The following is a 144,179-nucleotide window of genomic DNA, read 5'->3' as shown; positions in this document are numbered from 1 at the left end:
ATGTTAGAGGCTACCACAAAAGTAAGCCTAGCAACGAATGAAAAAGGTGAGCACACATGTCAGCCTCGCAAGAAACGAAAAAGGTGAGCACAAAAGTCAGCCTCATGTGGAGTGATAGAGAGTGAATCAAGATGCGATAGAGAGCACACAAGTAAGCCTCATACAAGACGTATGAACGCGTGAGCGAGAGTGAATGAGTACATCAAGTACAGCCATCCCCCCAGAAGTAATACCGAGAGGTAGTCCCTGGGGGGAACGATGGCGGAGCCCAATGAAGTTTAGTCGGTATTAATAGCAGCGTCACCATTCGAGCCCGACTCGCCCCCAGTACACCCCGTGTGGTAGCTTGGCACCTACTAATAGCACGTATACTGGGCTAGTACGTAAATGTATTCTCCATTGTAAAAAAAATCAAGTTTCTTAACCGCATCGAAATGTTCGGATCCCGCTTAAAATAACCAACGCTCTAGAGGTTTTTTATGCGTAGTTCCCGGTTTTCGACCAGCTCCTGGCTTATGCTCCACTGTCGTCTGTTTCTGGATCCTTTGGAAGACCTTGGAGACTGTCAAATCAGTGATTTTACATGTGTATGTGTGTTAACCTTCTAAATCCCGCAACCTAATCTCAGAATGTAGTACAGATTTTACGATGCCCCATTTCAGTATGATAGAGACCTCGCGGTACATTCCCGTCGGCAAACCTCGCTCAGTTATAATACGAGTACCAAAATTATGCCAGTATTATATTAAAATTAGTAACATGCTTCTCTTTTTTTCAACTCTGAAGTAGGTTGAAACAGGGGTCAATATTTGCAATAATGTGAAGGACTGAAAGTCATATATTTTAACATTATAATAATCTATTAACATGATGAATAAATAATATTATTTTTTGAGTGCAGCTACGTGTAAGGTTGACAGTTGTTTTGATAACTAATTACTGATTTTGTTTACTTTCATCTATTAGTAAATTATTTGAAAAAAAATCATCCTAACTAGAATGATGTCACATATCAATGAGAATTTTATTTTTCTTCACGAGCAGTTTGGATTTCGTATTGGACATTCAACTACTCACCAACTTGTTAAAGTAACTAACATGATAAAGGCAAATGTCTCAGAGGGCTTTTTCGCTGGAGTTGCTCTTCTAGACATCGAAAAAGTTTTCGATTGTGTTTAGCACAAAGGATCAATTACGAAAATGTGGGATTTAAATTTTTTAATTTAAACAATAAAGATAATTATAAATTATCTTACCTACCGTACGTTACCAGAATTGTAAATCTAATAAGCTACCCTTTGAAGCAGGCGTTCCTCAAAGATCAAGCGTCACTCCAATCCTATGTAATATTTTTATCTCGCATTTTCCAAATCTAACTGCACTAGGTACTGTTACAAAATTCTATAATCTCGTAAGTACGCTTTATGAAGCAACTCGAATCAAATCTTTAGCAGAAAATAATAATTCATATTAGCATGCGATAAGGCAACACCATCTCCAATACACAACAAAACAACCAGTGTTGATCAAGTCGTCAGTCGCACCCGCACTTCCGTTCGTCAGAAGAGAACTACCCAAAGAGCACACGCCAGTGTATACATCGCAGTGCACTTTATATGGATATGGACATCATTGCTTTCTGTTTGCGCAATATATCGGCTCTCTCGATCACGATCTGAATGGCGTCCACTGTAGATTTGCTCTTCCAAGATCCGAACTGGGTTTTCGACAACCCGTTATCGCTTTCCGAAAATATTGTTAACCTGTTAAGGGCAATCTTCTGCAAGTGTTTCCCGAGCGTATCCAGCAGACATATTGGTCTATACGACGATGGATCCACGGGCGGCTTACCTGGTTTAGGCAGTAGCACTAACTTCTGTATCTTCCATTTGTCAGGGAAGTGGCCCTCGTCTGGAAGCTTTCGAAACAGTTTTCTGAACATATCTGTGCCTATTTGGATGCAGCTCTCTATACGATGTTGGGGATTCCATCTGGTCCGGGCGCTTTCTTCACTTTTACACCCTTTGCCAATGCGACGAGTTCCCCGCTGGGGATCACTTCGGCATTGTCCCGCTCTACCTCGCCATATGGTATAATCGACCATACCATTGGAGCGTGCTTCGGAAAGAGCCCTTCAATGATAACCTTCAGTTTATTAGAGTACATTTTCCGAGGCGTCACGAGCCCTCTGATCTTCGCCGTCGTCACACGGTATGCGTCTCCCCAGAGGTTGGCATTAGAACCCTGGAACAACTCTTTAAAGCCAATCGATTAGCTTCGCTTTATCTCACGTTTCAATGCAGCCTTTGCGGCGCGGAACATTATAATACGCTCCTCTCTGTCCGCATCAACGCTAGCTCTTTGGGCGTATCTTCCCAAGCACCAAATTTTCTGGCAGAGACTGCTCTGCTTGATTTCTGTAAGTCTTGGTTTGGCAGCCCTGTCAGATTTCTGCACGTATCCTGTCGGGTTAGTTGAGCTAGGGCGAAATCGGTTTCGCTCGCGTTTTCTGGCAAATTTTGACAGGAACCGAGCAAAACCCTGACATAACTCGGACATAAGCTGTGCAAAGATCCTGGCCATACCTACCTGGTAGAATTTAGCACGAATCGAGCAAAACGTCTGACAAAGATGTGGTAGGAAGCGTATAGAGATCTTGACCGTACATTCCTGGCTGGATTCTGGATGAAAGTGAGCAGCATCGGTTGGTTTAACCGCTTCCGTCAGAAACGGTTGTTGCATTTGAGCGAATTCGTTGCCAGAATTCTTGCACAAATCGCGCAAAATGCTCGCAGAAACTCTGACATCATCAATTTCGCTTTGCTCAACTTTTGCTAACTTTCTGCTTGCCACGGTGACTGGGTTCTGGCTCTAAGGCAGTTTGCGCGGAGGGCTCCTAGCTCCTCGCTCTACCAGTACGCTGGACGCCGTCTGCTCCTCGGCTCTAGTTTTCTTGGCATTGTGGTGTCGCATGCTCTTGCTAGCGTTTCTGGCAACTCTTCAGCATTCACGTCAGAGGAGTCGCTCGCTGCCTGAAGTGTGTGACCTGTGATTTCTTAGGTCACAATATCGTCGCTTTGGTCACTGAGCCCAGCTTGTATATATTTTTAAATATTGTTATATTTTTTTTGTTGTATAAATAAATAACAGTGTACGGTCTATCTAGTGTATTTGACGACGCTTGTTCTTTGTTTATACTTTTAATTTATTGTTCGTAAATGTCTAAGTAGAATTTAAACGTCAAACCTTTACTACTCCGTGCTTGCATGTTTGAGTCGCGTTTAAGTTCTGCTTAATAGCCCAGGTTGGTGTCAAATGTAGGTTTTGTTATTTATCTGTTCAGAGATTTATTTATTTTTGCATCTATTTATTTATTTATTCATGTATTTATTTATTTGCTTATTTATTGATTTATTTATATTTGTTATTTATTTTGCTTGTTTATTTATTATTCATTTTGTTGTTATATTGTTTGTTATAATTGTTCATTATTAAAAAAAAATCAAGGAAAAAAGTACCGCACATTAAATATTCTTAATAGCATTTGTACTAAAAATATTTCGTGACATTAACCAAAACGATAATTTTTTTGTAAATGTCAACCGTCATCGTTCTGTCATCGCATCATCATCGTTATCAAATGCGGGGCGGCAGGATGCGAAGCACGGTATGTTTTGGAAAACGGACAGAGCAATGATAAAATCTACCGCGAAAAGGTAATGCGGTTTCTAATAGTTAACCGGCCCGGAGGAGTGAAGATCAGCAGCAGCGAGTCACACACTCTACTGTAGAGTAAATAGATTAAACCCACAATACGACCTTCCACCCTATATAAATTATTACTCTTCACACGAATCGTATACGTTGTAGGACAAGCCGTTTAGACTCTCGAATGGAATGTGAAGAGAGATAGTAATTAAGAGAGATAGCGAGTGGGTATTTGGAGGGGGCGAATTGAAGACGAGATCTGGTTTGGCTGATCATTAGGAGTTCAACATAAGTTGCGAGTGAACGCGAATAAAGATTTCTCTGTAATTGTTATAAGCGTGTTTTTGATTCCGAAGAAATCCAAAGTGATCCTGACGAGACTCTACATCTACGTGACCGCGCGATTCGTCCTTTGAACGCTTGGTTTTTGTAAAACGTTGATCCGCCGGATCTAGTTAGTCGATCGTTCAGAACATCCACACGATCGTTTGGTTCTGGTCGGTTGGTCAAGCAGGATAAGTGTGGTAACGGGTTCAAAAAATCCGCGAGTGCAAAGTAACGGTCAGTAACTGGCAAAGTTAGAACGCCATTATGGACGCCACTACCCAAATGCCGGTTGGGTTTGGTCGTCGACCGAAAAGACGTTGAAAATCCTGCTTGACTTATAGTCAGACACTCGCGTGTGGAAAGTGCGCGCAGCACCACTCCCCGGGCCTGATAGTGAAACGCAGGCCTACGCTACAAATAGGCCGATTTTCTGCTTCATCTGGAGTCCCCCGTCGCCATCGTCCGTCTGTTCCTGCACCACCATCGAAGCCCATCCCGCATTCAGCCAGCAGAAAGTCGAACAACGTCGTTACGGCCGCAACGATGTCACCAGAAGAAGATTTCGTCAAATAAAAGCGCAAGTAATAAATTTTGGTTGTTTTTTATAGCCCTCCTGGCACCTGTCGTGAAATCAAAAAAATATAGAATTATTAAATAAAAAATGTATTGTCTGAATATTCAAGCTGTGTCGTCCTGTTTTAGTTTATGGTGCTTCCCTTTTGGTGCTTGTTTCCGCTTGATATTACGATTCGCTCAGTGACCATAGTGTGGGAAGAAAAGTCCGCCCAGTGTGAATTTCTCCAGGAGACAATAGTGAAACGATCCTAGCTGGTGAGTGCAGCGTGACCCCACCTACACGAAGTAGAACGTTACAAAACAATACATAACAAGTGCATCCACAAAGAGATCGTTTTCAAATGACTTCACCTTCCACTTCCGCTCGTGAGCTCTCGTCGGATTGTCAAGTGGTGTAACTCGCGTATCGCTTTCCCAATGCCTCAGGGTCGGCATACGCTCGTGGCTAAGTATCTTCAAGAAAACACCTCTTTTATTCAATTCGGACTACATTGCATCCAATTCGGCTAGAGATTCCAACAAGCTATACACTTTCGTGTTGGTATGTCTGCTTATCCGCTCCACTACCCAAGCATTAAAATCTCCAAATTTGTTATGGAATTTGCGTTTCGACTTCGTCTCATCAGAATCCGACACTAACTTAGTGACAAGGATTGACGCTAGCTCTAAAAAACGAAAACACTATTTGTGTTTTTAAGCAAACCATTAGTCTACGTGATGTCCGGCAAGAAAAAGAATTCTGATTAAGCTGGTGAGAATGTATGAAATTGAAACTTGGTTTGGCTTAGCAAGTCAATATGTACTATACTATGTTTTTCAAGGAGCAAAATTTTGGTGAAAACTATTTTTTCCACATTAAGGTGAAATTTGTCAAAACCATCTTTGAGCATGAAGAGCACAAACCTATAACTAAATTAGTTAGTTTGCGTTTAGACTTCGTCTCATCCGAATCCGACATTAGCTTAGTAAACGGCTATTATGCGATTTGTATAGACCACTCCATTTCATTCGTCATCTATAGTTTTAAATTTCATTCACGGGGGGACAAGTTGTTCAATAGTCGCAGTTTGTTATCTCCCCGAAAGAGATAGCAAAATTTATTAGCGGATATACGAACGCATAAATTGTATCTGTTATATAATACAACGCGTGCAGTTGGGTTTATGATCCGACCGACGAACTACCTATCGTTCACCGACCGACAGCGTGAAACAATTGATTTGTTTTGATCGTATCAGTAGGACACCTCACGCAAATCGTTCCCTTTCATTGTTTCGAACGGCAATTGACTCGTTGCATTTCATTGCTGCACTATCATTACCATCGCATCAGAAGACACTTAGCTAATTGACGGCGACCGTCTTATGCCAGTTACCCCTCTTTCAGTACCGAGAAGTGATGGAGCGCTACTCGCCCTGGGGACGCAAAGGCGGAGGTGCCCCAAACGACACCGTTCGTATTCGGAACATTCAACTGCATGGACTGTACCCGGAGGCAAAAAATGTAGGTTCTGCTAAATAATCGCCGAATCGGTAAACGATCGTAAACTTTTTTGAAAGGGCATGAAAAGTTATGTTTATATAGTAAATCAACTTATATCACTAAATCTAGCTTCCTACCACACCCAATTTGCACGCTTCCTGACGGCAGGATATTCGCAATCCAGTTTCCATGCAGCGGCCCAAGGGAGTGAGTGCCGGCGGTGGTGGTGCACCGTTGCGGAACGCTTCAGGTCAAATTGTTGCTGGGCTAACGGATGATCCTATCATTAGTTTCAACGATGCCAATCGGTACCACGTGGACATTGATCTGCGATATAAAACGACACCAGCACAGAAGCAGATATATCGAGCGGAACTGGACCGGATTGTGGCCGATAAGGAGAACCGGCAGAAAGCCAGAAGCTCCGATTCAGACGGTAAATCGGTAAGTTTGGACTGGTTTCGATTAGTATTGACTTTCTGTTCCGATACGTTATAGTTTTTCTGTATTTCAGAATGGAGGGCCATGGGGAAAACCGGGTCCAGGTGGAAAACCATGGAGACCGCCAAAGAATGTTGGGCACAACTTTATGAAATCAATGGTAAATAATCTGAAACTTTATTTTGTTTTTTTTTTTTGTTTCGCTAGACCCGGAGCGCGTTCAGATGTATTTTCAAACTATGTTGTATACACTATATTCTCTTTTTGGGGGTTGGCAATATTTTACAGTTATTTTGGATCATCGAGGGTGCCTGTAGCAATCTTTATCTCACAGCTTTTAGCTTTAAACAAAACACACAATTTCATACCGATAATCAAATGTTTCTACTTTTCATTTCCAGGGTTGGACCAATAAGGAAACTCTGCAAGATCTAGACATCGATATCGTAACGAGAATGCAACGCCAGCTGGAGGAGGAAAATAAGTACTTGAAAAAGTTTTCCAACTGCTGCGACCGGTGCGTGTGCCAATGCATCAGCAATAGCCTCACCCCAGTTGCCAACGGTAGCATTGGAAGTGCTAAGATGTCACGAACCACCGTCAGCCCTCCTAGAGTACTGATGGCACCGCCAGCAACGGCACCAAGTCAACCGATGCGGTACGAAGCAAACCCCAGCACCGATAAGATCACGGATCGTCGTGTACCGCGGCTATGTCAGCAGGGTCAACCAAATACACCGGGGCGGGCTCCGATTGCTAAAAAGGGGGCTAAGATCACACCGACTCGTAACTGTATGATAACGGGGGGCGTTGAGCTGGTTCCACTGCTGGCCAAAAGACGCTCACAGCAGAGGCCAATTAGTCTCGGTACAACCGATATAACCAAGATCGATAAGTACAGCTCCAATGGGTAAATTATCATCCCAGCCCAAATCTGGAAAAAAAATAGTTTGAATAGTACAGCAGATACCTAGTTCAAGACGCTTGGAACATTCCGTCACTAATTACTCATCTTTTTCACTGATTTCAGCAGCAGTACCGTACGCCATTCCGGCGATGAGTACCTCCACGAACTGAATCGCCAGATGAACCAGAAACAGAGAAAGATAGAATCCTGCCGGGTCGTAGAATTTGAAACCAGCAAGCAACACTTTGAGACGTGGTCCTCGTTCTGGGGTAGACCGGGACACGGCGCACCGTTACCAAACAAAAACAAGCTAAATCTGGACAATCTGCTTTACGCTGTGACACGGTAAAGCAGCATCTGTGCCACAATGACTATGCTTTCATGAATTTCGGTTTAATATAGTTTAGCAGACCTTCGTACAATTTAATTGACCTTGTCCACTTGCTGCAAAACAAGTGGTAGCAAGGTTAGTATTCAAATTTGAAATTCATTTAGCAGTCGATAGCTAACTTCATAGTTACCTATTGTTAGGCGCTGGAAGTAGCTCTAAGGTAAGCGTGCAGCGATTATATACCTAGTACACCAAATTATTGTATTTAGCCTACCCACCATAATACAATCGCTTGAGAGAAGAGGCAAATAACGGGTTTTAAACTCATAGCAACTTCATACTAGGGATTATTAAAGCATCATAGGCTAATAGAAACAGTTTTACCAAGCTTGTAAAAAACATAAAATTATAATAGATTACTGCTTCAATTCATTGATAATTAAAATAAAGATGTTAGGTACTTTCGTCGTTCTGTTCGCAAAGGAAGAATAGTAAAGTCAGAAAAATTCTGGAATAGATAACGTGATTTACCAGAAATACCTGTAATGTTATTGCCAATGTTGCAATAACAGTAAAAAATTAATATCGCAAATTCATACATGGTAAATGGTTACCTGAATTACGCAAAATTACATTGATAATTGAAGCAATCACCCGCCATTGTTGAAAAAACTAATTCGAATAGTCTAAAGAAAATTAAAACTCTTTTAAAATGCTAAAAAATACAAGTATGAGTAAACATGTAGCTATAATATTATATATCAAAATGTAGATTATTGTTAAAGTTGTTCTAGTAGACAATAGAATCCATTCAAATGACATGACAGCGAACATTTTTTTCCATTTAGACTAATGTATATAAACTAAACTATTCCTATGTTAAGTATCAGATAATTTATAACGTATTCAAATAATAAATAAAAACGGGAACACATAGCATTAAGCCAAAACCATCTTTTCATATTTCTTTAGTTCATTTCAACAATAGGGATGTTTTTTATTAAAACCTACGTAACAATAAGTGCTTTTATTTTTTTTACTACAATTTCTACCTCAAAATACCTTTTACCTTTTTGATTTTGATTATTGCATTAATTATTCTTCAATTTATACTTCGTCCAGCTAGATGTGTGTGCCGAAATAAAAGATTATTTGCTTCGTCCGAAAATATAAAAAGCGTTATACAGGGGTAGGGAGTTTTGTATTTTATGATAATTTTTGACAACAGGGGGTAGGTGATCATGTCCTTCCAAGTAGCTTTTTTAAGGGGACGTAGATTTTTTTTTGCATCATCTGAAATAATTACATTTCAAGAATGTATTCAAAGCCGTTTGAAGAAATTCGAACAATAGACAGAGTTTAAGCTATCGGTGCTAACCTCCGCGTAGACAATATGACTAAGCGCACAAGAAAAATCGTCAAACCCAAAGTTAAGTTCAAACTTTGAAAAAATCAGCTATTATAATTTTCTAAAAGTGGAATGCTTCAAAAATATTCTCTTGAAATTCCAGACGAATAGGTCCATGTCTTCGAAGTCGGTACCATGAATATAATAAGAAACGTTCAAACTATCCCCTACATTAGGTTTGGAGACGCATTTCGATTTCCTCTCAGTATTTCTAACGGCCAATTTCTTCACCTACATGAAAACCGGATTTCGTTGAAAAACGGTTTTCGGCTAATTGGCCACCAGCAACTTGAAAATTGGTTTTCAGCGAAAACCAATTTTCATCCAGTGAAGAAATTAGCCGTAAGTATTTTAAAACAAAATTTGATACTTTTGCAGAAAAAATCTGGCACTGTCGCGAAAAAAGCTGAAATTCGGTAGAATAAAATTAAATATGTATGACATTAAAACAACTACCAGATTTTAAATATCTTTCTTTCATTTCCCTACAATTTGTTTATATGACATTGAAATTGGTGTACAGATAAACAAAACCCAAATAAGGAACATATAGCTTAAAATAAAACAAGTTTTGAGTTTTTCCATTCACTCGCAAAAACATCGAAAAACGAGAGATACTGTTTAGTTTTTCGATGCCTATTTAAAATTAAATATAATTTTTGTAACCGATTTAGAAAATTTTCTTCATAGGCACCCTAAAATTGATTATGTTACTTGAAGTAATTAGCCCCCAATTATGTAATTGATCTGTTGATTCATTTGTCGTCTAGATTCTAATCCGAATACCTCGGTGTCGGCTTAATGTGCCCCGTTATGCAATATAAGCCTTATGCATCGGCTTTACCTTTGAACGATAGCGATGCGACTTTACTGATATGATGGGATTGGATTAAGAAAATTTTCTTAAGATACATTTACATGCACTAATGAAGAGCCATATAACAAGGAAGACCGCATCACAACCATAACTCTCATAACGACGAAAATCCGAATACAACAACAAAAAGAGAAACCTCTATAATCGAAATAAAAAAACAAAAAGAAACAAGACAACAGCAGCGGTAAAGCATTGACTAATCAATGTGCAGTTGTGTTAGTGCGAGATTGAGGCTAAATCGGGTAGAATTTTTGCCAAATGAGGTTAAATCAGATGGCGAATTGTAAACATCGCGTATACATATATGTCTATACACATTGCAACTGTGTTGGTGTCCTAGACGTCAAATAAGTCAATGGACGAATGCTATGTTTCTTTTAAAAAAAATGCGGCCTTCTATCCCCTACATTATTTTTTTAAAAAACTTATTAAATTGTGTGGTCTTTGTCCCATCCTGTTTGCGAAATTTGAAAAATTCATATTTTTTTGAAATTAAGGATGATTTTTTTGACCCATAAATTGATATTATTCATCGAATTCCCACCATTTTAACGATGGACGTCTGTTGAACGGTTATTTGGACGTCGGTCAACGTTGGTCTAACGAACGTCGGTCATAGGGCGATTTTGAAACCAACTTTTCTTAGGGGGTAGTTTTGCCCATTCTCCTGGTTCTGCCATTAGAATCCCTCTGGCATTCTGTACGTGTTTTATCAGAATTCTAGCAGAAAATTAGCGCAAATGCAACAACAAATGAAACTAAAAACGCTTCTACCAAACCAAAAATTGACAAAATGAGCAACATGTTACGCATGATCAAACATTAGCACTTGCAAATCATTTAACCAAAATAAATATGTATACTTTTGAGTCAAGCTGTTCCATCTAATTGTTGTCTAAAAGAAGAGATTTGACACTATTCCGTTTAAGATATTTTGTGTTGCATAAAATTTAGCAAAAATTTGACTAATTTGGATTTAATTTGTGTGTATTGAATGCAAGGTGGAGTCAAAAAATCCAACAGGGTATAGAAACTACCTTAAACACAGTTTATCTAGATTTACAAATTTAATCGATATTCTAAGCTTGACTCAATAAAAATTCAATTTAAGATTAAGTCTCAAGTTTCACCACACTAGGTAAAGAAAACGCCAAATGAGCTGTAGCTAAAAACCTGGAACTTTCCCTTATTCATTAGGCTCATCGAGCCGTGTCAATTAGGAAAATTCGTTCGTTCGTACCTGGGACGGGACATGCGGATGTTTTTTTTTCTGTTTTCCTGTCAATTTTACTGTTCGTCTCGCATAGCCTCTCTTTCTGTCTCACATATTGTGATTGGACTAACTGCATTTTACGCTGGTTCGTACTCTACGAAAATATTTGTCCTCAGCCCATTGCACGTTACGGTGGACTTGTACTGGGGGTAGCGTGCAACATTTTGTGCTAGCTTGAATCGAATGTTGCATGTAATAATATTTATCGTTTTCAACATCGTTTTTTCCAAGATGCCCTATAAGAAAATGTTTATAACGTATCCAATGTGGGCTCTAACGTTGAACGCTACCCAATGAGTCGTTCAAGTTTTTAATATGAATTCATGAAATATAATAAAATGGTTTAAATTAATATCGCATTTCTACACTGATAAAAATGTGAATGCAATGTCTATTGATCTTACGCTTAGGTTTTTGCAAATAGCGGTAACATATATACACTATTTGTTGGCACATAAACCTAATGTGTTTATTTAGAAGAAATATTAATCTTATTTTCACATTTCATAACTATAAGGCACATAAAATCCGATTCTATAGCAATACGCACATAAAACTTAACAAAATAAACAAAATATAAGAACTTATACTAATAAATTTCAAACAGAAATATGTTTAAGATGGTTATGAAAAAGAGGACCAGATTCGTCATTTCAAAAGTGGTATGGGAAAGATGGACGCCTAGGTGGATAAGATGAACATGTAGCATTGGTAAAGATGAACATAGGATAAGGGCAGAGTGAGACGCTTCTCGGCCAGTAAATATTGTTTTCTCTCAGTACATCGCTATGTGGCAATAACAAAAAATAGCCCAACAGTATACAATTTGACGGCATTCTGCTTTGTATTGGCGTACGAAGTATGTCCATCTTCCGTACCCTGCTGTGTCCGTCGTACCCAACATGATACTAATGTCAGAATTATTATGTAAAGTTTTTGTTATTTTGAGCCAATCATGATGTCGAAAAAATAAATCGTTTTGCTCTTATATCTGACATTTCCTATACTTCTCTATTGCAGTATCTTTCAGAAGTATTTGATTTTTTTTTTAGAAATGTTACCGTATCATTACATTTTTATTTAATTTTGCAGTTTGTGAGAATCGCAAACGTCTTACCCACAGTGTCCGTCTTAGCCGACTTTCCCCTATGGATTTGAAGTGGTTTGAAGCAAACAGACTTAACATTTGGATTTTTATCAGTGTACGATTTTCTTTATTTATCCTTCGATTCCTTGTTTTATTAGTAGGCTTTATTTTCGGAGTAAGCATTTACCCTACGGAATATATTTAAATGCGGTATTAAACTAGGGTGACCAGGAGTTTATAACTTTGAGGGACAAACTCTGTCGAAGGGCCGATTGTACCCGATTGTATTGTAATCGGGAAGATTTTTGCTTGGAATACAGTACAGTATCTACCTAGCGAGTGAGATTGTTCCAATCTCATTTCACGACAGTAGACGCCAGCATCACCACGTCCCTTCATCAGAGAACCGTCAGTGAAACAGACCACTTGCTTTTGTTGATGGCTTTTCATATAACCAGACAACCACTCCACTCGAGAGGGAATCTTCACATGGAATATTGATTGGCTCAGCGATCAAAATTCGAATCAATTGAAGCAGTTAGCTGAGTTTTTCAATTTCAAGCAAACGGTTAGTGAGTGTACAAGAATTTCCAGACACAGCAGAACATTGATAGATCACGTGTATTCCAATTTTGATGAGGTTCATTCGTATGTAGAGGCCAATTGAAAAATTTCAGACCATGAGACGATTTCAATTTTGCTGGAGAATGAACCTAACCGTGAGGAGGATAAAGTTAAAATTAAGTGCTGGAAAAGATACTCGAAACAAGTCATGTCTCAACTCGTTTCGAGAAGCCTGGATTTTACGGAATTGAATGAAAAATTTGAATAACAAGGCAACTATTCTAACTAACGTGTTAAAAGAGTGTACAAATAGTTTAGTTTCTCAAAAATATGATAACTTAAATAACTCGAACAGCTGGTACTCTTTAGACCTTTTGCGCCTGAAACGTAAAAGGGATAAAAAGTACAAGAAATTTTGCAGAACTAATAATGAACATCTTTGGAATAGGTACACGCGCGAAACATGTATTCACGAGCTTTGAAAAAGATCAAATGTGAGTATATTCAAAGGAAGATCGATCAACATCAAAACAACAGCAAAGAGTTATGGAAAATCCTAAAGAATTTAATTAAACCTAAATCTAGTTCCTCGCAGTCCATAACTTTCAACGGGGTAGAAGAGCAATCTGAACAAACAATAGCTGAAAAATTGAACAACTATTTCGTTAACAGCGTGCAACTAATCAATCAAAGTATTGAGCTGGTCAGTGAACCTGTGGAAATAACGATTAATGTTAACTGTAGATTTGATGGATTTCACCCAATCACTTTTGAACAGTTGAAGGATATTTGTTTTTTGTTTGGGATAATCGGCTGGTATCGATAATGTCAACGCAAAAGTGATACAGGATTGCTTTCATGTCATCGGACACGATCTACTGGACCTTGTAAACGAATCGCTACAAACTGGGCACGGGCCGAAAGTTTGGAAGGAATCACTTGTGATTCCTATTCCCAAAGTTACTGGGACGGATAAAGCCGAAGAGTACCGCCCTATTAACATATTGCACACATTAGAGAAAATTTTAGACCTTGTTGTAAAGGGCCAGCTGATGAGATATTTGAATAGTAATGATTTGCTAATTCCGGAGCAATCGAGATACCGAGATGGACACTCTTGCGAAACCGCTTTGAATCTTGTGTTAGCAAAATGAAAAGAAAAAATCGAGATTTTTGCTGTATTTTTGGATCTAAAACAGGCTTTTGAAACAATTTCGAGACCTTTACTTTTGCAAACTTTAGAACGATTTGGTATCGGAGGGATAGTACATAAGTGGTTTGATAACTATTTATGTGATAGAACTCAGAAAACTAGTTTTAACGATCATACTATGTTGCGTTTCGGCTTCGCCTCATCAGAAACCGACACTAACACATTGTCGGAATAGATTAGCGCCGGCTTGACGCAAATTCCTTAAAACTAAAACACACTATGTGTTTCAATTTCAAAATTGTGTTTTCATCGGCATAAACAGAACTTCTGCTCGAACGGGACATCACGTTTGATCAGTCGTTTGATTGAAACACATAGTGTGTTTTAGTTTTAAGGGATTTGCGTCAAGCCGGCGCTAATCTATTCCGACAATGTGTTAGTGTCGGTTTCTGATGAGGCGAAGCCGAAACGCAACATAGTATGAAATAAGGATTTGTGCCCTCCTCTACAAAGACTGGTTTTTACCAACAAATTTTCACCCTAGTGAGAAATTTTGGTTTTTACCAAATTTTCCTCCTTAGGGTGAAATATAGCATAGTAGTTTTAACGATTTTGTATCTAGTCCTCTCGGCAATCCTCTTGGGGTGCCGCAAGGTAGTGTTTTGGGTCTTATTTTGTTTATTATGTATATAAATGACATTAAACGGGTTTTGCGATTTTGTGATTTAAATTTGTTTGCTGACGACACTGTTCTGTTCATCGCAGCTAAAGATATAAATGAAGCCGTGGTACATTTGAACGAAGACTTACATTCTCTAGCGAATTGGTTAAAGTTCAAGCAATTAAAGTTAAATGTTGCCAAAACTAAATATATGATTATCTTTTCGGCTAATACTAGGACTGACGTTAACGTTGAAATAAATGGTGAGACTATTGATCGCGTTAGTGAATTAAAATATCTTGGAATAATCATTGATGACAAGTTAACCTTTAAGTCTCACATCGACAATGTCATCAAAAAGATTGCTAAAAAGTATGGTATATTGTGTCGTCTGAAAAATGATTTAACAATTAGTAGTAAATTTTTATTATATAAATCTATTATTTCACCACATATTGACTTCTGTCCATCCATTTTGATTCTTGCCAATCAAACACAAATATTGAGATTACAGCGACTGCAAAATAGAATCATGCGATTAATTTTAAAATGTAACAGATACACTTCCTCTTATTTCATGTTGGACGCATTACAATGGCTCTCTGTGAAGCAAAGGATTTATTATTTGACAATGGTGTTCATTTTTAAAACCACCGAATTTTTTATTCAGTAGATCGCAGAACTCTTTGTTGTACAAAGGAATAAGTTTTTTCAATTCGATGCCAAGACAAATTAAACGTGCAGTAACATTGACGCAGTTCAAAACATTATGTATTTCACACGTAAAACCTTTTTTGTAGTCAGATTTTTATGTTTTACATTTATTTGAAAAATATGTAAAATCATGAAGATTGTTTTTTTATTCCCTTTTAGGCGTACTAAGTTATTATGTTCTCTATGATGATGATGGATTTTGTTATTTGTTTCTTAACTTAAAAAAATATAATGAGATGTCTACAGAAGTCTGAGCCACGCGCGCGTAAATCAGATAGAGACCATCCTGAAATTGACGTAGCGACCAGAACAAATAGCTTATCGGGTTGAATATAAGCTTTTGGACATTTGTAGTAATCGGGGTCTGGAGTAGATGATGGAGCTGTTTGGGCTCTGCTCGACAATATGGCTAATTTTGGCATCGCTGCGATGGTGGTAATACCGGAGTTAGTTCGTTGGGAGTGGCCTTGATGATTCTTTCTTATATGACAAGACTTCGGGTTCAATTCCCGATCAATCTAGGATATTTCCAGTTGGGAGTTTCTCTTGACTGCCTTGGGTTAGTGGTAGATTAGTTTGAGGTCTGACGTTGATGATATAAATCGGCTAGGCTCTGCACTGCCACCACACTCGATACTTTCCATCTTTGTATGTGGTAGTAGCGATATCTTGGTCAGACGGGAAGAGTCTTACTTGTTACTGTCGAAAATTGCGGATATTGGGTTCAATTCCCGATTCCATCAAGCAGGATGGAAATTTGCTTGATGGACTCTGGTTGTTTGCGAAATATTTGAAGCCTATCTGGCTGCGGTCTTTTGAAGAAAAATCTATGTCTGAACTGTTAACCAGTCCGTATTTGTTTTGTTCACTGGTTTAGTCATGTGTAAAAATATCAATTATCTATTAGATTAATCGTCCAGCTCACACCTTCGTAGGGGTATGAGGTGGGACCATCATCATCATCAACGTTGTAAACAACATCGTGAAGCACAGTGATCGTGGATTTCCCACACTGATATGCATGTTGCATTTTGTGCAGTGAATATTCAACTAAGCCTAAAACTTCTTCATGGCCTGAGCGCCACCGTTTGGCAATAAATTTAACATTTATTTCTCGCCATGCTTTTGGGATATACCTGGTAGCAAAACTGGAAAGTATAATCTTTTTCAATGCATGTTTGAGTATATCAAATCCCTTTTGCAGTAGCACGGGAAATATACCATCTTTTCCGGGCGATTTGTATGGAGCAAAGCTGTCAACTGCCCACTTGACCGATTCAGTGGTAACCAATGTGCGTGCAAACGCCCACGAGTTCGAATTCATACAACCTGGAAAGTGTGCGTCGATGAGAAGATTAGACAATTAAGAATAACTTTTTTCGTTAATGGAAATTTCCAGGCACCGACATTCACTTCTACATCAGGAATAGCCCCGGGTGGCTATTTGGGACAGATGATAATTCTGCTTTACTTAAATGTGTAGTTTAGTGCTAGTCTTTAGTTGGCGATCTCAAAATATTTCATCTCATATGCTCAATCGATGATTGCAGATTTCTCCAATAGCTCAAAACCTTCGCTATAACAAGAACAGCGTTTCTGTAAATCCGAAGATGTTTTCGGTGCTGAAATTCACAAAAGACATTTTGGCCTGGAGAGAATTTCATCCATATTTGAGATGGCGCCGGCGGTTGAGTAGTAAGCGTGACCGCCACTCATTCCAGTTGGCCTGGGTTCAATTCCAGCCGAGGTCGTTGAGATTTTTCTGAGGTGAAAAAATCTGTGGTTACGTCTTTCTTCGGAAGGGAAGTAAAGCCGTTGGTCCCCGGTCCAGGAAATTCGTGGATCGATATCTAGTCCAGGTAGTGGAATCACCTCTCTGGCGTCGGTAAAGAAGAAGTATATCCAACTTCTATACTCTACTAACAAAAATATCCTACTCCCGTGATACTTGTGGAGTGCGCAGTAGTATATACGGCCTCTAGCAAAAGCAAGTATCGGACTAACCATTCCTTCCCTTTCCTTTCGCGATCTACGTTCGGGCCTGGCCGGCGCCGGTATTGATCAGAAACACTTTAGGATTACCAGGAGTTGCACATTGAAAGATGTTTCGCTAGTCCCAAGCATAATTATCTACTGATTCCCTGGGCAACTTCAGCTAGTCCCGATCGATAACGGAGTAGCAGCCAGGGGTGGTCGCACAAGCTCAAGCTTAAGCTGGAGAGAATTTCATCCATATTCGACCATGTGTCAACGGGGGAGGGTGAGCGTCACCTTTAAACTGTTCTGGGTTTTTACTCGCCTGATACGGTCTTTTTATTTCAGGTAAAGTTGTGGGTTACCATAGAAGAGAATTTCAATTCTAATGAGAACTTTCTTTCTCATCTGTTCCGCCAATTCAGAAGCATCGTAAAAGTGAAATGTGGCCTTCTTCACATTTCACCTGCTTCTACTTCTGAATTGGCGGAAAAGACGACAAAGAATTTTTTTTTAACCGATTGGAACAAATTAAGGCTTGTTCCTATAAGAATTGAAATTCTGTTCGTCGGCGTGCACAAATGCTAAATTGAACCCGCTTACTCATTACCTTCGAAAACAGTTTGAATTATTTTCCCAAATTGTTGTTAATATCTTAGATAGTTTATCTATCGATTTCAGAAATAATGGAAAAAATCGAATTCCTGGATCTTGTAAAGCATGTTTTCTTTTCGGGCCTGCTTGTTACAGTTTATGTCCGGATCAATGTCTACTTGTTGTAACTAAATGTTCAAGTAGTAAACAATTGCGTACCTAGATCTAATTCCGACTGCAACTAACTAGATCCATTGGCAATGATTCTGCCATTCAATTCACACTGCCTGCATTATTCTCATAAAACCATCAATTAGTACCGCGAACCACTTTGAGTGTGATTCTGGCGAGGCGATTAGTACGGCACGCGGGTCCAACTCCTTTTGCTGCTAGTAGCCGATTACAAACAAATAATAGCGGTACAGCTCATAACGACTTGCCGCCATTTAAGAGCAGGTAAATACAAATCTATTGCGCGATAAGATTATGCTACCAATTATCTATATACAATTCTTCTGAGCCCCACAGTAGCACCAGCAGAGGCATAATTCCTCGCTCAACTGATCGGTACTCATTTTTTGTTGTTGTTGCCATCTTGGTCTTCGGTTCGGTTGGCTTATTGTTGAACAGATCGCGGGAAAATTTCCAACTGCTCCACAGTAGACGGAGGCGGGCAAATAAATCGCACGCAGATTCTTCCATCACGATACTGATGCCATTATTGACCAATTTGAATTCATTACCCGACCACCGCTTCGCTAGTCCCTACGTACCCTAGCGCTAAACGTATTGTTGATCAATTAGTGTGCTGGGAGATAATCGCAATCATAGATCTGCAAAAAAAATAATTCGTTTTCAATGAAAATTCACATGCTGCCTGTTATTGTAAAAATACAACAATTGATTTGTCACGAAACAATCGCAATTAACACATTATTTTCCGATTAGTCATTATTGGAATATTGACGCCCCTCCAGGCAACAATGTATCCATATAACTACACGCACTCTACCGAGATATGGAAAGAGCCCACTCGGCGGGCTGGCCAACAGCACTGTTGAACCGGTGATCCAATTGCGCGCTGCTTCAAATGTTATTCAACAATTCGCAATGCTTGTGGTGCAAAGATCGATTTCTGTACTTACCTACCGATGGCAGCCGCCAGGTGCAAAAAGATAAAAAACAAAACTGCACGTCAGCTCCCAAAATGAAGTGTAAGTTGTAGCGTGCACTCGATCTCGATTTTCGGTTTCAATGTGTTTTATTTTTTTTTTCATAGAAGTTGCTTAACTTGATGAATTTATTATATATGGTCAGAATATTGTAAAATGTTGAATGTTCTCACTATATTCTAATAATGATGAGAAATCTTCACGAATGGTGATATCGCCGTAGCCATGAAATCTTTTTATTCAGGTCACAATTTTTTGAACTACCACCTTTGCTTCAATGAGCTCCCTGCGAGTTCATACTAGGGCTCCTACAGAGAACAGACATCCATTTTCGAACCAATAGGTTTATAATACTTATGTAAACGTTTGAACGAATGTCTATTAAACACTAGCGCCGCCATATCAACATAGCCCATCTAGAGGTATCACTAGGGTGGCCATTTCGATATCTCTAGGTAATCAGCTGTCAATTTATTTAAATCATGTAGTGCTATTCAAGTGACCTTTAAACGGACCGATAAATTGTATACAATTTGAACGCTTGAGATGGACGTCTGTTCTCTGTGGTAGGGGGTAAACGAAAAAAAATTACGGACAATAACAAAGATTACATCCAAATAAGCAAGATAAAAAACAAAACAAAAAACGTTCGGATACATACACGCCATATGACGAAACTATTCGACCTAGCGATTATGAACAACGGATCGTCCGTGCGCGTATAATAATGCTTGAAGGTGCGATGTGGGAACATCTTCTCTGAAACATAGAGAGAAATGACAACAAAAAAATGAAAAACATGCACATCGGCGTTGGTGTGACCAGCAATTATTATTGGAAGCCGGTGTTAAGCCTGGGCAGATTCACGAGTTACAAGAGCGTTGAACCACTGTAGGTGGAAAGCGATTATCTGACCTTTGGTATCTGTGCCAAACTCATCACGTAATCGAATAAAAACTATAATCTTTCTCGATTTAGGGTGCTGTGTTTATATAACTTAAACATTAGGATTTTTCTAAATAATAATTTCAAATCAATTTTCATTTTATTTTACTTATAGCCATTTGGATTACATTTTTTTTAACACAAACCTGACCCGTAAACAGCAATTGTAAAATTTAAAAAAACCCAATTTCAACCGGGGTGTATTCCTCCCCATTCCTGTATAGACTATTGGTAGAGCTAGAACTCAACCTTAGACACGTTTCTACACTCGAAACGAATCTTTGGGAGCGTAAATGCATCTGTTTTTTTGCTCTCGAACTGTAAAGGCTGCGTTGGCTAGTACGCAGTGGTCTGCCTTTATTCGCTGTTAGTCTCGTTCAGCGAATGGCATATCCGGCATATATCCTTGACGTCTTGATGGCAAACAAGCTTCCTGCCATTTCTCGTCGGAATTATCCTATCCTGGATGGTTAGATCACTAAAGAGAATTTACCTCGCTTGAGCCACAGGTTCGATGCAGCCTTGTCGACGTACGGCTGCTCCAACTGGTGGAGGTGGGCACTGTGCACAGCTATTAGCTTCCACTCTGCAATCTTCTCCTCCGCAGTTGGCAGATAGCAGTTAAGGTTGTAGTTCGCTTGCGCTAGGTTAAGTGCGATATAGCTGCGGTCCGCAGCACAAACTGCTTGATATACTCCTTTTCGATCGACATTTTCCACAAAGTATTCTCGCAGTTGTAGCACCACGCATAGTGCCTCGATGTCAACTTTTCTTTGTTCCGTTTCCATGTGAATCTCTCCAGCGTCGACTGAGGATGGCGCTTTTCCGCTTGTTTAAACGCCTTCTTTCAATTTTCTCTCAAGATCTTCCAGGTCAGTCCGGCTCCATTTTATGACATCGAAGCTGTAGGCCAACACGGGGTCAGCACACGTGTTAATTGCTCTGACATGATTCCACCCGTTCAGCAAAAACTTCAAGACACAGTTCACTCGACTGAAGAACTTATCTCGGAACTTAAACTTGATGTCGGTGTGCTTGAATCAAAGATATTATACGATTCGTTACGAACATTGTCCCAAATCATCCCACCTTCGTCGATCTCGCAGTCTCCAGTGTCAACCAATAGCCGTGAGAGTAGCTGAACAGATTAGAATTTCTCTAGGCCAAACATCATGCCGATGTCGCCACTAATCCTTTCGACTTGTTTGATGACTACACGCAGTCGTTCCGTCGAGTCAGTATAAATCTTGAGATTGTCCAAGTAGAAGGTTATCTCTTCCGGGGATCCCTTTTCGATTCAGTGTTATACTTAGTGGGGTAAAGAAATCGCCTTGAAATGTCCCTCTCAAGATGCGTAGCGTTCTAGACCGCAATACGTCTTTTCTATTTCTAAGCTATAGTGTTGTCGTCCACCTCTTCATCTCATGCCACAGGAACCTCACGCCTACAGAATCAACTTTATGCATCTGCAATACCTTGATAAGGAACGAGTACGGTATGGAGTCGTATGCCTTCTTATAATTGATGTAGGCCATACTAAGCTTTCGTTGGTTACACACTACCTGTCCAACAATTAATGCATCGATGATGGCTTGATCCTTGCCGTGTTTTCCTTGCATTCCTCCTGCTCCTCTGTCAGGATGCAATTCTGCTCACAGTGGGCCCATACGTATGTGGTGATGAAGGTGTTCATGATCGTTTGCAGACTTGCTAGATAGGTAATTGGTCTATACTTTGATGGGTTGTTGCTGTCTTTGGAAGGGGGGGGGGGGTAATGGAATCCGGCAGTAAGCATGGTTCTTGTAACGCCTTGTTGAAACATACAACCATCGTGGGATGAACAACGGTCAGCTGCTTGTACCAAACATTTTGAACACCGTATGGTAAAGGTGACACCAATTCCTAAGGTACCGCGTAGCCTCGCGTACAACATTGGTTTCGACGGAGACATCTCGTCAATTTCTTCGCCTGCCCATCCCTCCTCACGCCTTAGCCCCGGTGGCCTCCCAAATACTGGCCCAAAAGCTAGTGGCATCGCCGATATCCGGTAGAGCTTCGTTGAAATCGGGCGTTTGCGGCTGATTTGATCATAGAAGAGTAACGCCTTAGTCGTTTTGATAAGACACTATTGCAGTACTAGTGCGTCGAGTTTTTCCGTCAACTAGTGAGCTCCCAGCATGCAAAGCTCAGTAGGTGCAATGATCGCAGTCACATGGGGATATAATTTCGCCGGTCAGCTCACCAATAGCGACACGTTTGTTCGAGATCCGACTCTCCAGTCTCAGGTACCATGGAGGTACTCACAGGAGGACGACCTGATGGTGAATACTCGTCTGACGAAGATGTAATACTCAGCTGTCTTTTTGACATACACTTTCCAGGCTATACGGAGGCATCACTGACGACTGCCCCTGAGTTCTTTTCAGGTAGTTCTGATTCTTGAGCATTTGCTCGAAGAATTGTGACAACCGAATCGATCAAATGGGCGATTGAAAGTTTTGCTCGGTGTAAGTCTCCTGGAAAGGATAGAATCATTCCAGTTCTACTACAACAAGGATATGAACACTTCAAGCATATTTTGAAAAAGGTTCTTACTTGTAGTCTTGCAACAGGATACATTTCATTAGCGTGGCGGGAAATAATTCAAATTCATTCCCAAAGGTGGCCGCGTCACTTATGAGGAGGCAAAGAACTTAAGACCGATCAGTCTGACCTCCTTCTTTTTCAAATCTCTGGGACATTTAATCGACCACTACATTCGGGATGTTAGCTTGGGTGAGCACCCGCTGCATGCAATGCAACATGCATAACAGCGGGGGAAGTCTACTACCACCCTGTTACCCAATGTTGTCTACAACATTGATAAAGCTTTTTCACAAAAGCAATCAATTTCGGTAATTTTTCTCGATATTGAAGGTGCTTTTGACAACGTGTTTGTCGAATCCATTTTGGAAGCAGCACAAGGTCATGGAGTACCTTCACATATCACGAACTGGATACACGCAATGCTTAGTAACCGACATATGTGCTCATCGTTAAGGCCCTGGAACAGTAACCCAATAGATCGTGAAACTAATCACACAAGACTGTGGCTCCAAATGGTTACTTGGGATGAGTATACACTTGCTCCCAGTGACCTTACACTCACATGTAGTTTTCCTTTTTAAACTTTCAATGTGAGAATTCCTCTTCGCGAAGAAAGGCTGTCTGGCTGGATGGAGCGCCAACTTGAAGAATACGTAGTTTGTTACAGTGACGGTTCTTTGTTGGAAGGCCGAGCCGGTGCTGGTGTCTATTGTCATGAAATGAGATTAAACCAATCTCATTCGCTTGGTTGATACTGTACCGTATTCCAAGCAGAAATATTTGCGATTCTGTGTGGCGTACAATCATCACTTCAACAGGGAATTTGCGGTAAAAGAATTTATTTTTGCTCTGACAGTGAGGCTGCCCTGAAAGCACTTAGTTTGGCGGATTCGAGATCGAAATTAGTAATTACCTTCTATGGGTACCTGGTCATACCGGTATTACTGTAAATGAATGCATGGACAAATTGGCTAAAGCTAGCGCTGCGACTGACTTCGTTGGTCCAGAACCAGTTTTACCACTGTCGATAAGCTGGATAAAGCACAAAAGCTCTTGGGCTGCATCCGAACGTGCCGACCATTGGCGTAGCTTGCAAACTTGCATTCAAACAAAGACTTTTCTGCCGGATGTGAGTTCAAAAATGTCAAAATTTTTTTTGCATTTTTCCAAGCACAACTGCAGTATTCTAGGCAGGGCACTAATTGGACATTGCAAACTCAGTCATCACATGGCTACTATTCAGCGCGCTGAGTATTATTCATGTGATTCTTGTGAATTCGATTACGGAACATCATATCATTTGATATGTGACTGCCCTGTAGTAATGCAATTACGTATCCGGATTTTTGGTTCTCCATACATAGATGAACCTATGTACAGAGAGCTGAAACTGAAGGATATGCTATTGTTCCTAACCCAGTGTGGTAAATAGCTATAGTTTTAGCCGTATTTGAATGACAATAACTCTTCGGGGGTGTTATCGTTCTGTTATCTCAATATCCCCTCGGGGGTGTTGATATATCCGCTCACTTAAAAACTCTAAATCCCTCCGGGGGTTGGAAGTTTTATTACTGCTATTGTAGCACCTGCAGATCGTTCAGCATCCCTCCGGGGGTGCAGGATGGTCTGTTTTAATAGTTCTGTGTCGTTATTTTCCTTGCCCCTAACCTTACCACTTCCCCAATCCTTCCCATCAGGAAATGATGAAAAGACGATTGTTGGCAAGGAACAAATCTCCGATCAACATGGGGAACATGCCATTTGTGCCAGACGCTACTGATTCCTGAGTCCATGGAGGTACTCGCATTTCCCGGTGATGTTGAGGCGGGTCGCGTCTAGGTGTAAGTCGGTATCCTAAACATCTAACGGTTTCCACTGCAGCACAGAATACGTCCATGCTCTGCACAAATTCCAGGTGTATTGGAAGAATGATACCATTCAGAACCTGAAGTTCACAGGTCAACTTAAAAGAATACTGCAGCTTCGGGATCCTGGTCGGTATCGCGATATTGTACAACTGCTTCATCCATGTTGAAGACCAAATCGTGAAGAAGTTGTCTATCAGTGAGTCTTCTAACAAAGATTCTCCTTTTTCTTAACGAGTGCTTAGAAAAGCGTGGAACAACATAAATAGTTTAAATATACGTAAACATTAATCAAAATAAATTGAACCCCTCCTCCCCTCCAGCAAACCAGAAATGCTACGGCTCTGAGTTTACCTCAAGTATACAACTATTGATACATCAACCCAACATCGATCAAATATATATCTATGCATATACTCACACGGTCTTCGGTATAAAAATCTTATGATGTACTCTGTAGAATAGGATGCGATGGTTCAGGATGAGCGGCTCATTTCATCAAACCATTATTAAAGCATAAGTCTCCTTCAAAAAAATCAAATTTGTATTCTGTATTCTTAGTTTTAAGATAGCTGTTAATTTTATTCTTCATTGAAACCATTCTCCCCCATCTTGTAAATAGAATTGTATCCCTAGAATTAAGATATCTGCGAAATTTTTCATAAATATTTGTTCCCCCTTTTTTCATAAATATTTGTTCCCCCTTTTATACAAACTGTATACACCAAATTCTTTTTTTGCACGGGGGATGCGTTCCGTGCAAAAAAAACCGTGTAAAAAAAAATCCGTGTTATTACGAGAAACCGTGTAAAAAAAATCCGTGCTATTTTGAGAAACCGTGTAAAAAGAATCTGATTTTTTTTTAATTAACAGATATTTTCTTATGGTATTTAACAATGAATACTGTTGGACATTTTAAATGCACAAGGGGGCTGTCAATGTGCCCAGTAGAAGTTTTTTAATTTTTCGAGGATTTTTTTTGAAAAATGTAAGGTTTTTTTTCGTTAAAAGAAGTTATTGTCCTTTGAAAAGCAATAGTTAAAATGGTAAAATGTTTCAACTATTTAGAGTATGTTAACTTTTTGTAGATTACACTGTGCTACAGTGATTTTAAAATTTTTAAAATGAACTAGTATAACAACTGCGATACAAAGTAATGTACACATGAAAATTTGAAGCAAAAAAACATTTTTTGGGACCTTTGCCACAACAAAATTAGCTACGTTGTCATCTTCAGCCGATTTTCGGTTTTGTAACATTTTTTGAACGAAGAAAACTAGACCTTTCGAACAGTCAGGCACGTAGCCAGAGGGGGGGCTAGGGGGCTAAAGCCCCTCCCGAAATTTTTCAAAAATGAATTTAAAAAACCGGCGACTTTTAACAAAATTTGTTGCTCATTTGGTTTGAACAAATCTCAAAGAAAATGTTGAAGAAGGCTATTTCTAACCACCAAAGGCAATGGTCATGAAATTCAGTCACTTTATGCTTTTGCTCGAGCCAGTGCGACGCGAACGACAAAAATAGTAACTTTTATATTGTGTGTCTTGCCTAAAGAATAAAAGAAACTGTTACTATAATTGTTGCTGTAGTAATCTGTCGAGAAGCAAGAAGTGGTGCTCCAGCTAAATACGGTGATTATAAAATTATTGATGATTCGCTTAGGACCGAGTATTCATAATGTGGAACATTTCCTGAAGGTGTAAATGGAGGTTGGACTTTCGGAAGCGAGTTCTACCATGTCAGGCATTTAGCGCTCAACAAATTAGCCCAGACGAAACCATTCATTTCGAACAACTTAAAACACATGGTTGAGTGTGACAATGCTATAATTAAGATCCTCCTATATATGGAAGATGAGAACATCAATGTTCCGCTACAAGATCGGATACCGCTTACTCGCAGATTAATGTCACATTTGGGAGAAATGCAATCCATTCGGAAGGATAATTATTGAGAGCGAGAAGCAAGGAAGAAATCAGATATTCGCAAACATAAAGGCAAAATTGACTAATTGACATAAAGTTTTGCAAAAGTTTCACAGGAAACGGATAATTTGCTGTGATTTGAAAACAGACAACTCTAAAAGAAAGCCTCTTTTGAAAATTAGATGTAAGTGCGATGTGTTCTCTTCCATGTGTCGGAAGCAAGTGATGCTGAAATTATTAAGCTCACCTGTGTTTCTAGTTTCTAGTTATTTTGGTGGTGTCAATGATATATTTACCTAATTTTACGTAAATTAGAAGCATTCACTAATCAGTGCTAAGTAATTTTCTTTCGATTAGTGATCAAGTTCTGAGCAGTTTCGCTCAGTAGATTAAATTCTGGGTAGTTTTCATTAGTAGTTTAAATCATTGAAATATATATTTTACATTGCCCAAAAACCCATGAAATCCGAAATAATACCTTCAAATGTTCAAATATAATATTTACTTAATCTAGGTAACCTTCTCAAGTTCCAACGGTTTTCCAAAATTCTGAACGTCAATGAGCTAATGATCTTATTCTTGCATTGTAGTGGAATCAGTAGTTTTTTGCACTCACTTTACATTTTGACTTTTACTATAGTTTCAGGGATTTAGGAAAATCAGTCTACGATATTTTTAATTCGAAAGTCCGATGATATAAAAGTATCTAAAAAGAATCTACTTAAATAAATAAATAGATAGCCTGATAATATTGTCGAAGATAGTGTTTAACCCATTCCCCACGTGAGTCAAATGAAAAAACATGTGTTTTTCTCAGGATTGTTATAATTACGACATGATCAGTATCATTTAAACAGAAAATTTCATAAAGTTGAGTTAACGTATACTTCGGATGAAGTCACAGAACTAGTAATAGTAGCCTGATCATGAAAATAGGAGTTGAAGTTCACTTTGTTCGGACATTCTTTGCAACGATAAACTTGGATTTCACACTGATATATTCCTATCCATGGAGACAACCTTGACGTTGGTTTCGTTCTCCTGTTTAGCAAATGCGTGTAAAGTTTCGTTAGGCGGGTTTTTGGATATTTTTGTACTCATTCCGATTTAGCGTCTTCTACACCTTGTAAACGTGTAGTCTAGAATGCGTAGCATTTTCAATCAGCCCTAAATACTTTGATCTCTTGAAGAAATATTGAAGAATCTTGAGAGAAATTTCTAACTTATAAACTAATAATAATCAAATTTAATTCGTCGATGCACTATAGCTTTTCGTGTAACAGACAACATATTTTTAGGGTTTTTTAGTGTCTATTGTCTTAGTTATGAAATTGTTTTCACTAAGAACATTTCATAATTACATTCAGTTTACTATGACTATCTCAAGTCATCAGAATTTATACATTTATGCAATAATTTTCAAGCCCCTCCCGAAACAAAATCCTGGCTACGGGCCTGCGAACAGTGTGCAGTCATATACAGTTTGGTAAGAAACATTGTTCGATTCTGGGACAACAATATCAAAATTGTATTTTTTTGCGATTTTTTCATGAAAATGGTTATTTTCTCATTAAAAGAATTTTCATGAAAAGTAAAAAAATAATTTTGATGCTGACTCTTTTGATGACTCTTGCGCAATTGAAATGTCAGAAAATGTCAATTTTCAACGGCCTATTGATTGACTTTTACTTAATTAAATACTCTTTCCTGAAAAGAGGCAGCATTTGCCATTTTGCAACAATGATGACATTTGCCATTTTGCAATGTTTAATTAAAAATTCTTTCCCGAAAAGTTGAAAAATTCTCTATTTTTCACTTAGCGAATCTAGTTTTTTTTAACGACTGCAACCTATGCCTTGGTGGATATCGGTCCGTCCCGCGAGGCAAACTTTGCAAAATCGTACGAAATTGCGACTATCTGCCAATTAAACACCGATCTTCAGGAGGACGATAAAGTTTTGTGCATGTGTGTCTCAAAAAGTGTGATGTCCTCTAATTTGTCTACTTCTAAAAAATATTCTCCTGCCAGTGTGTTTGAGTCGTCTATATCTATACTAAACCAGTTTAGAATTAGAACCGCCTTTGTTCCTTTTCTTTTCTTTCGTCTCCTAGGTCTGAAGCGGATCAATCGACTATTAATGAATATGATAAAAGATACCAGCAGTATTAGCCCTTATTCGTAAATACTTTATTCACTACAACTGTGCTATATTTCTTCTCGATCTTATAACAGAATTTGAAAATCTCTGTTCTATATAATCGATATTGGTAGTTGTTATGATGTACAATACATTAGGAAAATATGCTAGAGTAGTGACAATATTTTTCAGTTCCACAGATACAATCTCCCTTTATTGGATACTTCAGAGTTATTCGCATCTGCTCTCGGAGACCACCAATCCTCCAAACATATTTCAACCCCTGAGCATTCAACTCGTGCATATCACACCGAGGAAGCGATTTGTTATTTCCAAGAACCAAAGCTCGAGTGAAACAATCAACATTCTCGTAGGTGCCAGTCCTGCACATCTTCTTGGAACCAGCTAACATATCCAAGCTCGATAGCTAGCAGAAGTCACATATATCTCCACCCAAGCGAAGTGATCAATTCGCTTTTAAGTAGGACCACTCATCTACAAACCAGTCATGAACACATCCGTACCAACGAGAATGGATCATACCAGACGAAGGCCACAGGTCCAGCAACTCCAACTTGTCCCATCTCAGTAAAAAAATAGACTTGTTCCTGTTCCTAAATCTTTGAAAGCTCTATTTAATCAGAGATCACTAATTGGTTGATAAAAAGAAACATCAGTCGTTATCTACTCAGACCAAACAATACGTATTGCGTATCCCTGCATATTAAAATCTCCGCTATCAGTTTCTAGCTTATCAAACTGAACAAGCAAAATTAATATACTTTGTGTAGTGGCACTACCCGGGGGAACTTGGCCATATACCAATTGCTCCATTGCCAATGCGATGTGATATATGAACCGGAATATTATTTGATGATATCTAAAAAGCATACAATCCTATAAAAACCATTGCCCAACATTATTGATTTTCAACTACCATAACTTGAATTTTGAATAACAACTCATTTCCTAAAATTGAAAAATACGCGATTTTTACACATTGGCGGATCATCCCCATTTGCATTGCAAATATCCAATGCCATTTATTTTCAGCTGCTGTTACTAAATGCCTATTAAAAATATTTTTTTTTGCACGGTTTTCGAAATAACACGGATTTTTTTTTTGCACGGTTTCTCGAAATAACACGGATTTTTTTGCACGGTTTCTCGAAATAACACGGATTTTTTTTGCACGGTTTCTCGAAATACAACGGATTTTTTTGCACGGTTTCTCAAAATAACACGGATTTTTTTTTTGCACGGTTTCTCGAAATAACACGGATTTTTTTTGCACGGTTTCTCGAAATAACACGGCTTTTTTTGCACGGTTTTTTTTTCACGGGATGATCAAATCATTAAACTGGTATATCGAAATAGGTATTTTATACATAAAAATCGTGTTATTTGGCAAAACCGTGCAAAAAAAGTCGTGCAAAAAAAATCCGTGCAAAAAAAGTGCGTGCAAAAACAGAATCCGGTGATTTAGTTTCAAGATAGCTGTAAAATGTTTCGTAAAAAAGTATTCCTCCCCTTTTGAATATCAAGCTGAATTCCTTGTTTTAAAATTTTTCATAACAAAATCGTTTGCCCCTCTTGTATATAGAACTGTATTTCTAGTCTTAAGATAGCTGTAAAATTCTTCCTCTCAATATAAAAAAATATCTGAACATTGTAACCTCCTAGTTTTAAGTATTTAAAATGTAAAAAACAAAAGAATTTGGCACCGCCACGCTAACGCATTTGTGCCTATCAAATAAACGAACTGAATAAAAAAAAAATCACACCATTATTACAGCTATTTCGAGTGATGAATCGTAATTATAATATAATACTGGGAACGGGCATAGCGTAATTGGTAAATCGATTGCCTTGTACGCAGCTCACCTGGGTTCGATTCCCTACCCCGTACATAGGGTTAGAGATTATTCCAAAAGAGATTTCTCTAACCCGAAAAGAGGCGAATGACACAAAGGTTAAAACCTCTACATTCAAAAAAATATAATACTGAGGACATGAATTTCGCGTGTGGTTTGCAGCACCTTCGTGTGACCATTTACGATGTGACATAAGTTCCTTCTGTTTTTCGTGTTGTGCGGGGTGCCCTTGGTGATGAACCAACCCGGAATGTGATGGTTACAGCTACCAACAGCCAACGTCGAATGCTTGTAAATCTGATTAAGTGTTCTGTTTACTACCTCTTACCAGAGGGCGGTTTGTTCACAGAGAAAGACGATTAGATGTCACGATTTCGACTAACCTCCACTTTTGTTCATAAACTACCGACGCGCTCGAGCATGCAAAAAGTGTGCCATTTCAGTCGAAATGGTACCCTGCTGAGGTCCAAAAAGCCGTAAATCAACAGAGTGCGTAAAAGCATTACGGTAAGTAATGGTTCGGTCACTTTAGTGACTATCAACTACCACCTTTACCCGTTAGTATCGCACCTTCTGCTATTACTTAGTACGTGTAATCGAACGGAAAATTTAGCATTATGCCAGTCCAGTAAATTGCATACGAATAAATGACATCCAGTTGAACCTTAAACCTTTATTTTTGAATAGCCGGAGGCTCTGTATATTAGCTAGAAGAAACACCCAACGTAGCTCAGTTGATTCGTATAGCATAAAGATATGCATCTTGACAACAGCTCGTCGGAGAAAATCTGATGCCATCTGGATGGTCATCTTCATCAGCATCGCCATCCATCTCACGCTCGTAGCACCAAGGTTTACCGTCGGCGGCCGCCGGTGCAAATAATAACTTCATTAGGCATCTTTTAATTTGCCGTACCGTACAATCGGTTGCATAACATGGTGCATGTTTTTACCATCGTCATCCAAAACGGGGGTTTATGTTGTTGGCCTAGGTGTGGTGCCAAGAATGGCGCACGGAGAGGCAAAAACAAAATCGTGAACAACACTTCGACCTAATCGGGGCGCTTTTGACGAGAGCCACAGTTGAAGTGCGATTGCGGCCTAAAACCTGGTCCATCACAAAAGCCATCCAATTCAGCGCACACTGCATACACAAAAAAATCTTCCAATCAAAATAAACTCACGCGCCGCGGCATCTTCGCTCAGTGAGATCAGCACACGCTGCATGCCTTCACAACTGTGCGACACGTACAGATTCCTTAGCTTGCTTCTTTTCAAACGAGACATTCCAATAATGAATGGTCTTTAAAAAACGAATAGAAATCATAAATTTGGAAATATGTATGTTTTTTTTCGGTAAATTTTTCACTAAACCAATTGGTTTGTCTTGCATGATGAAAACTGTCGTCGAAATGCTGTACTGAATAAGCGGCTCGTTTATATGACTTACGTCATTTACGATGTAAACTGCCGATCGCCTATGCTAGTCGTCATATGTTCGTGCCCTGGCCAGGAAGAGTTTTAGTAAAGTTTTCAGACGACTCGTTACTCTTTGATTACAGATCACAGTGATAGATAAAACAAACAAATATTCATTTTATTAAACATATGCGCTTGCAGTAACTGTTCGTTTACTATTTCCGCTCAAAGTTTAACTGTAAAAATGTGATTGACCGTTTACAAGAAATCACGCTAGTTTAACTAACTAAAAATGCGATGTACTTCGGCTCAACGTTTATCTTAATTTATGAAATTGTCAATTTTTCACTGCATGGGACATTGTGATTTAAATATTTATGAATTCTAATTGTGAAAAATGCGGTTCTTGCAATACCAATATTTGAATTAAGATAAAGAGATGAGTTGTTTTAAATCAAAGCATTGAAAGCATTTCTAGACGAACAGGCCAAGGTGCAAATGAGAGCCTCTCTTTGTTTACTTTCTCTTCCGTTAACCCATCTCTTTCCTCTGTTCAATACAGGCAATATCATTTTTAAAAGAAATCGTATTTATCCCGGTCAGAAAAACATAACAAAAAATTCAAAACTGTATCTCGCGCCGTTACTTGTTATAGTTTGTAATCGTTGGTTCCAAGTAAAGATGCTTGTGCCTCACCACAAGCTGGATTGTTACCCGATAATACTCAGGAACTCATTTTATGTGTTTTTGTGTATGTTGGGGAAAATATTTGTTTCACAGGATTGTGATGTTCAGAGCATATTCAGGAGTGTTTCAATTCTAGATTCATAATTTTGACAGTTCCATAATATAAAACTCAACATTTTAAAACTAGAACTTGCTGTCCCCAGCAACAGTTTTAGCGGATGTTCTATTCAATTTAAAATTCATGTCTCGCCATGCCTTCAGCGTTACTGCATTCAAATTTATTTTTCCCCAGTCTATCGGGTCGAAGTGTCTGTGCTGAAAACTTTGCAAGTATTTCAAACACAGTTCTAAACGTGTTTTAAAATCAGCACCAAATAGAATGGCGTCGTATAACAGTTTTAAATTTTTTCAGTCATTTCTTTTACTCATTTAATCCAATTTGCTAATAAGACTGAATTTTACTTATTCTATTAATTGTTGTAATGTCGCTTAAAATTGATCATTTTCGGCACAGTTTACTGCCTCCCGGTTATCGAAACTGTGAATAACGGTGCATTTTAACGATTATACAAAAAATGAAGTGGCTTATAAAAGCATTTTTCGGTATATTTTCGACTGACGCGAGTGGTGACAGTTTGTGAAAATCGAATTCCGGCAAATGAAAAAAATCTTTTCCTCTCATTACGGGCCGTCGATTTCCGATGCAAGGACAATAAAAGTGCACAGAAAACATCTAGAAACACAGTGTACATTCTAAAAATAGTGAAAAATGGTTCCTTAGAGAAAAAAATTCGATCCGAAAAGTGAAAAAAATACTGCAATAAGACAAATTGTCATATTCAAATAATTGGCGTTTCACCAGCGACTAGCGACTACCAGGTGTCACCCCAAAATTCTTCGCCCGAAAAATAGGTGGTGCTCAGGTAATTTCGTCCGCGTCCATTGTCACCTATTTTTATTGGGTATTTCATCGGCGGTTCTATCTTTGAAAATGAACCGCCTTGGATATTCAACTATTTTTTGCTTTCTTATTTTATTGCAAATGAGTAGAGGTTTCGATTCTTTCTTTTATACAGTCGCGATTCGCTGGTTGGGCCACAGCCTCGTCCAACTAACGAATTTGATTCGCTAGTTGGACCGACTGACATATGTCAAAAACTCTCCAAAGGAGATGTTGGCAGTGTAAATGCATCTGTTCAAATCTCTAAATATTGTCAGATTGATTGTCAAAGTAAATTTGACACGTTCAGATGCTTTTTAGTTGGACAATGGTCCAACTAGCGGAGGTCCAACTAAAAAGCGGTCCAGTTAAAAAGTGTCCAACCAGCGAATCACGACTGTATTCGGGATTCCAGATATTTTGTCGCATGTAAATTTTGGGTGTTCGTTGATGACTGAGCAAACTAATTTCTATGTATGTTTAGGGTTTGTTTTACCCACGAGGGAACTGATTCACAGAGCATTCAATGTGCTTAGGGAAAACACATGACATGTTGGCAAAGACCTTCAGTTATGGCAGCACGAAGAATAAGTGTTTTGCTGTCATATTCATTGGTTAGCTTTCAATTCTATCTCATGCCTCCACACGAATCTAGGTCTATTGATGACATTTGGTCCTTAGACCAGCGACGACTGAATGCTGTCGGTCTTCTTCCGATAATGGCAGAATGAGAGGGTGCAAACGGATCTAGCCGAGAAGACAATACCGTAAAAATGAATAGTTGTTCGGGGGTCGGCTCTAATGGGACTACTGATACTGATTTCAAATTCCGTTTTTGGTAACAAGCCCGCGCATCAGGTTAACGATCCTGTGTATTTCCCTTCAATGTTCGATATAATCGTTCGTATACGTGTATTTCACAAACAATCCAATATGGAAAATAGGAAATACTTTCGTTGATTTATAACATCTCGAGCTATCATAACTCTTTGTATAACGTGTTATCACTCGGTAGTTTGCAACCCAAAAATATATCGTAGAGAAGGAATAGCGAAATTAGTCTAAACAATGTCGCAATAAATAGTGATCCGGCCCATTACGCAGATAAGATTAACTTTTCTAGGCAATACTCCCACGGTCGGCTGTGTGGAGGTGAAATTACTTTTGTTTAGAAAACATAGGATACTCCCGGTAGCCGGCTACCCAGACCTTAAAAAGAACCAAAAACTAAACAGCTATTGGTACACTTACTAACAACTCTCCCCTTCCCGTGATACATATGGAGATGCAGAGGATTCCTCGGTCTCTAGTAGCAATATGTATCGGACTAACATTCCTTCCTTTCCCAGAAGATCTGCATTCGGACGTGGCCGGCGTCGGTATTAATCAGCGTGCAGGGATCAATATAGATTGTACAATGTGGCTCATCATGTTATTCCCAAGCATGTTGTTCCAATGTCAATTATGGAGTAGCATCCTACGGGCGATCTCTTAACTTCCAACTGCTAAGCAACTCTTATTAGCATATGCTTATGCTTATGCTAATTGTTGTAATGTCCCTTGAAATTTTGTAATTTTTCATTCAATGAGCTGGACTTATTTGATTTAATTGTTTTATTAGTTTCATTTGTATTAATTATTCTGCACATTTTATGAATTTGATAACTTTATTTCATTTTTTTGCTTCTTTTTTAATTTGATTAGTTTTATTGATTTTCTGTAATTTATTCAGTTTATTCGATATTTTATTCGTCAGGACTAGAAACCGTATTCATCATATCCAGCGCTACTAATGTCCCAGATTTATCAAGGAATCTCTTTTTCGCAGGTGAACAGACCCATATTAAGCCAGACATTTTGCAGTGTTTTTTTTTAATTTTTCCAGATTTTTCCAGATATTCTGAAATCTATCTTTTACTTCAGGATAACATTTCTGAATATCAATTTGGCTCTGAGAATCTTTTCTCTAATTATTAAAATTTGTTGATATGGTAGGAAATAAACTAGTATCGACAAACTTTTCGTTACGTAGCATTTTTCCAGGACATCCAATTTTATTTACAGAACAGAAAATCTTTAGTGGATTGTTTTTTTTTTCATTCGAATCCATATAAAAATTCAAACTTAGAAGTTGTCCAATTACTTACAACCTCGTTGCTAAATTCGTTTCATTTAAACCACATTTGATTTATGAATTACTTTTTAAATTCGGCTGCAGATAAATTATATTCAAGTATTAGTTACAGAAAAAGTATTTCTTATTTAATGATGACCCTAATGAATGAGTAAAAAGCAAAACTCAAAATTACCTAAGTTTAAGAGTCAATGCAGTATTATTTGGAATGTTTTCTTTTCTACATACCATTCTCAGTGGTATATAAACAAATCGTAACCTTAACTTCCGCCAAAAATTTTTGATTCCGCAGGGGAGACAACTGTCTTTCGGATTCAACAACCACCTCAATAAAATTCGACGAAGCTACCAAACAAATAAATGAAAAATTTCTGTTTAGAAGTAGCTGTATTGCAAGCTATCCTGTACCAGATTTTTCCAGACTTTTTTTTATCTAAAGTGCCAGATTTCGATTCAAAATACTTGGCAACGCTGATCTCGCTGGTGCCTATTTCGCATGAGTTCTGCAAACTAATGATGGATCAACAGTGATTTATGTAAAAAATGTCTTATCTCACTGCTTGGTGGATTAAGTCGGTTTTTCATATGAAAACGAATGGTTAAATATCAGCAATCATCAATAACGCTCGTAACATCTTCCAAAATAAATCTAATGACTTTGCTTGCAGTGTACGCAAATAACCGATAAACACAAAAATATTGACAGCATATCCGTAATCTCACTCTTCTCATTAAATCTACGCGGATCGACAGCTTGCTCGCGGGCATGCTCTCCGTCTATAATCAAACTGAGCACTTTGGCGAAAGCCGCTAAAGTGGCGTTTTTGTACCAAATTGACTTCATGTCTACAATTTTCTTTTCGGAATAGCCACAACCGGAGAGCTGCCAACAGACGGCTACATCTTCAAATTACACATCAATCGGCGGGCGCGACTGACCTAAGCACGGGTGTATGTTGGAAGTCAGTCAGTTGGTGCGGCAAAAAGGACTCAAATTGCGAACCTTAGAGAGAAAAATCGTTAACAGTTCCAAATCCGGTCGACAAGCAGCTATATTTTCACCGAAAAAATACCTCCCCGAGCCGTACGGCAGAAGCATGCCGTAACTGGCCGTGTACCGCTTCCCAGTCATCAAGTAGGTAGCCCCAGGTTGACCGACCGACCAATGCGATGATGCCTGCTTGGAAGCGATTGTGCCGCTCCTCGTTGGTGGCGTTGTTACGCAACACACACGCTCTTCTTCACAAGTATGCCGCAATGCCGGACAAAATGCGGATTTGTCCAATTCAAAGCCAATTCCACACCAAAACCGGTACGACCTCCGGTACAAAAACAAATTTTTAAGGCCCATAGCTATAAATCATGTTTGACGGCGAAACGGAATTTTTTGTGATGAAAGGGAAACTGTGCGTGATTATGTTCTAATGTATGCTCGTTATTTTGGAATAAAAAGCTGCCTTAAAAAATATATGGCTTAAAATTAATAACAATGGCGAAAATTACATTTCAACGTGCGCCATTCTAAAAAGTTTAACGTCGATGATAGAACCACCAATCAGTATACTATTACTATGATCATATCAAGCTGCAAAGAAACTCGCGCTTTCGGACAGAGCAGATCTTCTTCACACCGAATGCACCACGACGAATGATGACGCACCCCTTGGGCCAATGCATGTCATTCATTCATAACACACTTCACAAGGGGGAAAACAAATGCGGCTTCCTTCTGAGAGCCTGTGAGGCGTGCCGCATCGTCGATGCTCATAAGCCATCACATCAATCACTTTCGATTTCTCGCCAACTAGCGATTCGAATCGAAGTCCCGCAAATTTATATCCATACACATATCCAATCAATCGTTGAAAAGCGGCAAAAGTGTTGTTAGGGTTCCTTATCAAAGAGGACGAATGATGCGATTCGCATCGTTTTAACGCGGCACGGTCATGTTATTCCGCTGATGTTAGCACCATCGCGTAAGTACCTTTACCTACCACTCCAACGGCACAAATGCCCGGGAGCTGTTTGGGCACTTGATTGTGAAAACACGCGATTTGTGGCCGTCTTGAGTTTCAGCTAACTTGATTTGATCAATTTTGCGCCGCTTTGTTCCGTGCAGGATCTATCCGATTACGATCGATTTTCTCCTTCGAACGTGATTAGCTCTGTACAATGCGGAATCAGCGTCGGTCCACTTCGAATGATTTGGTTGAAGTGTGACTTGCCAAATATACCGAACTGTAAACAGTACGTATGATGCGATGTTTGTGGAATGTGGAGAATTCCGACAGAAAGATGCATTGGCCACAGGGTTTTCGAAATTGGGCATTTCAAGTAGGAGTGTAGAGGACGTAAACGACGTGTTATACAGCTTCTCTTAGTAGCTATTCAGTGGTAGCTTACGTGACGCTTTTGAAACCTCTTTTAAGCACATTTTGAGGAACTACCCACCTTGTTACAATTATGCAGATTAGCAGATCTAACGAAGAATCGAAAGAGATAGATTAATGTCAGATATATTACTGTTTCATGTAATTCGTTGCATTTCTCAGAAAATGCTGTAAAGTCCTCTCATGCTATTGTTATTATTTTTTATTATTGTATTGGGGTTTTAACCCAAAAGACCGTTTGCCTCCTCTCATTTTAATTAACTAGTTAAAGATGATAATCAGGAATCAGAATATATTGGCTCAAATGATACGTCCCTGTATGTAGTCGGAGATTTGTACCCTGCCGTGTCTTCTCATCATTTCCTGTATCGAAGGAAAGTAGAAGAAGGACTGAAGAAGTAGAATAGGAAAGGTGGGAAAAATAACAGCACAAGACAAACAGCAGGTAAGCTAAACTCACGAATAGTTCAAATAACCTGCGAGTGAGCCTAAAGCTCTTTACCACATTGGATAAGGAACTTTAGTATGTCTCTGAGTTTGAGTCGCCCAAACACGATATCGTCTATGTAAGGATGGCCAAAGACTCGAAATCACAATTGCGCTACTGCTGAGCAGTTGCATGAGATTTCGTAGTCGGATTCACAATGATCACATGAAAATAACTCAGCGCGCTGAATATTTGCAATGCGATAATTGAGTTTTCAGTGGTCTGTTAAAGCCCTGTTCAGCTTGCCGCAGTGGAGTTTTGAAAAATGTGGGAGATTTTTCGAAATCACTGGGCACGCGTTTCTTGTTGTCTCTCCATTTAACCAGAAAACCACTCATCGCGAGAGGGAATTTCCACATGTCCTGTAAGGGAAAATACATGTGACTGCTTGGAGTAAGAATATCCTCACCCCATGTAATAATTTGTGCCCACAGACGTATATGACTGGTAGCAAGATCAACATAGTTACTGTTCCAAAGATCAGTTACCTGCAGTCTATATGCACATGATAGAGTGTCTTAATATTTGGAAGCGCCTAAAGCCGCGCAGTCGAAGTTATCGTGAGTGCACCAGTCAATACCCTGAACACTATTCTCCGCACATAGTTCAGCTTTGACTGGACTGAAAGTACCTCCTGCTTCTTCCACCACACAAGGCATCCGTTTGACAGTGTTGGAATTGTCGTATAAACCCAATTGTTTCGGGTTTGATACCCCAAGTTTTTTCGAAAGTTCGTCTGTACTGCCCGAAGACCATGCACGCTTTCTTGACCCAGAATTCAGTGTGAGCAGACTAGTTCATGGCTTCCAGTTTGGAATAAAAATAACTTCAACGTACTTGACTTGATCTGCGAACAGGCGCTCAGAATCAAAGAATTGCAAGGGGCGAACCCCGGTTGTTATTGGCTTCTTCGTGAGAAAACTATTGAAATTTTGTTTGGATCAAATGATAATTTAACTTGTCGACACTGACACTGTTCGACAGCTCTTAATGGTTCTTGCATTAAGTCAAAGATTGTTCCGATGCAAAGCTCAGTAATTAGTATGTGGTAATCATTAGCAATCCCGTAGGTTGGCAATCCAAGTTCATTGAATTTCCTAAACAAGCTGTCGGCAACCAGGTTCCATAGCAAAGGAGACAGAACACCACCCCGAGGACAGCCGCAAATACTCAATTGCCTCATCTCTGCCTATCTCAGTGATAAACAAAGAATGCGGTTAATAAGTATTGCGTTTATTCAACCCGAGATACCTGTAGATAGCCCATGACCGCACATCGCTTACAGAATAAACTGGAAGGATACATCGTCAAAAGCACCTTCAATATATAGATGTCCCAAGCTAGATTGCTTGAGCTAGAATGTCTTTTCAATATTGTAAACACCATCATGAAGCAAAGTGACCGTGTATTTCCCACACTGATATGCATGCTGAACAAGGATATTCAACTAAACTAACGTTCCTTATGTAATGGTCGATTATCCGTTTCAAAGCTTTTAGGAGAAAAGTTTAAGCTGATAGGCCTAAAACTATTGGCTTCTTCATAACTTGAGCCCCCTTTGGGAATAAATCAAACAGTTATTTCTCGCCATGCTTTGGGGGTATATCCAAGACTTGTGAGCATAATCTTTTTGCCTTTCTCATATAGAAAGGTTATGCAATCACTCTGAAAAACGTCAACCTAATCCCGGCCCGGAGGGCCGAGTGTCATATCCCATTCGACTCAGTTCGTCGAGATCGGAAAAACTCTGTATGTGTGTATGTATGTGTGTATGTGTGTGTATGTGTGTGTATGTATGTGCGTATGTGTCAAATAATGTCACTCATTTTTCTCAGAGATGGCTGGACCGATTTGCCCAAACTTAGTCTCAAATGAAAGGTGCCACCTTCCCATCGGCTGCTATTGAATTTTGGATCGATCGAAATTCTGGTTCCGGAATTACGGGTTTCAGAGTGCGGCCACACAGAAATTTCTCATATAAACTATAGGAAAAATTAAAAATAAATTTTTTTATTTTTGATGCTAAATGTGTTCAAGGTGCATGAAACGTCGAGATTTGATGCAAACTCGAAAAAAAAATTTGACGACGACTCACTTTTTTGGATTTTGGCACATTTTTGCCTTTCTCATATAGAAAGGTTATGCAATCACTCTGAAAAATGTCAACCTAATCCCGGCCCGGAGGTCCAAATTTTTTTTTTCGACTCGCATAGGGTTTCTGGATTTTAACAGGGGTGTAGTTGATGGTTTACGGAGAGGGGTTACACCCCCCCCCTCTACTGTTCGCTCCCCTCCTTTAAAAATCTCCTTAAATCACCCCTCAGACCACCACCCCATCCAGCCCTCATACCCCTCCCTTTCAACCCCATCATCTTTAAACCACCACTATATCACAAAGCATACCAATTTAAGCTGGGGAGTCGTTCGTTCATGGGACTTTCGCCCTCTTCACATACCCACCCCCGCATGACAAAATGAGTTAGCAAGCAGATAACATTGATCTAATGCTGATTAGGCTAATGGAGTATGATATTTTTTTGTTTCAAGTGTTTCACCGTCGACACGTAGCTCATCAAGTTCGTGGCTGGCATGCCAATGTGTATAAGTGCAAAGTGTACTAAGAATGTAATGGACATTTCCACAATTATGTTGAACATAAAAAGCCTCCGTGCCATAGTTTAGAGAAATGAGAAAGGCACAATTGCACCGCTAGGTGGATTAAAACAGGTTTTTAAGACATGTTTGAGTATCAAATCTCGTTTTGGAGCAAAGCTGTCAACTGCCCACTTGACCGATTCAGTGGTAATTAATGTGTGTGCTAACGTTTACGAGTCCAAATCACTAGATTGAGATCTGTGTCCAGCTCCCGATCGATTCAATGTGGAAAGTGAGTGTCATTTTTTCGTCCATCACATAAACACAATCTCTGGTTTATAAGGAGTTCACTAGAAAATCTTTCGCTTTTGAGGGAATTTTATTTAACCTGTTAGCCTTGTTCAAACTAGAGACATTAATGCATATGCTTTTCCAGACCGCTTTGCAGATCTAAGACACTTTTTATATGCACTACGAGCTGACCTGAAAGCCCTGGAGTCATTAAGCTGACGCCAGTTCAAAACTTTTCTCATATTCTTCTTCATTTTTTTCAATCTCAGCGCTTCGCTTGCCGATTTAACAGTACGAAACGGACAAGCTTCTTCATAGGACAACAACAATGAAGGCAACAATGAACAAGTTTGTCGTATTCACGACATCATCCAAGTCAAGAAATTTAGTCGCCAAGTTTTCCAAAAAGAGGTCCCATTCGGTTGATATCACCCCATTTGGGGTGACATCATGAAGATCGAGAAAAAATAGATTTACGATCGGATTGAGACGGTTCAGTTTCATTTGGAACCTGCCAATTTCCCAGCTTATGCGAAACTCTTTCAGCTTTACGTCTACCAGCTCCTCTCTCCAAGACATCGCAAAAGTTGGTCTTATTCAGAATATGGAAATTTGTACTACTTATGTACTTTATTAGTTTAGAGCCTTCAAATGATGTGATGAGCATATGCATCACTGCCGATAATGAGCCATTTCTGCTACAATATGATACAACTATTTTGAAATGACTCGTTATGCAGTAGATATGCTGAACAATATATATATATACTTTTTGTCTATGTTACCGACAGTCAGTGTAACTGTGACTGCACAGATAACGCGAGTTGTGAGCTCCGACACGCGTCAATAGCAAGAATGCAAGCACGAAGCATTTCACGTGGGTTAGTGATGCCTATCTTGTTTTAAGCAATGAAGGCATTGTTAAGTAACTTTCCAATACAGAAGTTTCCTTTATGGAAGTACAGTTTTTAAACCAATGCTAAGGAAGCTCTACCTTTCTGCATAAGTCGAGATAAACTCATGGTTGCTGTACGGTTATGTTGGAGATTTATTTGTGCTATTCTAACCGTAGTTGATTAGAAAACTACATTTCATTCTCAACATAAATTCCACAACAACTAGAGGACACCAAGCAAGTTGGGATGTTGACGCATGTAGGATACGCTCATTTAATGGTCCACTGTGTCAGAGATTCGCATAATACAGTAAGAGTAAAACCCAAAATGGTCCGTATGCGACTGGCATATTTTAGACCCTCCAGCCATCAAATCCGCGGCACGGAATTACACCTTGACTTAGGAGCTCCTACTTTTAGTCACCCCCTACGACATGGGAGCAGAAACTCAGTGGCTCAAATCTTGGCCGGATAGCACACGGCAAGTTCGTCTGTACACATCGAAAGTTGATAATCGAAACACAGCAAAACTTCACCGAACTACCATCAGCCGAGAGTCTCAGCGAACCCCCAGCCAACAAAAATTTGACAAAATTATGCCGATCAACGGCTAAAAAACTTCGGTACGTAGAGCGAACGTTCCGCTGTGTAATGCAGCATTCTGGGGAGTTCACCTGGCTCTTCCTAGGCTCCTTTCGCCATCGAGAATATTTCAAACCCGCTCAACAATTTTACCCATAGAACGGGTTGCATGACACTATGGAATTGGGGTTACCTGTTTGGTGGGTTTATACCACCCGAACAGGTAATCCGTAGTGTAATTTTTAGCAGGTTGAAACAACCACTACCGACACTAGCCGGAACATACGAACGCACGGGTCCTTCGCGTTTATCCACGCGCACCTACGCCAGCGATTCACCAACAGGATAACACCCTTGTGATGACGTGAACGTTTTAGCACTATAAATTCACAAATACGGGGTGTCAGAAGTGAACATACAAACGCCCGTGTTCGCGCGATTATGAATCGGTTACGTCCAGAAGTCCTTAATCCAAATAACATAGGTTCAATTCCTTGAAGTAGACCAAACAAAAAATGACGCACAGATCTACTAAACAATACGTTCCAAAAATCGAATTTATACACGTGAGGTCACATACACGCGACAAACACGTTAACATACATAGCGCATCGCGATCATCCACGCAACTTACACCCGCGTTCTCGCAAACATGATAAAATTCTCTTAATAAGGTGAACGTCTCAGCATAATATATTTTTTTTAATTTCAAGCATGGTCTTAAGCGTGAACATACAAACTCTCGCGTTTGCGCGTTCATGAATCGGGCATTCCGCTCATATCCACTAGACAACACGTTCCATGGCGACATGACCTAGGAACCCTAGTGATATGAAAGAACTCACTTTCTTCTAGCATTTGAACCGTACACCGAAATTTCAGTATCAGATTCACGGTCAGATCATTCAAGAACACGCGCGTATATATGCGAAAGGACACACGGTCGTTACATCGAATTTATACACGCGAAGTTAAGTGCACATTAGCACACGCGACATACAAACGAACACGTTGACGCACAAACGCTCAAGCACTTCGCGATGATACACGCGTTCGTGAAGTTCCTACGCCCGCATATATCTGAACCGTACACTGAATATCACATTCAGAATCACGGCCCGCAGCAATTGGCCTTAAGCAGTGTTTTAGTGGGTGACATTTCCCGTCTGGTCTGCAATTGTAGTGAATGATTCTGACGGGGAGCCCTGCCGACACCCTAGCTCTACAGCTCTAGTAGGACAACTCTCGAAAAAAAAAGATTTGTGTTCATTACATGCATTATATTCGGTTTTTTTTATTATGCAAAAATTAACCCTAGAACGTTGCACTTGCGTTTTCCACCCTAGAACGTTGCACTATCTATCGATTTTCTATCGATTTGGAAAAAAAAATCAAATGATTCTAATAGTTGAAACAATGGTCTAGAAACGATAAGATGGAATTTCGATTTTTTTTTGAAAAAGTGCAATTATTTGGAAGAGTGAAAGTTTAAAAATCGGGATATGGAAAATACCATGAATTGAGGTGGAAATTGAAATGAAAAAAAAATATTTCTGACCAGTAGAACATTGGTAATACGTAACGTTACTGTTACAACAGTTACTGTGCGCAAATTATACTTGCGAGCCATTGTTTTGAAGAACTATAAAAAATAAGCAATAAAACAATAAAAATTAACAATAAAACAATAAAAATGAGAACGATTTTTTGCCTTTCTCTCTGTGTGTGTGTACATATGTGTGTATGTATGTATGTATGTATGTGTGTATGTATGTGTGTGTATGTGCAGACATACAACAAAATGTCCACATCGGTTTCTCGGAGATGGCTGAACTCGTTCCGGAGGTACGAGTTGAAGAGTACGGTTACATATAAAATCGTGTTATAATTTATCCACATCAGTTTCTTGGCATTTTCTGAACCGATTATCACAAACTTAGTCTTAAATGAAAGGTACAACGTTTTCATCGGCTGCTATTAAATTTTGTGTGGGTTTGACTTCTAGTTCCGGAATTGCAGGATGATGAGTACAATCACGCATAAAATCTCGATTTCAACGGATACTGCGATAAAGGTATAAAGGTAATTTTTTTATAAAAATGCAATCACAACTGCTTGGATTTATAGTTCATTCAGTCTCTTTGGCCACATTGGCCACCATCGCCGGATCCGGAGGCCCAGGCGAAAGTATCTAAACTAGAATAGCAATTACATTGGTTTCTCGGAGATGACTAGACCGTTTGGACCAAACTTAAATGAAAGCTTTTAATACCCCGTAAACTGCTATTAAATTTAATTCTATTCCGACTTACGGTTGCGGTGTTGCGGCTTGGGGCATGCTGTCATATAGAAAATTCCGATTCAAAATGATACCTCGATGAAGACAAAAAGGTAAAAATTTCGCTAAAATGAATATATCTTTGTGTCAAACAACTTGCATTAGCAGTTCTAGGCCACTGACGGCCAACCGAAATCTCGTCGACCGCATTGACCATCATAGACAGTTCCGGAAGTGCCAAAGAAGAATTCCGCTAAAATCACCACCTATAAAAATTAACAAACTAACATTAGTTTATCGGGGATGGTTGGAACGATCTTCACAAACTTAATCCCAATTGAAAGGTCATAGATATCTATTAAATTTCGAATGATCGAATGTTTTCGGGGCTTCGATTCTCTTACTGATAAAACGACAAAAAAGAGGCTTACGATATCGTTGCATCTTAGGAGTGATGCTTCTTGAAGTCACAATTATAAGAGTGCGACCACACATATAAACTGATGCCACTATAACAGTCTAAATTACTAATGACACCCTAAAGTCGCTTTGACATTGGCCAAACACTTAGAAAAAATTGTGTAAATTTACGTCTCCTGACCTTAACCTATACGAGCATAAAAATCGACTTACTTTTAAGTTTGATTTTAATTTTACATGACGTTAAATTCCGTAAATCACGTAATTTTACTCCACATCTAGCGTTTGTTCTGAATGGCAGTAAGTGTAATTTTATGCCATGTCAACGATAAAATACATATTTTTTTTGGTGTGCACCTACGATGGTTCCTGAGTTCTGAACTGAATAGGAAAATTTAAAAATCGAATTTATATTTTTGATGCCAAATGTTTTTAAAATGCATGAAACGTCAAAATTTGATGAAATCTCTAAAAAATTGACTAAGATTTATTTTTTTGTATTTTGGCAATTTTTTACCTTTGCCTTTCTCATATAGAAAGGTTATGCAATCACTCTGAAAATAGTCAACCTAATTTTCTTTCGACTGACATAGGATTTATGGATTTTGCAGGAGCGTAGCTAGGGAAGTAAGGAGGACATCAGGTCAATGGCTGGCGAGCGTGTGTAAGTGCAAAGTGTATTGAGAATGTTATAGACATTTCCACAATTATATTGAACATAATCGGTCATGGAGTCTTAGTTTGAGGAAATGAGAAAGGCACAATTGCACCGCTGTGGCGTAGCCAAGGGGGGGTTTTGGGGGTTAAAACCCCCTCCAAACCAAAATATTTGAATTGAAGAAAAAAAAGTTTGATGCTGACTAGTGTATTAAATATTCAAATAATTATTTTCCAGTTTATTATCCGTTCATTACATTGAGAACCTAATATTTTAAACGTTATGGCGACTTTTTGTAAATTGTGAGAATGGTATCTTGTAACTAATATTTTAGTGAGGATCCTATAGTTGATAAATCATGTAAATATCAAGCAAAATAGCTCAATGAAAACGCCTACATAGAAACTAACGAAAAATGGCGTTTACGCTTGTCTCTAACAGGTCAGAATCGGTTTTTATGTGCATTTGATTTTATTGGGTTATCACTTATATAAAGTGCCACTAGCTAGGATTGGTAATAAAAAAATGGAAAAATTTTCACGCTTTTCGCTATTTATGGTGTACATTTGGGTATCGAATTGAATGGCGCCAAGATTCCATAATTTGGAAACCATCAGCTTTTGGAGGTTTAGTATTTAGCAGCATAATTTTGTTGATTAATTTTTCCAGTTGGATGCATTACTAATTCCAATCAAATTTAGTTCGAAACTTAGTGTCTTCAGCAAAGTTTTCAAGAATATTATTGCAAATAGCTTGGTTCAAGATATGAATGCAACCCGTATTTGTGCGTTATAGGCCATATTGCACTACGAATTCCCTTACTAACGGTTATAGGCGGCAACAAAGAATTTGAAAGAACACCTTGTAGATGACGTTTACTATCCTAGTATGCAAAAGTGACTTCAACGCCACTTTGGTCAAATTTAACTTTTTCATATTTTTAAGTTCACTACGAAAATTCACATCTTTCAGTGCAAACGACTTCAAATAAAAATAAAAAATAACCTGTTGAAATGCGAAAAGCAAAGTGGCCTATCAGGATGTTTATGTCACCGATGACGAGCTTAACATTCCGCCATAGGCAGCTATCATAGACATGCTCCAGCTGCGCATAAAATGCATCCTTTTCGGCTTCGTGAGGTCAGTGCACATTAATAATACTCTAGTCGAAGAAATGGCCTTTGATCCACACTACACACATCCTTTCGCCTGCCACTTGATCACGCGTTGCCCAGCTCTTGTGCTGTCGCTCGATCCCCGCATTTCCACACCTTCTGCTCCGTCAATCAAAGCTCTTCCAATGCTACGGTTTCGAAGTTGCGAGTTTTCAGCTCATCCTTTTCTGCTTGATTGTTAGTAAAGTGGTGTTTTTGGGCCACTCGTTGAACTTGTGTGTCTCGTGTCTCGTAGCCCGTCACCCAACATAACTGACACCTGCGACAGGTATTCTGCCTACGGTAGGGTTATAGCGCCCATGCCCGCTCACACCACCCCATTTCGCTATTACTGCAGAACGCGGTAGTACCCAGTCGATCGCGGCCTACAGATTAAATGTCATCAATAGACCCGCAAACATTTTTGAAAAATCTAAGATTTTCGTCAAAACCCCCTCCAAACCAAATTTCTGGCTACGCCACTGCACCGCTAGATGGTTTAAAACAGGTTTTTCTACTTCAAAATTAAATTAAATTACTTGAATAAATGATTAAAAACGATTATATAATACTAATTGTTACTTACGTAGTAAAACAACCAGTATTTAAACTGGTATTGTCACGAGTCACATTTCCACTGACAGCACGAAACCTGACGAAACGCTAACGGCAACCGTACACTGGTGTCGCCAGCTTGTAATCACAAGATAAGAATACTCTCACTGATCACATAATTCTTCGGGATTATGTTGTGATGGTGATGGTGAGTTCCTATATCATCATCATCATAATCAACTGGCATTAATTTAGTGTTAATTTTAATACATTATTTCACTGACAGCCAGTTGGTGTCAGTTACTGACGAATGGAACACGAAACATTAAAAATTGAACGATTCAAACTTTTGAAAAAAAAAAGTGTTTTAATCTTGCTTTTTTCGAAATGGCAATTGCAGGTGCTTACGCACGTTTTAATATGAGCCTAAACGACCGTTATCCATGTTAGCATAAGGTAAACCTCATGATACAATAACAACGGAACTACGACCTGGAAGGGTTTTCAGTAGGATCGCCCACCAAAAATTTATATCCCGCATGCTAACAATCGGCTACGATGACTGTCTCGATAGAAGAGTACATGTAGAAGGTAAATTGGTCTGTTCCTTCTGGTGAATAGCATGGGAATCATTTGGAGAAAGTCAATAATTTTCCCACAGCAGAGCAATCATCAATCATTGGGGCAACTTAATTGCTACAGTTTCGGGCCTGACTTTTCATCATATGCATACTATACGAGCGTGCCGGGCTCCGTCCGTTCGTCGCATGTAAGATAAAGAGATTAGAACATTCCAAAGAAAAGCGCACGTGAGATCATAAGGAATGTAGCGTGTTTGCAGCCGTCATCGGCACCCGAAAGCAGAGAAAATGCCTTTTTCGAAAGCGAGCGCGAAGGCGGCTGATTGGTATTAGATTTTAGTGGAAGATTTCGTTTGGCTGGGGGTCCATTCATTAGAGTAGGAGATTTTAATTTGGTGTTTTCATTTTACGTAACTGTATATGATGGAGATTTTGGTTGGTGCGCGTTTGATGTAGGTAGAGATATAATGCATGATGCACGCAAAAGTTATTGCCCAGAACGGCCAGACATTTGATGATCTTTATATTTCAGTGCACACTATAAACACCTTCGAGCAAGTACTTGATGATGTTTTTAAATTTTTGTAAACCATGACATCCATAACATTTGACCTTCGGTGGGAGGTTACCAGAAGATTTGCAGTACAATTGTACATGCGGAGAGTCTGAAATCAAACAAAACATTTTTACATTACTTTACTGAATTTATTCAAGGACTTTTTTTAGTGGTGCTACTGGACAGCTATTTAATTTAATTTTTGTGTTCCCGAACTACATTTTTTTGCATGTGCTGCGTTATGTTGCAATGTGAGTTTGTAGTTACCAAAAACCTTCACATGTTAAGCTAACGCACTAACATCATTTAGTAATCGTAAGAAATAAAAACCCTCCAACAAAATATTGCTGATTCATCGTAGGCTACAACCTAAGTCGCTTTAAATTTCAGTGCATAGTTTGCATTCCACGATGAAAGAGATGGCCTCATCCAAGACCTTCTTCAACTATACGCGACCCGAATCCCACCAAAGATGGCCATCGGCCATCAAACAGACGTAATCTGCTCTGACGCAACACTTATGTTGCTTCCGATCAGGCCGGTCTTCGAATGTGCACACATTTTACAATAAACTCAATGGTGGTAAGATTGCAATTTGCCGATGCGCTATGGCACAACCGCAAGCACACACCTGAACCGCTGCTAATCTCTGTGGGTCGACCGTGCATCGTCGTCGTCGGAATCAAGCAAAGACCACGAGAGACCTCTGGGAGGTCAATTCTCATCCAGCCACGCACAACAGCTATTGCACCTTTTACGCCCAATCATCGATGATGGGATGCTCGTCACGTTAGTTTTGCGTCGTTCGCTTCGCTTCGCGACACTATATGGCTTAAACACACCTCAGACTCTCACACAAACACGCAGTCCGTCCATTGTCGTGAGAAGAAACCTAAAAGTGAAATCCAGCTTTTGAAGATTCACTTGACTAATGTTGTGTAAATGTCCACCGGTTTGAGAGTTGGTAAACAGCAATTATATCACTGTCGCTTTCTTCCGGAATTCCAATCAGGCCGAAACAGCCGATGTTGAATGAAATCTCGAACGCAGTGCGCAAAACAAGGCCCAAGCACAATCACATGTGGAGAGACACCTATCAAATACGCATAAATTTGATGCGTATACCTGAGACCGGACCGAACAAATCTGTGTCAGTCGGTATTTAATTATTCCGCTCATCCCACGTTAAATACCAGATTTCGCACATTAATCGTCGATATATTTGAATACCTACCAGAGCGTTAGGAAGTGAGATTAGTCGGGGTTTCAGGATAGATTTGCGACCACTAAAAAATGTTAGCTTGCTATTGTTTTATGCGTTTCTTGAAGCAATATTCCGGAGATAATAAGAATTACTTATGCAAGCCATGAAAAAAGAAATGAAAATTTTAATTTCATATTACTTTATTTAAAAGAAATGTTATTATTCTTTATATAAAAAAATATTGTTTAGAATGTAAGACACTTTCAGCTATTCAACGAAGTTTTGTTAAGTTTAAAACTTGAAGTGAGGCGGAAACAATGGTGATAAATTTACATTTACAATAATCTTGAAAAAGCTTGTGAGAATGAGTATTCTGAGTCTCGCATTCATGAAACTATTTGTGTCTAGTCTAGTCTACACATAAATAGCTAATACATGTAACGATCCTGGAAAATTGCAGACGCCTACAATTTTTCTAGTCAATATTAATGTTTTTGGTCCATATGGTATGTGATAGAATCATTAAAGCGGCAGGCCAACTGTACAGCGTACAAAATGGAGATGATTCAAAATTATACGGTAATTAAATTATTCATTTAATGAAGAATTTAATCAACGAACCATTTTGAACCTTGAATAAGGAAGAAACGTGGACAACCGTACCGACCGTTTCAATTTGATGGGGATTTAATAAATCGTTGGGAGTGACTTGGCTAATAGGGTTAGTGTCACTCCTTTGGTTCCTGGGATGGGACAGAGGTATTTAGCCCTGCCCTGGCTATTGAGCCTAGGTTACAGCGCCTTTACTCGCTTGGTTTTGTATTCGAGTCGCCCTAATGTTTACAAAACCCATATAAAATGACGGTTTCGAGTGAACTTAGAGCGACTCTTATTTAAAACCGAAACCAGTTAATAGCCCGAATTCACTACAATGAAACAAAGGACTCCTGTTTGGATCGCCTCTCAACGGGTTTACCAACCCAAACTCATTCCGGACCGGGTCGTAATCCTGAATGGACTCAACATGAGCTCTAGTTCAAATGCACCAACCGATTCCAGCTCATTCGGCGCCGAAATTGGCTGTTGCATACGCGCCGAAATTTGTAAAAAAAATCCAATCAGGATTGAGAATCGATTTCAGAATGAGTTTTTCAGGTATCATCATCTAGATGGACTCTAGCTCTTCTGCAGTATATGTAAGAATTAACAGGATAAACAAGTTAGATCTCACCAAATTACCTGCTCAAAGTATTAAAACTCGTCAAGACCTTTGGTCAGTATTAAACGGCGTCGTTTTTGTTATGGCCGACGGCATTGACATCTATATGTTCAGCAGGGGCGGCGAAACACTTTACGCCCGAGTGGGTACAAAGCATAGGGTGAGGGGTCCTTTAGTAATGATTTTTTCCCTTTTCGCAATCCACACGCTTACATTACATTCACATTAAGTCACGTTCGTTTATGCAAATGGAATTGTGGTACATCGATGTTTTCAAATGTGTGTAGTGCGAGATACATGCGTTGCACATCTAAATTTTTTGAAATGGTTCAAAATTTCGAGTGAGTAATTACCTACTCGGTTATTTTCTACCCATACTACCCACGCTTTCCGCCGGCCCTGAACGTTCTCATTGACGGAAACAACGACTCATGAAAATCTCTGGCTTTCTGGCATCAGGAACAAACTAAAAGACCTCCTTCCTCACTGTACAGACCGATTCGAATGCGCATTTTTAGCTTGACCACGAATCTAACTGTACAAAAACCGAATAAGTAATCGCCATCTTAATTTTATGGTAAACAATCACTAACATTGTAAATATTCTAAATCCAATTATAAAGCGCAAACCAATTTTTTTTTTTTGACGGAGCAAAATTTGTTTGCATGCGTCGTCCGCATTCATGAAACTATTTGTGTTCCATAAAACTAACTCACGCAAAAAATGCATGGCGTAATTCTTGGATTTTTAATTGGGTCCTTGGTTATGTATTTCGAACTTACTTATTTATCAAGCGCAGAGTCCATGATTTGTTTGCTGAATCTGATATTCCGTGGTTGTGTAGTAAAGTGAACCTTTGTTTGCAGTACAAAGGATTGCCGATAAGAGGGTTTTATTCATTTATTATTTATTTGTTTATTTGTGGAGCAGGGAAAAGCCCGCTGGAGTGAAGCTCATTTTCGCCTCATCTCCAGTAGGCATAAAACCTTCTCATCTTTTCATTGTCAACAGGCAATATGCTAACCCTAATGACAAAAAGCTAATTACTATATAATACACAGAATATAAATAATATACAATGATAGAACATACAAGTAAGTTCAGTACCTATTAACTATGTCTAACACAAACTCTGAAAACTTGCTAAAGTACTACTTAGAACATAATACAAAAAAAAATATAAGCGAAAGCAACTAAACAGTGGATGCATTTTTAAAAATCAGCACGCAACGCAAAATACATTGCACGCAATGCAAAATGCATTACGAATTTATATTTTGATGGAAAGAAATGCATTTATTTCTTTCCATCAAAATAGAAATTCGTAATGCATTTTGCGTTGCGTGCAATGTATTTTGCGTTGCGTGTAAGACGTCAAAACCCTACAAAAACAGCCCTACATTCAACAAAACATCGAACAAAGTGGATCAGCGTAGGACGATTGTTAAGTAATCTTTTCTGCGAGGGAGTGCAAAATTGATGGAAAAATGGAAATTAAATGCATTTTTTCTAAGTTGATGCAAATGTGTTACACATTCCTAGAGTGACCTGCCCCTAGATATGACTTCAAAAAACTTTTCTTTGATGATGGCTCGGGACAAATTTAAGTCGTAGGCATCAGAGAGTTGATTAAACATACGACGCATACTGGCTATGGGTTCGTTATGACCATAATTTGTTCTATCAACAGGAAGGTGGAAAAAGTATGGGATCGCAAAACACGACGAAGGATGTTGAAGTTCAGCTGTTGAAGTAATGCGGAGCAGTCGATATTACCTTGAATAATATCGGAGACAAACAAAGCCTTTGCGACATTGCGACGACAACTGAGCAGGTCTAGACTGATCAATTCACACCTGTCTTCGTAAGCGGGCAAATTTATCGGGTCATTCCAGGGAAGATGGCGCAAGGCAAATCGTAAGAACTTGCGCTGAACGGTCTCGATTCGGCTGATGCTGTTTTGATAGAATGGTGCCCAGACCACTGATGCATATTCTAATATCGATCGTATTAGAGAGCAATAGAGAGACTTTAAACAGTGCACATTTCTGAAATTTTTGGCTGTACGAAAGATAAATCCAAGTGTTCTGGAAGCTTTTGATGATACGTATGAAACATGAAATGCTAACTTTGAGTCAAGAATTACGCCTAGATCCTTAACAGAAGTATATCTCCGAAGATTATTGCCATAAAGTTCATAATTGAAAATAATTAATGAATGCTTATGAGTAAAGGATATTACGGAGCACTTAGATGCATTCAAGACCATCTGATTGTTGCTGCACAAATTAGCGAAGTTTTCTAGATCGCATTGAAGAAGTTTTGCATCATCAAGACATTTTACGATGACTTCAAGCATCGGCATAGGAAAGCTTGACACATTTGAGTGAAAGGTGGACATCGTTCATGTATAACAGGAAGATTAAGGGTCCCAGGTGGCTGCCCTGTGGAACTCCGGAGGTAGCAGCAAATGGTAGGGAAACAGTATCTCCAATTTTAACGCTCATTTGACGGCCAAATAGGTAAGAACGTAACCAACTAAGAAAAGGTCCATTAAAACCCAGCTGTTCGAGTTTGGCAACAGCTTGTCTTGTCGAAAGCTGAAGTAAGGCCTGCATTGGCAGTATTATCAGCGTTCTTCGATCTACAATCATGATACTTTCTACTTCTGCCTATGCCGGAGCTACTAACGAGCATAGTGGACGACAACTAGCAGCCTTTTAATGTAGTATGCATTGTTTCTAGAACAAAGATAGCATCGTGTTTATTCTTGCCATGGGTGAACGCTTGACGTAGAACGTAAAAACGTTGACGTAAAAAAATTCCGACTCAACACGGTCGTTGACTTAAAATATTCTATTCAACCTAGTCTTCGTGAGGTGGAATATTTTCTAAATGTGAAAATTGAACTTTGATGCAAGAAAATTGCTTATCTTCAGTTCACCTACACTGCACGGTACTAATAACATCCAACACGTTAGACTAAACAGGAAGATTCGACTCGTAGAACGAACCAAAACAAGTGGTTGAAAGTTGAAGTCAGTGTAAGTGTAAAATGACAATATGGCGATATGGTTACTTGACATATCATCAATGAACCGGGTCGGGTTCAGGTTCTATAAATTTAAACTTCGGGTTCGAGTGGGTGCCGGGTTTTGAAATTTTAAACTTGCGGGAATTTTCAAATTTGGAATTTTTGGGCTCAGGTCGGATTTTGAACAAATAACACCCAACCATTTCTAGACGCTGTTTATGTCTATACACAACACCCAGTCTCGTTCTGTAGCAATTAACTTTACTTCGTTATGCGAATGGATAACAAATATTAGCACTAAATTTTACTACCCGTTGAATCGCTAGAATTCGTCATATTTATAGATGTATAAAATTTCTTCTCTTCAGATTCGCAAAGTGTAAGTGCTTCACATCTAAAATCTCTATGCGATTTATTTTTCACGATGATCATCAATAAACCAAGTCAAAGAGAATTTGTCGGAAAAAATGGTTCAACTTTCCACTATGGAATATGAATCTCGACATACTTTGAAGCCGATACTGTGACAGCGGTCGGAGTAAACGCGTGAAACTCGGCAAAAGCGTCCAGCAAATCAAAGCCAATAAAAATCTACGGGAAGTAGTGACAGTTCAAAACTATCTGTTGATCCGCTCCAGATTGGTCGTTTTGACAGTCGCAAGCATTCGAAAAGTTATCAAAAGTGTCGCGAGTGCTCTGAATAGCAGTACTTTTTTATACATTTACATATTGATTTAAAATTGTACATTACACACTTAAAAATATTTACATCTCGCAAGATGCACATAAAAGGAGGGTCGCCATTCACTTGAATTTACATTCAAGAACATGTAAAAATGCGCTTTGTTCAAAATTCTCCATCTCCATTCAACCGAGTTCTACATTAAAAGAGACACAATATTTTATTTCACATGTCAAAACATGTAAAATTCCATTATTAGACAGCAAAATACGTTGCAATTTTGTTTACGTTAAATGTAACTTTCATTTTTTCTATGTGTGTAAGATTTAACTATGTATATTGTTAACATAAACATGAATTAAAATGATAATCAAATTTAAATGCAGCAAGATTTGTATATTCTTAGCATAATTGCGATTCACGAGATGCTTTTAAACCATTGACTACAAATGCCGTTGCAGCCCGAGGACAAATTGACAATTCCCATATATTGAACTCACAAATTTGGTGATACTTTGGTGGCATCATAGACTTTTCTACGGCTCATATACGTACACGTGTGACATGACACAAATACTACACCACTAGCTGGTGGAAAATTACCAACAAAGACGGCAAAAGCAAATGGGATTGTTTTCAACCAGGAAGCTGCAGAAGTGTTCGTGAGACAGGGCGACAAGAACTCAATGGTGGATCAAAATGAACAACATTTGAAAAAGGCACATAGTCTTATTTATTTTTTTAAAAGCAGATAATTCAAGCAGCAGAAAATTTATTTTCTAGAGACTATCTTTGTTCCATCAAACTTAAACAGAAAACATAGTAGATTCCATTTTAAATCAAATCACGTAAAATTTCGGATTTGAATCAACATCGCCCCAGGCACCAAGTCCTCCAACAGAAAGCTTTCCGCCAGGTTTCTGATTGTCCTTGCTTTAGCTATGGTTCACAGATAGACAAATGGAGGACACGTTGAATCTCTACCGAGATAAATTTTAATGATGGAGTACCGGCGCTAGATGCACTGATGGCATTCATAACCTACGGTACAAAACACGCTTTTTACTTGAAACTTCTGCAAATCCACTAATGGCTTGAACAGAACACACGATCGCGATCGATTCCTTAAGATCGTGAAAATTCATGTATTTTCATGAAGGAATCCGGATCATGCAACGGTTTAGCCTTGGAACAATCTGGCAGAAGGTGCTTGTTTCATATATGTACCACTGATTTGATAGTGGCGCTAGTATACCATCACACTCATCATGAAAAACGATGGCACTCATATGGTGATGGTATACTAGTGCCACTATACGAAAAAAGCACTTTCTGACAATTTACACGATCTTAAGGAATTGATCTTAATATTGTGTGTTCTGTTTAAGCCATTAGAGAATTTGTAGAAGTTTGGAGTCATTCCGAGAACTCCATTGGAGATGTCGAAGCATCTCTACTGGCGCGCATACTGTACTATCTGAAGCATAAAAGAAATTATATACCCCATCATATACGATCGTCCTAACGCTAATGATGTGAAATGAAGAACGCGTCAGAGAATCTTGATTGAAGCACTTCGATACAAGTTTGACCGTGCCAACCAGTAGCGCGGGTGGCGTCGTGTAAACCATCGAATACGAATGCCCTATTGCCATAGCTTAATTAATTAAATATAATAAATTATACAAAACTACTCTTGCAGGAACCACCAGATATAACGCGTATGGTTCTACTTCAGGTTCGAGTGATTCTATAATTCTTAGATGAGCCTAAGATCCAGCTCGGTGTCTAAAATTAAAAATCTTCGAGTTTTTGTTTGATTCTCCGTATAAATAAGTCAGGTTCGGATCGAGTTTCTCAAAATATAAATTTTCTGGTTCGGGTCGGGTTCAGGTTTTCAATTTTTGAAATTCTCGGGTTTGGGTCGGTTTCGGGTTTCACAAAAATTTTATTGTCGGGTTCGGGCCGGGTTTGGGTTTTCCAATTTTAAAATGTTCGGGATCGGGTCGGGTTTTTCGAATTCTTTACTTTCGGACTAGGGTCAGGTGCGGGTTTTTCAGTTTTCATGCTCTCGGGTTCGGGTTCGAAAAAATTAAAACTTGACTATCTCTAATTCGGAGCAGTAGAATCCGGAGTAGAATACTTGGAGAAACGAGTATAACAGATGGACGGGTGTTCCTAATTGTGCTTTTATGATGAGGATTCGAATCGAATGGCCTATCACCTCCTACTTTACTATACAAGTCAAACATAACGGAACGAAAATTGAACAAATCACTCTTAAATAAATAAATAAATAAACGCTGAAGTTCAGATTGCTGTGTGCAAGTACTGTAATCAGACGTCATACCATGGAAAACCTTATGTCGTAGATGCTGAGGAGAATGCACTTTCAGGAATTAAAAAATAAAAATATATTGGTTCAAATGGTACGCTCCACGCATCAGCTAATATTCAATAAGATATCCACCATATCGTGTCGCAAGGAAAAAAAACATTTGGGATAAACGCTTTTTCTTCATAGTGAAACAAGCGTCAGAGTAAACACCTAACCTTATCCTTACAATCGCCGAGGAAGGGAAAGAATGTTAGTTCAACATCTACTTGTGAAAGTGCAGGGAACCCATACTATTTTCATAGGAGTTTCAGAAATAGGAGTTTGTGTTAGTAGGGCAGGTTATTTGTGAGGGGCTTATTCATCACTTCAGTGTAAAATTAATATAACTTACCTTGTCTAGCCCGTAATTACAATAAGAAAATTATTTGGATAAAATATATAAATATTGAAAACAATTTCACTCTCGTTTTGCTCTCAATTAATTAGGGTGCAAGAAATCTCCTCCATCATCAGTGAAATCGTTGCGTCAACTAGTCATTTATAGATGGCGCTACGCGGAGCGATCGGGTGTATTTAGGCGGCTTCCCAGTAAAGTTCAGTCGGAAATGAGCCGGAATTCCGACTGGTTCTAGTTAGTACTCCGGCTCCAGTGACACAACCGATTCTAATTAGAATCGTCACTGGAGCCGGAATACTAACAGGAACCAAACCGGAATTCCGGATCATTTCCGGCTGAACTTTACTGGGTTGACTCACGCGGGTGCATTACACAGTTATCTGAATGTGACGATGAAATCACTCTCTATATTCTCACAATATTCACAAATATTAACACGTAAATCAACAGATGAAATGGTTATGTGAATGATTCACTTTGATTTTACGTCAAACAAATTGAATACTATTGGCAAATTTTGGAAAATATTGGACGAACAGAAAGACCTGTTCATTAGAGTGACAGAAAAAAACTGACCCCTATCGGCCCACAATTGAGTCGATTCCTAGTCCCACCAGGAGTACCTGCACCAAATTTGAAGCAAATCGGACAAGTCTAGCTACCGGACCAACGTGCCTGAAATTTGCATGGGATTTTTCAACAATTTACAAGGAGAAACCCCACTAGCTCGCATTTTCGCCACTAGGTGGCACTGTATGCATCGTATTTTCACTGTAAGTCAAAATAAGAAAAATAATTTAATTGTCTACAACTTTCTCGAAGACTGCTAGTCAATCCGACTTTTTTAAAAGAAGTTATTAAACTTTTAACGAAGTGATGTCTGAGCCAGTTTTACATGGGGCCTAACAGTACATGATTGTGTATCAGTACTCGATTCGTACGAACTAAACATTTTTGTGAAATAATCATTAGGTTTAGCTAAATAGTACGTTCAGAAGAATTATAGTAAATAAAACGAGTCATGTTTTGATTAGAAAATTTTAGTTCCACATATTACCGCGTAGAGGGCGCCAACACTAACTTTTCAACGGAGAGAGATAGAAATTTGGTGTCTTCTACAAAGTTATAGAAGATGCATTTTTCAGTATTTCTTCCGAACATCTTGATACTCTATCTCTCTTTTACAAAAGTTAGTGTTGGCGCCCTCTATGCGGTCAAATGTGGAACTAATTTTTTAACCAAAACATAACTCGTATTATTTACTACAATTCTTCTAAACTTTCTATTTAGCTAAATCTTACCATTGTTTCACAAAAATGTATAGTTCGCGGGACTCGAGTACTGATACACAACCATACACTGTTAGGCCCCATGCAAAACTGACTCAGACATCACTTCGTTAAATGTTTAATAACTTCTTTTAATAAAGCCGGATTGACTAGCAGTCTTCGACAAAATTGTAGACAATTAAATTATCTTTCTTATTTTCACTTACAGTGATAATACGATGCATACAGTGCCACCTAGTGGCGAAAATACGAACTAGTGGGTTTTCTCCATGTAAATTGTTGAAAAATCCCTTGCAAACTTCAGGCACGTTGGTCCGGTAGCTAGACTTGTCCGATTTGCTTCAAATTTGGTGCAAGTACTCCTGGTGGGACTAGGAATCGACTCAGGGGTGGGCCGATTGAGTTTTCAAAAATTCATCATTTTTCTGGGCAGTCTACTGTTCATACAAAGTTGTGACAAAATTATAAAAATTGGTCTATGTGGCTAAAACTTTTAACTAATTTTGGGTCGCTGAATCCATTTCTGCTATCAGTTTTGAAATTCCATTTCCATATTTCATTTCTTGAAACTACACTAAATTTTGAGTAAGATTCATGATAAGTGACCCATGGGAGATTATCTCAAAAATTGGAAAACGTATAAAGATTAATTACTGATATGATATTAAATTTTTCAATTGGGTTTTTTTGGTGAAGAGCAAAGGAAATCAGCTTTGTACAAAAAAAAGTTTAGTATATTCATTCTTCATTCCAATGAACTTAAAATTGCTCCAATCGGCTGTGTAGTTCTTGAGATATCGCTATTTGAAATTCAAAGGTACTAAAAATTCTAATGAATTGAATTGAACAGAAATCTTCGACATCACTTGTTTCAACGATATGATAAAAATTCATTTTTCTTCCGATTATCGTAAAACTTTGAGATACTTTTATTCAAACTAATAGAAAAATAAAATAAATATTCACAAAAGAATTACAAGACATTGATTTTGGGGGTTTTGTCACTCGTCGGGCCACTGTGGTGCGGTACGGTAGTGCTACTGCCACTTTTTCACGTAACAGATAATTGAGAATAGTCCGTAAAATTGAAAACAAAATTTTTATTCAGGAAAACGATCTTTCTAGCTCTTCTTAGTTTTCCAAGCTTCAACTTAGAACTGTGTTCACGCTAATTTTTGAGCCAACGGAACATATTTTTCAATTTCATCGAGTAACCCCAAAACTCACTGCGAAAATTGCGTAACGTGACAGACGTATTAAAATGTCAATAAAACGAAAACCGTTCATGATGGAAAAAAACTCTCTGTGAAAAAAAATGTAGGGTTTAGGAACCTCAGTAATGTGAAATTATGATAGAATCCGATTTTATCGTTTTTTTTCAGACTTATCTTATGAAATATGCGTGAACTTGTGCCTTACCAAATATACAAGCCATACCAGTACAAAAACAATTTAACCGGACACCTTCTTGACATTTCCGTTAGCCTTGGGAATACAAATAATCCATCTGTCTTCCATTCAAGCCATAAAACGAAGCAATGTTGAACTAAATTATAATTAGTTAAAAAAATATAATTGTCTCTTCTCATATACAACGCTTGCGTAGCTGCAAAAATAAACACAGCAAAGTGTAACAAAAAAAATCAAGTGCGCTGAACTTTACATCACACCTCATCATAATGACGCAGCTTGACGATCAACGAAACGGACAACCAAAACAAATGCTGCCGCAGTAGAAGCAGCAGTAGCAGCAGCAGAAGATGCAACCCAAAGATGAAAATATTGGGGCTCAATTCTACTAGATACAAATGGTACAAATAGAAACACGAGAGCACAGGGACCACAAAGAAAACATCGCAACAGAAGAAAAACATCGAACATTTTCGCTCTCGCTTGATCGACTCTCGTGGGAGCCCCACAGATGCATAGGTATACCTACAACTCCACGTGTGCCGACCGGAGAGTATATCGGTGGATCATGCTGCTGCATCTCGCGGACCCACAGCCTGATGGGAGAAGACGGGGCAGCAAAGTGCCATAACATAATCTCGGGACACCGAAAATTTCTCGAGACTTACCATCCGCTAGAGATCAGTCTGGTAACGACATCCGACGCGAGTAGACGCGACTTTCCGGGAGTTTCGATGGACTATTATTATTTTCGGGTGGTTCATTGGTTTTGTGCCTTTGTTTGGTGCTGGAATGCGCTAATCTGACCTGATTGGTCAATACTGTTTCGGGAAAAAAGAAAGCCTAAGAGGCAGTGCTGCGTGTAGTGAGAACAGAAGTTCTGAAGCGGTTTCAACGAAGACAGAATCTGTGAAAAACATACCAACATTGATCGTAGTTGCTGATTGGGTGCTGAAGAGATAGAGAGCAGTTGTTTGAAGGTGTCCGAATAACAATATAAAGTGTCGCAATGCAGTGGGTGAGTGACATTGTTTTTTTTTCCAACTAAATCAATATGAAAATCAAATAGTGCCTTCAACGATTCACAGCGGTGAACCCATGTTCATATAAATCTATCGAAACTATCAGATGTAATAATGATGGGTAATGATCTGCGAATAAATCTTCCAGGACAGCAGTAGGTCTCAATTGAATCGATTCCGTTTATTTTCCGCCAAACTAATGTGGATAGAATTCAGGCCTGAATGGAATCCACTTTTTCAGAGCTTGTGAGAAAGACGACGTGGAGCTGCATTCAACCATATAATTGAAATAAATGGGAAATGCAATACCGAAACCATAGGTTGAGTTTGATTGGTCGGTGCAGGTTCAGGTTCCCATCGATCCGTTTGTGTTACAGTTTTAATAGGTGATCGTCCTCCGAAAGGGAATGCATCAGTGCAGTGTACCAATAGGTACTTCAGGCGAGTTACGTGCATGCAAGATCGCTTACGGAATTGAGCGAGGTAAACAAAACTTCGAATGCCGCGAATTCGCTGTATTTTTTTTTGCTTTCTTGCATTCGTACGCCTCGAGTAACAACATGGATGCACCGGGGAGCAGAAAGATCGAAAATGTTCGATGGATCATTGGCTGCGTCAACCGGTGCAGTAGTGGAAAATTGAATAATGTTCATTGTTTCGTGGCTCCCTGAGCCAACCCCCGGAGCTGAGTTGCATGATCGATGTACAACAATAATAAGTTGCCAGTATTCGGATTCATTCAAACTAACATTAAATGTTCAGGTTGGACAAGTTTGCCGATCGACGAAGCCATCGGTGTGTTGCAATCATGGATGTTTGCAACGGAGAATACCCGGAACTTTCGAAAGGCAATCGTCAGTAACCCGCTAAAACGGTGTTGAGTAGTTTTGCAAGGATAGCTAAATACAGTATGGTTTTTCATTGGATTTCAATATATGTGAGCGGGTATTGGAACCTTTTACCCGCATCCGTACCAGTTGCAATCGGTACAGGTTCGAGTTTTGTTACCACTGGGTACAAGTGGGGTTGGGTACTTCAAAAAATTGTGTTTATTCCGGGTACGGGAGGGTCGAGTTGTTTGAAAACGTTTCGCTAATATCTGTGTAATGTTTTTGAAAGCTCACATGACCAATTTTCGTAAATAGCAAAATGAAAGCGAAGACTCCATATCAAGAAGACTGGCAACTCTGTCCAGAATCTGGAGACAGTAACAGCAACGCCAATTGCGGGTAAAGATGGTACTTCCAATAGTGATGCACATCCCACATATACATTTTTACATTAAGCTTCCTACCTTCCTCCAATAGAGGCGCTATAACCTCTGTCGCTTCTCGTTTGTATGGGGGAAGGAAAGAGATATCAGTCTTCTTAATATGTAGTCTTCGATGAAAGGGGCTATTCTCGTAGACACATATTACAACAAGCACAATTGTTTTGTTTGGAAATAGTTTCGTAATGTTTTAGTATCATAACTACACATTTCTTGTTCACTTTTTCTAAATAATTGATGCACTATACATTGGATTTAAAATCATTTGTAGATTTGATTGGTTTCACAATCCTTTTTAAAAAGTGAAACTCGATTTAACAGGAATTTATTGCACTATATCTCTTCATAAGGAGAAAATTTGAGACCATTTTGTGCGTAGATATATAAAGCTTGAAACATTGAGTGAGTTGGCATTACCGTACTTTTTAACGTTTCAACAATATACGGTAGTCGAGTTAACCACATCATAGTCATCCCAAAAGGAACATATCTTGTGGTCACAAACAACTGGCTACTTATCGCGTAACGCAATCAAGAAAGTTTTTATTGCTGATTAGATTATAGCGAAATCGAAACATGGATCGTTGCTAGTCGATCTAACCCATGCGTTGCACTACGCAATTTCGCTCCATAATGAGGAAACTGAGTGAAATTATTTTGTGCATTTTTCCTTGTTACGGGAAACTTTCCTGCTGTGACTACACTTCAGATTATCTTTTATGGCACTACTTGGACGAGTGCCATTCTTCCGAATGGATTATTTTGCTGAATAACGGTAGTGAATGAATGTATATAATTAAGGTCCAATTAGTACCTAATATCTTTTATTTGTGTTAAATTGAAAATTGCTCATAAAACCTATTTTTAATAAGGCCAACCGAGCTTCCATTAGCATAAATGTTGACTTATTTGCTTTGGATTACTGTTTCAGTTATCAAACATAAATTTATTGTATTTCTAGTGCTAGATTGGCTGCGAAAGCGCTTTTTGGACATGTAACTCAAAAAGGCACATGGTTCTCTTTGGCTTATGTAGCGTTGACATTAGTGCTGGTTGCCATCTGCTGATGCCAGCATGCTGGCAACCAGCATGCTACCAGCATAATGTAAACGCATGCCATCTGCTGGTGCCAGCTGCTGGCAAGCGTTTACATTATGCTGGTAGCGTGCTGGTTTCCAGCATGCTGGCACCAGCAGATGGCAACCAGCACTAATGTAAACTGGGCATTAACCAAATACAATTTAACCTATTCATGCCCATGTTGTTTGTGGACAACAACGTTTTTAAACAGCTATAACTTTTGATTGAGGCGAGATTTGCTCACAAAAACAAGTAAGGCTCATTAATGTGATTATTGCCTTTAATTTCAATATTAATAGTTATAAGGATCAGCTCTCGAACTGAAGTTATTGCAATTAATCTGATTGGATTCCTATGGAGCAGTGCTGCCAGGGACAGTTTACGCTGACGACGGAAAATGTTTTTTTTTTCATATATCTTCGCTATGGTGCAATATTATTTAAAACTGATAAAACTTATCAATTTAGACTGTCGTTGGCTACGTTTTCCACGTAATTGGACTATTGCAATTATTCTAGGAGAATTGTATTGGGCATTTGAAGGCAAAAATTGACCAGCTTCTAGCACTGCCATGGAAGCATCTATCTTTATGAAAATAGGCTTTTCGTGTTTCTTGACCTCACCGTTTTCAAGAAAAAATAGTTTTGAAACTCATGCACTAGACAAAAGTTGGACATGAAAGGGTTAAATATGGCTCACGAAACAACCACCTCAGGCTATCTAATTGCCGAAAAATCTCGTTTGTTTTTTGATTAGGGCTAATAAGCATATTGTCAAAATACATTTTGATGGGAAATTTCGGACAAGCACTACTCGCCGATTATAGATTACAGCATTAGACCAAATACTTTTCTTTTTCATAAAATTGTAACATCCGTTCTTGGTAAGTAACGGTTTAACTAGAATTTTTCGTCAAATTGAATTTGAACTGTATGCTTATGGCTGGATGTTGTTGGCTTAAATAAAAACTCGTCGAATGTAAACATCGTTCGTTCGGTAGTGTCAAACTGGTGCCCAGGTGGCGAAATCGTTGGAGTTTAGCGGGGATTATGGAGCGTTGTCAGAAAATTAAAATTTTTCAGATTATGTTTTAGAAAACTTCATGTAACCATCCGATACTCTTGCAGAACATCTGTCTAAGATGTGCGATCTGGCCAAGGTCTAGAAACCGGGTATGGGAACTTTTACCCGCATCCGTACCAGTTGCAATCGGTACAGGTTCGGGTTTTATTACCACCGGGTGCGAGTCGGGTTGGGTACTTTAAAAAATTGTGTTTATTCCGGGTACGGGAGGTTCGAGTTGTTTGAAAACGTTTCGCTAATATCTCCATAATGTTTCTAAAAGCTCACATGTACAATTTCCGCAAATAGCAAAATGAAAGGGACTATTTTCGTAGACAAATATTACAACAAGTGCAATTGTTTTGTTTGGAAATAGTTCACTTCTTGTTCACTTTACCTTAATTCAGTTAATAGCAAATACCGCTGGCCAAGGCCGTCGACCCACCGTCGGAAGCAGAGATCTCTCGCAGGGATCACAGTGATTTTTGATATTTTTTAAACTTTTTTTGAGAGTTTCCCTATTGGACCTGTAGAGCTAGGATCTCGAAAGGGCTCCCACAAAAGCACTGCTTAAGACCAATTGCAGCGGGCCGTGATTCTGAATGTGATATTCATTATACGGTTCAGATATGTGCGGACGTAGGGACTTCACGATCACATGTATCATTGCGAAGGGATCGAGCGTTTGTACGTTAACGTTATGTCGCGTGTATGTAACTTCGCGCGTATAAATTCGATTTTATAAACGATTATTCATTCGCATCTTCGCATTTGTTCTTGGATGATCGCGGTGACCGTGAATCTGACACGTACTTCCTTTGCGGTGTACGGTTCAGATGCTAGAAGAAAGTGTGTTTTTCCATATCACTTGGTTACCCGGTCATGTCAGTATGGACCGTCTTTTCTAGTGGATATGAGCGTCATTTTTTATTAATCCAACTAAAGGCATGGACATAGGTAGCTAGAGTCAAGAGTAGAGAGGTTCCCTCTTGAGATCGCGTTTGTAAATTTACAAGTGCTAAAACATTCACTTAGTCATCGAGGCGTTATCCAATGTATGAGATCGCGGGCTCAGGTGTGCGTAGATGATCGCGAAGGGCTCGAACGTTTGTATATTGACGTGTGTTTCGCATGTGCTAGCGTGTATGTAACTTTGCGTGCATAAATTCGATTTTATAACCGAGTGGTCTTTCGTATATTCGCGTTTACTCTTGAATTATTGCGCGCGGACCGTGAATTTGATACTTATTAGTGTTCAGATGCTGGAAGAGAGTAAGTGTACCCATATCACTAGAGTCCCGGTCATGTCGCTATGGGACGTGTTGTCAAGTGAATGTGAGCGTATTTTTTGGACCAACTGAAAGAATGGACCTAGGATGCTAAGACCGAAGGTAAAGATTTCCGGACCGATACAGTATCGTGCGAACATGGAAATTTGTAGCTTCCCCAGTAGGTCATTTTATTTTTTTATTGCTTAACTTTTTTTAATTAACAATTTTGTGTCGATTTTTATGACATTTTCGACGTTTTTTCACTCAAAAGTACGCCATTTTACGTAAAATCAAAATATTGACATAAGGAATCAGAAAAACTTAAGTTTTTATCTCTAGATCAAAAATTACGGGTGATAGATTTCCGGCCGTGGCCCCTTTCCAAAAAAAAAAACGCCCATGGGGAGAAATGCTGTACAGCCGCCATTTTGTGATGGAATTACTCGAAAAAAATATTTTGTGGGATTCATTATTTATGTTATTAATCACATTTAACAAGATCTCGATTAACCTCTTTGTAGCGTCAAGAAAAACTCGCGAAATAAGCCTATTTTTTCGTGCTCTACAGTGGTGTAACCCCTTAATCATCGGGGTGTTTCCATGCCTACGATACCGCGCTCTTTGGTGTGTGTGTGTGGGCGATCGCGAAAGTCTAAAGCGTTTGTATGTTAACGTTCTGAATGCTAGAAGAGAGTGAGATTCCCCATATTACTAAGGTTCCCGGTCATGCGTCATTTTTTGATTGGTTCAATTGAAAGTAACAATTTTGGTTATATTGAAGTTTTATAGCGTTTAATAAAACTAATATTTAAAACCTCCCATGCCACCCTTATGGTCTTATGTACTTCCTACAGGCTGCTATAAACCCATGTTATGACAAATTGGCCTGGTTTTATTGTAATCAGTAGAACTTGTTATGAAAACTATCATAGGCGTAATAGTTTTATTAAAGTTCTATTCTACTCGTTAGGTGTGATATTAAACCAACACCATAAAACCTCCTGACATAGCAGTTTGGAAAACCATTATATGACCGCTATTAAACCATCATAAAACTGTGAAAAATCATCCTGAAGAAGTCCATTCAATAATATTTTATCGTGGTTTTATTCCTTAACATCGCATGATGCCTATCATCGAACAAAATGCCATATTGTAAGGTATACATTTGAAGGCATGCCGACGGCGCCGATAGTTGGGTGGTAAGCGTGACCGCCACCCACCCCAGTTGGTCTGGGTTCAATCCCAGTCGAGGTCGTTGAGATTTTTCAGAGGTGAGAAAAATCTGAGGTCACGCCTTCCTTCGGAAGGGAAGTAAAGCCGTTGGTTCCCGGTCCATGAGTTGGTGAGTCGATATCCAATCCAGATAGTGGGAGTGTCACCTCTCTGGCGTCGGTATTTGGCCTCGTAGCGGCTATAGGCCGATGGAAAATAAACAGAATTGGAAGAAGAAGAAGGCATGCCGTTGAGGATTTATGGTGAAATATCATGAAAGAGCAACGCAAAATAAATGCGCCCCATGAAATCTGCTAAAAATGAGCATTCTGTAATATTTTTCTGCATATATTGAAACAACACTTAACCAAGTTTTGGTAATAAAAATGTTAAGGTTTTGTTAAAAAGTGCAGATTCTTTCAAAAAATGTCTTAAAACGTTTGATTCCACCCTTCAAACGAACAAGATAGCGTGTATTTGTGAAATTTTACTTTGCAATTTGCTATTTTTGCTTCAAGGGGACATTTTTTTTATAAAACTTGGTATACTTGAATAATTCTTCCATAAGACAAGTCCCCCTAAAACGATCATAACTGAGCAATTCATATAGCAAGTGTGTTTATCATGGCACATCTGCATCTATGTTGAGAGTGACAAGTTTTATGCTGGACTAAACCACAGCTTACTGGTTTTCACGCTTATCCTCAGCTACTCATTGCAACTAAATCGCTTTTACTCAAAAATGAGTAAAATTTGTTTGAAAGCCCAATATAATGTCTAATTGAAGTAGGTCAAGGTACACGCAGAATTTTATTTATGCATCGATAACATACTTTTCTATCTGCCTCTCCTTTCTTCTGCTGTAAATTTTATGCATTGGGCATATTCGTTCCATCCACTCAATGAACGCTTATTAGAAGTATATGCATGAAAATGCATAAAAATCACAGCAGAAGAAAAGAGAATAGAAAGTATGCTAAATATGCATATTTTTGTTTCTCAGTGCACTTTTTTCACAAATGAGTAGATTTGACGCGTTTCTGACAAAAACCGTACCTTGTCAAAAATGACTCAAAGTAAGTGAGGCTATTCGGAATGATGTTGTACAGATGTCGGATGGAGATGACCTACTTCGATCAGACATTATATTGAACTTTCAAACAAATTTTACTCATTTTTGAGTAAAATCGGTTTAGTTGCAATGAGTAGCTGAGGATAAGCGTGTTGATTATTCTGACAGTGACTTTGTCCAGGATGGTAAATGAAAGGTGGGAGTTTTTACTATGTAACGGTGCGGTTGTCAAATTTGAGTAGCGTGATAGATTAAAATAAAGACGCTCGCCATCTCTATAGTGTGCTCACCATTTACTGTCAGTGTCATTCCAATCGAGCACGAGATTTGTCCATAGCCCTCGTTCGATAAAGACTCGCAGAGATTTTCCTCAAATTGTGTACCGAAATCTTGGGACAGATCTCTTGCGATGTAATTTTTAAAAAACAACGAAATTAAATATTTTCCATCAAAATGGAAATTTGAAATGCAGTTTGTTGCAGGGCTTTGACGTTTTACACGCTACGCAAAGTAAAACGTCAAAGCCCTGCAACAAACTACCTCTATATCCAACAAAGTATCGAACGAAGTAGATCAGCGTAAGACGCTTGTTGAACAAATATTTCGGCGAAAGAGTGAAAGTTGATGCAAAAATGGAAATGAAATGCGTTTTTTTCAAATTGGATTAAAATTTGTTATGCCTAGAGTGATCTGACCCTAGACCGAAATGCATTTGTATGAACTTATTGTTTATAGTACTAAAACGCAGATGGACTTCCTTTTTTGTAATATAATGCGAGAAGTGGTTCTTAAAATTGTTTTGTCGGCAATTTTTGTAAACAGGTAGAAAACAAATCAGTTTTTATTTAATTACCAATAATGACATAGTTTTCACAAATGATCTAATTTTGATATTTACTAATTTTTCTAACGAATGTTATTTTGCTGAATGCGTTTTCTAGCATCAACATAAGTCACCAAATTGTGAAACGTTTTAAAAACGAAACAATTAATGATATTAGCTTCTCGTGATTCAACTGCATTAGCGCGCACAAAAAAGTTCTCATCTTTATTCACCAACTTGAAAATCTTGGAGAAACGAGAAAAACAAACCAATCCTCCTGTCAGCGGTTATTCAGAAATTCTGAAGAGATATTAACCTGCAAAGGCGAAATAAACCTGCCTTGGTTCGTCTTCTGCTTTGGGTCAAAAGAAAATGAGGGAGAATTCCATTTCCAAACGGTATTTTCGAAGTAACTTATTTGCACTACAGTTACTACATTAAAAGCAAGTAAACAAAAATTCGCGCTTCTGGTGACAATTTTTATAACTTCTTAGTATAGCTGATGCCTTTCACAAGAGTAATTATTTTAAAGAGGTTTTAATATAGACATTCTAAAACCTGAATACGTGCAATAATCTACGAAAAAACTGTCTTATAACTTAATTTATTGTTGTATGTTAGTTTTATTCCAGTTTTAACAAAGTATATAGAACCTTTTAACAACCACTATATAAACTTGTAACCTAAAGCTTTATCGTGGAAGTCATAACATAGTTTTATAGTAAAATTTTGGAACAAATGAGATGACAGCTGCATAAGACCATAATAAAATCACCGGTTTTAATGATTCCTTCATAAAACCAGGATAAAACAATGATAAATCCCCGAGGAATTTTAATTGTTACTTGGGCATGAACCTATACTAGTAGAGACGGCCGTAGATACTTTCGGACGTCACCGATTTATGATCGTGCGAACAGATATGTTTTTGGGACCACTAGTGAGACCGCGTTTATGAGTTTCTAAGTGCTAAAACAATCAATCACCGGAGTGTTTTCATGTTTACGAGATCGCGGACGTAGTTTATGCTTGGACGAAGCTCAAGCGTTTGTATGTTAACGTGGTGTGGATAAATTCGATTTTATAAATGATCGTGCGGACCGTGACTCTGACGCTTAATTGTCAGTAACCATCCGATACCAGGTTCAGATGCTAAAAGAGAGTTCCCCCGTATCACTAGAATTCCCGGTCAGGTTGTCATGGAACGTGTCATCTAGTGAACACGCGCGTCATTTTTTGATTGGTCCAACTGAAGGCTAGGCTTTTGAACCGAGGGTAGAGACTTCCGGACGTAACCGATTCATAATCGCGTGAGCGATGAGTTAATACTTAAGACCGCATTTGTAAATTTATAGGTACTAAAACTTTTAAACGGGTGTTTCAAGGTTGGCGAGATCGCTGGCGTAAGCATGTGTGGATGATTGCAAATGCATGTTCGTTTTTTTGTCCAAGTTTGTGTTATCGGGAAGGCCACTAGTGCTTGTACGTTTTGAATGGGAGAAATATAATAATAAAAGAGGAAATAGCATTCCGAAGAAAGACAAGAAAAAAAGATTCAAATATCAGGTAAAAGCGTTTCAATTGGCTAATATTATTTTTGGTATATATGAGTAGTGGAAAATCAAACTACTAGAAGTACAGCAAAAGCAGACTAATGAAATAGAAGAAAAGCACACATGTAACATGCAATTAAACTACTGGCACTCGTCTAAATGCCAGCATATGATGTTTATTTACCATTAAGGACATTTGCATTCTATTGGAATTTTGTCATGCTGTGCTAACCGGGAATGATTGGTTCGCGATGGTAAACTAATTATACCTTAATTTATCTAATCCGATCTTCTCGAATGACTCAGCAGTCACAAATACTCAAACGAAAGTATTCTACTTTAACCCGCTAGTCAGTCACGCCAGCTTGCATGGGTAATGGTTGACCGTTAGTTTGGGCTGGTGCAAGGTATGAAAAAACATAAAGAAGGTCCATAAGCCGTCTCGGTCTCCTCGAGGCACCACTATCGAGGCGTAATGCAATAACCATGTTAAAGCAATTGTTTGCCAGAGGTTCTTTAAAACAGTTGCACGAAATATGCTTGATGACATTTGTAATACCGTCAAACCCATCAACCTAGGTGAGGGGATAGTTTTTTAAACTATAAATAATAATGTTTAGAATATTTACATCATCTTTCTCGCTGCATATTTACTGGTGCGATGGAGAAAATTAATAAAATTGACGCCACAATGCTTCAAGTCGCGTGCAACTACTTCATAGACCCTATGTTTGACTAATTGGGGCAAACGAGTCACAGTCACAGGTCTGCTTGCGAGAGGCTACCGCTTCGAGATTCCGTCGCTGTTGTGCTATCTTATGACAAACGCCATTTTGGGGTAATCTGAATTAGATATGCCGCATTGCTTGTTTAAAAAATCTCTACAAAGTGGCGTTTTCAGAATTTTTAAATTCTACTTGGATTCTTAGATATAACGAGAAACATGATGAGAAATTGTGAGTTTTTTGCTTCAAATCACTGTATCTAGGGATTTGCTCAAGTTATATTGAAGTTTTAGATGTTTTTATGTGTGAATATGTCTGAGGAACACAATGGCATAAACATTTTCAAAAGAAAATTACACGAGTTGTGAGAAAAACACAGTTTTAGTTTTAAACTGGAAATAAAGAATATTTGGCAACACTGTAATCAAAAATAACAATTTTTTCTAGATTTCCTGACTCATTTCCTTCAAAATGCATTTCACTGATTGTTTATAGACTATATGAACGCAATGACACAGAGAACAGACGTCCATCTTTAGCATTCAACTTGTGTAAAATCTCTAACGGTTTCGAAGGTAGTTTGGATATCTAAACCAGGTGGGCTACTGTCGTCATGTTTTTTTGTGGCTGAGTGCGACAGAATTGACAGCGGTTATTCCTCTACCCAGTCAAACTAGTCCGGAACCGATTCGGACTTCCAGCATGAATTCCAGCTCAAATGCGTCAACCGATAGAGTCGGAATCGGTTGTTTTCTTTGAGCTAGATTCCATGCTGAATCCATCCAGGATTTCGAACCGGTTCCGGAATCGATTTGACGGATAGTTGGGATAGGTTGGTGTGGCGGCGCAAGTGTTTTTCGTATATTAATTCAAATGTTTACACACGTTTTTTAAATATTTTTGTTCGATCATGGATGTCTGTTTTCTGTGGCAATGATATGAATAAAAGTTAAAAATTGATGATTTTTTATGAAAAATTTTCCATGCACGATTATGACACGTCGTACAAATTTTAGTATCAATACACGCCTATGACATTTGTGAGTGCGACTTTTGTTTACATTCATAGTAAAACACAGGAACAGACTCCATCTTCAGCATTCAACTTATGTAAAATCTCTAACGGTTTCGAAGGTAGTTTGGATATCTATACCAGGTGCGCTACTGTCGTCATGTTTTTTTTGTGGCTGAGTGCGACAGAATTGACAGCGGTTATTCCTCTACCCAGTCAAACTAGTCCGGAACCGATTCGGACTTCCAGCATGAATTACAGCTCAAATGCGTCAACCGATAGAGTCGGAATCGGTTGTTTTCTTTGAGCTACCCTCTAAGAACGGTTGGTTTCAAAATTGTCCAATGAAGGACGTTCGTTGGACCAATTTGTACAACGTCCAAATAACCGTTCAACGAACGTCCATCGTTGGACCCGTGTTGAACGATTTTGAAACAATTTTTTGGACGTCTCAGTGGGTAGATTCCATGCTGAATCCATCCAGGATTTCGAACCGGTTCCGGAAACGATTTGACGGATAGTTGGGATAGGTTGGTGTGGCGGCACTAGTGTTTTTCGTATATTAATTCAAATGTTTACACACGTTTTTTAAATATTTTTGTTCGATCATGGATGTCTGTTCTCTGTGGTAAAAACTCGCAACATAGTCAACCGATCTTCATAATATTTAGGAGAATAATGCAGAATAGATAGAAGCATCAATTGTCTTCTTTGGATTGTTTATACCATTTGTAAGTTTCAAGATATTCAATCTCAAACTTTAAAAATCGGTTTTTCTCGAAATGTGCTAAATGGCGCTTGTCATAAGATAGCACAACAGCGACGATTCAACGAATAATGTTAACGGCACATCTTCCCCGGTCCTTTGACGAAACCTCCGTCGCATCTTATCATAGTTGTGCTGAGAAAGGGGTCACGGAAACTGTAAAAAACCGTAATCTTTATATGGTACAACGCCATCGGTCACAACTAAACGGAAGAATAAAAATTCACCGAATTTTCGCGTCAAATTCGCACAAGTTTGGCACGTTTGGTAATTGGGTGATTAAATAAGAAAAAAATCTTTTTTTTTATTACATACATCGATAAAGCAGATTTTCGTGATTGCAACAATGTTTTTTTCCAATTCAGGAAACGTGAAAATAAAATTTAAATTTAAAATATAGAAAAATGTTGACAATCTAGATTTGACACTATCAGAATCATTTGACATTTCGAATTTCATGGTAAATGATGCCCTGTCAGAAAAAATGAATACATGTTTTCCCGGTTTTCCTGCAGGGTTATCTTTATTTGACATAAACACTATCCAATGCATACAGTTTTTTTCCATTTTGGGTGTTGTCACAGAGAACAGACATCAATGATCGAACAAAAATATTTAAAAAACGTGTGTAAACACTTGAATTAATATACTAAACACACTAGCGTCGCCACACCAACCTATCCCAACTATCTGTCAAATCGATTCCGGAACCGGTTCGAAATCCTGGATGGATTCAGCATGGAATCTAGCTCAAAGAAAACAACCGATTCCGACTCTATCGGTTGACGCATTTGAGCTGGAATTCATGCTGGAAATCCGAATCGGTTCCGGATTAGTTTGACTGGATAGAGGAATAACCGCTGTCATTTCTGTCGCACTCAGCCACAAAAAAACATGACGACAGTAGCGCACCTGGTTTAGATATCCAAACTACCTTCGAAACCGTTAGAGATTTTACACAAGTTGAATGCTGAAGATGGACGTCTGTTCTCTGTGGTGTTGTCTTGATAGGCCAGATGTAACCAACCGCAGTTTTCCTATGTATGGTTGCCTGGTTTACATAAGATTTATTTTAAAAATCAAAAAAATCGTTTTTACGTATTACAACAATTTTTTGTGAAATAATTTTATATTATGTATGTTGGACCTAAAATTTATCAAATGGAATGGAAAAATATATAGAGCTTAATGACCCAATTGTCACAGTTGTAGACAACCCTAATTTGAATAAAATACATCTTGCATTATAAATTCAAAAGAGCTGAAAAAATATTTGTATTCTCCAGGCAATTAAAAAAAACAACTTTTCGAGTGACTTAGTTGAATATCACAATTAACCCTCTTAAGACAGATGTCTTCCTTTATTAGCAAAGCAAAGCCTTCCCGGATAGAATTTTACAATGGCATTTACCCTACAAACAATCATAAAACAATAAATATTATAGTTATTAGTGTTTCAACATTGTTCGATGCCAAGTTCTCACAGTAGATTTACAATAAAATTTCATGTAACAATAAATTTCACTGTTCAGCAAAAAACGGATACAGTGCATTCACATTAAATTTTACTGTTTTCGAGAAAAAAATGTATGAAGAAAAATTGATTTTTTTTAATATTAAGATACATAACCACCCTCTTTTTCACTGTAAAAGTCTATTTTACATTGAAATTTACTGTAAAAACGTTAAAGTTTATTGTTTTTGTATTGTAGCATAACACTAAAACTTACTGTAAATTATTGTAAAATTACTGTACTGTCACAGTGAAAATCATGATTTTGTTACTGTACATTTCTATTCGGGTTGGTACTACATTCCGCCGCGGATCTTCGTTTTCGACAGACTTTGCAGCCGATTCTTAGTGTACAATACAGGCTGGTGCGACGGTCCTATTGATCACTAAGAATTCTTTCTGGCTGGAGCTCGAACATACGACAAGTGGCTTATGAGACCAGCACAGTTTAGTATTGTGGAATTAAAAGGAAGAAATCTTTCTTAAGGCATTTAATTCTCCAAGCAATCAAACAGCTCTGCAGGATAAACTTAAGCTTCTTTATTAAACATTCGGCTTCATTGCTTTTGACCTAATGCTCATTCGGCCTACTGTCCTCGTCACTTTCAGCTGGACATCGCTATCATTTCTGCGTTCTCCAGTTTTTTATAAGCCGGGCTAATGCAGACACATAATTTTGTAAAATTTGAAATGAACAACTCATGATGTAGAAAAGGAAAATTAAACAATTAATTTTTCAATCACTAACTTCAACGGGCCGCTATATCTTAAGTGAGGTCAAAATGAAGGCACAATTTCATTTTTGCTCTAGTGTTAAACTAACTCAAATGTTTGAAATCTCACGACACTCGGTTGGTGTGAAGGGTGCAAGACAAGTCAAGGAACGCCTCGCGTATAAATTCCACAAAACCTATCTTAGTAAAAAAAATGGGCAGGATAAGGTTGTCGATTTTCAGAAAAATAGCAAATCCTTTCTGTATGAGAAAGACAAAAAATTCTTGGTTGAAAATTGTAAAATATTAGCAAACCAATGTCCAAAAAATTTTTGAAAAATTTTCAAAATTCATCAAAAAATTAGAAATTAAGCAAATGGATTTTAAATTTAGAAAACGAAGAAATAAAAAAGAGAAAAAACAGAGAAACATATAATTGAGGTGAAACAATAAAAAATAAATTAAAAAAACCAAACCAGAAAATGCGAAATAAATCTAAAAAAGGAAAGGAATCTTGGAAAAGTAAAGAAACATATACTAGATAAATACAAAAAATCCGTAATGAAAAATTGAGCAATGAAATTATAGATTAGAAAAAAAATATCACAGACACAAATCGAAAGTTTAAAAAAAACTGTAAATTCAACTTATGATATAAATATAGATATAATAGGGGAAAATGGGAGGGCGCGAATTTTTATTTTGAAATGAAGCGTGGAGTACGTAGTTATACGTTTTTGCATTACCTTTTGACAGATACTATACAACACAACAACATGAATTTAAAACGGAGTTTCTCAACAAATTTTAAATGGAAGGGGTATTGTATTGATCGTTGTTAAAACGGCCGAAAAGTTATTTTTCTGCCCACATATAATATGGCAAAGGATTGTAATTTAGCCAATAGATTAATACGCAATTGTCTACAGGGAAAAACATATTCAATCACTTGTATCTGCAGACTTCTACACTCTTCTACTATAACAGTGTTCGTAACAGTGGCGGATCGCGTTGCCGGCAAAACACGAAGCCGAACAAAATATAAACCATTTGGATCACCTACTCTTTCGCGTGGGAACCGTTTCTCATATCATAACGATGCACAGCCCCAAGCCCCGGATTGCATTGTTGTTTATGCGTAAAGATCACGACGAAAAGTATGACAAAAAAAACAATAACAACAGTCAACAGGTTCAAGTCGCTCGCGGCAAAAAGATGACTGACATCGCCGCGATTAAATGTAAATAGTTAAGTATCTCTCGTCTATGCGGACGCCCCCCCCCCCCCGGCCACGGATTACGGCAAGACGAGCCCTTACCGAGCAGTGCAACACCGAAGTCGAAGATTCGCGATCTGTGATAATGTCCCTAAATGGCATTCAACGGCGACTTCATGATCATGGGAAGCTGCCTATGATTGTTTAAACCGTGGCTGAAGTGTGACGGAGGACGACATTGTAGCGCTTAGGCAGTTGCAGATTGTCGAAATAGAGGAGGTGGCAGGTATGGGCTTCATAATGAATTTTCAAGCTATTCCTAATGGATGTTCGGTGCTGGTGTGTTACTTCGGGATAACTATTGCTACACTGAGTCTGTACCAAACGAGAAATGACGGAGTGACGTGAAAAGGTTATTCCACCACATGGCACATTTTGCACTGCTGCCAGGCCAATTTGGCATTCACGATAATATGTTTTGTTTTGATTTTGTCTGCTTGCACTTTCTACCATTATTTTTGACTTAAAGATGAAACTTCCTTCCAAGCATAACGAGATTTAAATTTGATACTCATTAAACTAGAGTGTAATAATTTTATAATTTATTCGTTTACTGTTTTGGGAGCTTACTATGGTGGTTGATTTGGCAACTCGGAAACAGAGAAAACACTTCCGCCACAGGAACTACCTGTCGTGCGTTGAAGTGAATGTGTCGTTAACTTTTGAAGACTCTTGTGTTGTGCTTTAGTTTCTCTTTATGGCAATAGTTGATTAGCGGCTCTAAACGAAGACTTCGCCGACTCATTAGGATGTTGCACTTAAGGCATCTTTTTTCGAGTGCACTACACATCTTTGAATGAGGGGGTGCCATGTGGAAAGCGACGTCGATACTATTATGGTATAATATCTTTTATCATCATTAGACAAGAGCAAGAGAATGACAGTAGTGGTTTGGAAAGAGAACGATGCTAACTAAATTAGCAATTTCGTGCTTAAGAGGCTACACCCCTGTAGAGCGTGGCATATTTCGGTAGATTTGCGATAAATCGAAATCCTGTAAAATGGGATTTATAATAATTTATAATAATGTTAAAATTCCGTCGATTGTCGAATTATAACCTGCAACAATCAATGCGATTGAATAGCAAACCTAACAAAAGAAGCTTAATAATCAATCCAGAGCGTCCAGCACGATTTAATGTTGGAAATACCAAAAAATACTAAAGCCGTTGGAACTGATGACTACAGTTTCGGTCTAAGTTTACCTTCATGGTTTAGTAGTGCAAAATATGAGGCGTCATTTTCATTCGTTTATTGGACATGGCTCATAAGGGTAGTTTAACGAAACCGTGGATATTTTATATATCTACAATATATAAACAAAAACAAATATTATTGATTATCCGTGGATAAGATCCCCACGCAATTTTCTGTTACGCGCGGAGACCTTCTTTCTCACCGGAGAAACGTTTGTCTGCTCGCCTACTGCGTCATGGAGGTCATATAATTTTCTCGAGTCTTTCACGTCAAGGTTATCATCGTTAAAGCTGTCATGGTGCCCGCGATCGGATGTTCTTCATTGCTTATTGCACTTACGGGTTACCAGTGTAAGCCCGTCGTTATTGTTATTAGCTTCTTCGACGATGTTGCTTTCAGTTCATTTTGGGGCTGCTTTTGCGGTTGTAACTGGCTCACTGAACGAGCACCCGTTGATGCCCTAAGACAATTTCGCTAGATTTTCAGAGCGACGTGCACTCAGTGTACTAGCGCGAGCGACGCAAGGTTAAAGTTATCATCTCCATAGGTCAGTATACATTTTAACTCCACAATGATTTCTCGCAACTACGGTTTGAAGGGATACAATTGTCCAGTGTGATGTTCGAGGATGAATCAAAATGGATATTTTCAGAGTTCTTAGTCGACAATATGTTCGTCGCTCTGGGGATGCTTTGTTGGAGATTAAACGAATTGAGGGTTTGATGGAGAAATAAATGTACCACAAAGCCGCGCAGCAAAAAGTGGTATTGGAGAAGTTAGATTGACTTTTGTTACAAACTGTTGCTCATTTCATGTAAATTTCAGTCGCAAATCTCAAACTGCATATTCGTGAAATCAGTTGACACTAGGTGTTTGAAGGCGACTAGATTACTAAAAAACTGACGCAGACATATTCAGTCGTGGCAATATCTCAAAAGTTCTCCCAGATAAGCTCCGAATTGTGATATTCTGTCTAAATCAAGGAATGAACTTTATTGACACACTTGCCGTCAGTAATGTCAGGACTACGCCGTCCACTTGTCCGTCCACATAGTTGAGATCGACGGTGTAGTCACCGATTCGAGTTGGTCTTGCGTGTGGTGAAGGGATTGGTAATTTTGAGGACCCGTTTCTCCACCGAGTGAAGATTTTGAATGGTAATCGCACAGGACGGGCCAAAACTGTATGACTCTTCAAACTCGTTTCGGGCGGCCTGCTTAGCTACTTAAAACGGAACATCTCTTCGTGGTACAAACAGCCGAAAATGCAGCCGCTTCTTCGACATGGTTCGCACTAAATACAAGCAGGCCTTTGTAGCAATAATGACCGTTGTGACAAGTGCGCAGAGAATCATGGGGATGATATCCCTTAAAAGATGCTCTAATCACTTTTTTACAAAAAAAAACTAAAGGGAGCTTTGCCATTCACCACGACAAACCATGCTCTCATGGCTCGGGAAAAGTGCGACTATGACGTTTCCCATGTGGGGACATCTGTTACTGCCTACAGAAACAATAGACATATAAAATTTCTTGTTAAGGCTGCAATTTATCTCTAGAGGAAACGCCAAATACCCTAACAGCTCAAGGAAGCGCTGACACAAAATCAAACTCCAGGTTTTAAAAATTTAACACAAAGCTTTAACAATTTAAACATAACACAAGAAACCAACTCCAGGTTTTAAAAATTTGATATAAAATAAGGAGTTTCCGTCACCCCCACGAACACCAGAAATCCTTCAACATTTCAACCAGTGATTCAACTTAATGTAGGACTGGTTGAGCCTTGGTTGGACCCAGGAAGCTTTGTGATATTGGGAAGCTCACGGTACGGCAAGGGGCTGTTTTCTCAATGATAACCTATCTAGCTTACTCCACTATTTTTGCCACAGCTTTAAGAAAATGCACTGTTCTACTGCCTATGATAACTTTCCTGTCCCATTAGTATAGCTATGAAACAGTGAAAACGAGCTTTAAAGCTGGCAAAAAATTTCGCAATTTTTTAAATTGGTAATCTTTGCAGCTGAAATGCTTGTATCGTGCAACTGAAACAGGTTCGTTATTTATTCTTCTATTCATTTTAGATTTGAAAGTAACACCATTTATTGTGAATAAATTTGAATGGGACTGATAGGCCGTAGCGAACTCTTCTGATGCCTTTTGTGGAGTATAAGTTCTGCGCCCTTTTGTTTACTTTGGCTTTCTTTATCACTTTCACTATTCGACTTTCGAACAGTAATTTAGTGAGTGCCTGGAAATGACAGATTTAGGACTAATGCTCACTTATTTGAAAAAGCACTTGATTTTTTGCGGCTCTCTACGGTTGGCGCCCTTGGCGGGGGCCGACCTTCCCAACCACACTATCATAATTAATGTAGCGTATTCCCGCTCTTTGCCAAAGTTTTACTACCCAATTATTACCGAGAAGACACCCCCTTGCCGTACTAGAAGAAATGAAGTCTTCTCGATGCCGAAAGGACTTCCGCAATACTACAAAGTTGCCGGTCCCCCACCTAGGTACATCTTGTCCTGAACTATGTTGAATCTTTGGTTGAAATGTCAAATGAAATTTGTAGTGTTTATGAAAGCGTTGGAAATTCCATGTTTGGTTTCAAATTTCTAAGACCTACAGCTCTTTGCTTTGCTTTTGTGTCGGAGTTTTCTTTTTGGGTGCTATTTTTGGCAGTCTCTCAAGTAAGTCATCCTGATCCAAGAGATCAAACAGATTTGTTGTTGTGTTTGGAGTAGCTCTATTTGGTATTTCTGCAAAACAGTGAAAGCATCTTTTAAGGGAACGCTGTAGATCCTTTCGGCGCTGTTCATACGCCGAGCATGATAATAGATCATGTGGACAATATGCACACTTTTCAGTATTCTCAATGCAAGAGCCATTCTCATGATTGTCACACCGCGCTTTATTGGTTCAATGACCCAGTTGCTTATATTTAGTGAAATGCTGAAATTCATAACGCACGGGACAACGGTCAATAAGACGTTAGATTGAACACACAGCGATTTCGCCGAAGATCACCTGTTACACGTTTGTTCCGTCCAGTGTGATTGTCATTTTCTCGCTCACTGGAGTAAAGGTTTCTTCAAGCAGTCAGCCAGTAGTTACACGCACGACAAACTGGAATAATTAACAGCACCGTCGATCTCAATTTTGTGCGCGGGCGTGTAAACGCGGTAGTTCTAAATGAAAGACTTGTCACCATGGAATTCATATGTTTGCTTAAGACAAAATATGAGCTTATTTGGGCGAACTTTCGAGATTTCTGCAACGGCTGAATATTTCTGCATCAGTCTTGCCAAATCTTCAGAATACATAGCGGAGAATCTACTGTTCGAAAGATATGGTCAGATATGTATGAGTTTAAACGGGAAAACGGAGTCTTTGGCGGGGAATCTTGGTCGACATCTGTTTTACCACCAGCTGGGTTTTTTCCGGAGAGTTTATTTATGCAGTATAGGTAGGCCGGCGCAACACTTGGTCTCTTCGAACGGAAAGTGCAGCGTACCATCTACGGTGGAGTGCAGATGGAAGACGGCACATGGAGACGGCGAATGAACCATGAGTTGCATCAGCTGTTGGGGGAGCCGCCCATCTATCATACCGCGAAAATCGGACGACTACGGTGGGCCGGGCACGTAGCCAGAATGTCGGACAATAGCCCGGTGAAAACGGTTCTCAATTGCAATCCGACCGGTACAAGAAGACGTGGCGCGCAGCGAGCACGATGGATCGACCAGGTGGAAGACGATTTGCGGACCCTTCGCAGACTGCGTGGCTGGCGACGCGCGGCCATGGACCGAGTGGAATGGAGGAATCTTTTGTATACGGCACAGGCCACTTCGGCCTTAATCTGTTAATAAATAAAAAAGAGGCCGGCGCAAATTGAAAACTTAAAGAATACTAAGGAAGAGACCGAAATTGCAGTAAATATAATAAATTAAAAAACAAATCAGTGGTTAGTAAAACGAAAATGGTGTCACCGACTCGCATGTGCAGAAAGATGTCTGGGTAATATCTGGGACATAACCGGAAGGTCGTCACGGTCTTTGTAGTGAAAATTCAAATTTAATGATATGCACAGTAATCCCAATTCACCGACCAAGACAGGATGCACTTATCCCCTTAGTATACTGATCTTTATATACACACTCTTAGAAAAAAATGAAAATTACATTTGACGTAAACAGCGTAGCGACGTATTTTTCTGTTTAATAATAGGATTTTACATGTTCTGATATGTAAAATTAAATATTGTGACTCTTTTGATCTAAAATTCAGACTGAATGATCTAGGAAAGGCCGAACAACTCACATTTTTACATGTATTTAAATGTAAACTTATGTGAATTGGGAAACGGTTGGCGAAAATCAACTATTGAAATAAATTCTTCGGAGGCGGATTGAATTCCCTAATTAATCGTCTGCTCAGCAAACCGAACTGCATATATAGTCCCCCGGAAGAATCATCCATCCGTCGCTTTCACATACCTAGCGTCAACTGATTTCACAGTTTCCCACCTTCAAACATCTGACTTCGAATGATATTACAAACAAATCTTCCGTCAACTTAAACTTAAAATTTCGCAATATTTCAATGTTCTTTTGGTGCTTCATGTTGATGGCTTTGCCCGAAAAAGGTTAGAAAATTTCGGTTATCCGCGTCCGCGTATGTTAAAATTTGTCCGACTGATATGCTCAATTTCCCATTGGCCTTTGCGCACATTATCTGGGGAAATAATAAGCAAGAGATGAATTACCAACGGTTTTTAACCAAAATCACATTGTCAAGTGAGTAAAACTTCGTATAGGTATTGTAGTAACGTTTCCTTTACCGGCCACGAATGAACTTTGTGTTATCGAAGTGAAAATGTTGCTAAACAAGTTTGTTTCGGTGGAATGTTATACAACTATTGTGTATTATCATGTCTTTGTGAAATTAAATTAAATTCTTTAAACCTGAAGTTTTTCTGAACCAAGTTCATACGCCTTTTCATTATTCCACAAAAAATAGCAAACTTTGCCGTACCTTCGCCCAAATGTTTGAAATAGCTTGCTTAAAGTATTTATTATGCTCTGTGCAACTGTGAAACTTATTCCGGAGACGTGCAATCCCGGTTGGTCGGGATCCACTACACAAATAATCCGATCGAAAAGCTATTTTCAATTAGTTTTCCTCCGGCTATCAGAACATTATTACAGGTGGAGGAAAACAAATCGTCGAACACACTAATACAGTTGCAGATTGTCCCCAGAGTTTTAATAGAAAAGTTTCGCAAAGTGATACTGGAACTAGGGGCAGATCACTTGTGATGCATTTTTAAAAAAATAGCGAAATTAAATGCATTTTTTTCCATCAAAATAGAAATTCATAATGTATTTTGCGTTGCGTGTAAGACGTCAAAACCTTACAAAAACTAGCCCTACATTCAACAAAACGTCGAACAAAGTGGATCAGCGTAGGATGTTTGTTAAACAAACTGTTTTGCGAGGGAATGAAACTATCGATGCAAAAATAGAAATTAAATGCATTTTTTTTCTAATTTGATGCAAATTTGTTATACATTCCTAGAGTGATCTGCCTTTAGTACTGGAATCACTTTTACACTTCTTTTACGTAACAAATTAGTCAAACTTTCTGTCAAAAACAGAAACACAGACAGTTCAACGCTTTTTTGTGAAAAGGGCGATACTTACAAATGTAAACATAAGGCTTTTTTCATACATGCGAATGAGGGCTTTAAAACGCAACAAATTAACCTAAAAATTTGGATTCTACGATATTGCTTTCTTAAACTACAGCAAAAAATACATCGGGCGAAACTGTATTTTTGTTTGTTTATTTAAAGTTTCGCCCTCCACGCTCCATGCAAACAAGAAGGGTGATACTTATTTTTCTAGCAGTTTAGAGGCGAAACTGTTTTTTTTTCGAATTTTTTTTGGATAATCAAGCTGATACCAGCTGTAAATAGTAACAATGATGGCTCTTGAAAAAACCCGGACGAAATCGGTGGTGTAATACGGTAGTTATTGTAAAAAACATAAGGGCGATACTTCTATGCTGATAGGTGGGACCGAAAAAGTAAACAATCGCCAAAGGGGCGATACTATCATTTTGTCGATTTAAATACCAAAAACAAATTTTAATTTAATGTTTTCAAATACTTTATGAAGTTTTGGGTTTCGATCACTGAATCATACAATCTAGGATGTAAAAAACACAATAGTTCTTAAATAGGAAATAAAACCAAGCCTTGAAATATTCACTGTTGATTTTCTGTGAATGGTGTCACTGCTAGTATCGCCCTTTTCAAGAAAAAGCGTTGAGTTGCAGATCTAACAATCGCAATGCTGTCAGTCCAAGCCGAAAAATAAACATCACAAATTATTTTTTTTTTTTTTTATACCCTCCACTATCCCCCACACCAAAGAGCTCACACAGAGAGCCCCCTGGTAATGGACACAACAAGTAAACAAAAAGAAACGCGGAGATCAAAACAACAAACAAAATAATATGAAATCCCAGTGGAACTTAGTTCCTTTGAAGGGATTCACAAAAAATGAGCTTAATTTAAATCAAAAATTTAATTATTAACTTAATTATAACTTAATGATAACGTGGTTTAAAACAAAAAGGAAATTAAAGTAAATTTAAACTTATGAAGTAGGGAAAAACTAGCAGAAGCCAGAAAAAACCTACAGGTTTGAATGGTTGATACGCTTAAAATATATATTCGTTTACGTTCCTCAGTATATGCTGCTTAAGCTTGCTTTTGAAAAGAATATTGTTTGTTATAGCTTTTAATTCTGTGGGAAGTACGTTAAATTTCGATGGTCCGTGATATGTAATGCGCGCAAGACCAAGGTTGGTACATGCACTGCTTCTCAATAGTTCGTTTGCGCTTCTAGTGTTCTGAATGTTTACCCGAGCCGCGAATACAAGATTGTGATGGAATTTCTGGTTGTGTAACGTATTGTGTACAAATATGATTGACTGAGAGTCGCGTATACCTACAATGGGGATAATTCTGTGGCGTAAGCTAGTGAAAAGTGAAACTGTAGAAAACAAGGTCGGCAGATTGTAGATTACTTTAATGCATCTATTCTGCAATGTTTGGATTCTTTTCAATTTCGATTTAGCAGCATGACCCCAGACTATAATCAAATATTGAATTATTGACTGAATGCATGCATAATAGAATCGCAACAATGAGTCATTAGGCACAAAAGAACGCACCCTTCTCATTAGGCCGCATAATGATGAGACTTTGGTAGCTACATGATGTATATGACTGTCCCATGAAAGACATGGGTCTAAATAAAGTCCTAAGTATTGGAATGATGAAACTTTTTCAATGTGCAATGTTCCGACACATGGATCCGCATGTTGTGAAATTTTTTTCCGTGGTGAGTGAAAAACCATGTACTTTGTTTTTGTCAGGTTCATGGAGAGGTGATTCCCGTTAAAATATTCTAGGAGGGTAGCAAGATCAGATTCAATGTCATTAATAATAGACTGAACACTACAATGGGGATAGAACAGTGCTGTGTCATCAGCGAAAAGTCTTGGTGTCCCATGCAGTTTCAAATTTTCTATATCGTTGATGAAAATCAAGAATAGCAAAGGCCCTATGTTGCTCCCTTGCGGGACTCCAATGTCTATCGGTCGTAAGGTACTGCGAGCGCCATTTATCACCACAAATTGTTTTCGTTCTGATAAATAACTAATCAATTCGTTGGCAACACCTCTTATTCCATATCTATCGAGTTTGGCTAGGAAAATTCTGTGGTTTATAGTATCAAAAGCTTTCTTAAGATCGATGAATAAGCCTCCAACGATCTTTTTTTGGTCAATGTTACAGAGCAATTCATCAATGAGCTCGGTAATACCAGTCACAGTTCCACACCCTTCCCGAAAGCCATACTGAAGTTTATAAAGAACATTATTGGCACACAAAAAGCTAACAAGTCGGTTGGTTAAGAGCTTTTCCAAAATTTTATTCAGTACCGACAGGGTTGAAATAGGTCGATAATTCGTAGGGTCGTAAGAGTCACCGGATTTGAATACAGGCGTTACCTTAGCGATTTTCAAAACATTTGGATAAGAGCCCGTTACTATTATACGATTGAATAGTTTACTAATGATCACGGAGAGAGGTCCTATGTTGGCTTTCATAAGATCTGCCGATATGTTATCATGCCCCCTACTTTTTTTAACGTCAAGCTGACTTATGAGAATACTAACTTCACTTACACTAGCAGGTCTCAAAAAAATAGAATTGCTTACACTCTTTACTGATTTCAAGAAATCAAAATTGTTTTTCGGGAGATTATCGGCTAGGTTATTTCCAATCGTGGAGAAGAAACTATTGAACACTTCAGCAATATCTTGATCAGATTCAAGAGTGCTTCCATCGTTTTTTAATTTTATAGGTTCACTAACTTTGGTGCGACCAAAAATTTGATTTAATTTTTTCCACACGTTTGTATGGCTTGAGCTTTTTAGTATATTTTCGTAATAGTCACTTTTGCATCTCTTTTTGGCAATCTTAACTTTTTTTGAAACATGTTCTAGCATTTCAGCAGCTTGCGCATCGTGAGGATTCCTTTTGACTTTATCAAGATATTTATTCTTTATTTGTATCAAATGCCAAAGACTGAAGGTCATCCATGGACAGATTTCATTTTTAACTCTAACAATTTTAGTAAACGTTCTGGTACAATCGGTCAACAATTTGTTATAGGTTGTAATAAGAATATTCAAGGTAGCTTCAACATCATCGGTAGTTTGAAAACTGTTTAAAAATGTGGAGAATTGGCTCTGTAGCTTAACACGATCGACGATATTCATTCTGAGTTCCTGTTGCTGCTTACCTAAATTCACAGGAAGGGACGAAATGACAGGAAGATGATCACTAATGTCGCTGTAAATTGTATGATTTTTCAACTGAGAAGCGGAGTCAATGGAGCAAATAAAATGATCCAAAATGTTGTTACTTATTGGACGTGTTGCAACAGTATTTGTGCACACATAGCTGTATTTAACGTATTTAACGCACTGTTGATATTAACTATTCCAAAATTTGACATCAGATTTTGGCATTCATTTATTTAATGGTCCAACTCAGCGTTGGCAATGTTCCAGATTTATCTGGAATCTTCCAGATTTTTCCCAATTGAACAGACATTCGTTCAAGCCAGACATTTCGCCAGATTTTTTAAATTTTGGCAGATTTACACAGATATTCTGAATTCTGCGTTACACCCCACGCGTCCCCCATTATGCGAGATTTATCTGGCGCAGCAAGAGTTTAGAGTTTTTTAGGCTTCCAGGAAAAAGTCAAACATCTTATTCTATCAGATTTTTAAATTAAAGAAATCGTTGCACACAAATTTTGGAAATCTGGGTCACATTTTACCAAACAAAAATCGATTAATACACGTTCTATGAAGACTAAAATGAATGCCAAATTTCGATGACCTGGAGGTCGCTGTCAAGTGACAGATTTTGCCAGACATTTTTAATTGAACTGCCAAATTTTCTTTGAATAATAGTGGCAACCCTGGTCCAACTAAAACAGTTCAGTTAAAAATGTCCAACCGGGGAATCGTGTCCGTAGTAATAGTGGATGAATAGAATATTCACAGAGAACAGACGTCCATTTTGAGCGTTTGAATTGTGTAAAATTGAACGGCATAATCAAAGGTAATTGGGATATTGTCACCAGGTGGTCTACTGAGTTGAATGAATTAACGGCTAATCTATCTATCCATCTATATAAAAGTCAATGTTGTTATGGAGCGTGTTTGTGTGCTATTGGGTGGGGATTATCTTCCCGCCAGATGGCGCTTCCAAACAAATTGTGTTTTACTCTTATTTCGTTGAAAGTCGCAGCAACGCGCGACGGGTATTAGCTAATGTCTCATAAGAAAAGTTTCAATATTGCCGATATATTTATTCATTTAGTTGGGATAGGCTGGTATGGTGGCGCTAGTGTTTTATCGGGATTTCATTCAAATGTTTACACAAAATATTATAAACTTATTTGTTCGAATATAGAAGTCTTCTTCTGCACACATCACGCACTAGAGCTCTTACCCGATCAGAATGAAATAACAAAATTATAACAGAATGCAATTTTCGTTTCAAACTGTGTACTAAAGTTGGTCTCAATAGGAGTTGAAATAACAAAAAAATATAACAAGTATCAATACGAGATATAGCTTTGATAAATTGTTGTGAGCTTCTAGTCGGGTATCTTCTGGTTGCTTTAGTTTAGAAATTTACGACGGTGGTTTAAATTAAGGAGCCATTAGGTACCAGAAGCCTACGGTAATTGTAGAATTTTGTAAACCGGTTGCATTGAGTATTTTCATTTATATGTTCAATCCAAAAATCTGTGGCATTAGCCTTATAGCAATCTGTTTAGTCATCAGGCTATACTTAGCGATGCGACCTAGTTGGACTACTGGTAAACGGTACGTGAAAATAATTGGACATTGTCCGGGTGTCATCACCATTGACTCCCCGACCGTTTACTGTCATGGTACTTTGGCTACCTCCGCTCTTTCTCTGTATCTGAATGCCAAAGTAAAGAAATAGTCATCGGCAACGGGGAATTAAGATGAGGTGCATATTTCATTTATAGCACCGCTGGCTGCGCCGTTGTGGTTAGTGTACCGGCACAGGTCGAATCTGCGTCCATCGATGCCATCATTGGCTGGGATTGTTTTACTTTTTGCGCAGCTGTTTGCTGCCCAACTCGGGGTAAGCGAGGAGAGGATCGGGACCGCGGGTAGTCCGAACCCTCGAGGGGCTTTATAAAAGTAGCTTCTTTAAATAGCTGGCTGTTGTAAAATCGCTTCCAAGCGAAAACTGCAGTGCCATCTCAGCCGGACGGTTGCATCGCGTCGGGTGTAAATGCACTTTGGGGTTTGGCGAAAAGTTCAAGAGTTGAAAGAAAGTTGGTTACCTAACATGCAAGTGTTGTTTGGGTGGATCGTTCGGCAGCTTTTAATATGTAAGCAAGGATGGGCATCATGACATCGTAACGGCAGTTGTGTTGGCAGAATGTGACCAGGCAAACAACATTGTGTACGTTACACGCTCTCGGCTTTAGGGAGCTGGGTGATGTCAGACAACTAGGTCAGCTAAGATGGTGGAACATGGCTTAAGTTATTCCGGAGTCAAATCTTCAGATAGAGATGAACAGAGTTTAGTAATCAAGTGAAGAAGCATATGCTACTTACACTTCACAATATCTTGTTTAGACCCGAAACCCAGCTTGCAGTTTCTCTTAAAGACTCATCGACTTAATGAGCATCGAAAGTGCCCTCCAAAAGGCACGCAAGTGGGTGGCTACTTTGACATCAGTCCAGAGTTATGCCGCTTTGTTTATTAAACCCACAAAATAAGTCCCTCTTAAGAGTCATTCATCCACAAAGATTGAGTGATTAGTCGTGTCAGTTGTATCGTGCGTATACCCTCGTTGTGGGGTCCGGAGCATCTCGGAATGACGCGTGATGCTTTTTGACCAAGGCACACGTCCATCAAAAAGAGATCACTGCGGTCTGATTTGCCGATTGCTTTGCCATATTTTGCTTGCACTGTTTGCATCACGAGATCTGTAAGGTTTTTCGAAAGGTTTATGTTGCACAACTATACTACAGACCCATTTGCTCTTTTTCTAAATTTAACACACCAGCCTGGATAGATAGATGAAAGACGCTTAATTATGTGTGCCAAATGTAAAATGTCTCGTCGGACCAGATCAAAATAAAGATTTCATATGAGTCATTGATTGTTAATTAACGACACTGTAAATGTTCAATATTTATTTTAATAATTATGGTGGCCGTTGCACTACTTCTTTACATAATGTTAATGTAGTTAACGCACACATAGTTGAGAATCTCAGCGCAACAGCGTCTATACTGTCGATAACTCAAAGGGTTGTGGAAGACTTGCTAGTCGAAAAAAGGTGTTTTTGTTTAAATATTCGGTGCCATGAAAATGTGGCATCCTGGGAAAAATAAAAATTGAAGTTTGCAAGTCTTTCGAAACATCAAAGTCGCTGTAATCAGACACTTGCGATCTAAACGTCAGCCTGGTGCAGATGCCACCGCTGCAGGGTTTCGATCGATGCAATTGACAGCTAAACATGATTGAAATCCCATATGCCCGAGTTGGCAGATCGCATCTCTCGGCCTTGTACCAAGCGGTCGCCGTTGAACTGACTTTTCCATCGATTTCAAAACGAAGTTAAATAGATTTTAATTGCAAATTTAATTATACTAAATTCGGTGCTTGGGGGTACCGATGTTTGGACATCGCATTCGCACAAGTTTTGCTCAAATCGGCCGGGCTTAGTTTGAACTCTCACGTACTCAAAGCGAGCCGAATTCTGTCAAAAGATGAATGCTTGCCGCCACTGAAACATTCCTTGCATTGTATGCTGGCACTACTGTGCCATACTTACTGCAGACGTTTTCTGTTAGTATTAAAGTTACATTGAAAAAGAGGAAAAGGGCGCGGGGTTGCGAGTTTTACGCATTAACTAGCGCGAACTTATTGGACAGCGAACAAATTTTTCTACTGAGGAACTGGAACAGGCGGCTTTGTTTCATCTCAGTCGGAAAAAGATGATGCGAAGCCCTATCAGCGGCTAATATTAAATGGACAACTTGTATCCGTACGACTGAATCGAAAAATACGACGGGGTGTTTCCCCTAGAGCCAGGAGTTCTGAAGGGGGCCCAGATTTTGAACATAGACTGTAATTCCGACAAGTATTATTTCGTCAACTAATTTGATTAAAAATTAAATCAAAATTGAAATGTTAATATCTTGTGCATCATGACAGCTTGTTTCTTTGAAAATTTTGAATTTGCAGCAATTTTGGATTTCTACGCAAAGAATTTCTCCCTAAAATGTGATAAATAATCGAAGCGCATTTTTGTTTTTTTAATGTGCTATTTCAATTAGATTTGTGAACTTAGAGTATTTAATGTATAAAGATTAAACGTTAACGTTTAACGACATTATAAACTGGTTTCCCCTGAAGATGATGCCAAAAAGCATCGAAACGTCGGACACATTGTTCTATTATTTATCAAAAGACTGACTGACAAAGCCGTTAAAAGAAATTTTATATACACCATAACAGTCGAAATCTTTATTTATTTACTAATGATTTTGAGTTTACTAAGGCTGCTAACGGGAAAATTGATCTAAAAATACCAATTTTACGCTCTACTAGCTGAGATTCCAGCTATCCTCAGCATCCTTGGTACCACCACCTTATTCTGGGGTAGAGCTCCGTACATAGAACCATTACTGCCCATGAGTAGTACAGGTATTGAAACATCTAGCATAATCAATTCAAATGTCTGCTACTCATTGGTAACCTTTTGAAGCAATTCCGGTCATCCTTCCGATCAAAGGTCTTCGATCTATTCGTGCCCTAATATTGACAAAAATCAGCAGGAATTACGCATGTTTTACTCGGTAGGGGATGTACTCCATTAGGCATAAATACGTTAGGCATACGGATGTTTTGCATACGTACGTTAGACATAATGGACGTTAGGCATAATATAAGTTTGGCATAATGGACGTTAGGCATAAATTATCATATTGAGGTATCACTGTATTATCAAATTGAGGTATCACTGTAATCGCTGTTTGGCGGCGCCGGCCTCGGGCGGTAAGAGCCCAAATGTTTGAAATTTTTTGATGTTTTAGAATTACAATGAAGCTTATCAGATTCGATCAACATTTTATTCTATTGTATATACTTGAAGAAATCTTCACTCAAATAAAAGATGCAGAACGAATGCTTGGCATGCGGAAACTCAGCCTGCGCTAATTTCTCGGCGACAACCGATAAATTGCACATATCCAAAATAAACACTCTTGTTTAAAATCAGTCTCATTTGCATTAGTGTATAAATAACGCACATTAATCCTGTCATGCCCATGTTGTTTATTACCAACAACTTTTTTAAAATAGCTCCAACTTTTGATTTAAGCAGAATTTACTCACTCAAAGAAGTAACATTAGTAACTGGGACTATTATCTCTCATTTAAGCGCTAAAAGTTATAATTATTGTCCCTAGAGAAGTTATTGCTATTAGTCCGATAGAACTCCGCTGGAGCAGTGCTACCAGAGATATTTTCAGTTAGCGTTGATAAAAGAATTTTTGATATATCTTCGTTATTTCTCATTATTATTGAAAAATGCTATCAACGTATCAATTTGAACCGTCTTCGATTATCTTTTCCTAGCATATAGAATATTGAAAATTTGCTAGGAGAATTGTATTGAGCATCGGAAGGTAAACATTGAGCAGCTTCCAGCACTGCGAAAGAAGCATATATCAAAACGGGTTTCGCGTGTTTCTTGAACCCTATGAACGCTAGAAATAAGTTGGTAATGAAAGAGTTAACTTATATTAGATCCAACCCCGGAATTTGCTTAAAATTGGCTTTTATATACACTTAAATTGGCTTAAAATTGGCTTTTATATAAACTTGAGTGTACGTTTCGTCGTCCATCACACAGCAGCCATATTTTGTCAGCATCTTCTCGTAGAGCTTCCGTGCCCGAGTTTTAGCCGTCGATTGTTACCGCTCATCGCGGTTTGGGAAGTTCTGTACCTTGTATGTATGTAGTCCAGCTCTCTTCTTTACATTCTGGACGTAGCTCTGCGACATGCCGATCTTTTTAGCTAAATCACGGCTTGAGACGTTGGGATTTGCTTTAATCATCCGCATCACCTTTCCCTCCGTCTTTTTGTTTTCCGGTCCCGGTTTTCTTCCAGCTCCTTCGCCGTGGTCCAACGTCAACAGCTCCTAGAACCGCTTCGACACTCTGGAGACGGTTGAATGGTGAATGTTCAACATTTTTCCCCACTGCCGGTGCAACAGGTCAGGAAATTCCAGGTGTTTGGAATGAATTTGTTCTCTCGACTCGCGTTGGTTCACCTCCATTTTCGTTGAATCGAAAAACACGACTTCGAGTTTGACAGCATGTAAACAATACACATCAATGAGAAAGTGTGCAAAATTTGGTTGATTTTTACCCAATGGTAAAAAAGTTATGCCCTGTTTAATGTGTCGCAATAATTTCGTGTTCGCCCTTTAATGCTGATACTGTCCATAACACTGCAATTTTCCATTGGTTCCAAAACGTAATGTTTGTTCATTATTTTTCCTTTTTAAATATTTGCATACAATTGGTAATATGTATATCTAAAAGGCTTGGAAGGTGCTTGTACCAAAACTGTTCACTTATACTTTCTTGTTTTAGTTATAAGAGGGTATGGTATAGACAAGCGTATTTTTCCAACCCAGAAAACAGCGTAAGGTTGAAATCTCTATAATAACGAAAGCCTTGCGATTATTTTTTTATTTTTTTGTGAATTATGCCTATCGTCCATTATGCCTAACGTATATTATGCCTAACGTACATTATGCCAATCGTCCATTATGTCCATCATCCATTATGCCTAACGTATGTTTTGAATGTGTTGATTTTACCGTTTTGGGAATTTTTCGTTGGAGCCGCTATAGTATTAAACGTCTTGCCATTAGGGGACATTTTTGTTGTTACCGTCAAGATATTAAATTTGGCATCTCAGTTTACTTCGACATTTGTAACTACATGAAGTGGGGGTTTTTACATTTGGTTTGTTAATTTTTTCATCGTCTATGTGCTTATTTCACTTTGATTTCCACAAGTTTTTAGATTTTCTTAAGTATTTAGCTTTCTCCCATATTTTAAAACTCTCTTCCATTTTTGTTACTATTTTTTCATTTCATTCTTTTCCTTTTTTCTACCTAAACTATTTTGAATTTCCCCCACTTTTCTACTTATTTATCTTTTTTGTTCGCCCTATTTTTTATTTTCCCACGAATTCCATTCTATTTTTTTTTAATTATTCGTTTTGTGATGTGTTGTTTTTATGTTCCATATTTTTCTATTTTTGTTTTTGTTACTTTCATTTCTCTAATTTTATAAATTTTTACACATCTCACTATTTCTTATTTATTTATTTTGGTTTAGCAGTTTAAAAAACTTCAGTTTCCTTATTGTAAATATTTTTTTCGTTTCGATTAGAGAGGTTTTAACTTTAGGATAATTGACCCTATGTGCATAGTTGAAATCAACCTGAGTTAGATAGAACTGCGTACAAGGGATCATTCATAAATTACGTAATGCAAACATTGCTCAAAATCGACTCCCCCTCCCACCATGTGACAAATTATCACAAATTTCTCTAACACCCCCCCCCCCCCCCCATCAAGAAAACAAATTCTTCGAAAGATTTTTTTCTTCAGTCAAAACATGGTGCGTAACATTCTAGCTTAATTTTTCAGTGTTATATAAATTAGTGCAGTTAGTTTTTCTAGTTTTATACCGCGTTTTGCATTTTTTTTCATTATTTTTATCGTTATCTCTATTCTTCATTTTCATTGAATCAGGTTTTGTTATTTTCTCTTCTAATCATTTTAATCATTTTGAACTATTCCATGTCTCCGATTTTCCATGTCTCTAAGCTTAGATAAGGCTTTCTATTTCTTATATATCTCCATTTTGACTGATTTCTTTATATGGAACATTTTTTTTCAATTCCTTTCCTTTTTTAACTCTCCGCTCTCCAAAATTTTATTTTTCTTAAAGAAGCTATTGCAGATTGCTTTTGTTATGAGAAAACCGAAAAGCCACAGCTTTTACATCTAATTCCCAAAAATTTCCAACACCGCCATTTGACGATTTGTGAGTAATTTCCAGTAAGTTCACAACAAAATTTCATAGCGACAATGAACTATCAGTTAGCAACTTACCAATATTGTTTTTATTTTTGCATCCATTTCACAAAATGTACAAAATATTTTTTTTTCGCATTTTCCACAATCGTATAAAAGATGGGAATGTTACGAAGTGGTTTTCGTAGTGGCAATATCCAATCGAGATTTGAATATTTGAATAACTCGCCAAAAGCGGGATTGGGCTACAGATGCATAAGTACTTTAATTTTGTTAACATTCATGCTGTTGTTTTATTCACGTATTTTTTCTCCATTTCTACCTTGTTCAACTTTTATTCTTTAATTTTTTTAAACTTTATTTAATTCTTGCAGTAATCGACCAAATCAAATGTTTTCTTTTTTGAAGAGGCAGGCACGTAGCTAGAGGGGGGGGGGGGCTAGGGGGCCAAAGCCCCCCCGAAATGTTTTGAAAATAAATTTCAAAAACATTATTTCAAAAACATTATTATTAGCTTGTAGCTCGTCTGGTTTGAGATAAAGTTAGAAGATTCCTGTTTCCAACAACCAAAACCTGTCCCAGCCGGTGTGAAGCGAACGACAAATAAAGTTACTTTTATATTGTGTTCCTTGGCTGAAGAACAAAGGAAACTTCTACTATACTATGCCCTAGTAATCCATCGAGATGAGTGAGTCGCAGAAGCAAGAAGTGGTGCACTGGCCAAATACTGTGATTAGTGGTGATTCACATAAGACCGAGTATTTGTGATGAGGAACATTTTCTGAAGGTGAAAATGGAGGCTATTCTTACGATAGCCACCTTTGTTGAGTTCTACCACCTCAGGTATTCTGCGCTCATACCGTTCAACAAATTGGATCAGGCGAAATCATTGATTTCGAATGATTTAAAGTCATTAAATTTTAATGGTTGTGTGTGACAATGCTGTAATTAAGATCTTCATATAAATGGACGGTGAGATAATCAATGTTCGGCTACAAGGTCGGATACCGCTTACTTGCAGATACATATCACATATGGGAGAAATGCAGTAAAAAACATAATGCGATAGTACAATTACACATAGTATTCTTTGCACATATCAAAGGCAAACTAGTACGTTCCAGTTCTGTGAAAAAACGTCACATTACGATTTATTTACCACTGAACACAAACAATTACCAAATATGTGGCACATGTTCAGGTAATATTGACAACGGCAAAAGCTGCGTCAATATCTCAAAATCTACAGCCAGTAAAATCATTGAGGAAATTCATAAAGGCAACAAGCAAGCATGTTTGTGAATATAAAGACAGCTACCACGATTATGACACGGAAGTGTTCAATAGCTAGATAGATATGAACGACCCCCTATACGCAGTTGCAACCAACTAGTTGGTGAAGAAAAAATATTTCCCTGCTTCGTAAACAGGTATTTACGTGCAATGGTTAAGAGCTTGCGTGAGATCTGTTGGACAACCAGTAAAACTCATTTTATTATTTTTATTGTTGGAAATAGATATAACTAGATAACAACACCACTGTTTCGATTGGCTAAAGCATTGAGCCGAGTTCACTTATGAATTATTTAAAAAATAGTAGAAGAAGTTTAATGGACGACTGAGTACTAAAACTCTCCAAAAGTGAACGCATCATCACAAGTGATTGTCCCGTTTAACAAAACTCAGATGTAATACTCGATATTGGCAACTCTATTTTAAAATTAAATGACAGGTTTTTGAATTGTACCCAATTTGAAATACTGTATTAGGTCTGTGCACTCTGTACTCTTAGTATAAATACTAGATATCACATTCAAGCGCGTTAGGCAAAAAAAATTTCAATTTACTGAGAACGATATAGCTGAGGCGACAGTTTTTGCTTCGCGTCATTTTAACGCATCATCATTTTCATTGGCACTTAATTTCACTTTCATTCGAGGAATTCGTTCAGTTCATGCGAGTTCGCAACACTGTTGCGACTAAAATGTTGTGACTGGTTGAATCTATTAGTCCAATAATTTCGATTTTATGTCTTCAGTATACAGCAGTCTCACGACCTGTTTTTTATTCGTTTTGGACTAAAATGAGAGATGATCAGAAATCACGGAGGAGGAAAAAAGAATCAGCTGATGTAAGAAACCTCTTCTATCTTTTCTATGCACTCAGAACAAGTGTTTTCGGAATTTCGCTCTGATCCTTTCAATTAGGTTTGAAAAAACGGCTTTTTCGAAAACACATTACGTCTTCGTTTTCCGCACAAAATTCAACGGTAGGTGGAACAACGTTGATTGAAATTGTTTCCTAAATTTTGGTAAAACAAACCTGTAATCAAAAAGCATTACAGATTTCTTCAAGAAGTCATGCATCTCTTCCAATCTTGATGATGATTGTGAAAAAACTTGAGTTAATTAAAAACGAACCAATTACTGAGCAGATTGTTTGAATTGACTTAGAAAGTGTAACTGCAAGCATCTTCGCATCACGAAAACTGCCGCTGACAAAAAAATTTGTAAAAGATTAACAGAAATCGCATAAATTACAATAATTTAAAAACTTAGAAATCTGAAAGAAAGTCGCTTCGGCACAGGAGAAGCAAGTGCGATGTGTTTTCTTTGATTTGTCGGAAGCAAGCGTGATGCTAAAATTATTCAGCTCACTCATATTTATAGTTTGGAGTAATTCTAGTGATGTTATCAATGTTACATTCAGTGCTTCGAAATTTCAAAATCAGTTAACTATTTCTGCTTATCGAAACTGACATTCAGATTCAACGCCTCGGTCATTCAACTTTCCAACTGACTGAAATTTCATGCAGAATCAAATGTTTGAGTACAGAAGAAATATAAATTCCTTCACCAACCAAAGCATTCATTTGTTATTATGTGGACAGTTCGAGCATTAGTGGGCTGCGTAATCTATGTCTAGTGCTTTTTCGCTCAATAATCCCTCGCAGAGCTAGCATAAAAACAAAATTCAGTTAGCTTCTGAAACCGAACATATGCAAACCCGAATGCGCTATGTCGGAAGAATGAATGACGAGGGAAACGAACCAAACATTTCATTCATCGCGGCGGGCAGGAATTGGATTTCGGTTCTCTTTCAAGCTTACGCAGGGATGTAAATTTTTTAAAGCTCTGGTTACATTTAACAAAATTTACGTAAACTGCAAGATAACAGTAATCATAGTAGATAAAATTCCGGCTAGTTTAGTAAATTAATTCATTGAAACATCTCTTTTGTATTGTCCAAAAATCCATGAATTCCGAAATGAAACCTGTAAGCTTCGTGTGCTCAAATTTAATATTTGCTTAATCTAGGTAAATACACCTATAGTTCTAATTTATGCTTTGTAGAGAAATCATGCCAACAAACAAAATTACTGGTCTGTCTTATGCCATTGTTTCAAGAATCTAGTAGAAGAATTGCCTAGAAAAATAAGCCTGTCTAATGATATAAAAAGTATCATTTTCTTAAAAGAAAAGGATCTGTGTAAAATCTGAATACTTAAATAGATAAATAATTAGTTGTTCTCACTTGTCTGCAAATAGTCTTTAATATATGATCATTTAAATTGAAAATTATTATAAATTTGAGTTGAATAAGAGTTGAACCGTTTCTGCGCATCTACAAATTGCCTGCCTAATCAGAAGAACAGGAAGGTAGTTTACGACGCGGGTCTACGATCTTCTAAAGTGTGTAGTCCTAATAATCGATAACGACCTTCGTACGGTTCAGGTTCAGTGGATCGTTCCAAGGCAATTGACGTAACGCATATCGTATGAATCTGCGCTGGACAGCCTCACTTCGTTGGCTTCAAGTTGTATGATTGGAGCACCCACCAGACCACGTTTGCAAATTCCAACGGTGAAAATGGTAGCTTATAAATTAATAATAAAAACCAAATTCAAAAGCAAGAATTCGTCGAAGTATTATATCATTTCTTGTATCAGACAACATATTGGCTATTGCCTTAGTTTTGGAACTGTTTTCACTAAGAAATTTTCAAAATTACATTCAGTTTCAAGTGACTATCTCAAGTCACCAGAATTAAAACATTTATGCAACAAGTTTTAAGCCCCTCCCGAAACAAAATCCTGGCTACGGGCCTGTGAAGAGGTATCGAAAAAATTGAAGCCCAATGCGATGATTCTCTGTGAAATTTCTCTTATTCTGGTCAATCACGTTGTAGCATCTTCGAATTGTACGGTCATCAAGATCATGCTCATGAAGATGTATTGAAAAAAACTTCAATAAGTTAACAACCCTATTCAAATCTGGTTAGGCTGTATTACAAACAAAACCACAAAAACTGGTACATAACTATAAAGATTCTATGCACTAAACATAACAGAGAACTATTTTTTCCAATGAAGCTTAACCATTTAGTTGGTCAAATAATCACAGTGGTGGGGACCCCCGTTCCTGGATTTTCTCTCTACGGTCCTGATTGGAACTATCTGTCACGCTAAATAATAACTGTTTCAATTTGCGCCATCATCAAACGAAATTCATTCTGAATCTCCCACAATCATTTTATTATAAAACATGATTTCCCCCTCTACTTAAGCTTTCATAGAAAGTGAAAGAACAACGCCGTTCAACGACCCCGAATCATTGACGATCCAACGGCGCAAAACAAACAGAGTTAAGCTTTCGTGACCTTGGTCTTGAATAGCTACATCTGACCGGACCCAGCACAGAAGAACTAGGAACACCGAAACAGACAATGATGAGACCCATCGAACGAGATCAAACAGGAATGCTGTCCCCGGTTACCTTTTCTATCTTGTTTCTAATTCGTCACGTTTTGCTTTGCGCTACTCCTAACATGGCACACAAGTTTTTTTTTCTTGAATAAGAGCGAAGGCGTTTCGGGGCCTACCACTTTCACTTGGGTGAAGAATGGAATGTTCTAAGACAATTCTGAATGGGAATTAGAAAGGATTACACAACAATAAATGGTGGATTTTGGTCTGGAGAATGTAAGCATTTGGAAACAGTTCAATGACTTTCTTCTGATCTAATCAATTAAGTATCGACTGAATTTCATGATTGTGTAACACACGCGTTACGCCTTTCCCTTTCCGAGTTATCCGCGAACATTTTTGAAACTGGTTGTTGGTCCTAATACCTCTCATTAAAATTCATATAAATATGCCGCATCAAATCGGTAATTTCTCACCACAGTGGCAGTAGTGCCCTCGCGATCTACTTCTTTTTTTTCTTGTACTCACTTTTCGCCACCCTAGCTACATTCCGAAATAATTATCCAATTAAACCATCTATTGTTGCTGTTGATCCTCACTTCAATGTGGCCAGTAGCCGCACCCGCGAAAATTCGCCTCTTTCACACCTCGGGTAGCAGAGTGGTGCGCGGCTCGGTCTCTAGTCATGACATATAGACGAGCGGTCGCACTTTGTTCGTACCTAGGTAGTTAGGTACTGTAATTTCTCCATAATTTCCCTCACGCCGTGATCGCGAGAAGTAACAACGCGTGCCGTTTTCGCCGGCTCGTCGTCACCTCTCTCTCACGCCGAGTCATCTCGCGAACTGACGGTTTATTATTGTTATTATTGTAGGTACCCGATGCAGCCTCTTCACAACGCGGCGGTGTTCAAAATGGCAAACCGATCATATAAATAGGTAACCACTTCTTCTCCAATTCAGTATGGTCCATGGTGATATGTACGAAGTTGTAGTAGATGTTACATGATCACTATTGCCGTAATTTGCCAGTCCGTCGGTAGAACAGATTGAAGCTGATGCGGCACGGTGTCGATCTCTCATGTCAAAACAAGCGTCACGAGATGATGAAGGTTTTTATTCTGTTTGATTGAAAATCATCAACGGAGCTTGCCTGTCAACTGCTGAGCTGAGGGTTGATGGAGGGTTGAAACCTACCAGGTGCAGGTGAACGTTGCGGTCCGCTTGAAGTTTTAATTATCAATTTGATTGGTAATACCGAACTCTGTTGGATAAGCGCTCTCGGAAACAATAACTCATATTCATAGTACGTACGTGTAGTCATTCTCAGATTTACTGCCGAAAGGAGAACAAAAAGGGTTTGTTCAGCATGTTCGGTCCGGTCTCAACCATCAAATCCATCAAGTGAAGACAAAAGCAACGGTGAATTGTCGTATTACGGACGTCGCCGAACATTTCTATTTGAATAAGGCAGCGCATCCTCAGCGTCCATGTTCAACATTGTCCATAGGGTTACTACAATGACCCAATATCTGCACCATTGAATATTGGGTCGGAGACAGGAAAACGCATCACCTAACCAATCTATTTGTCTGAAAGGGACTCGAAATTGCTGCGGATAGTCGCAGTGAATGCATAATTAAATCCACCATCATTATTTCTAAAAATCCGTGTTCGTGCATAATCTGCAATAGCTGATCTGAATCGATTGCATGAATAAAAATGACAATAGGGGAGCGCGGGGTTAGTTGGTGGTTGGGGTAAGTTGGCGGAATCCCTTTTTTCTCTCTTTCTATTAGACATATAGGTCTGCCTCTCGTTGTGTACCTCAAGTTATGCGAAACCCATTATCCAATGTGTTTTGGTTGCAAAACATTTTGTTTTGTAGAAGTTGTGGGCGATTCTGTGTTTTCGAGCATACCAAGTAAATTTCCTATATTTTAAACACTCTGTGTTATTTAGAGTGATCTTTAATCTATTTCCCGAATGATTATATTTTTCGATAGTGCGTTAAAAGAGCTTTCAGAATCTGTATAGATATTACATCTGTCCACGAACAAAAGTTATTTTCTGAACATTTTTTTATAAAATATGCGGTTGGGGTAAGTTGGCGGTACTATTTACGGTGAAAAAATTGCCATCAAAATTCTTAATTTCTGGAATTCACGCAAGAGTAAGAAAATCTTTTTCTTGTGTATCTCGGCAATGCAGAAGACGTTTAGTTCGGCCAATTACCTGGAGAATTTCAAAGATTTGCTTTTTAATATGGAGTACGTGTGAAAGTCAAAATGCCGGGGTATTGACACTGATATATAATAGGAAATGTCGGCTAATATACAGTTTTCTTGAAAAGACATTCAGCACGTTCCAATAGGACGTCTGAGGTATTTTATTCTCCATTTGATTGCTTATTTTTGGGCGTATCTACACATACCTCCAACTTACCCCGGGGCCGGGGTACCGTAAACCGAAGTGACTTTGATCATCAAAGTCACCCCTTTGATCACTCGAAACTTTTTTCGTAGATCGCTTATTAAACCAGAATAGTCTAACGAATCATTTTAATTTGAAATGATTTTTACTCTAAACTTATAAAATACTGATTTGTTATACTGTTTGAGTATATTGTTCGGTTTGTGGGTACAAAAACTACAAAAAACCGAAATTTGACTTTACCTTATTTCTACGAAGCTTCGTTAAGTGTCTATTTTTTATAAAACAAATAAATCTCAGATTTGAGCAATAGTAATAAATTACAAGCGACTTTTTATTTTCCTTTAGATTGGAATGTGCCAAATTTAGTTTTAAGAGTTTGTTTATTTTAAATTTATTTTAATGTGAAACTAGTTGACAATTATTTCAAATTATTTTAAGCTAAAATTCGCAAGATTCTTTTATTGTTCAATATTCCAACGTGTTAAAATATATGAAACTTTTTGTACATTGATAAACCACTGAAATAAAACAATTTTAGCAGTTTTAAAGGTTTTCAGAATCTTTTATTCTAGTTGGACACAAATTATACGAATTTTGGTTACTCGAATTTTACAGAACATTAAAATACTTTGTATAATACCAATTAACATCTATTTAACAATGAGTATTTTTCCAGAATTAGTTTTAACAAACATTTGAATGAAAAACATTGACATCAATAACTTAATGTGAGTAAATACGCAGGTTATCAAATACGAAAACGGACTTCTACTTGAAATCATTTTTGGAAAAACAGCTATAAGCGGACAATTTTAGGTAAAACCATCCAATCTTGTTATTCATACATCAATAAATGGTTTAAAAATATTAAACTTGAAAAAAAATTGTTTCGTCTAAAAATATGTAATGATTACTTCGAAAAGTGATCAATGTCACCCCGGTTTACGGTACATCAGAAACAGAGGCAATGCTATTTACCACATAGACACAAACATTTTCCAATCTTGTTGAACTGAGTCGACTCTTCGGGACTCGGTTAACAAGTCGATGTTTAGAGCGATTGCATAACCTTTCTATATGAGAAAGGCAAAATGGTCAATCTGAAATCATAAAAATTGCCCCGTGTTACCGAGAGTGGAGCGAGTAAAGTAAATATGACGTACAACCAAATTCATCACGTGTTTTATACACACACCCTAAAACTATACTACATTTAAATCGCACGTAAACAGAAACAAACAATATTAGCCGAAAATCAAAATATATCCCTATCGATGTTTTTCAAGACAGAAATTGTTCAAAATTGTGTTATATTTTCTTACACATAATTGGGTGTTACAAAATTAAATATCTTGATGAATCAAATCTAAACAGATGTATTCAACAGATACAAATTTGTCGGTCATTGGTGCTATACTTAAGTAACCAATAAGCATTATAACGTAGCCTGATATATGCTGTAGATCCACCTATAAAGCTGTCTTAAAGATCCAAGAAGCCCTAAATACTAATATAATGCTGATACTATGTCAGAAAAGGCGAAATATATTGCTATTACTGTGCAGAGAATGACAGCTCGTTTCTGCAGTACTAATGCGATTATATAGCACCAGCGTGCAAATGTCAAATTTGAAAGCTCAATATTGGCATTACTAATGCTATTAAAAAGCTTCGTGTGGCTGTCATTGTCCGCCATGGTTTTAAACCATTTCTTGTTTCCTTTCGGTATGATGAGCAAAAATTTTAAATAAAATATTCTGTTTAAAACCATAATTGATTCTCTTCTAATACATTGTAATGAATATCCTTAATGAGTTTTCGTTCTCACATGATACGAATGTTTTACGAAAATTACCTTTAGTAAGTCTCGAACTGAGGTACCTTGGCTCGTCCTTCACGGTAAGTGCGTTGCGTTTGCTCCCTGGACTATATTGCATATGTTCGATTGAAATAAAATATGCCGAATATAATCTGCAAGAAGAGTTGCATAACAAATAAACCCACAGCATGACAATAGCATTAAATCGGCTTTTTATTTGCTTTATAATGGCACTAAATGCATTTGTAAAGCTTACATGCTTTAAAGATCCTTGAAGCATGTACGCGTTATATCATATAGAGCAAGTGATAATACTATATGTCGGCTGCGCAGTTAAGCATTATTGATGCTTATATAGAGCTTTATTGCATAGTTAATGCTGTAATAGAGTTTCAATGCAACATTAGTGCAAATGTATAGCCAATATAATGCAATGGCTTAATGATTATGGTTACTTGGGTAGGCACTCATAGTAATAGAGCAGCGAAGGTACTTTTATCCAGCCAAACAAACTGTCAAAATCCGGAGCCAAATGAGCATGACCTCATACAATGTAAGTAAGCAGAATAAGTATTGCGATTTTATTAAAAAAAATGTACCTTGTTATTCGCAGTAGGCTTCACTTTTCATGTTCGTATTAGTATTTTACAATGTTATTTAGAAAGATATTTATTGTGTTTTATATAACTGCCTAGCAAGTATTTTACTTATGCTCTCTTATTCATATATTGAACCACTTGAAAAATTATTTTGATAAAAATAGATGATCGAATACAGTCGAGCACGTTCGAACTTGCGCATTTTGGGGTGATGCCAGTTTAACATGCTTGTTTTTGTAGTTGCCAGTTTTGCGGTTTTTACAACCGCCAGTCTATTACCATGAGTGTTTATAATTGGTGCTGGTGAAGAAGTTTAAGGTGTACTGGCACAGAAACTATGGAATTTTGCTTATTTGTTCATTTGTTTATTTGTGGAGCAGAGAAAAGCCCGCTGGAGTGAAGCTCATTTTCGCCTCTTATCCAGTAGGCATAAAACCTTCTCATCTTTTCATTGTCAACAGGCAATATGCTAACCCTAATGACAAAAAGCTAATTACTATATAATACACAGAATATAAATAATATACAATGATAGAACATACAAGTAAGTTCAATACCTATTAACTATGTCTAACACAAACTCGAAAAGTGAAACTTGCTTAAGTACTACTTACAACATAATACAAAAATTTTATAAAAGAAAGCAACTAAACAGTGGATATGACTTCAAAAAGCTTTTTTTATGGAGGCTTGGGACAAATTAAAGTCGAAGGCATCAGAGAGTTGATTAAACATACGACTCATACTGGCTATGGGTTCGTTATGACCATAATTAGTTCTAGCAACAGGAAGGCGGAAAAAAGTATGGGATCGCAAAACACGACGATGGATGTTGAAGTTCAGCTGTTGAAGTAATGCGGAGCAGTCGATATTACCTTGAATAATATCGGAGACAAACAAAGCCTTTGCGACATTGCGATGACAACTGAGCAGGTCTAGACCGATCAATTTACATCTGTCTTCGTATGCGGGCAAATTTATCGGGTCATTCCAGGGAAGATGGCGCAAGGCAAATTGTAAGAACTTGCGTTGAACGGTCTCGATTCGGCTGATGCTGTTTTGATAGAATGGTGCCCAGACCACTGATGCATATTCTAATATCGAACGTACTAGAGAGCAATAGAGAGACTTTAAACAGTGCACATTTCTGAAATTTTTGGCTGCACGAAAGATAAATCCAAGTGTTCTGGAAGCTTTTGATGTTACGTATGAAACATGGTCTCTAAATGTTAACTTTGAATCAAGAATTACACCTAGATCTTTAACAGAAGTATCTCTCCGAAGATTATTGCCAGCAAGTTCATAATTGAAAATAATTATTGAATGCTTACGAGTAAAGGATATTACGGAGCACTTAGATGCATTCAAGACCATCTGATTGTGGCTGCACCAATTAGCGAAGATTTCTAGATCGCATTGAAGAAGTCTTGTATCAACAAGACATTTTACGATGGTGAATAGCTTGAAGTCATCGGCATAGGAAAGCTTGAAACATTTTAGTGAAAGGTGGACATCGTTCATATATAACAGGAAGATTATGGGTCCCAGGTGGCTGCCCTGTGGAACTCCGGAGGTAGCAGCAAATGGTAGGGAAACAGTATCTCCAATTTTAACGCTCATTTGACGGTCAAATAGGTAAGAACGTAACCAATTAAGAAAAGGTCCATTAAAGCCCAGCTGTTCGAGTTTGGCAACAGCTATACGGTGGTTGATCTTGTCGAAAGCTGCAGTAAGGTCTGTATAAATCGCGTCAACTTGATGTCTTTGTTGGAGTGCATGAGTTATATATGATGTGTATGAAACTAAGTTTGTACTGGTAGATCGCTTGGGAATAAATCCATGTTGTTCTTCAGCTATTATGTTACGGCAGTTGTGAGTGACAAAATCCAGGACGATTGACTCGAATAGTTTGGATGTAGCGCACAAGGTTGCAATTCCGCGATAATTGCGCACGTCGCGTTTACATCCTTTTTTAAAAACCGGGAAAACAAAGGATGGCTTCCAACAGTCAATCCTGATCGCAAAGAGTCGTTGAAAAGCCACGATAAAGGTATAACGAGATTAGCAGAACATTGTTTTAGAACAATCGCTGGGATCCCATCAGGACCGACGTTGCATGATTTTTTTAGCTTTCTACATGCAGTAATAACTGCATCAGAAGTGATACGAGGATGTTGACCGATGGGGAGCCCACATGGAACTCCTAGAACAGCAGTAGTGAGTTGTGAAGAGTTCAGTTTATCGTATGTATAAACACTGCTGAGTTGCTTACGAAATAAATCGCAAATATCTTTGGTGGATGAAGCTTCTTTTGCAGCACGGATGGTAAACCTGACTCCTTCCTTTGATTATTTATATAATCCCAAAAGGCCTTTGGATTGGACTTTAGGTGATTTTGAGTGCGTTGTTCGTGGATACGAGAGAGACGTTTGTTTAAACGTTTATATCTGTCGTTAGAAATAATGTAACGAATTTTCAATGGGCGCGCGCGAAATTTCGAGAATTTTTTCAAAGCAGATCTTTTGGCAGATTTTAAACGTTGCAGTGTTCTATTTGACCAGGGAGGGGAGCAGGGAGTTTTTTTAAAACTGTTTGGGTACGTACTGGTCTATAGCGTATAGTAGAACGTTCGATATGACGGGTGCAGATTCGTTGACATCTCTTCCATCGACAACATTGCTCCAGATGATGCTACTCAAGAATTGGTTCATGGCGAGGAAATTTGCATTTTTGTAATCATAATAGATAGACTCAGATATACCTCGAAAGACGATGGGCGAGCAATCGCGAATCGAAAGCTGTAAAGGTTGATGATGGTGGCATTTCTTTACAAGCGGAGACGGTGCTTCAGAAATGGAACAGTCATTAATTAAGTCTAAACTAACAAAGCATAAGTCAAGTACACGGCCGTTACTGTCAACGATGTTGTTAATTTGTCCTAGTCCTGCGGTGTTGTAACCGTCCAACAGTTCTGTTGCTAGGTGACTAACGGCGGAGAATGAGTTGTCAGGGAAGAGGTACGGAGACCCATTTAATACCTGGGAAGTTGAAATCGCCAAGTATTACCATATTATCACTAATTTTCATTTGTGAAGCGATCCATGTAACAGAGCTAAGATGTTCATTAAACAATATTACGTCGCTGGTACGATCCGGAGGAATATATATTACGCAAATAAATAACGTAGATTTTGAAAACGTTAGAGCGACCCATATTTGTTCTACACATGAGCAATTTGGGGGAAAGAGTTGGCGTGATTTGAAGCGAGACGCGTTGCAATAAGAATTCCGCCTCCATGGTTTCTGCTACTGTGAGAACTAGCTTGGTCGAACCGAAAAACGGTGTAAAGCGGGCCAAATATTTGGTGTGAATCTGAAGATAATCCCAGATCATTTTCAATCTGACATGTTTAAAGATCCGGCAGCTAGTTGTGCAATTATTTGTGAATGATAATGTTATTACTACACTTTTAGGATGCATCAGGATTCAGCTTCGTATTATAGCAGCACTACGAACATACTTTGTAATCGAGATTCTTTCGCGCATTCACTAATAACTTGAAACCAAAACTAAAAGTTCATTTGACTGTCCGTGTGAGCATAGTTGCCAGAACTTGAGTCGCAATTTATTTATTTGCCGTGGTTGCAATAATCACATTTTGTGGTTTTCAACCGTTTAAGTATTATGATGGAAGCGGTACATGGAAAATTCCTATGGGACTACACTAATTAACTAATGTCAGATTGGGATGAAATTCAACAGCAGCAGTGCATCAATCATTTCAAATTTGGAAGATGGTGGACATCGGTGAAGAATTTTGTGGCATGAAATTGTGTGAATCATGTTCTTTAATAAATTTACTGTTTTGTATGTCAATTAGCATGAAATTTAAAAACATGTATAAAGTTATCGTTAGAAAAACTTTTTTACCGATAAGTTCTCCATCGTACAATCATATTTAAAATGTTTCTTTTCTCTTTAGGTTTTTGTTGACAAAATATAAAAATTTTAGAAATGGGGTTTTTGTAATTTAAATTTTTAACATAAGTTTTAATTTTTGTGAAAAATTACAAATATTTTTTTCCAATGTATATTTTTTACGTACAGAAGTATTCATTCCCTGTAACTCGTTTCCAGATAGTTTTTCTGTTTAAAACACAGTTATAGAACAATTTTTTTTCTTCTGAATTTTACGCCCTTTTGAAAAATTGATCTTGTATCAAAATATTGCAATTGCCAGAGAAAATAGTGGAGATTCATATACCGCACACAACTGCAAAGTTCTTTTCTCTTTAGGTTTTTGTTGACAAAATATAAAAATTTTAGAAATGGGTTTTTCGTAATTTAAATTTTTAACATAAGTTTTAATTTTTGTGAAAAATTACAAATATTTTTTTTCAATGTATATTTTTTACGTACAGAAGTATTCATTCCCTGTAACTCGTTTCCAGATAGTTTTTCTGTTTAAAACACAGTTATAGAACAATTTTTTTCTTCTGAATTTTACGCCCTTTTGAAAAATTTCTCTTGTATCAAAATATTGCAATTGCCAGAGAAAATAGTAAAGATTCATATACCGCACACAACTGCAAAGTTTCATTCATATCGACGATGGTTATATTTTCCGGTCGGCCGGTTTCTGTTGGAATCCCTCAGTAATCAAATCCGTGACCTCGTTTCATGTATCAGCCATCGAAGGAAACGATTACTAAAGAGATGGTTCATTTAATATTCAACTTCTTGAAAAAAATTTCACTCAAGAAAAGGCAGTTATCAGTGCTTATGTTGAATCTCTGGTTGAAATATTCTGATTCCAATCTCGTTTTTCCAAGACCGGAAGATATTTTCTTCGGCTTAGTTGCATCGTTTGCTCGATTTGAGACATTTGACGCCCAATAAGAACCTTCTGGCTTTTACAAGGAAGCTCAGGAGAGAAATTATTCGTTCTTTTCCTATAATTGCTTGATACTGCAAAATATGTCCGCTCACGATAATCAGCAGATTCGCATGGTCCTGTGACCAGCGAGCACAGAGATGTGTTGTTTCTGCCAAAGGTACTGAGAGCGTCTCTTAAAAGACCGCTTTAGTTTCTTAGCGCGCTGTTTGTACTCTGTGATTCAGCAGCTCTACTGCGTGCTAAGTTCGTATCAACGACCACACCGTCGATCTTAACATTGTTAGCGGGTACGTAGATGCGGTTCTCCATCGTATAAGACACGTCGCAAGCTATGTTAATTACCTGTTTTGGACTGGAAATCACAAACTTCACAATGAATGGTCACTAAACTGGCACAATGAATGGTCAAACGTATTAATAGTTCGCGGAACCATTTTTCACGTAGTTTCGATTGTAGACAACGTCAGCTGTTCGGAGTGAAATCGAAACCAGATGAGCTACTTACAAGGCCATCTGGTAAATAAAGTAAACATTGATGAATAGCACTATTTCGTTAACCTTCCGGCAGTCGCGCTAGTGCACTGAGTGCACGCTGCTCTGAAAAACTAGCGAAACCGTCTTAGGGCATCAGCGGCTGCTCGTTCAATGGGCCATATGCGCGACTTCCGGAGGGTTAAATACAACGTTAATTTTGAATGTTCATCTTCAACTAAGCATATACATTTGTTGCACGGAATACCCGACTGTTCCAAAAACCGACTAGCTTGACATATCCAGAAGCGTTTCAGTGGACCCGTTTGACCGTTTGATATGAACTGTGAAAGAAAAATGAATTCATTAGGAATAACACGAGGAATTATAATTCTTAACATCATTACACTTGGTCGGTGTTAGGTCACACCGGACTAAGTGACAGTGCATTGATTTCGAGAAAAACGCGTTTAAAGTTTGAATCGCAGCATCCTTTACATTATAATTGGAAAATAATTTTTACCATGATTTTTGTTTATTGTTTCATAGTTTAAATCTGGTAAAAGTGGAATGTAGATGAAGAAATTCTTTATCCAGTGCTATCATTAACTCATTTTTTGAAGTTTTGCGACTTGGTCCGGTCTGACTTAACACCGACCACTTATACTTGAAGCAAAATCAACCCCCGTAATTTTTCACCTTAAAACCCAAAAATCAACCCCTAGATATTTTCATCCTATTGATTTGATTGACGCTAGGCACAACTGGGTAGCGAATGTAGAAAATCCTAACCAATCAGACCGATGACGTCTTATGTAGGAATCGTGACCACAGAGCTGTTGTTGCATTACCGAAACGATTTCAAAAGCATGCACCAGCCCCATCTTAGACACTTGTCACTAACATTTTCTGTGCTTGAAAAGGTCGTTTGGATGAGGCCTTTGAGTGGCCTCCTTCGCTTATCCAACCTGCTTACCAGGCACGATGGGCGCTTTGAATCATCGCCTGCTACGTCAAGTATAAAATATAAAAGGGAAATCAAATTAGCATTGAAACGACTGTCCACTTAAATGTTAATAAAAAAACGAAGTTTCAAGTATTTTACGGTGTCCCTGCCGTTGGCGTTGGTAAGCCTGCAGAGCGGAAGCTGATGTTCAACCAATGCTGAAGATCGTCTCTTACAGATCGATGTGCTTATGTGTGTGTGTATGATTAAGATACCGTCGTAAGCAATTCGGTTTTCGTGTTATGTATTTTCGAAAAGTAGCATCTCCGAAAACATTGGAAGGAAACGTGAAGACACGTTTCGACTTACTACAAGTCATCGCGCAGGGATCGGAGAAAGTTGTCGACTGCCATCGCTGATGTACACACGGTGCTGGTTTGGCACGACCCACCACTGCTTGGTGTAGAGTATCATCGCGCGCAGTGTGCAGGTGGCAGAGTATTTGGAATTTCGATTTCGTAAAGGCCGTCTGGCGGATGCTGCAAAGAGGAAAAAAACATCCTATAATACGTGACACGGTGGGTGATGATGACATACGGCAGATTACGTGCAACAACTGGTATGTGGCGTACTGGTCGGAAAATAACAATTTGCTTGGTAGCAGAGTTAAAAATAATCGAATCTGTTTTTTGACGACTGAAAATGAACCTGATGCGACTCGCGGTGAATAGAAAAAATATTCATTCAAATATCCATGTTAATCATTCAGTTGAATATCGTACAATATATTCATTCACTAATTATCTAGGAAAATGTTTTCAAATGCCGGTAAAGCAACTGAAACAACAATCATCATCGCTTACATTGTGCCAGGGCCTACTTTGATGCATTTGATTCGTTACTGCACGGTCGCTTCGTGTAATAATCGGAAACGAATGAAAATCTGCATGGATGAATGGGCGGTTTGTTCGTTTGACGTTTTCAGCTGCGTCGCTGAATATTGAAAATGAATGCGGCTGAATATGATCAATTTTCATTCAATGAATTTGAATATTTTTAACTCTGCTTGGTAGGGGAAGTACAGCTGGGATGAACTGGCGCAAACTTTATCACAACCGTGGTAGATTTGGCGCACTGGGTTTCACTATAGCTCCTAATTTCATAGCTAGCCAGAAGACACTGCTGGGTGCAAATTGATCATGTCAAATTCCCGAACCAATCACATGTTTTCATGAGAAGAAGCTGTTGCGAATATGATGATTATCGTTTTACTACTTGATTAAGTTATTAAGCATAGTAAATCGAAAATAAACAATATTTTAATTTGGCACCGAGAAAATGTTCGCAGAGTTATGAAAACACTTCGTGCCGTTGAATTTGTTTCGCTACACGTGCATATAAGATCTTACTTAAAACGTTAATAATGGAGTCACTCACTAGAGCTTGAACATATGCATAGGATGCATTTTATGTCTGAAATAAGAGTTGCCAGTTTTGCGGTTTTTGTGTCCGCCTAACTATTAAAATAACATAACTGGTCATTTAACGTGAACTATCGGATCAACCATACCTCAGATAGGGCTGGTTGTGGCGTAGGACATTGTGTAATGCAACAGAAATTAGTACGTGATTTTTACTATCGGGTAATGGATTTTCTCTAATTGTTTAGTTTGCAATTTTGTGCGCATTTCGCAGTTCAACTATAGGATCGTATAACTAGGTTGCAATTAGGGGAAAAATTATCGAACGTGTTTGATTACGTGGACAACAGTAATAGGGCCCTGGGGAGCCTATATATATCTAATATTAAAGTTATGTTCTACATAATTTAACTGAGCGCTCTCCATATTGTGTGTGGCAACTATTTAGTCATGGAATGTAATCGATATTGCACGAGTTTTTGCCGCACCATTCTATATTTCTTTTGACGGTCTAATGAATAATAAACAAACAATATGAATAGGTCAAAAAGCGACCAATTCGAAAGTTATGTATACAGTATAGTAGCTATCCTTGGTTATTCGTTTGTTGTTGACCAAACCCACAGGTACAATAACAGGAAGTATCACATTTCTTCCAAAGCAACACCATCAGATGTTTTTAAATTTCCGTGATGAATCGATAATCGTCATGCTACTGATCAACGTACATATTATGGAGCTTTGGGCTGATTTATGCTGGAGAACGATACACGTTAAACCTGTTCCAGGCAAGCCGCCCGTCATATGCATGCTGTGTGGCCATGAAGCGCTACTGTGTGATCTTCCGAAAGTGCATGGTAAAGCGAGAATTATGCGACTGTCACGACACGACACACGACTGAGTTTAGTCAGTGAGTCAGTCAGTCATTCAGACAGTGAAGCGGGACAGATTTATGCTCTAACGGAATTATTGGTGCACCGTCCTAGTGAACGCCCTTTTACGATCACAAATATTTTCCCATGGCGTTAATCATAGTAAATTTAAATATCTGCAATTATTCTTAATGGATCAAGTTATGCAACATATCCTGGCTGGCACGAAGTGGGCAAAGGCTTTTGGAAGCAAGACTAGATTATAGAATAACTCGTTCGAAAAGCACATTTCTAATTCGCAACAAACGGTTAGTACCCAATAGAGAACTATTCATACACTGGTCCAATAATAATGAAACCTGGTGAAAACTAAATTAGCAAGTCAGTGAATTAGAATTGAAACTACAATTTATTTACAAAATTTCAACTTTGGAGGAAATTTCCCTCGATCATAAACGGATATCACCGCAATGGGATCCGTCACATTGAAATATTTTCGCACGATAACGGCAAATAAATTTCTCCAATTTGCAACTCAGCAAACATTCGTTTTACCCGTGTTTACCACCACACCACAGGTGGTACATCCTCGACGCACGGCGACGACGACGGTCTAAAAAAAAGCTCCACCGAATCACGAGATCACGAATTAAGCAGACGTCTACGCGAGGGTCTAGCTAATAATCGACCAGCCTGCGGGCGAAGAAGATCTACCCCTTGGGAGGCAATTTACATAACCGAAATAAACATACCGTAAAGGGACGGGGAGAGGTGGGCTAGGGGGTAAATGTTTTTGACATCACGAACGATCCTCCCGCCAACAGCATCCTCTGTTGAAGCTTCCACAAACCGAAGCCATCGGCAAGTATTTACGCGTCACGAATTGATAATTTAGCTTGGAGAAATGTGTGAAAATAAACGAGCCTCGTTGGCTTGCGGTGGATGTTTGCCGATGATTGTAATGGTGGCATATGTTTTAATTTTAGACTTGAGTTGCAATCAGTTTGGAGGTACACTTTTGCGGAAACGACTATTTAATCGATTGTCAATTCAGGTTTGGATAGGAACATGCTAGGAACGATAACGTCAAATCCAGTTTATTACGGCCTATATAGCCTTGTTCGTAATATGCTTGATAGCCCATATTTTGACAATAGTTGCTTACGCCTTACGTTTGACAGTAGCGCCGCTTTCGGAATGTCGGACGTTCATTGAAGAAACGTCCGACATTTTTGACTAAAACGAAGGACATCCTCTTACTTGGTCAATGACATAAACAACTATTATCAAAATAAGACCTGTTAACAGATTACGAACAGGACAATGTTGGCCGCAGGATACTTGCCAGCAAATTTACGAAATACTACCACACTAATGACGTTGTCGTTGGATTTTTAAACGACAAGAAGCGCGAATGTTTTCATTGGCAGAGATGAGAAGCATTTTGAGACCTCCCTCTGTTGTCGAAAATCGGAAGCACTACGCAAACTACAGACACTTTATACACAGACTAACGAAGTGTCAAAAAGTGCAGCCAAACGAGCATGAGGGTATTGAGAGGGGAAGCAAAGGGGGAAGTCCATGCAAAGCTTATGGGATCTTCCGTGATGCCAGGAAATGTTCATGATTGCTAGTTTTACTGTTTTTGTCTCCACAAATCTGTGTATAAAGTGTCTGTAACGCAATTTAATATCAGTGTGTCATGGAAGGCATCGAAAATAATGATAATGGTGGCATGACAGCATTTTATTAGTGTACATTGAAATTCTCAAATGACAACAAGTGTGTTTCTACAATTTTGGATTTGATTTTTGTTTATTTTTCTTTTGACTACAAGATATTTCTTTTTTATTAAAATTATCGCATTAAAAAGGTAAGTGGGTTTAGGTTCTTTGTTTAAAGTCCTACAATAGATGAATTTGGTTCAATTTTTTATATTTTTTTTTATTGCGTCGTAACGAAAAATGACACGGTGAGGCAAATACAACCTTTAAATAGTGGGGTACACACAAATTGAAGGGAAACCGGGATAAGAATCAGACGTGCCCAAAAAGATGAGATGCTCTTCGGGTTGAAGAAGGATCCCACGATTAACAGGTGCACTGAGGCAGCCGGTAATCGCTGCCGACAAGGCGCTGGAGGTAGGCAAAGTTACGGTTGGATGGTCGAGATTCCCTTTGAGAGCCGTTTAGGCTTTGGACATTTGGCAGGGGCTTGCAAAGGACCGGATATATCCGGGATGTCCTGGAAATATGGGGAGCCAGGCCATCTTGCGGGAGACTGCACGCAGAGGCCGAAGTACATGCTTTGCACTCCAGCGGACGGAAACGACCATCAGACGGGTAACTTTAAATGCTCTACCTACTAGAGGGCGACTGCAGGCCAACGGTAATGGTGGTAACGCAGATAAATCCGAATCACTGTGACATCGCACAGAAACTATGTGTGACGTCGCTTTGATTTCCGAGCCGTATCAAGTCCCCCTGATAACAGTAACTGGATGGCGGATAGATCCGGAAAGGTTGTGATACAAGTTATGGGCAGATTCCCCGTTCAAGAAGTGATAGAACGCTCATACGAAGGCTTCGTGATCAACGGCGTGTTTGTGTGCAGCTGTTACGCTCCTTTAAGCCGGACAGTGCCGGCAGTCATTGGTGATGACTTCAATGCCTGGGCTGTGGAGTAGGGCAGTAGAGTAACCAACACAAGACGGTGTCTCCTGCAGGAAGCCCTAGCGAAGTTAGATATACAATTGTGCAATGAAGGCTCCCTTAGCACATTTCGGAAAGACGAGAGGGAGTCTATCATCAACGTCACATTCTGCAACCCTTCATTGACGGCGAACATGGATTGGAGAGTATACAAAACATATACGTATAGCGACCATCAGGTGATTCGCTACCGTATCGGTCGACGGAATCCTGCTGCAGCACGGAGAAGGATGACTGACGAGCGAAAATGGAAGAGGAAAGCCTTCAACGCTGCTTGTCTCAGAGACAGGAGGCGAACACAAAGAGTAATATCGGAGCCAAATAGAGAATAGCGCAAGGCAGCGTTTCGGGAAGCTTTACAACGAGAGATCAGGCTTAGCAAATTCGGATTGTCATAAGGAGCTGTGCCGAGAAGTAGACGCTAATCCCTGGAGCAATACGTACCGAGTTCTGATAGCGAAAATGAAGGGCTCGACGACATCAGCCGAAATGTGCCCGGTTAAACTGAAGATAATCGTTGAGGGTTTTTTTTTTCCCGATGCACGGTCCAACTATCTGGCCACCGACACCGTACGGCGAAGAAAAAGGAGCAAACGCGGATGATCGGAAAGTGACTAACGATGTGTACGCAGAAGAATCGAAGCGACTGAAATCAAAGAAAGCCTCCGGTCCGGATGAAATACCAGACGTGGTGCTGAAAGCTGCGATCCAAGCATATCCGGATATGTTCAGGAGGGGGCTGCAGAAGAGTTTAAATGGAAGCAACTTTCCCGAAATATGGCAAGTACAGAAGCTAGCACTGCTGCCGAAGCCAGGGAAGCCACCGTTCGATTCCGCTTCGTATAGTCCCATATGTCTGCTTGATACACTCGGAAAACTCCTGTAAAGAATCATCCTTAACAGGTTGACGAAATGCATGGAGGGTGAGCGCGGACTGTCCAAGATACAGTTCAGATTCCACAAAGGAGCATCGACAGTGGATGCAATTCGAACAGTGCTCGAAAGTGCTGTACAGGAATCTAAACAGAAGCGAAGAGGAGATCGATACTGCGTTGTGGGCACGATAGATGTGAAGAATGCATTTAACAGCACCAGTTGGGAAGCCATCGCTGCAGCGCTGCGCAAAATGACAAGTGACGTGGGTTCCCGGCATAGATACCAGATCCTGAAGAGCTACAATTAGAGCAGAGTGCTGCTGTACGAGACGAACAAAGGGTGAAAGTCAATGGAATCACAGCGGGGGTTTCTCAAGGCTTATTTCTCGGTCAAACTCTTTGGAATGGGATGTACGATGGAGTCTTAACCTTGCGGTTATCCAGGAAAATCGTGGGTTTCGCGAATGACGTGCCACTAACGGTAGTGGGTGAGATACTTAGAGAAGTGGAGGTGTCGGTCACGGAGACAATAGACTCGATCGAGAGCTGGATGAACACGATCAAGCTGCAAATAGCTCACCACAAGACGGAAGTGTTTTGGTCAGCAACTGCAAAACAGTTCAGCGTATGTAGATCGACGTCGGAGAGCATGTGTTTACATCGAAGCGTGCACTGAAGCAATTGGGCAAGCTAATTGACGACCGGTTGAACTTCAATAATGACGTCGACTACGCCTGCGAATAGTCGGCAAAGGCAAATGTCCGAGGTTCGAAGCGACACGCTGAAAGTTGTTCGAAACTGGAGGGCCGGACGTCAACTCGGATAATGTCTACAGGATGACAAGTGATGTGAACACATGGATCGCGGTCAACAGAGTGGTACCGCATGAGTGCCTTACAGCGGAAATGGCGTGATGAACAGTGAGTAACGGTTTCGGGAGAGTAATCACCGCGGGAAAACTCTCCACCAGAGTAGGCAAGATTCACCGCCGGAGACTAGTCGAGTAGACCGCTATAAAACACCGAGTATGGGTCGCCGAGGAGCCTGCGAACTGGACGTTACACTCCACCCGGAATCGTCGGACCGACCACGGCACCCTACCGGTTAATTCGAGAGCGAAATCCATGAAGAATCGGATCGTGATAATTTCTTTTGTCGAGGAACTGTTCGTCGGCGTAAGCTAGATTCACCGCCGGGGACTAGACTGAGTAGACTGCGACGGGACATTACCAGTCGCGGGTCGTCGGGTACCAGCGAACATGCAGCATCTAGATGAAGTTAGGGACTAGGTTTCTTCAAGGAGGTCGAAAATTGCTACTGTCAAAGATGCGGAGATCGATCTATTAGCGCAGACTAACAGACATAACACTATGAGGGAGTTCCCTAAAAAAACATCGATCCGACAATTTTCTCAGAACACTAGCTCCACCTTTTATTCACAGTCCCAAACACTCATTTACTGGTGGGTTACCCCTCAGGTTTGGGAACAATTTTTCACTAGTGGTCTATCCCCCATATGCTTGTTCATATGTCAGTGGCGCCATAATTTCAAATGTGGCCACAGCACAGACCAACAGACATAACACTCAAAAACAAAGCTTCGCCCGCTTTAACGGTCATTTTAAATATATTTGTAGTTGGGAAATTAGGGCTTAAATCGCAAATGAAAACAAACTGCGCTTTCGCTATTATGACATTATGTGACAAAAATACTACACGATTGAGGTGAAAATTAGTTAAAATGGTGTTTAGTTCGATTTATAATTAAAGAAAACAAAACGGCGAAACATGCATTTTCTTCGAGATTTCGACTTAGGCCCTTCTTCTCATATGGAATATAAAGGCTAAACTTACATTTTTATACAGAACCGGGGCGTACGGCTATTATTCACAAAATGATTCTAGAAACGGCTGTTCTATTATATAGATGATAAGCAATATCTACTATGATCATGTCTACTCGATAGTTGTTGCACATAAACATTCGAATATTTCGATATTTTCATGAAATTTGAAGAAAAGATGCACGCGCCCTTTCATTTACATTGGGTTTCTATACGCCCATTTGCTGAGCCCTATTAAAAAGTATACTGTCAAGCTCGCCCATTTACCCAGCCCTACCCAGCAAGACAGAGTCAGTTTAGCCCATTTACCGCGCCCTTCTGAAAATTAATTTTACGGTTTAGCCCTTTCGCAAATGGTGGTTGCTGAAGGGCGAAATCACAACTGGAATGCAAATTAGACGTAAGCATTTTTTTAGTTTCTACCCACTAAAAGCACATAGGAATTAAATTCTTTGTTATATTGTCATAAGGTTCAACCAAAGATGCTTTAGGAAAAACATGGCCATAAAGTAATTTATACCTACAATAAAAACTACATTTAGAAAAGCATCGCCGAATATTGAAACTAATTTTTCTCCATTTGAGTACATTGCGACTTAGGCCCTAATGAAAGATCTGTGTCGAATTCTCTTTGACAATAAAACTGACAACAGTTAGAGATGTGAACAGCATCTAAACTACTAACATACGATTTTTGGTTTTATATCAATCGTTTCAACTAGCGAATCAAATTCGTTAGTTGGGCAGAAGCTGTGGAAGACAGGGAGAGGAGTGAATATATCAATCATAACCAAGCGTAGACACTGACTCGAATCTACTAAACCGTTGAAAGCAGGATACTTAGTCTCATTGCGAAGGAAAGTAAACGGAATAGTTTGTGGAAGGGTAATATCATAGATGTTATTAAGGCAGAGCGGATGAACAAGTTCGGCGAGCAGCTATCTCTTAATTTTTTTTTTCATACAACGTTTATTTGACACGGCATTTGCAAAAGCTTTTTTACGCCGGGGTTTTTTTTTACATAACATGTTACAAAGGTTCTTAAGACTATCACGTTATAAAAAAAAATCACTTTCTAATGCTAACACTGAGGATAATCATCATTTTGAATGTTTTTAATTATACTCTATTTTCTTGAATTTCATTGTAAACCTATTGATAGTTTTTCTGTAATCTTTGTTTATTTTTTTCTTTATTTATATCGTTTTATCTAAGCTATTTCTTAATCAATAGACCTGCAGAAAAGTTTGCATTTTTGGATCTTCAGACCTACGAAGAAACTCCTGAACTTTACGAGCAGGTGGATGTTACGAAGCTCGGTATTCAGCTGGAATCCTTCTCTAAATTTTTGCGGAAAGCTTTTCAGAAGTCTAATGAAATTTTGCTCAAGATAGATTTTTGTTTACGTTATGATCGAGTTGGCCGTCAGATAGATGTCAGATTCAAAAGTTATTATGTTAGAAAGATCACCTCAACAAACACTTCCATGCCCAACTTTTTTCTAGTGCATGTAAAGTTTCAAAACTATTTTTTTTTTTTTGAAAACAATGGGGTCAAGAAACACGAAAAGCCTTTTTTCATAAAGATAGGTGCTTCCCGCGCAGTGCTAGAAGCTCCACCATTTTCACATTCCAATGCTCAATACAACGCTCGTAAAATATTTTCAATAGTCCAATTGCGTGAAAAACGTAACCAAAGGCAGTCTAAATTGATAAGTTTTATCAGTTTTCAATAATATTGCAACATAACGAAGATATATGAAAAATTCATTTTCCGTCGTCAACGTAAACTGTCTCTGGCAGCACTGCTCCATCGGAATCCAATCAGACTAATAAATTCAGTTATGGGGCTTATCCTTGTCACTGTTAATTCTCAAATGAAAGGCAATAGTCACATTTATAAGCTTTACTTGTTTTTGTGAGCAAATCTTGCCTCAATCAAAAGTTATAGCTGTTTAAAAACGTTGTTGTCCACAAACAACATGGGCATGAAGGGGTTAACTTGATTTGAACGAAGTTTTTGCATGACAATCAATGGAAAGCAGCGACGTTTATCAACCAACCCTATTTATTTCCAGGCTAAAACATAAATAAAGTTTGCTTTATAGCTGAAACGTAATAATTGTATAATAAAACTTAGTTATTTTGTCCACGGTTCGTGTATTTGTTCGATTTCATTCTAATCGATCTCGTGACACAATGATATATTCGAACTAATGAATACTAAACGATATCGAATAAAACTGCCATGTACCTATACCTATTAATAAAATTATATCAATGTCCAAACTGACGAGCGACAAAATTACGAAAGAAGCAGATTGCATAGAATCATGCAAACAATAGCCCATTCTTTTCCACCACCATCAAGAAATACGCGTACTCTCTCCTTCCTTTGTATTGTCAGGTGTCCCATGACCTATTACTCCCTTTGCATATTTGAATAAAATCCATCGAGTCAAGGTCACTCTAATTCGCCAAAGAATGCTGCTGCCTTACATCGGACGGATATCGATCAAACTCTAGCGCCGTACTCCGCCTGGGACCGTCCGTGGCAGGTTCTCGACCTTTGCCGCAGCAGCAAAGCGGAACGGAAAACCATCGCACCCCTAATTGCATAACTTTCGTAGATTGCTTCGCATGAATTGCCGCGAGGCAGTTTATGTGACTGTTGGTAAAACTCGAATCAGAAACGCCGGCAGCCGGGTAGCAAAAAAGAAATACGGGCGCAAATAGTCTCTGTCAACAAACGAACTCTTACTGTTGGTACCTATAGGTACCTATCTAAAAGTATGTCATGGACTTGCGACCATAATATTGCTTCTTCTCAGAGTACATTTTTCCACCGACCGATATTTTGCAGAAATTACGTGCAACGCACTGACACTAGAATGTGCCTACCTACTGAACAAAATTGATAGAAATTGCATGATGGCAAAACTGCCCGATATAGTGAAATTGACTTGGGGAGTCGACGGCCGAACTGTGGGTGCAGTGGGCGTCTTCGTGTCACTCCCCGTATCATTTTACCGGCATCTTTTGACTCGAACGCCACAACACGAACCAACCAACGCAGCCGATTGTGATCAAAATAATGGAGCATAAAGTATGTCTATTTATTAAGCCCAAACAGCCCTCCCCGAACTGTAGTAATAGCTAAATCAACCAGCGTGATTGATTGGCAACCCTATAATTTAGACTAATCTGAAATATATTTCAATAAACGATTAGGTACCTCTGGTCTGACGAATTACTAGATTCATTTGAAACATCCCGAAACTCTGCCGGGTTTTTATTATGGATAGGTAAGTATCTCAGCCAATAAAGCACTGTTACCCAATGGACGCCGAAAACCCGCAGGCAGCTTAACTTTATCAGATCCCTGAATCCAACAGTAGTTAGGTGCACCCGAAGGTCATTATTTTCTGCCGCGAGGTGTGTAATTAAAGTGTCGTTAGAGCAGAGCTATCCATCTATCTTGAGGAGTCGCACTTCGGAAGCACAGCTATCCTCCACTTTTGTTCCGAGGTACATATTCATTTTTTCGGGTAGTAGGTAATTGAATAGAAATCACGATGTTTCGTAATCTCTTCGTGTCAGCTTCACTCTAGCATGACAATGGGGCATCAACAGCTGGTTTGGCGGTTTGCTGGTGTGTTTTGTCCGGGCACATGATCCACTGGACGCGCAATGCGAAACACTGCAATTACGTTGGTATCATCGATGGTTCGCAAGGGATGCCGGGTGCGAATTATCAGTTTGAAATCTATCCGCATCGGGGCATAGTTTCGTGATACATAGTTATTAACCGTGCAACGATTCGTTGGACACGAGCATTAAAGGGGTGATGACATTGTTGGACAACTAAGTCATTTTTAATATTTGTATGAAAACGACGAAAGTATAAATTTAAGCTCTAGATTTACACACAAGGTCTCTTTTAACACTATCGTGATCAGTGTTCAAGTGTGTGTTTTAACAATGAATTCATTATAGCTTTCAATGTCTAGCCCCATTTGAAAATAAAAGGGCGTTTAGGCAGTGTGTCAAATTTAACAATTAATTAATAATTAATTGACTAATTTCTTTTTTTTTTTGCTAAATTTGACTAATTTCTTTTAAATGCCTTATAATTAGGTACATTACAATTTTGAAATAACTTTTACTGTTAAAATTTAAGAGGAAAAAATACAGCTTTCTTAAAACCGGTTGACTCACGTGAGCATTTTGATAAAGTTCCTTTCATGGCGACCCGAAAGTATAGGTTCTTGAGGAACTTCTACGCGTGTTTTTCTGCTGGAACTCCAATTCGCGATATGAAGCTGGATGTGGACCGAAAGATGGCACGAGAGTGTAATGATGATGTTTTTAAAAAGAGATTATAACTACTAGAGGTCGCATGTCGCTGTTAACACTGATGGTTTATTATCTCACTCTTACATATGCTAGGCTCATTAGTTTGACACATATTGCCCCGGGTACACACATGTCAATGTAATTGGATACAATATGCTAGAGCGAGACCCCATGTTTCAGTACGTGATAACAAGGAGACAGTAGCACTTTGCTCCCTCTAGCAGTTATAATCTCTTTTGTCAAAACGCATTGAAAAGTAAATTTTGACTTTAATAAAATCAATCAACATTATAATGAAATGTTATTTCTTCTAATGAAAAGTAATATTGATGAAGAAAATATGATTCCTACCGCTGAAAAATATCTAGATGGTAAATTTCTTGCTACATCACTAAGTATTCGTTCTTCCGGCTTCAGTTTATAATAAAATGAAATTCAGAGATATAAATTTCGATAGAAAACACGATAGTTGGCGAAACTCACTGGATTAAAGAATGCAGATGTTGACAGTCGAGGTTATCCACTGAAAAATCCAATTTGTAGGTAGACATTTTCCGTATCTAAAACAATCAACTTAACCTCAACAATACAATTCCGGATCTCAATAATTCGCAATTAAAAACATCGAGTTCGACTGAATGTTTTAGTGTCAACCGACAGAACGAGTGTTTTCTTATCACTTGTAATTTAATATTTTGTTAAACTATGTAGTGTTAAAATACTTTTGTCATCATTTGACTGGTACCAATAATGAAATCTAGTTGGCGCGTCGAGCGGATAAGTTTCCCATTTGTGAGCCAATCCAAAAATTGGTCGAGAATTCCTCTACGCTAGACGGTGTTATAAGCTGCGATGTTAATGTGAAGATCGTCGACCCGTGCTTTGGCGATTATCTCTCCAAGTGCACCGAAGTGTATACCTCTTCCGTGACCGAAGGCACATTGGTGCTCATCGAGCAACTCATTATCCTCCAGGAAGGACACTAATTAAGCAGTTTCTCGATAATCTTACCGTAGCACCTAAGGAGACTAATAGAATGACAATCTTGAAAAGAATGTTATCGTTTCCCTCCAGGAATCAGATAGATCACCGCTACCCCAGATCGCACTCATAGTGTCGAACAGGACCTTTTTGCCATGTGCAAGAAGGTTACGGAATGGAGGATGTCCAAGGTTGTCTGGGCTGGCTAATTTCACGCGGACAGTGCTCTGTTCGTAATTTCATTTTAGTATGAACTGAAATAACATTGATTAATAATATTGATTAAGTTTATAAAATTAAAAAAAAATACTTTTCGATGCGTTTTGACAGATGAAAATAAAAAAAAATCATTGCCCTCTCGTGCCATCTGATGGTCAACATCCAGCGTTAGATCGCGAATAAGGTATTCACATACACTGAGCCAAAAAATCACGTACGTTTCATGTGAAAAAACACCTAAATTTTAAAAACGATTATGCACATCAGATTCATATGCATCAAATAAAACTTATACAATCACCGATGAATTTCAAATACAAAATGAATAACTTTCAAGCGTGCCCCACATACATATTATGTGTCCATCACATACTTCTAGCGTTATGTGTAAAACACATTATTATTACGGGTACATACAATGTGAAAAAATCAGACACATTCAACATGGCGTCAACAAACAGCACGGCGGTGAATACATTGCTCCTGGACTTTTGAATTTTCTAATTAAATGTGAAGACGTTAGAAATACATATATATCCGCTATCTCTGCTCCAGGTTGAAGATTCCAAGATGGCATGGAGTTCATTACAAATCAATTATCAACACGGACCAGCAAGTTCAGCCGGAAAATGTGCCAAAGTTCTGGCTGGCTCTAGTTAGTACCTGGCTCCAGTGATTGTTTTGTCACTGGAATCGGTTATTAACTAGAGCCAGTCAGAATACCGGCTCAATTTCCAGCTGAGCTTTACTAGGATTATCCGCGCATTTAATAAACCAAGCTACATTACCTACCAAAGCATTTGAATACCATTATACAAGCAACTAACAATCACATGAATATCAGATAAACCCACTTCACGTAACACGATTGCTATTATACATTCAGTTAATAATCATCTGAATGTCATATAAAAGGTATATAAGTTTCAAATAGAAAATATGTGGCATTCCGGTGGCAAGTAACTGAACCTCACGTAAGATATATCTGTAATCAATACTGGTTTTTATAGGGCGGAAGAGAGAACAGATTATGTATGAAAATAATAACATTCATGTGAAAAGTATTATGGAAAATATTCACATGTTTTTGCATATGAAATGTAAGTGATATTTTGGTTGAGTGTATGAAAGGCGGATGTTTAACGATTGGCAGCATCCAAGATGAGAACATTTGACACTGTTGAGTGTATTAGTTTAATACTTGCAAAATTAAGCATGGCGGCCGGGGCCCTTGAAGTGAACGAACGAGCATCCTGATTCTTTGACGCACGATGAAAAGTGAGAAAAAGCCGAGCTTCACCTCGGATCTGCCTATTAGAACACTTAGGGACACTTTTTACTTCGAAGAAACCGAATAAATTAACTATGACCGAACCGAAAGAAAACTTATGGCAACAGAAAGGCCCACTACGTCATTTGTTTGTGCTTTTCTTCTTCATATCCTCTTGTTTTTTCGGCTTCATCAAAGAAAAATGACAACCGCACTCACACACAGAAAAAAATGTGCACACATGTAACCGTCTTGGGCAGGATCGACATGATGTAAATAATAGGTTTGTTCCAGTAACAGAAGAAACTGAAAGTACTGCGGAGCAAATAGGTAGAAAACCGTTCTTGTATTCTCTTCTACTCTTTTTTCTTCTCCTGGTAGTAAACTGGAGTAAAAGGAGCAAGCATTTTTGTTCCCGTTTACTCCGGAGCAACTTCCGTGTACTGACTGACTGGAACAAACCTAATGCATCGCCGCTATAAAATAAACCAAAACACGAAAACAAAATTAAAATGAGAATGACTTCAATACCTTTCTGTAATTAAAGAGTGTAATTTTTTTTTTCTCTCCCAGAGAATTGCTCTCTGGACTCCCTAGAAATAAGTGGCATACTTCGCTTGGGTGATGTTAGTTCAATCGAAGATGACGGCGAGACAGCAAGCACTCCGCGAGCGTATTGTACGGTTTTACGAAACACATGGTCATCGTAGAAAAAAGTTTACGGTAGACCACTTTCGAGACGAAAACGTGCCCGTGAGTACAGTTTACCGGATCCTGGCATCCTTGAGCGTGGAGCCGGTAGCAGCCGCCCGACGAAGATAATGACGAAAAAGAAAAAGGAAGCGTTGGAAAAGTTGTTCGACAACAAGGACGAAACGAGTTTGCGTGACGTCGGCTGAAAATATCACTGCTCCCATATCTTGTTTCACTGAACTCTCAAGATGAAGGACATCATCTGTCGGACGAAGACTCGATCTCCGAGTACACGAACGAGCAGATAGCGATTGTGAAATCGCAGTGCCGGTGGTTAACGAAGAACTACCGTGGGACGTCTTTCGTGCTGTACGACGAAAGATACTTTTCGCTCTCGAAGACCCACATTCCAGGAAATGACAGCTCTTATTCCAGCGACGAGTCGGCCACACCCCCAGAAGTAAAATATAAGTTTAAGCATAAATTTGAAAAAAAAGTTATGCTGTACATCGCCATATCGGACAGAGGGATTTCAAAGCCGTGCTTCAAGCCGAGTGGTCTGGTCATCAATCAACAAGTGTACCAGGAGGAGTGTCTTGAGAAAATTCTTCTGCTATTATTAAAGGAGCATCATGCGGCTGGGACGTACTTCTTTTGGCCGGACAAGGCGTCTTCCCATTACGCCAAGAAGACGCTGGAGCATCTTAAGCAGAAAAAGATACCGTACGTGCCGAAAGAAAGGAACCCGACCAACTTGCCCCTGTGCCGTCTCATTGAAAATTCTTTCGGCTCCCTCAGTGCCCTAGTGTACAAAAATAAAGAGACGTTTAAAACTGTGTTTTAAATACATGCAAAGTTTTTAGTACAGACACTTAGACCCGATGGACTGGGAAAAAATAAATTGGAATGCGGTAACGCTGAAGGCATTGCGATACATGAATTTTAAACTGAATAGAACACCCGCTATAACTGCTGCTGGGGACAGCAAGTTCTAGTTTTAAAATTTTCAGTTTTATATTATGGAGCTGTCAAAATTATGAATCTAGAACTGAAACACTCCTGAGCATGCCCTAAAGGCGTGCGACGGGCGTATTACGATTTCTGACAGCTCTTTTACAACCACAGATGCAAAGTTGAACCAAAGGAGTTTGGTTTGTTATCCTCACGAAATACTAAACATCAACTGGTTTTAACAATGCAAAATATTTTGTTTTCATCACGAAATAATTCAGAGTCTTTTCTTTTTTAACGGGAATAGCAGCTGCAATAGATTTACTTTTAGGCTGGATTTAAAACTTTTATTATTTAAAAGTGTTTTTTCGTCTGGAGTAATCCACGAGAAGAATCTGATTGTCAATTTTAGCTAAAGAGTAATCACTTCGTCTTAAAAGTACTACAGAGTCTTTACTATGACTACAGACACTTTATATAAAAGACTAGCGGAGAGAAAACAGTAAAACTAGCAACCATGATTGTAAACTGGCATCACGTAAGCTCCCATTGAGTTCTTGACGACCGGTCTCACGAACACTAATGCAGTTTCCTGGTTGAAAACAATCCCATTTACTTTTGCCGTCTATGTTTATTATTTTCCACCAGCTTGTGATGTAGTATTTGTGCCATGTGGCGTGTACGTACATGAGCCGTAGAAAAGTCTATAAGCTTTGCATGGGCTTCCTCTTGCACTTCCCCTGTCAAAACCATCATGCTCGTTTGGCTCTAAGACAAGACGTGACAATCGGCTTCTTATTTTTCCTTCGACATTCTTCTTTTCGCACATTTTCACCCTGCCGAAATCTTCTAAACAGTGTTGCTATTTTTATTAATGAAAATGGAGTCTTATTAATTTATTTTATACCGACAATATTATATATCTTGAATCCACTATATTGATGAAGGGAACCGATTTTCCATGTCACATGGGTGTTTAGTAAGGTTTGATAAAGCCATTTTCTGAATAATTTTAGATTCTAGTAGGTTTCTGTCGTATTTTTGTTAAATTTAATCAACCACGTATACGGTAAATGCATGATAATCATTTGTTTCGCTTTGCCGCACAATTTCAGTTCAATTTAGTCATTTTTACTTTTTTAACGATAATAATTTTATTTGTCAAAAGTAATGAGAATCTTTACCTATAAACATACACTGCCAAACATCATTTCGATATCCCTGCAGTAACATTGCGTACGGTGCAAAAAGTCAGAATCAACCAATCAGGAGCTGGACCATTCTGACGTAAAATTGGAACAAAAACGGCCACCCCTACTGTCACGTCTTGTCTTAGATTTGGCTGCACTTTTTGACAGTCCGTTTGGCTGCAATTTTTGACACTTCGCTAGTCTGTGTATAAAGCACAGAGAACAGACATATAAGCTAGAACAAACTTTACCGAAAAGCCTGTGTAAACATTTGAATAAAAATACGTTGAAAATCACCATCGCATACAGGTTCGCATGCGTGAGTCACCATTGTATCCAAGTTCGCACACAAGTCCCGTATAGCGATTGCTGGCCGATCGAAGCGCCAGCCAGTGGCAAGTTGCTACTTGCTGTTGTCATTTCAAAGCGACAGTTTTATTTCTTACACAAGTTGAAAACTTTACTTGTATGTCAGTTCTCAGTGTATAAAGTGTCTGTAACTATGACTGATATCATAATGGTTCTAGTCTCGCTTAGTACTATTGTTGTATTTATTTAACCGTAACAATTAAGCACTTTTGGCTACTTAGTTTTTGATATATCGGGGCGGTCATTTAAAAAAATATGGATTTCGAAAGACATTTTTGGCGACAAACAAAACCTCAAGTCTCCTAATGCTGCAAAGCCTACTTTATTCGATCTCTTTTGAATTTCGATGTGTTAAACCTAACACATGAGTTGACCTTTCTAACGCGTACTTCCCCTACAATAGATGAGTTAAAAAGGGATTAATCCACTCCCAAAAACGCTAATCTCCTGAAAATCTTGTTTAATGGTTTACGGTCCCCTTTCGCTACATTTTTCCCAATAAGTTTCTTTCCATGGATCTCAGCCAAACTAGCTCTGAAACCTGACCCTTACAAGCCTCATAAACCATGGAACATAAAAAGATGAACACCGTCACAGCCAGACCGCACATCAATTGTATTCAAATTGAAAAGCTCCGGGGTACTAATGAGTTGGTAGAAATTATGCAACAGTACCTTCGTGGCAATCCAAAACGGGTTCGAATCAGCTGCGATCTCATCAGCAATCAAACCCTACTTGGGATGGGGTTCGATTGGTTATAGTAGGTAGGGTGACGAGTCTATTTTGACCCTGTTAGGAAAGGGGTCACTCTGTTCCGGTAGTTTCTTGGCATATAATCGATGGGATGCGTACGAGATGGTATCTTCTGTCGTTTCTAAGAAACAGAATGATTTTAAAAGTGGTCGGAAAACCATTACCGGACCAGTATTGAAGCGAAATGAAAACTGGAATAGAGCGCCCCAATTTTAACCCTACAATTTGAAACAATGCGTAGAACAAAGATGACAAATGCTACTCTAACTAACATACTTTCAAATAGAAAGGCTGAAAATATAAGTTGAGTGAGGAGTGAAACTGGGCTTAAAACCATAGTAAGTCGGAGGGTGATTATAAGCGGTCACATCGAACAATGAGGAAGGTCGATTGTTATCATCGCGTAATTATTCTTTGGTAGATATGCGATGATTTACGATCTTTGTCGTCTTCGTCATCTGTTTTGTTTCCTTCTTCATTGGCCTACAAGTGTTGGCACTTGAGTTTGACTTCATCATGTACTTTGGGCATCTAACACACTGTTTTGTTAGGCTGTTTGTTTCCGATGTTATGATGATTGATGTATTATGTATTATTTGTTGAGGCTTTAACCTAGTAGGGCATTCGCCCTGATGATTGATGTTGATCGATTCTGCTGGACGTTTAGACAGCTAATGACTACAACACCAATGTAATGATATTCAGATTAGATAGCCAGTTTGCCCTTTAGCTAGCTGTGACAGCCATTTATTATGAGGGAAAAGATACAGTAATAGATAATCATTTAAGGCTGAACAGAGAATGGGAAGATCTTTATACAGATCAATCAGCAGTACATTCTACATGAGCTGATTAATTTTTATGAAGATCTTACATACGGTGTGGAAAAAAACTGCTTTTTTCGTTTTTGATTTTTGCCTATTTCTCTGTCCAACCTTAACGGGAGCACTCTATTAAAATCCACGAAAAATGGCTATTTCTTAGAATATTTTTGAACAAGAAAACAATGCGGCAGCAAAATGAGTATTTGTTTTTACATGTCTAAACTTCACTTTTTGACTTCGAACATTTTTTTTTTCAAAATTGCGCGTGTCCACGGAGAGGGAGCAGGGGGTCGAAAATCCAAAGTTTTTGTGTCAATGTGGCATATGAACTACCACATACCACCAAAGAAAGAAATTCTCAACTGTCAGATGCGAAAAAATATCAGCAGGTAAAAACGCATACATCTGAATGCGCTCCGAGTTATCAGTGACTGTAGCGAACGAATTCATGACGAGGCACACAAACGAAAAACTTCGTTCAGTGCGGCTTGCATGAATTGAATTTCGTTCCTCTTTCAAGCTTACACTGGGATGTCAATTTATTTGAACTCTTGTCATACTTGCCTTACTTGGTACCAAAAGCTGAAACTATTGTACGATTTTCTTCAAAATGTTTTGAATATGTGTTTTTAAATTGTTATTATTTTAGATTATTCAAAAATTATTTGGACCCCTTTTAAAAAGCTACGTAGTATGACATGAATCCCTACTCCCTGTCGTCACTCATCACCACGAAATAGAATAATCCCCATCTCCCGTAATTTATGAATGGACCCTTTTCCTAATAGACTTTTCTGTTTATAGGTTACAGTGGTAATACGACAGCGCTGGTATCTTATCGGTATTAGTGGCTACTTCGTTAGCTACCTTCCACTTTGCCAGTGACTCAGCTCCGTAAACTTGAAGTGAAATTAGCTTTTTGTTTTCGCCCGCGAAAACTTCTCTGATAACTTGTCCAGCACAACCGCTCACTGATCAGCTGATGCAATTGATAGCATGGACGGGCCTCTATTTTGGCAATTTTGGTATTTACTCGAAAGTCTCGACAAACATATGATTAGGGCGTGAAAGGCAACTGTCTAAACTTTCTTTGAAAGGAAATTTCGGACAAACCGGTATTGGCCGAACACGGAACACAGCAGTTAATGAGAGAGAAAACTTTTCTCTTTTGTTTACTGCCAGCATCTGTGATAGACAAGTAACGTTTTGTCCGGAATTTCCACTCAAAGTGAATGTTGACAGTTGGCTTTTACGCCCTATTAATATGTTTGTCGAGCAGTATCATTTAACAACTGATGAACGTGGTTCAGTAGCTCATTGATGATTTCATCGACGTTTTTGACAAGTGAATCTTCCCACATAAGCAGAGTGATTGCTTTCTTTGAGTTCAGTGCGAAAACCGACAGATAAGCGTGTTAAAAGTGTACTTCTGAGTCAACCAGCATCGTCAAACGCTCGTGTCGTCATTACTTGTTCCCAAGACACGGTATCGTCGACGGTTTTTTATTTGCGTTTTTTGATTGGCGTACTGATACTGGCTTTGATGGCATGATCAATTTGCAGACTGATGCCCCATGCTAGTAGGTTTTAACAGTGATTAAGGTTGTTGTTTTGAATTACATAAATTTCATAAACAACGGGTGGTGTAAGCAAGTTTGATAAATGATGGGTTAAATCAAGACTATGTTTTTTCTTCCAAAATAGTTGTGTCAGAGGTCAAACAAAAGGCATTAACGATGGGAACTGACCAACTTTGCGTTGCGTGCAATTATTTGGTTTAGAGGTTATTTCAATAAATGTAGGATTCAAGCGGGTTTTTAAGCCATGTGCAGTTTTTAATCTTTTCGATGTAGCTGAGGTTAAAGATGCGTAGTCCAACTTTTTTTCACTTTTTTGTGCGTAGAATACTAAATAAGAAAAAAAAATACAATTAGATTACTAGGACCACACCTCCCATTGCACCACATTGATCACCTCCTTTTTTGTTGGTTTAACTGTCAAAGGTGCTAACCCATGTGGCGAAAACCATTGTCAAGTTATATCGTTGTTACATTTTCATTGAAAATAATTAAATATCGTTCTAAAGGCTTGGTCATAAATATGGTTATGTTTTAAAAGTATCCTGTTTTGCGATAAAAGAAGAATTTTATTCTTCATTTGACGACCCAGTAGAAAAGTTGATACACTTGGTATTTTTTACAGTAAAGAAACGGAATCTGAACTAGTCGATAAAGTATTTGCAAAAAGATGGTCATACGAAATAGGTCGTCAAACTTATTCCTTAAGTTTTATTCTCTTCAAACTTTGTGGAAATTGAATATGTGGTATTAGATAAGAGAACAGACATCCATGATCGAACAAATATATTAATAATATGAGTGTAAACATTTGAATTAACCCACGTTAAAACACTAGCGCCGTCACATCAGCTTATTCCAACTATCCGTTAAACCTATTCAACCGGTTCGGAATCCAGAATGAATTCAGTATGGATTCCAGCTCAAAGGAATCAATCGATTCTGACTCAATCGGATAATGCATTCGTGCTGGAATCCATGCTAAAGCCACTCAGAACTCCGAACCGGTTTCGGAATGGTTTGACAGGGTAGAAGCAAGTGGGTGACATGACGTCATATTATCGAAGTCAACATAAGAACGTTATTTGTAACAAAATGAACGAAAGTTGTTCTAAATACGAACTAGAAGCACTTTAGCACAAATCAGAGAAAGTGTGCATTGCTTTCTTTTGTTTAGTGTTACTGCTGTTTGTTGATGATATTTCAAGCGACTCTTACATTATCAAACTGACGTCCATCGATCAGTGGAAAAGCGATGTTGGCTAATGTCAAACTCTGTATGTAGAGATAGGGAGGTCAGTTGTCTAGGTAGAGATGTAAAGGATAATCTGTTGTTCTTGAGATGTAAAAATGTCGGCCATTTTGAAATATCTATGTGAGTCACTGTCACTCAGTAAAGTTCAGCCGGAAATGAGCCGGATTTACGGCTGGTAATTCAGTCGAACACACTTGACACTTTCAACCAAACGTTATTCAACAACAATTTCAATAACATCACGGCCTTAAATTTCTCGGTAGGGTGAAGTTCACTAGTGCTTGGAAGGTTAGTAGAAAAGCAGAATTCTTGGTTTTATTCCACTCTAAGGCGTTTCGTGCATGATGGCAAGATACCAAATCCGACCAAAACAGTGGCATACTGTTATGAAACCTTTGAATAGGCGTAAATCACTTCCTTCTAGATTCGTCCGTTAACTGTCCTAGATGTGATGAAGGGCGGAATCATTTTGCTATATCCGCAGATCACTTGTCATACAATAGTTTTTCTTGCCAATTTCGACAACTACTTGTACGCACACTATTTTACAGTAAACGGCAAGTTACGGAGGGTAGCCTAGAACAAAATTTTATTAGCCTAATGCTCACCAGCATCCATCTAAAACCGCCTAATCGCTGTTTTCGTGTATACGGCAGAAACGGTTAACTTAGAGGCAACTTCCCATGAACATCGACAAGTTTGTACGTGTGTGTAAAATTTCGTGCATGCGTTCGACCTCAAACATGCTTCGTCTCGATGTACAGGTGCGCCTTGGACATCGAACCCAAGCGAACGATGTACAAACTCTAGTTCAAACATCCGTGTACGTACACCGGGTGCGTACACGAGAACGATTCGCACAGGGCAAAAGAGTCAACGCTAGTGATGATGAGGGTGAGAAAGAGAAAACTGGCGCTACGAACCTATGTGCACGCACACCGCGTACGTACATAAGGGTTCGGTTGTGCAGGCGAACGTGTGCACGTTTTTTAGTACGAAATAGCGTGTTTAAGTTCGTACACGAAGTGTGGGTTTAATATGAGCACAGAACCGGAGCGAACATTGTGTACGATATTCATTTGGAAAGTCTGCTTAAAGGTGGTGACGTAATACGACGTACTTTTTTTTCTCTTCCGAGTCCATCACTTCAATCTCTCGATCAATTTTAATAAAACTCTGTCGATGTAAATATTACACTATAAGCTACTTTTAGTTAAAATTCCAACCATTTTTACTCATACGCTACAAACCATTAAGTTACAGTTTATTCCATGTGCAGCTGAGAACCTCACTAAATTTCTTTCATTTTTCAATTTCTATTTCAGATAAAATTTCTCTGCGTTACCGCTCTGCTATTGGCCCTTGCTTCGGCTAACTCAAACGTTTCCGATGACTTCAGTGACACCCAAAGCAGCGACGTGGACTCTAAGCGGATACGAATAGATCCGACGCTACGAAAAGCGTTACTCCGAGCATTGCGGCATCTGAAGGAACGCCAGGAGGAAGAAAGTGACCAGCTGAATGACTCTAACACGACGGAGGAAAATTTTGCAACGACATTGTTGGATGAAATACTGGAGGAAAGTACAAACAGCGATCGGGAGTCCAGCATCAGATACCACAGCTACGAGGCTGATGCCAATAGCGACAACGGAGGCAACGAAATCATAAAAACAATTATTATCAGTAAGCCCAAAACTACCCTCCTTCCGCCGAAAGTAGATCTCCTCCGAGAGATAGCTCCGGATCCTATTAAGGAACGAGAAAATGATGTTGATTCGAATCAAGTCGCTCGTAGCGTGGCTTCCGGTTCCAGCAACAGCAACAATCTGGATGTGACCAAAGATGAAAAGAGCTCAATCGCAGTTGTAACTCCTGTGCCGAGTATTGTTTCCACACAAGTTACACCTACAGTTACAAGTCCCACGACAAGTACTACGACCCCGAAGGCGCCAACTCACAATGCCGATGGTGAAAATATCGAAAAAGTCAAAAGCGAAGACGTAAAGATCTACCAAGCTCCTCTAGTAGCCGCATTCACGGTACAGCAAGATCAACAGGGAGTTCCGCGAAATGTGATTCCTCTGCTGCAAGTACCTTCGAAAAAAGCCCCTGTCGATTTTAATGTCGCTACCTCAACGGCTCCGATGATAATACCCATTGGACAATTTCAAGCATCTTCAAATCAAAATCAAGCCCCACCAACGGCCTCAACCCAATCTCTTGAAGAAAAAACTCGGTTACTGGAACAACAGTTACTTACTCTTCAAACACAGCAACGCATCCAGGAACAACTTCTGAGATCTAAAATTATTCAAGAACAACAGATTATCCTTCAACAGCAGCAACAACTACAACAGCAACGGTTCCGACTGGAGGAAGAAACTCGCATTCGGCTGCAAAAGTTCGAGGAAGAGCAACGCCTTTTCCGGCAACAGCAGCAACAACTTCAACATCAGCAGCTAAAACTACAACAGCAGCAGCCCTTGTTCAAACCATTCCCTGTCCAGCAGCAACCAAATAATCAACAGATCCAGCAACAACAACAGTTCCAACAACAACAACATCAACAGCAACAATTCCAGCAGCAACAACATCAACAGTTCCAGCAACAACAGCAGCAGCAACAACAACAACAGTTCCAGCAGCAGCAACAACAACCGCAATTCGTTCAAGAACTCCCACGCAACGGACCCGCAGTACAGTTCATTCCAAGCATCTCCTTACCAGGCAAATCGATCCCAATTTCGGTGGAACAGCAGCTTCCGTTCAAGGAACCGGTTGAATTCCAACCAGTCTCACTGAGAAACACTTTCGTCGAACAAGTCAAATCCATCAGTCCGCCATCCCAGCAGTTCCCAATCATTCCACCGTCTCCTCCCCAGCTATCGAAACAGCAATTGCTACCCCTGAAACCCTTCCAGCCTTTTAACGTCAACCCCTTCCCTGTTCCACTAGCCAACCAGGCACAACTCCCACTGGATCAGCAGCTTCCACATCTACAGCGCAATCGGGTCTTCCGACACGAGTCCGACACCGGCAACTTCGGATTCAACTCCCAACCTCAACAACAACCGAATGTCCCTTTCCGCCCCTCTCAACAGATACCAATCATTCAGCTAAACGGTGGCTTCCAACCGCTGCGTAACGACAATCAGTTACAAAATCTGCTGGTCCAATCCGGTATCACCTCACGTTCGGCGGAAGATTTCAACATTATCACCAAGGTTCTGGCACTGAATCATGGTATTCCGCAGTCATCCTCTCAGCTAATGTTTGCTAAGCTTAGTCCGGAACAGCAGCAGCAGCTGTTGTTCAGGAAAAAGTGAACATTCCTTTCTTCATCCGATTCTTCCCCTCTGTATCCTAACAAAAACTCCTTCAACACGGTTTCATATAATGAGAGACAGAATGAGTGCCAAGAAGGTGTGTCTGCGCAAGGGTGAGTGAAATGTATGAGAGTCACTAGTTACCGCTAGTCTGCCATATTTATTGAGTGTGAGTGAGAGCGAAAGTACACGAACAAATTCTTTACCAGCACCACCTCACCCCCCAGCCAACTAGGTATACTGCTCCCCCATTTTCTGGCGGTCTGTATCAGTGTCAATTCTTCTTATGTGTAATATTTGTAGAAGAGCGCAGTAAATTATTTTCTTTAGTAGGATTAATGAACGGTCAGTGTACGCTGCAGCAAAGCGTTCGATTACAAATTGTATTTCTATACTTTACAAAGAATTTCTTACAAAACAAAAGCAACTAACAAAAACGATACGAGTAGTCTGATGAGAATAAACTCAATCATCGTTACTTACACATGTAACGAAGTGTACTAATTTATCAGAAATAAACGAAACCTTTTTTTAAGTTAGTTGTTTCTGTTGTCGGTGGTTATATCCGAACTCAAAACTAGAGGTGAGTAATTACTGCGAAGCTACATGATAGTGGAATTGAATTTGGATAGTAAAGCAGGTAAAATTACATAATTGACGAAAGTATACAACAGAAAAAAATATTGTCTGCCCACAAAATACGTTAAACAAACACACGCGTCATTTAATGCAAAATATGAAACTTATCAACTAAAGTTTGGCAATTTAAAATCGTGATTTTTTTCATTCAAAACGCTCACTTGACACTACCTTATTAAGGGAGTTTCGTGCCGAAACACTGTTGCTGTACTGCTCTGTTGCTCGAATAACGGTTATTACCACACACACGCATACACAGCCACACACCCCACAGTTCGAGTAGCCCGCGTCAAACAGTCAGCAGTGGGTTGTTGGGGTTTCAGTGAATCGAAAGTTATGCTCCAACCGGACTCGCTGGACCGACCTCGGCACCTACTGTCTGACCCGTTGAGTAGGCTAGGTCCACCGCCAGGGATTAGATCAAGTAGATCGGGATGAAGTGGGGAGCTAAATGGCTCACGAAAACAAACATAGGTATCGGGATAAATTCACTGCCGAGAAATATACAGTATGGTGGATTCTAATTTGGCTGAGAGCTTATTGACTCACGAAATGGACATGGGTGCCGAGAGAAATTCAGCCGCTGAGAAACTCTCAACCGAAGTAGGGTAGTTTCAATGACGGATAATATACGAGTAGAACTCGATAAAGCTGGGAGCTAAATGGGTCAAGAAAGCGGGTGTCGATGTCGGCAGAATCTTCTTCGTTGGGGAACTCTCAGTCGGAGTAAGGTGAGCTCCCCGGCGTGGACTATCCGAGTTGATCGTAATAAAGCTGGGGACTAAGTGACTCACAGAAACAGGCGCTTAATAGGTCATAAAACCAGCAGCTATACGATGCATAAAGAGCTGAAAGGCGACGTAATAGATGGAGACGAAAAGCAAGAGAAGAGCTAAATGGCTCAAAGGTCGATCCATTTCATGGATCACAAGGGGCAAGCAAGAGGCGTGACGAAAGCACAACGAGACCCCTCCACGAAGTAATACCTCCTTGTAGATCCGCGGGGAAGAAGGCCGTGAAAATAGTAAGGAGTGTTTAGTGGTTATGCACGAAAGTAAGTCGAATGTTCCGCAGAATATATTGGCATGCCAAGCTTTTGAAGCTTTTCAAACCTTACTATAAAACACACATATCCTTCGAAAACAAACACGATACAGGAAACCCACGCACAGTGGGACCAATCCAAAAAAGGTGGGACAAAACCTATTTGAGGCCTTACATGTCATTTTAGAGCCAACATTTCTTCGTAGGATATGTTCACAATATTATTCTGCAACATTTTAAATAGAATGTTTTGTTGTTGGACTAAAGTAGAGTACCCGAGCAAAAAAATTTTTTAAAAAAATTGTTTTAGAGGGTCCATGTCTTCGACAAAATTGTAGAATATTATGTTTTGAATAACTTCTTCTAAGATACCACAGATATCAGACCTCATATTTGAGGCAAAATTGTTGTTTTTTGGAAATATGACCAAAAAATCAGTTTTTCGACTTTTCCATGCTATAAACCTTAATTGATTAATTTAATATGTTCTACAAACTTGCAGGTAATATTAAAGTACAACTTTTTGTTCACGGAACTAATAACCTAAAATCAATATTTTGGCTTTTAAAACTATTTTTCATATAAATTTACTCTATTTTCATCAAAGATTTCTGTTTTTAGGTGCACTTTTGTGCAGCCAAACTTCGGCTATTCCGATACTCTATTATTCGTAGAATAAAATTAATGCTACATAGAAACAGGATATAGTTGGACGCGTTGTTTGGGTGACCATTCATGTACGAAGGTTTATAACAAAAAATGTGTTTATATTATTTTTAATTTATATACATTATTAGCTATTAACAAAATCTTGTATTTTGTACGCACTTACAAGCATATAGAATATATTAAGTTGATCAATTACGGTTACAATATGAAAAAGTGAAAAAATAATATAAATTTTGAATTTAAACTGCCAAAGAACAACGATTTCGGCTCAAAAAATAAATAAATGGTATTTTCAACAAAATTGTTCCAAATACAATATTTGACAACTTTGCTGAAGACCTCAACCATTTGAAGAAAATTTGATTTTTTTAGTTCGGGATTTCTACTTTAGTTTAACCAATAAGATTAGTTCTACAAATTCATAAAAGTAGAACAATACCGTTTTGAGGCCTTAGATATTATAGAACCTAAGTGTGTGGAAAAATATTCACAACATAATTGAATCATTTCTATTTTTTTAGATGGTTGAGGACTTCAGCAAAGTTGTCTAATATTCAATTTCGAACATTTTTGTTAAAAATACCTTATACATACGGTAGATTTATTTTTTAATCTGAAATCGTTGTTCTTTGGCAGTTTAAATTCAAAATTTATATTATTTTTCACTTTTTCATATTGTAACCGTAATTGATCAACTCAATATATTCTATATGCTTGTAAGTGCGTACAAAATATAAGAGTTTGTTAATAGCTAATAATGTATATAAATTAAAAATAATATAAACACATTTTTTGCTATTAACCGTCGTACATGAATGGTCACCCAAACAACGCGTCCAACTATATCCTGTTTTTATGTAGTATTAATTTTATTCTACGAATAATAGAGTATCAGAATAGCTGAAGTTTGGCTGCACAAAAGTGCACCTAAAAACAGAAATCTTTGATGAAAATAGAGTAAATTTATATGAAAAATAGTTTTAGAAGCCAAAATATTGATTTTAGGTTATTAGTTCCTTCAACAAAAAGTTGTATTTTAGTGTTACCTGCAAGTTTGTAGAACATATTAAATAAATCAATTAAGGTTTTTGGCATGGAAATATCGAAAAACTGATTTTTTGATCATATTTTCAAAAAACAACAATTTTGCCTCAAATTTGAGGTCTGATGTCTGTGGTGTCTTAGAAGAAGTTATTCAAAACATAAATTTCGACAACTTCGTCGAAGACATCGACCCTATTTTTTGAAAAATTTTTTTTGCTCGGGTACTCTACTTTAGTCCAACAACAAAATATTCTATTTAAAAAGTTGCAGAATAATATTGTGAACATATCCTACGAAGAAATATTGGCTCTAAAATGACATCTAAGGCTTCAAAGAGGTTTTGTCCCACCTTTTTTAGATTGGTCCCACTGTGCCACGATGTCCGGCCTACAAACAGGCGAAGGCAATGAAGTCACAGTGGAGATAACCCAAATCGATCTCAACCACTGCGACACAGCATGACACTTGCAGCTGTGATCTGTAGCGGATTCTAAGTGTTATGCAGCTATCATCTCATAGCCATACCTTATCGCGGTCAGCGATGGAAACTGGATATCAGATAACACAACATCAGCAGCAATCCGGACGACGGGAAGATATCTATTTCAGGAAGCAGTTTATCACGCAGACGAAGGCTTTGTTATCGTCAAAATTGATGGAGTCTTCTTCTGATCGATCGGTCAGTCGTCATAGCTGGTGATTTCAACGCAGTTTACTTTAGCAGTTACGGGCCAGCAGCAACTTTGAATTGTAGAGGAGTACACCCACAGTGACCACCCAGCGCTCCGGTGCACTCTTGTAAACAATAGGTAGTTGGAAGCTCGTGTGACTCAATCAAACGAGTGGCGGTTGAAAACAACGAAGTTCAACAAGAAAGGTACAGGTACAGTCGCCGTCCAGTCTTCTGGTGGAACTCGACGATTGTTGACCTATGCGTAAGTTACCAACGAGTCCAAAGAAGAATGCAGAGAGCTCACGATGACGCTGAAAGACTCTAAGACCAGCGTATAAGGCAGCATGAGCCGCACCTTACGAAAAAATCCAGCTCAGTAAGAAAACCTGTTTCGAGGGGATTTGATGCAACGCCCATTAAAATCCGTGAGGCGACGTTTATTGAGTTACCATGGCGAAGATAAGAGGACTGGAGGTACCACCGGAGAGAATGAGAGTCATCGTAGGAGCGCTATTTCCCCAGCATAAACCGACGGTCCGGCCGCCCACACCGTACGGGGTTCAGAACGACCACGAATAAGAAGCTGGAGTAATCAACGAGGAATTGATAGCGACAGAAAAAGCGTTGAGAACTAAGGAGGCACCTGAACCAGACAGTATCTCCAACGAAATCCAACGTTTAGGACTATGCTGCAAAAGTGTCTCGACGAAGGTAACTTCCCCGACATCTGGAAGCGACAAAGTTGGTGTTGTTGCTGAAGCCAGGCAAGTACCCAGGAGATCCTTCAGCATGCAGGTCGATATGCCTGTTGGATACAGTCGGCAAAGTACTTGAAAGAGTAATCCTTAACAGGCTTACAACGTACACTGAGGGAGAGAATGGCCTATCCAATATGCAGTTTGGCTTCCGGAAAGGTAGATCCACTGTGGATGCCATACGAGCGCTTGTGGAATGGAGAGCTATGGAGGTTGCGCACAATAAAAGAGGAAACCGTTACCACTGAGTGGTTACGTTGAACGTAAAAAATGCCTTCAACAGTGTATTTGGGCTGCAATCACCGATTCGCTGCACAGGTTGAGAGTTCCCGAGTACCTCTGTAGAATTCTGAGAAGCTACCTTCAGTACCGGACACTAATCTACGAAACTGACACCGGAAAATCAACCGCAATGGCGCACCCTACTCGGTTCGACTATTTGGAATGTCATGTATGACGGAGTGTTGAAGCTGCACCTCTATAAAGGGTATAAAGATTATCGGTTTTGACGACGTGGTGCTTCTAGTGATCGACGAATCACTAGAAGAAGTAGAAGTACTCACCAAGGAAGTTATAGATCCTGTGGAAGACTGGATGCGCCACAAGAAGCTGGCGGTGTCATCGACTCAAAACGGGACGTCAGATAACTGAGAATGATGACAGACGAATGACTCAATTTTAATAGCCACATCAACTACGCATGTCTTCCCGTCGTTAAAGTGATCTCGGCACTATCTCGAATCGGCAATCAGCAGCTGTAAAAAGCGACTACTGCCGAGTGTCTCCACATCGACGCTCTGATACTCGGGACCGACAAGGGCGATAACGCGGCAGACGAAGAGGAACAGATCTCGGTTGAACAACACGTTCACGCTGATAGACATGCAGGTATCTAGTGCGTATCGAACTATCTCGTCAGAGGCAGTCTACATGATAGCTGGAACGATTCCCATGAACCGGCAATCGCTGAAATCGCTGAATCAACCTCGGTATCCAACTGGTCAATGCAGAGAGGAGCGCATGTACAACATCATGCCGAAGCATAGGATTGCGGAGCAGCAGGAACGAGTACGTTCAGCTAGGCCTAGGACCAAGCGAAGTGCATGCAAACAGTCTCCCATTGATGTAGTCACTTCAGATGTAACAAATATCATTATGGAGATCAGTCGAGTCAGCTTCGCGGGAAAGCTGTTTTCGTCCATGATTTTCCATAGCTCTACGCGGTCGATACTGTCGTATGCCGCCTTGAAATCGATGACCAGGTAATGCGTTGGGATCTGGTATTCACGGCATTTCAGGAGGATTTGCCGTACGGTGAAGATCTGGTCCGTTGTCGACCGGCCATCGATGAAGCCGGCTTGATAACTTCCCACGAACTTATTTACTTTAGGTGATAGACGAAGATGGTCTGGAATAGCACTTTGTAGGCGGCATTCAAAATGGTGATCGCTCGGAAGTTCTCACACTCCAAATGGTCGCCTTTCTTGTGAATGGAGCAGATCACCCCTTCTTTCCACTCCTCCGGTAGCGGTTCGGTTTCCCAGATCCTGACTACTAACCGGTGCAGACAAGTGGCCAACTTTTCCGGGCCCAACTTGATGAGTTCTGCTGCGATGCCATCTTTGCCAGCTGCTTTATTGTTCTTGAGCTGTTGGATGGCATCCTTAACTTCCCTCAACGTGGGAGTTGGTTCATTCCCGTCCTCAACTGCACTGACGTAGTCAAATCCTCCGTTGCCTTGGTCATCTGTACCTACATTCTCCTCAGTAAATACAAGTACTAGTTACTCAAAAAACGCGCTGGCAACCTTAGAGCTGCGTTTAGTAAGCAGTTGGTGCGGCGTATACGTTTCGGTGAATGTGTCAATACTAGAAAAACTCTAGGAAGAGAACTGCGGAGACTCCATTTTGGATCGATTGGATTCGGGTTAAGCTGTCAAAAAACGAATCCAATCGAACATTGCCTATTGGACGTGTTGCCATACAATGCCGGGGTATACGTTGCAAAAAATGCTGTTTTTTTCTCCGCAGTTCTCTTTCTAGAGTTTTTCTACTGAATACTCTCTGTGTTTTTTTTTATATTGTAACGACATATAATTAGCAAGGGACTGGAAGGTGAAGTATTTTTCAAATATTAAGAGCCATAGTACTCAAGGGAGAGCAAGGATTTGAAGTAAGAAAGTTTAGAAAAGCGTGGAGTAGGGTCAATGAACAAGCTTAGAGTTTCCCGGTTACTTAGCTTTTTGTCTTCTGCAGCGCAGGAGTCAGGATCTTTTGGCATTAAATGCGAATCACCTGAGTCTGCGGCATGTCCGGACAAGCGTAAAGTCAATTTAATGACTTATGCTGTCGGAGCCGTATGTATGTTTTAAACAGCCCCCTGTCAAGGACGACGTCTCTGTACAGCCAGCATCACTGCCATGAAAGGCAAAACATTGATTTTGAACCGAATGATTAGAAGCTGTATTTAGTTACAAAATGTCGATTTTCTTAATGATATGATAGTAAATCATCCCACAAGATGCAGAACGTCGTGTGGAATGCTTGAATATCGAGCATAGTGCCGAACATAATTCTTTGTTTGAGGCTTTATAGCTATAACGCCCCAAATATGTCGGTCGCTGTCAAACTCCATATGATGGTATAGGGTTGCCAGAGGGCTGGTTTTAAACGTATTTTCAATTATGCAACAAATAAACGGCAGCGTATACCAGTTTTAAATTAAAAAACTTCGAAATTATAAAACAAAACGCTCTGTTTGGGATGGGATTGTACCAGTTCTATTTTGGAAACTCTTATGTAAAGTAAAACGCTGCTGAACATACTCGAAGCAATCTTCTTGATTGGGACTCGAACATGCGATGG

The 144,179-nt window shown here is 38.9% G+C and overlaps 2 protein-coding genes across 6 annotated transcripts; both read left to right on the top strand.

The window, feature by feature from the left end:
* Positions 1 to 5,677: 5,677 nt before the first annotated feature.
* On the top strand, positions 5,678 to 8,711 carry LOC131679664 (uncharacterized). 5 transcript variants are annotated; one of them, XM_058960415.1, is made up of 5 exons: positions 5,678 to 6,114; positions 6,262 to 6,537; positions 6,608 to 6,694; positions 6,936 to 7,491; positions 7,565 to 7,701. In XM_058960415.1, exons 1-4 carry the CDS (start codon positions 6,010 to 6,012, stop codon positions 7,446 to 7,448), a joined length of 981 nt encoding a protein of 326 aa, XP_058816398.1. In that variant the 5' UTR covers positions 5,678 to 6,009; the 3' UTR covers positions 7,449 to 7,491; positions 7,565 to 7,701. The 5 variants fall into 5 exon arrangements, with proteins under 5 accessions (XP_058816398.1, XP_058816406.1, XP_058816387.1 ...); XM_058960423.1 differs by having other exon boundaries at positions 7,568 to 7,699; XM_058960404.1 differs by having other exon boundaries at positions 5,679 to 6,114; positions 6,936 to 7,444; positions 7,568 to 8,711.
* Positions 8,712 to 61,477: 52,766 nt separating this feature from the next.
* Positions 61,478 to 137,005, top strand: LOC131679654 (alpha-protein kinase 1-like). The gene is made up of 2 exons (XM_058960390.1): positions 61,478 to 61,796; positions 134,488 to 137,005. The coding sequence occupies exons 1-2, from the start codon at positions 61,788 to 61,790 to the stop codon at positions 136,489 to 136,491; spliced, it is 2,013 nt and encodes a 670-aa protein (XP_058816373.1). The 5' UTR covers positions 61,478 to 61,787; the 3' UTR covers positions 136,492 to 137,005.
* Positions 137,006 to 144,179: the final 7,174 nt, after the last annotated feature.

Source organism: Topomyia yanbarensis, chromosome 1, assembly GCF_030247195.1.
Source record: "Topomyia yanbarensis strain Yona2022 chromosome 1, ASM3024719v1, whole genome shotgun sequence".
In the NCBI taxonomy this organism is placed as follows: Eukaryota; Metazoa; Arthropoda; class Insecta; order Diptera; family Culicidae; genus Topomyia; species Topomyia yanbarensis.
The sequence above is the reverse complement of the archived record's forward strand: the minus strand, read 5'-3'. Positions and strand labels throughout refer to the sequence as shown.

Bases quoted from the DNA above. Each gene is read 5' to 3' on its own strand.
- LOC131679664 (XM_058960399.1), top strand. From the start codon at position 6,010: ATGGAGCGCTACTCGCCCTGGGGACGCAAAGGCGGAGGTGCCCCAAAC. The intron at 6,115-6,261 runs GTAGGTTCTGCT...TCCTGACGGCAG, and splicing joins TGTACCCGGAGGCAAAAAAT to GATATTCGCAATCCAGTTTC. The intron at 6,538-6,607 runs GTAAGTTTGGAC...TCTGTATTTCAG, and splicing joins CCGATTCAGACGGTAAATCG to AATGGAGGGCCATGGGGAAA.